Source organism: Mercenaria mercenaria, chromosome 9 (assembly GCF_021730395.1).
Source record: "Mercenaria mercenaria strain notata chromosome 9, MADL_Memer_1, whole genome shotgun sequence".
In the NCBI taxonomy this organism is placed as follows: Eukaryota; Metazoa; Mollusca; class Bivalvia; order Venerida; family Veneridae; genus Mercenaria; species Mercenaria mercenaria.
Window position 1 is genome coordinate 10,611,711 of NC_069369.1, and position 144,179 is coordinate 10,755,889.

A 144,179-nucleotide genomic window follows, 5' to 3' on the forward strand; every position below is an offset into this window, starting at 1 on the left:
TTATTGAAGTTATAAAATGGCCATGGTCATGTTTCGATATTTGAATTGCGTCGTCTTGCTGTTTTTAGATTCGAATGATTAAACTAGCCAGTTTTGAGCCTTTAAACGAGACAAAACAACTAATTGTGAAGAATTCTATAAACGTTCCGCTCTGCATGTTTTAAAGACAGTGCTATACCCAAATAAATCTTATAGAACGTCTACGTTCCCGCATGGGGTTTGACGTCAACGGCAGATAGATTCAGTTGTCTAGATTGCAAGCAGAAATAAAACTAATTATATAAACTTTCGGAGACATTGTCTTTATGTACATTTTGTCTTTTTGATCTTGTCCGGCTATACACACTATGCAGACAAGGACTTTAACATGCAGTTGTTTTCTTTCAGATCTTTTCAGGTCTAGATGCTATGAACGTCAGACGCTACTAGTATTATGGCCCGAGAGCATGAACATATATCTGCATTAGTTGATTAAACTATACTAACACGTATATCAGAAATAACCATTAGGTAAGTGTTAGTGGTATCAAAGACAATTTAGAAAGTTTTGTAAGCCTATTCTTATTTCTATTCCTATTCTGAACCAACAATTTCAGCAACCTAAAGTCAGATACATTTTTTGCGTAATATTATAGTACACACAAGCACTGTTGTTACCAACCAGTAATGAAAAGTAAATTAATTGCAGTGTAGTGCCATAATACAGAAGACATATAAGAATTGCTACAGAATTGAATGGCAAGTACAAACATTGAAATGCCGTTTACTTACAAAATTTATTTTAATTGTTGGAAATAAAACAAAAGCGCCAACTGCAACGGTATATAATGTTTTATGTTCAGTTTTTTTTATATTACATTAATTTTGCATTACAATATATTACACAAATTACCAGTGTAACTTTTCTATTGCAGAGATCACGAGTTTAACCGAAGGAAAGGAAGCGTGCCAAAGTATGGAACATTAAGAAAATTAAATGACATACCAAGAGGTGTTCAACCAGTTACGTCACATTACAAAGTCGACGTGTCCACTAAGACTATATTTTGAGCGAACTCACAAAGTAAAATACAGCGCAACAGTTACGCTGTATACAGTAGATTGAATTTGATAAAATATAACAAGAAAATGTTTGGCTGCGATTAAATCAGACTTCTCTGAAAATTAACAATCATAATGTTGATGTTTTCTGTTGATTGCCACCACAAATTTAAATGCCAACTCTACTGTTTTCAATTTTTCCTTAAAAAAGTTGCTTTTGTCCAAGATTACATCTTTTTGGATACCGTGCAACTTGGGTTTTGCCTCTTCTGAAGTTGTATGTGGTACTTCTTCTTTCTGTTTAAAACCATTCAATTTTCCAATCAGAAACTTTAAACAACAAAATTAAGCAGGTGATAAAATGATGGGAACTACATTCATGTTTCTGCAGATGATACACTGTAACATAGATGAGTTAAACATTTTATCTCAGTTTTACTCTCATTGTACAGTGTCCATGTGTTTTAGTGTTAGTATCGAATTATTTATTGTTTTGATACACAGTAGTATGACAGAAGATATTCAAAGACGTCGATTTCTGTTTCAGAAACAAAATATGAAATATGCCGCATGTCCGTAAAGGGGTATTTTACATGTATCTTATCACCAACACTCAATAGCCTTGTATTGTATTATGATCATGTTATATCGACACAAGATTGCGCGGGTGGATAAACAACTACTATAACTTCTAATGAGTTCAAAACATTACATCGCTGTTGTATACAAATGTTTCGTTTTTTTTTCTATCAAAACTACATTTACTAATATTTTACGAAAAACAGTTTTTATGAACAAATCCTGTATCCTGATAGTTTGATGTTTCATATGACGACAAATGACGTTGAAGCACAAAGCATGAACGAAATTTATTTTCGCAAATATCACATTCCAGAGGAAGGGAGAATTCCCATCGCTGGTCTAACTCTTGCGTTTTGGCCTGAAAAAAATAAATTGAATAAGGAAATACAATACTGTAGATTTCAGATCGATTGGAATTAAAACACAAATTTGCTATATATTAGTTCGATTATAATATTTTTTATGTAAAATATCTTTTACAAATTTTCTGTCAGTTATATATACAGGTCAATGGAGATAGAAATTTAGAATTTGGACTAAGAATTGAGACGAGAACTTGTCAGATTACACGGTTTGTATTAAGTAATTTCTTGGGCAAGATACACACAAGACTAGTGCACACCATAGCAAAACTTGTATCATAGCTCGTGTTTTTCTTAACAAATTTGGTGCAGGTAATTCGTATACACTCAGTACATGGTACGGTAACTAAAAGTGTGCAGGTATTTAATACCCGCACGCTAGTTACCGCACTGTTGGATAGGAAAGTATGCCAGCATGTCTGGAACAGTAGACAGCGAAGTATATTTATTGATTTTCTGCTCTAGCATTGGTTTATTTTACCCGGGCTTTACACATTTGTAAAGCAAGGATTTTAGGTACTCGCTGAACTGCTATATATGGCAATGTGGAACGCCTACAACTACCATATATGGATGGCTATGATACAAAACAGAAAGAACATTAAAACTCTCGGGTAAACGATTTATACTCGGGGGCTACGCCCCCTCGTACAAATCGTTTACCCTCTAGTTTCAATGCTCTTTCTATTACATTGACCATATTATTTCTCTGATTTTCCAAAAGCACAAAAAGCTAAAAATAAATCTCTGTTTTGTGTCCAAACGTCGATACACGTGATTAGAAATAGAATTATGAAATGTCGAGCTATCTGCTGCAACTTTGAGGAAATTCATGATTTGCTCTTCAGCCACTTTCACAATAAACATTCTCCGATAGTTGGACACTATTTTCTCAGAATAAGTTTGCAACAAAAACTGCTTGAAGTACAAGTTTGCAACAAAAAAGAGCTTGAACAAGATTTATTTGGGTATAGCACTGCCCTTAAAACATGCAGATCCAAACGTTTATAGAAGTCTTCACATTTAGTTGTTTTGTCTCGTTTAAGGTCCCTAAAACAGGCTAGTTTGATCATTAAAATGTATAAAACGGCAAGAAACGACGCAATTCAAATATCAAAACATGACCATGACCATTTTATAACTTCAATAACTTCGAGAATTCGATATCTACAACGCTGAAACGCAAAACAGAGTGTGACGTAGACATAGAACTGTTGCATGCACATATCCATAGAGTCCAAAATACCATAGAAACCCACTTACCTGATAAAAAAAAAACAACAAGCGAACACGCGATGATTTCAGAAAATATCCGCCATTTTGTAAGTTTGCAACCATTTCGCTCGCTTGAACCAAGTGTGCAACCACTTCACGTCCTGTCCCTTGAAAATTAAAAAGGAAGGGTGATTTGACAATATTAGACAATTTAGACAGGTAGATGAAGTTATGACATTGTATTTCAATTATGACACTGAATAAGAATAAACAAATAATTTTACGGAAAAATAAATCATAATTTACTTGTCATGGAGGTCTCCTTTTGTAGTTAAAACCCATGAGATTATTTATGACACATAAAATTTAATATATCTTGCCTACACATATTTTGAAAATTCCACAATGACATTCAAATTCCGTTCTGTATCACTATATATAGCGGATTGTTCAGCAATAAATTACATGAACAAAACATGAAATGAATGAGGCAACGCTATGATATATGCCTACTTTGTCGAACAAAATGTTTAATGATAACATAAGCCCACAATGATTCTGCACAATGTTGGTGCACAAAATGCTCGGAACAAATGTAAGTGGCAAAATGTTCTATGAATGAAACGTTTGATAAACAAAACGTTAGCACTATTTGCCGAACAAAACGTCAGGCGATATGGAAAAAAAACGTTTGAACATTTTATGAACAAAATATTTCAAAAACGAGCTTATATTGTATTTGAACCGGCAGACACCCCTGAAAAAAAACCTGATAATCAATATCGGTTAGCTTAGAGCAATAGATTGTAGAAGAAAACTGTTTTCAATGATGCATTTCAAATATCTATTTAATTTGCGAATATTTAGCATTTATCACACACTACATTAATTTCTTCTCTTCAATGTTGTTAGATTTTGAGTCGGACCCTTAGAGTATGTGTACTCGGTTTCGCACAGTTCACGGTTTCGCACACCAAAGAATTTTCCGTTTCTTTTAATGAAATACTTGCCAAGAGAAATTTAAACTGGCGAAATCAAGGGACCAGGTCTCCTTTTGAATGTTCCTATAGTTTTCTAAACGACAAGCAGGCATTCTGATAAAAGACAAAGATATATAAAAGTGTAGTAAAAGTATCACCGAGACAGCATAAAATTAGACACCACTGAGGGTGCCTCGTTTGTGCATGGTATAGCGACATCATTATGATAATGACAGCTAAAAATACAGTTTCTACAGAAGTATCAGTGTTGTGCAACTTCGATTGAACCAATATCCATACTGTGCAAAGAATAAGAGAATTTTTAGTCACGTTGTGCGAAACCGGGTACAAATATGTCCGAATAATGGGTCATTTTCTGGCTATATTGGAGAGCTAACAGTGGTGAGCAGTTATCACATGAAGAATAACCTAGTGCATAAATAAAGAGCCATGTATCTATTCTTCTGCCTGAAAATGCAAAATAATAAATTGCTTTCACATATTTCAGTTTATTTCAAGAAGTGTGTAAAAAGTGTGCGAAACCAGGTACACTGACTCTATACTTGGATGTAAGGTATATTTTGTTTACCCCTGCTCCTCATCTATTTTCAAAAGCTTCCATCCTCATGTAGTTTAAATTATCTACCGTTGTCATATCATTTATTGCTCAGTACTTGTTTACCTAAGACTTACCCACATAAAACTATGGTGTTTTCACTATTTTTCACCATGGTACATTTTCATATAGTCATATGTTCATTAAATGCATCATATATTAGATACGCTGTCACTATCTGAGAAGATTCATTATAATACATGTTTAGTTTTATTAACTCAGTGGTTACTGCTCGACACAAACCCACCATACGTCCATACAACAAGATCGGAAAAACTTGTCCGAATATATCACTACTGTATCCCTAATATGTATGGGTGGGATATCTGCTCTGCTTATGTGTGCTCTTAAGGGAATCCGCAGTGGATAGGAATCTTAATCATTTGATATGGAAATTAAACAAATAAAACTGAACGACGGCATACCGAAACACAATCTTGACGGCACTGACGGTAAGTACTTTCCTCATCGGCAATTCATATCCAACATAATATTTTCAGGATTTCTTCTAATTCAATCTTCTGAAGAAATTTTTAATATAAGTATCTCTTATTTTTTGATAAAAAACACCGAGTTTATAGTTTGTGTACCAGTGTACCAAAGTCTGTCAAGAAATTATGTACAGGGGATCCACTCATTAAAGTTGAAAAAGCAACACACGCACACAATATACAACGTACCCTAGATTCCTCAAGGCGGTCATTCATTGTCATGATTTTGTTGGGGTATCGGCGAAATTGCGCAATGCCTTACCAAACAACATGATACTGTTACTAGACTCATCAAAATAAAACGACTTTGCAACGATATCTCTACACACACAATCTGGCATTCCATTTCATTCTTCATACGATATCTGTACATAAAAAACCCTTTTCGTGTGTCAATATGCCGTAAGATCCAACTAACGCGCTCACACATCAGCATAACTATTCTGTAATTACCATTACATTTGCTTTAAAAACTGTTCATATTTGCTTTTCATGTCAGTTTAAACACTATTGGAAAAATACTTCTCACCAAAAAGCAATTTAAATGACCTATTGTGAGACAAGAATAATTTTGACTTGGTTCTCCACTTTCTCTATTTCGTGATTTTGTTTTGTCTTGATACAGGAATCACTAAAATTGTTTTAATATGTTTAAACTAAACTTAGGTATTAGGTTGAACTCGATTCATTTAACTTGTACTTGATTTTTTAAAAGACAAACGCTATGTTTTGCTTAGTGACACTTTAAACTTCCAACACTGCAAAATAAAGGCATAGCATATTATGACTTCGCAAAATGATTTTTTTTTTATCAACGCTTGTTTTGAGAAAGGTAAAATTCCCAGCCGACAACATAATACCCGTGTTTCACGCTTCTTTGATGGATACAGCCAAACTGATGCGTCATGTCTCTCCGATACGTTATTAATGGGTCAGAACCTTTTTTAATTAATTAAGTAACTTCGATATTTGCAGCTGTAAGAGCTGTAGGTAGATTTCCGTAATAGAACACATACGAAGAGAACTACAGAATTTCAATGTCCAGTCACCTTAGAACATTCATTTAAACTTTTCTTATCGGAACCAAAGCATTCATTTATGAACGATAACAAACATTAATTTAGTATTCAATTTCATTGCTCTACAATATTCTACTTGTTATTTCTGTCGTTCTTTATCTATAACAAAATTTAAGAATTCAGAATGTTTTAATTGCTTATGATTCATTTTTCTAGCAATACCGTTCTTCAATAATTGACGTGCGATTTCATAGAGATTACATAAGATCGTTCACTTGGAAGCACTGAACGCAACTGAGCAAAGTAATAGCAGACTTGGTTTGATCCTAGTATGTTTTTGAGAGGTAATGGAAACTGTATAAACACTTAGGCTTCTTAGCACAGACTTCGGCGGAATTATTTTCATATAAGTTCGCTTAATGGATTTCCACGATGAATATATAGGCCTAATAGCGCCAGGATACCCTTAATCTTTCTAGTAAAACTAGTTTCCTTTAAAAAATTCTTTACAGTAATAGTCAGTGGGATATACTCTTACGTTTCGGTTATGTCATTGCAGCAGTTCGTCCTAGCCAATAGTCTCCCTAAACAAACGAAAGAAATTTGAATACTGTAAAATTTATTATCAGTCCTTCCGTCATGAAGTCATCTTAGCTACTAGAGTAATGTCTTTGTTTCCATTATAGTGTAATCGGGTGATAGAGTGGCAATTTGTGCTTTGATTAATAAGTCTCAATGGAACTGTCTCTTAGTCTGGAAATTAGATTGAATACGTGACCTGCAGGTGGCGCTATCAACAACAGCCTACGCAATGTTCTAGCACGCTTCTTTAATTTATTTGCTCGTCATTTTGCAGACATATTCGTTTTTAACTAGGGATAACGAATAAATGCTCTGCCAACAAAGGTATTTCAAACAGGCTTGCATATGAATGTTGCATAGTTTCAGTAAATATTTTATATATAAATACTAAGTTTGGTATGTCAAATAATAATTCTAATTGCATGTTATTTCTGTTCATAGGCTTAAGTGAATCGCCAAATGTTCAATTCAAACAAAAAATAAAAAATAAATCCAGGCAATAACTATTCACAGTTGGTCTTTAGCACAGATCTGAATGTAAGTAAGTAAGTACATGTAAGTAATTCTTTTATTATAGTGACCTGTGCATAATGTAACATGACAATACAAAACTATACAATAATTACACCCGGCCCAATGGGCCTATAAGTCACTTTCAAACATAAATCTTATTACAATTTCACATGATAAAAGTATTGATTAAAGACATCATTATATATCTGACAAACTTCAGCACATATATATCCAAAAATAAAATAGCACGAAAATAATCAACATCTGTATGCATTAGAAGTGCATTTGTGATTTAGATATCAAATGATACAGCAAAATTGGAAACAGTGAAAATTGTTCACTCCGTTAGATGCAAAATAACTACCTGTACAATGATTTTTTCCTTTTTAAATATGCTTATTAAATGCCTTAGTTTACATTCTGAAAACATCGCATTATATTGATCAGAGTAGCTATCGTTAAAATATTCTTCTCTAATTCTAAAATAGAAAGGGCAGACAACAAGGAAATGTGTTTCATCTTCGATCATATTTGTATCGCAAAGTTTTACAGAGTCTCTGTTCTGGGGCTTCACCCACATAACGTCCAGTTTCTACTCGCAGTGGTAAAATACCACACCTGAATTGTGCCAGTAATGAACGTTCATTTTTCTGTAGGTTTAATTTCAAGTAGTGTAATGTATAAGGTGAAATTTAACTTTGCATTTAGCATATAGTGCGGTATATAGTACAGGTATGTGGTAATATATATGCAACTGCTTCGTGGAGTAGATATGTGCGCTGATGTAAAATACCGTTTGCCTTGGAACATTTTATTTGTTGCTTTTGTGCACCCCATCTACCAAACAAAAATAAACAAACAAAACAAAAATGGGGGGGGGGGGTGCTCCTTGTCGGCAGTATGTCCGTCCGTCAGCGTGTGAAGTTATGCACTTAGGGTATTGTTAGGGATTTTTGTAGGTCAGACCGGAGTTATGACCCTTTATTTTCAAGAATACATGCATGAAGGTATTAAAAGTTTGCGTCCCGTGTATCTCAGAACGTACTTGACTTGAATCATATAATATAAGAGGTAGTAATATAGCATGTGAACTTGCGAACCTGGTGTTTTGTTTCATATTTCACACAGCTAGACCAGAGTTATGGCCCTTGACTTGGTAAAAAATATGCGTAGAGTGCATGCATCTCAAAATGTAATTGACTTACCGTCATAAAACATTATAAGAATATTTCACTAGTTGTAGGTGCAGATGGAAATATCTGGCTCGAGGGTAAATGTTTAGGCTCTGTCGAGTTACCGCAAAACAATTACACGACAGCTAGATATTTTCGTCCGCACCTTCCACTTTTCTTGCATGCCGTATTCCTTAATTAATTGAAGAAATGAAGTAAAACGAGTGTTTTTCTTTTAAGCACTTTGTCTATTTTATTACAGTAGCGTATGAATTTGCGCATTCATTCATGAATTGCAGCACGTGAGTCATCTTACACCCCAGGTAGTAAGATTTTTTCTAGCACTTGCAAAAACACGAAGAAAATCCTGCAGTTTGGCATGCAAGAAAAGAGGATCGCATGTGAAGTTGCGCACATGGTGTTCTGTTTCGGATTTCGCTCAGTCAGAGTCAAGATCATTGGCTTAGTGAAAAGTTCACATAAAGTGCTTAAAATTTATGTTACATTTATCTTAAACATGTTTCACCTAGAGTCGTGAGACAGGATTTGGGGTACAAGTGTCCTGTGGACACACATCTAGTTCAAAATGTGGTAATATGTTGCCATTATTTTATCGTATCTTTTAGGGTATAAAAGTCACATAGTTATTAGAGACAAATTATTTTGGAGAAGAATGTATAAAATAAAAATTTACCTGTTGTTTTACAAATAAGTCGGACAGTTTCCGTTCTGAAATTTTTACCTATTATAACATATTAGAATTGCCTATAACATGCTTATCATAAATATGATAATTCCAGTCCAATTAGGCGGAAAGAGTAAGTATGATATGAGACTTACATATTGTTTTTAAAAATAAAGGAAGGATTAATTGCCGTTTTGGACACTTTGAACAGCAACAATGAGGAACGTATTTGCAGAGAGTCTTTTTCTGTCAATGTTGGAAATATTTACATTTTCAAAACTTTCAAGTACTCCAGTTGTCTGACGAGCGAGGAGATCTCAGGACTATTTGGTGGAACTTTTGAAGACAGTCTCTCCGATACTGTCAGGACAAAAATAGGAACATCAATTCAGTTATAATGACGACCTTCGAAACAGTTTGCGTTTGATTACCCGAGTAGATATGAGACACAGCGATAGAATCCTGCGTACTAAGCAAATACAACTTGTATTTTAATAAGAACTACTCTAGCGGGTCATAATTAACATTTAAGTTGGTGTTGTGGAATGAAAGCGAGTCCCACGTTAGGATTATATTGACAAACAACTTTTGAAAATCTACAAATTAGTTTATGCAAGCTGTCTGTTTGGTTGACTAAACATTTGGCGAACTAAGGCTCGTCTTTCTTCGGACGTAGTTTTAAAGAACTTGAGGAGATTCTATGATATGAAATTATACACTGTTGGTCGAACGCTGCTTGCCAGAGGATATGAAGTGTATTATAATAAATATGTTGACAGATGGTGGACACCAGACCGTCAGCCGAAACAAAATACTGCATATTGTTACAGCCTCAATATCAATAACGTCACAATGCAATCTAATGTGTCTGCAGACAATCATTAGAAGGTCAAGAATGGCAAGAAAAATATGCAAAAATCAATCCTTAATTGCGATGTAGGCTAATGAATAATCTGGTCTTAGGTTCAATGTTATGAACAATCTAGACTCAATTACAGCAGGAACAGACTGGAATTTTCAAACTACTACTGGTCGCTTCGCTTGCTTACAATACTTGCTTTATTATTTTCATAACCTACAGATTGTTTCAGTGAAAATATCTTTATAATATGGGATCAAATCAAGCACGTGTTGTGCATTTAAAAAAGCTGCAACAATTAACTTTTTTTTCTCTACGTAATCATTGTAATAAAAGGTGATATGCTTTTCTATTAGGTAATCTTAATTTGAGCCGTGCCATGGGAAAACCAATATAGTGGCTTTGCGACCAGCATGGATCCAGACCAGCCTGCGCATCCGCGCAGTCTGGTCAGGATCCATACTGTTCGCTAACAGTTTCTCTAATTGCAATAGGCTTTGAAAGCGAACAGCATGGATCCTGACCAGACTGCGCGGATGCGCAGGCTGGTCTGGATCCATGCTGGTCGCAAACCCACTATGTTGGTTTTCTCATGGCACGGCTCATTTGTATATGGATACTCTTTATAGAAGGGGCAAAGGCAAATTGAGAATTCGAATTACTTTATTTGTAAATGTTAAGTAAATGGATTAGCATGTCTTACCAAAGGATGACAACCTCTCGTTCCTTACTTTCTAATGGTCGTCCGGCTTTTCTGAACTGTCCTATAGAGATGTATTCAAACGTTAAAGAAAATATCGAAGTCATTTCCCTAGTTGTTAAAACGGATACACACTATTGAATGGCCAGCTTGGAATGAAATCTCTACCAAAAACTTCCAAACGTTTTATAGTTTATTAAGCCATCTTGAAGAGTACTTGGTAATACTGTAAGAAACATTAAATATTTTGATTTTAAAAATACTGGGGCTTTGTATGTTAATGTCAATCACATTGTCACAGAATTAACTACATTGTTTTGACAAATTATGTTGTCTTCTACTGCACTTGGCGCGACTTAATTTTACTTATAGTATTTTCTTTGGGCTACCAACACTGAGGTTTAAAATCTATGGATACAATGTTTCAATAACTTACACTTTGCTCCAGAAAATTTTGTTGAGACAATGTGTTACAGAAGATCTTGTCGCTTTAAATTAGATTACATCATAACTTATTCAAACGACCGATGATGCCGAGTATGTCCTTGCGATTTTGGGCATACCAGTCAAGTATTTTAAGGACATATGTTCACGTAAAAAGTCTATATTGAAATTTTATAACTTTTTAAAACTGCGTTACAGTGGTTTGTTTTCTACAATACAAACAGAAGGGTTATGGATACTTGTGATGTGATAATGTCGTTGATTCATTATGTTTCTTTAATCTAAAATTGAATTTTGAATGACAAACATTACCAACCTGGTTTTCAAAGAGCATATTCCTTTATTATTGTCCTGCTGGAGTGTTTATACCGTAAAATAGCAGGTGATAGAGTGATGATCTGTGCTTTTGATTAATAAGCCTCAGTGGAGCTATCTTGTATCCTTAAAGATTGATCAGGAGACTTGTAGGTGATTCATCTGCTATCAACAACTGCCAACGCATTCTCCAGTGCGATTGACAAATCTTTTTGTCAATGTATTCTTTTTGCAAGCCGGTATTTTGGTGAATGTAATACAGAAAGACGTACATATGCAAGATCTTTTAAAGCAGTCTGTGCAGAACGATGTTCCTGTTCGCCGGTGAAAAGTGAATAATGTTAAGATAATATATGAAAGTAGCGTGTCTCTGAGTCAAGACTGTTCAATTCATAGATGGTTTAAAGTACATGTTTCACTGTCAATGTTATGTTTACTTACTTAAAGTGTAAAAATAATAAAGAAATAATTTGACTTAACGTTTCTATGATAAATGCAGAAAGCCATGTATTTAACGCGAAAAAGAACCATATTGAATGCTCTCAGTACCTAAGGTTACTGTTATCTCGATGTGAAGTACATGCCATTTAAGGATGTTTATTAAGCGAAAATACACCCTCACAAAAAAATGAAAGAATGCATTATTTTTGTAGCCCCACTCTAAAAAACTGAAATTATGACTTGTCATCAAATGTATAAGACCTATGCTTAGATTAATATTCAAATTATAGCATCGCAATTACAAACCATAACTTCTTCCGGACTTAGTGCTCAACCTTTGCCTTTCGAAATGCCCCTGGCATATTGTATAGAAAGTAGCTTCATTGTTATTTGTTGTTGAGAGAGTCACTGTCATAATATAATTGAATTTTCGCAAGATTTTGATGGTGAAGGAAGACCTAGGAGTCCCTTCGCGCACAATGTCGGGCATAGGCAGTCAGCTCGGTAATATCGACACTCCGTAAGACAGTTTCCTCATATGCAAGCTTCTAAAGCGAGGTGTTGTACCCACAGACAAAACAGTTCTGAAGTAAAGGTGGCCAGCTTCAAAACAATAGTCCCCAACCACTGAGTGCTATCAGCTGGCTTCTTAGTGATAGTTCAGTGTTTTTTCCTGAAAACCGACCCGAACTTGAACTTACCCTGCAAGTGTTTCTGGGTTTTGCTGATATCACCTAGTAACCTAGCTTATGGCCACTCAGGTAACCCATATTTAATCTTTTCCTAGATTTTATGAGACAAGCATTCTGAAAAAAATCTCAAAATGTTAACAAGGTTCTCCTATTCACTTATCAGATCTAGTTTTCTTACCCCAGATGGCACAGTAAACAAGTGACCGAGTATTGCAGTGGCAATACAGAAGTCCCATAGCTTTGTTTGTTGGTATTAGTGTTAGTCAGCCACACTGGAATCTGGAATCGTATGCAGGGAAACTGGAGACTCGAAATAGTTTAGGCTTTAAGCAACCAGAACTGATGTGGTTGTCTACTGTCTACCTGCACTGTTTGCACAGATCCACAGGTCAAACAGTGCATGAACCGAGTAAGTCAGCATGTCAGCTTTAAGTGCTATGAGGCTGATTTGAACGAACAAGAGCTCGTCGAACACGAAAGGCCCCCCACCCTCTTGATGCATTCAGTAATTGCACAAGGAACAGAAATTATTTGGTCACTTTGCACTTGATGTTTGACGTACTGACCTCAAAGCAATAAGTATGCGTCACTGACCAACCATACGTAAACTCTGTACCAAATGTGATCTTAGACTAAAGAATTCTCCAGTTTTCTGGCAAAAAGGTTCCACTGTTATGGGTCAATGTGATCTTGACCTTTGATCTACTGACCTCAAAATCCATAGTGGTCATCTGCTGGTCATGATCAACATCCCTAAAGTTTCGTGATCCTAGGCCCAGGCATTTTCAAGTTAATAATCCGGAAGCTGTGTAATTGTTCTAGGTCACTGTGTCCTTGATCTTTAGCAGACCGACCTAAATATCAATAGGGGTCATCAGCTGGCCATGACCAGCCTCCCTATCAACTTTCATAATCCTAAGTCCAAGCGTTCTTCAGTTATCATCTAGAAACCGTGTAACACTTTGACCTTGACCTACTGACCTCAAAATCAACAGGGGTCATCTGCTGCTCACGGCCAACCTCCCTATCAACTTTCATGATCCTAGGCCCAAGCATTTTTGAGTTATTATCTGGAAACTGTGTAATTGCTTCGTGTCACTGTGTCCTTGACCTTTGACAGAGTGACCTCAAAATCAGAAGGGGTCATCAGCTGGCCATGACCATCCTCCCTATCAACTTTCATGATCTTATGTCCAAGCGTTCTTCAGTTTGGAAACAGTTTACCACTGTGACTTTGACCTATGACCTACTGACCTCAAAATCGATAGGGGTCATCAGTTGGTCATGGCTAACCTTTCTATCAACTTTCATGATCCTAGGCCCAAGCATTCTTGAGTTACCATCCGGTAAACGTTTAACTGTTCCGGGGTCACTGTGACCTTGACCTTTGACCAACTGTCCTCAAAATCAATAGGGTTCATCCGCTGGTCATGGCCAACCTCTCTGTCAACTTTTACGATCCTAGGCCCAAGTGTTCTTGAGTTATCATCCGGAAACCATTTAATTGTTCAAGGTCACTGTGAACTTGATCTTTGAGCAACTGACCTCAAAATCAATAGGGATCATCAGCTGGCCATGACCAACCTCCGTATTAACGTTGATGATCCTAGGCCCAAGCGTTCTTGAGTTATCATCCAAAAACCAATTGGTCTACACACTGACTGACATACCGACCGACGGACCGACATCTGCAAAACAATATACCCACCTTCTTCGAACGGGTGTGGGGGGGGGGGCATAAATATCCAAATGATGTGATGCTTTTAAGCATCCAGATTTTCAGACGGATTGAAACAAAGAAACACATTTTCTTGACCTTAAACAGTGACCTTGACCTTTAACCAACATTGACACATTGTGTCATCATGGAGAACGTTTGTATGTAGCACTAAGATAATCCATAAATGCATATAAATGTTATGGAACGGAAAAAACTTTTACTTTACCTTCAATAGTGACCTTGACCTTTGACCTACAAGCATAAGTCATGTACGTGAATAATCTACATATTACCCTCTATTCACATACCAAGTTTAATGAACCTACTTTGAATACTTTTTGAGTAATTGCAGGATCAAGATTTGCAGACAGACAGACAAATAGACAGATGATCGGAGGGCATTCCTATAGTCCCCTCTGTTCTTCCATCAGTAGGGGACTGATAAATCCGCCAAGATTATATCCAGGATTATATTCTGAGCAAGTTTCATTAAGATTCAGCTAAAATTGTGACCTCAAGAGAGTAATCAGTAAAATTGTTTCTGGTGGACAACAGACGTTGCACGTAGACCGACAACAGAAACAAGGTGAGGAGAGCTAAAAATACATAGAGACAACTATCAATATCTTGCTGAACCTATTTTCGAGCAATAAAATGGTGACTCAAACATTAGGAATTTGGTCCTAAAATGTGCAGGTTCAGGGTAAAGTGGCCCTCTGGCAGGCTAAGAGTTAAACAAAGAAGAATGTCAAGCTGTATACATTCTGCAGTAACCAACGGTGGATGCTGACAGGTTAGAGAGCATTATTATGTCAATATCATGTCATATCATGCAAAATTGCCACATGACTTCCAGTTCAATACTACACGGATAAGGGAAGCCCTGCATTATTTTTATCAAAATATTTCAATGAGCATGTAAGAATGAAAACCATCAATGCCTTCTCTTGGTTTATAGTCTTACCCCCTTATTGTTCAAATACTTGGATATTTACCCGCTATATATCATCTGAATCTGAACTCTGAATCATGATAAATCAGGCAACAAACCACTCAAAGGCCTTCAATTTTTGGTAAATATATTTGTAAAACATCATATGGCAGTAAACCCAGCACAGGACAAGTATGTTTATTTGACATGCCCACGCTCATTTCATGGTTATATGTATCTGAATTATTGGGACAAAGTCTGTGAAAATTGTAGGACAAGGACACAACAATATGCCCTCTGAAAATGATAAAAAACACATAGTGGTATGGACACGAATTTATTTCTAATACCATATAAAAAGAAACTCTGTATCCTTTTTGACAAATATTTTACAAAGAAAATAGAAAAAGACATCTATAAATAATGCATTCATGTCAATATCTATAATGAGTTTTGCTATGACTGCTGGAAGACACAAACACAGCAGTTCCAGTCAATGAACAAAGTTAACCACTTCTGTTTAGACACAATGCAATGTGAATATAGTCTACCAAGAGAATGACAAGTATCTTACACTGATAAGTCAAAACACAAAACTGAAATTTGGTTGCAATTAAATATTAAGCAACTAAATATTGAGCAACTATATACATGCATTAATCAATTACATATTAAGACAGCCTATTTCCTGACAAAATACAGTAAAAATCTTACAACCTACTAAATATATTTATCTTTTCAAGGCATACGTGCACATCTAATACAGTTTGAAGATGATTTGATTTATATGCTAGGGATCTTGTCTTTGGTTAATTATCATGCTTTGATACAATACAGTCAGACATATTGGTACCTATAGTATATTCTAATACGAATAGTAATGCTTTAAAATCATCACAATGATGCAACATTTACATTTACAAGAATAATTCTTTATTACCAAGAAAAAAAGTAAATGAGAATTTTGAAATTGAAACACAGATATCTAACAGAAGTAGAGCTATATTTTCAAATTGATTACATATACATCATAAATACATAACTGACTTTCCATGCTCTAAACATTTGCTGTTGTGCATTATCTGGAATAGCATCACTTCAGTACAACACCTCCCTGCTTGGTATAAATTAACCCTTCAATTTACCTGCTCAGCCATTAAAAAAACCTAAAAAAAACTCCCTGACCTCAGCCATTAAGCAAAACTCCCTCCTCAGCCATTCATAAAGAAATCCGTACATGCTATAGTTTTAACAAGGTCTTTTCTATGACTTGATCTTGTGACCTTCTTTTTGACCTCAGATAACACATTTTCGATATCTAGATATCATAGTCTGGAGATTAGTCTGGCTACCGACTACATAATCTTTTTTTTTTTTTAGAAAAAATAATTCTGTTATATATTCTGACTTCATCAGTCTTGGCTCTGATTATGTGTTTTGAGAAGACAAGTGACATAATTATACAAAATTTGAACAGCCTCAGGAGTTATCTTCTGTGAACAAAACACAGGGTCTGAACACAGACTATCTGGAGATAAACATTCTGAAAAAGTTTTGTAAAAATCAGAAAATATAGGTTTTCAAGTACTTACAAGATTTAATTCCTATGAATTAACCCAGTGACCTAGATTTTAACCTCGGATAACCCAGTTTTGACATAGATTCCATAGACAAACACTTATCATGATCAACTAGAAAATGTGGGCCCTAGAGTGTTAACAAGATATGACATAGTTTCCAACTTGTCTTACATTTCACTGAGACAAATATTCCCAATAAATACCCACACTGATCTTATTTGCTAGTTAATTGTTTATAACCCAGTTTTAAATTTGTCTTATGATTTACTGGGACAAATACTCCCAATGAACACCCACACTTGTCAGATTTGTTTGCTAGTTCATTGTTTGAAGCTTGAATGGAAGAAAAGTCTGCAACTTACAGAATTAAACAAGGGGATGTCTGGTAGTATGTTCGTGACCACCCTCTCCCCCACCAAGAGTTTGAATACAAGATTTATAAACTGTGAAAATATCTCCTTTGGATAATTGTCTCATTTCACTATATCTTAAAAACAGCTGCAGTGTAAGGGAGACACCTCTGTAGCAGAGACTGAACATTTTACCTTGGAGTTATCTAACTCATTACATTGTGGAAGTCTCTGTGAATCTGGCTAAAATGATTTTAGACTGGGAAAAAGATCATTGCTCCAGTATTAGATGACCAATTTTAGATGTCCATATTTCTGGGGCTTTTGTAATCTTGTTTTTTTTTAACAAAAAAAAGTTAGTAAATGTTGCATATTATGTCCAAATTTTCAGAGAAATGATCTGTTTTTGGCATTCTAAATGCAACTAAAATCATTTCCAACATAATCTTATTAGATTTAAGTGGTTTACAAAATATTTTATATGAAATACATGAGTAAAAGCATGTCGGTGAAACTAATGAATAATCTATGGCAGTATAGAAGAGAATGTAGCTAGGAGTGTGTCAGGTAAAACTAAAAAGTCTTAACCCTTACCCTGGTAAATTTCTGTAATAAACTTGTCCATCTGTCAATTTGGACAGTACCATTAAGTGTTAAAAGGGGTGCATACCAAAAAGATACTGACTGAATGGCGAACAGTGCAGATCATGATCAGACTGTATGGATGTGCAGGCTGATCATGATCTGCACTGGTCGCAAAGTCAGAATCAATCATGTCCAGCATGATAAGGGGCTTTCTAAACATACATCAATTACAAAGTTGTCTTTGTGGTTGAATAAATCCCTTTTTAAATTCCTGACAGTAATAACCCCATCATTTAAAAATCCAGTAGTTGGTATTATGGTATTATTAAAGACCTCATACATTTTCAAGTCAGGTAGTTCTGAAATCAAATCCCCAGCAGAGACCTATTTTGCTGAATTTTCAACATTGACACATAAGATGATTTGGGCAACATAATTCTGACACAGTAAGACCAAGATGTCTCTTAATACCTGAATGGCTATCATCATTCTAATCAAATTTTAGCAAGCATATAAAGAAAATGCTGAAAAATGAAATGAATATTTTGAGAACAGATCCAAATTTTATAGGGATGAAATTTTATTTACATGGATTTTCCTATGAAAAATATATTTCTAGTTACTGAAAGAAAATAGTTGTCTTAATATGAGGTTATTTAACAGTGTTTAGTACAATACTGAATTCTCTGGCGGAGTACACAGCTGTAATAACCTATATTAGGATGAGAGAAAATGCCGAGTCCAAATATGGGTTATTACTGCTGTGTACGAGTCCAACTGAATTCAGTATAAACTATTGTACTCAACACTGTTAAATTACCTCTTTATTTCACACCATAAACAGATAGACGTAAAGAAAAAAACAAAAATTCACGCATTTTAACTGACAAACAACAACGCACATTTTAAAATACATTCTTCTGTGATAATACGTACATTTTTACTCCAAGTGCTAAAATTAATCAAAAACAACTTTTCATGAAATTTTGAACCAAAACCATAATCGGATAGGAAATGTTCTAACTAAGAAATTGAGTGCTTATACTTACATGTTTCGTTCAAAATTAAGAAAGTAATCGCATTTTTAAAAGCCGCTATAGAGAAGGGAAGTAATTCGAGAATGACTTTATAAGTAATGTCTCGTCCAATATGAAAAAATTATGGATTTTTGGGACTCAAGTCAAATATGAAATAAATATGGAGTTTTTGGACTGTAGATTTCGGATGTTGCTATACATACTTATATATAATAAGAAAATGTAAATGCATTCTAAATCACACAGTACAATTATACTGGTTTCTATTGTACTGTCATGTGATAGAAAGAAAAGCTTCCAACTGATTGAAAATATGTAAGTGTGAAATATTCTGATGTTCCAAATCAGTCTCACTAAGGCTTCCAAAAGTTCGGAAAAATTAACGAATACTCTATCACAAGGTAAGTACATGATCAAACTGAGTAGTTCTGCACATAATTTATCAGTATAATGAAAAGAAAAGCATACAGAAATGAAAATCATTTTACTATGAATTAACAGCAACCACTGAATAATTTTATTAAGTCAACAACAATACTCACACACTTAAAACATACTTAAAAACAAAATATAATACTAAAATGTTTCATATATTAAATAATATTCTAACATGATTGTATAAATTTATTTGCTAGTTAAACAAAGAAGATCAAGCTCTGTATATTATGTGATAAACAACAGTTGATGTGCGGACCGGTAAGAGAGCATTATGACGTCCATTATGATGTCAAAATGCCAAATGGCTTCCTATGCATTACTACTTGGATAAATAAAGCCCAGCATAAGTTTTATCAAAAGATTTTTATGAGCATGTTAGAATGAAAACAATCAAGGCCTTCATGTAATTTGTCATCTAATTTACGACGGTTTAGCGTTCAGATGTTTAGATATATTCCATTCCTGTGCATCTTAACTCTGAACCATGATAAATTAAATGACAAGCCACTCGAAGGCCTTGATTATAATATCTCAAAATAAATTTGAAATGTGTAAATCATTTACTCACTGGCAAATATCTAAAACACAAATGCATGGACCTCTATAGTTTATATCATCATAATACAGACCATATCTTTATTTACAACCATAAGAAATTTTAATAAAAATGTACTTTTAAAAGAAGTTTGATCTGCAAAAATGTTACCAAAATTGATATTTTTCCATAGACTCCTATCATGAAAAATTTAGGGAGGTTCCGATTTTTCAAACAGTCTTGAAAAAATGAAGCAAACAACCTTATCCTTTCTCATTTGCTGAAACACTTCTAAGTGAAATACCAAATTATATTTAAGTTTTGAAACCAGGGTTTAATCAAATTCTGCATTGTAGAGAACTTTTTGATCTGAATACGCAGACCTACTGTAATTCTTATATAGCAGTAGGATGTGTTTCACCTTTGTCTGCATAATTATACAATGAGCTGCATTTTCAAAAAGCAAAATTATTCCTCAAGGTGTATGACCAAAGATGTTGTTTTTTTAAGTTTTATGTTTAAAGGTCAAGTTCATATGAGGGTCAAGGTCATTTATATATATGTCAGTTTGTAAGTCTTGCCACAAGGATTATTGAGTGCGAGTATGAACTAAATCGGGTTATTAATGTTGACTGTAGCCAATGTGGTTTGTACAGATGAACGGATGGATGGACAGTTCAACCGTTACATGCATGGGGGCATAAAAACACTTATTCGTATACAAAAATAACAAAAAACAAAATCAATGACAGTCTGTTCATACCTTTTACAGAAAAAACCCACAATGTTCTAAAAGTAGAAAACACCTACATATAATTGCATTTTAATGCATAGAAATTTACAACATAAAACATACAATTACAGGTGTTACATTTCTTTTTGGATCAAAAGTTTAAAATTCAATTCAAATTTCTGACCTTTCGACATATAAGGTTGAAATGCATGTTTGATGAACTGGAAGATATAATTTGACTTCATTGTTCAGGATAACAAGAATAAAGCCTGGATATGGCATAGCTTGCTAAGATATAAGTGATGGAAAACCCGTAATTTTTATTTTAGTCTTCTTTTTCATATTTAGTGTGTGTATACCATTGGAACCAAAGAAACCCTGTGGCAATAAAATGTTTAAGTATTTCATCAAACAGAAAAATGTATGGAATAATTTTCAAATATACTAAATGCAAATTTCGCAAAATTCTAACAAGTTGTGTAGGATCAGCAATCACCACTTCTATCTCTTTTTCCAATTTTGTAATGTCTGTTTTCTTCCAATAATATTTTTCCGTAGGAGTGTCATTTGATTAAATAACCAAACATTTCATCAGAGTCAGCTATGTATGAAAAGTTACCAAATAAGATTATTACCTTCTATTCGAACAGTAAGTCTGATACCACATATCATTAATCTGCAAAATGATCAAACATGTTTTGTTCTAAAACCACTGCCTGCCTTAAAAACAAAAACTTAAGTATCTAATTATGTTAAATCCCATCACTGATAAAATTAAAGCAGCACAAGTTTTATAAACTTGGGGAAAGTATTATGCAATAATTTTAAGGTGATGAGAGTTTATCAGTCAAAGCCCTGCCAGTCTGTGACATCAGAGTCGTTATCATCATCTACCTGTAAACATTTGATACCATTCCTGAGAGAGGGTGTACCTTTACCTTTACCTGAAATATAATTAATATACAATTGTAATTCTTGTACATTCAGAGGCAAATAACTTGTTAATCACATACTAGCGCCACAGGTATGAAAGTTTAACAACATGTTTGTGGGACTACATATTATGCAGATTTTTCTGTTGCTCTTATCAACATTTTACAATCTTTTAAGAAGACCAGAGTTGTTTGTAAAACATGTGCCGTAACATCATGGCCTATAAGAGGCAACTGGGTAATGTAATTTTGTATGATGCGATCTTTAACTTTAAGATTTGTCCATGACCTCAAAATCAACAAGGCTTATCTACTAACTACAACAATCATCCTATGAAGTTTGGCAGTGAAGTGACTGATGAGACGGTATTTTAGAACAGGATCATTTACTGGTTTCGAAGCAGTTTCCATCATAAAATGAAGGTTTTTAAAATATCTTTTTTCTTGAACGTTTCAGTTCCATAAAATGCTCCCAAAGAGAACACCTTAGCTCTTCTGCTTTACGAAAACGTGAATATCAATAGTGTCTAGCGCACGTGATAACACACAGAGGGGCTCCAAAAGGGGTGAATAAACAGAGCTGAATCGGTTGACTACAGAAGCAGTTTCCGTCATCAATTTTTGTTTCAATATTTATGTACATTTTTACAGTGAATACGACTAGAAAAGCACCATCCGTGTTGTTTTAATCTTTCTGGTGAAATTAATTAATACAATTTTAAGAAATTTGAAGGTTCAGGTGTTAAATTAGGCTTGTTGAAAATAGGAGGTAAAAAAAAAGCAAAACCTGAGACTCGAACTCGCGATCTCATGCTTGTGAAGCCGATGTTCTACCTATGCACAAAAATGACTCATTTTTATCTTTATTATGTATTTTTGGTAATCATCTGGTTTCGACTGCCAAAAGGAGGAACTTTCAACTTATTTGGGGATTACGGAGTTATTCTTTGCGCATGCGCATTGGTTGCATGTGAAATCCCCCCATGTGCGGAATGTAAACAAAACAATTATGGAATGAACAATTCGAGTTTTCTTGGGAAGATTTTACCCTTTGTTGCTGAAATTTCACAGAGCTCTGGATTGCAGGGTAGCGTTATGGAAACAATATCGACTTCATTGTGAAGAACGTCACGAAACGTAAAATAACGTGTTGACGGATACTACTAGCCGACGGAAACTGCTTCGAAACCAGTACTGGCCAAAAGCAATCATCCTAATATATAGTCTATGAAATTTGATGACTGTAGACCAAAGTGGTCTTTTTTATTGAGCAGAAACTGTTTTTAATTTGACCTTGACTTTTGACTTACTAACTTCCACAACAGTAAGTGTCAGAGCAACAGATAAGCTGTCAGAGTGTCTTGGGTATTACTCCATTAGTTTGGTTCAAACTGAGTATTAGCTAAACTGCATAGGGTATTCCAAAACCTATTACCCTACGAGACTTACATTAAACAGTAGCACAAAGAAATAAACAAAATAAAGAATACTTGGTCACTATGTGCATTCAGTTGACCTATTCACACGTGTTGCACACTTTTTATCAGCGACCACACTTACTTGCCCATTCACTTAAAAGTTTTTTTAGATTGCCACGAAGTGCAAATTTCGTCAACATTCTAACTGTAAATAATACATTGTATAACAAATACTACTGGTACTATGAAAGCAGTTAGTAATAATGGGAATTTTCTTTCCTCCCAGTTTCAATGCCATAGTGTAATAAGGCGCTTTATTTTCAGCGCATTTTTGATACATATCAATAAATTGTGCCATTTTCAGACTGTCATGACTTCAATCAATAATCCTGGGTATTTTGGTTCTACACATGAGGTTTTATATGCATTATTGAGTATTTTGCAAATTTAATTGGGTATTTACTTAAATAAGCAGCTTATTTGTTGCTCTGAATTAAGTCTTCTTCAAAGGTCCAAAAAGGACTCCTGGAAGCTAGAGCAAATCAACATCTTTTGCTTTTTGCATAATGATCATAATATTCATAAAGCAACACCAGTTCCTTATTCACATTGAATTTCACTCTTATCATTTGTGGTAAACTCACATAAATCAATTTTAGTTTAATGTCACTTTTTGAGGTGTTACATATCAATCTTTAATGTAATAATTATACCAAAGTTTCATTTTTCCCAGACATTAGTTTCTACTATCCAACATTCTTGATATGACAGCTGATCTTTCCTTACAAGCACTTACCTAAGACTCTAGCATGGAGAACAATATCCCTGTATTTATCAGCACTGGTGTCAGATTTTATGGTTATCCTTTCTTGTAGCAACTTCTCCCTGTGAGCATGGAACTCAAGCTCCAATATGTGTCCACACCCTGGAACAAGCAAAACACATTGCATGCTTCTGTTATGAAATACACGACTTCATTTACTTCTGTCTATTGAGCTTAATTAAGAAAGACAAGAGGGCCATAATGGCCTTATATCATTCACCTAAGTTACACAGTTTGCTTGAACAGTTTTGTTGGATGGTCACACAATTATTTTGAAATAAGGCCAGTGTTTTCTGACAATCTTGAGATGTTTAAAGTTTCCTCTGAATAAACAAGGGTGGTTACCGGGTAATGTAGTGTGGGAGAGGTGGGGGTGGGGGACGTTGAAATATGCCAAGGACCTTGATGGAATTAGAAAGAGGGTCAACCAAGGACCATTTGTGTGAGATTATTTTGAATTTCAGTCTGCAGATTCAATGGAGAAAACTTTTTAAACTGTTTCATGTATAGTACATAGAACTAGAGCTATCACTAAAGGTGATGAATGTACCCCCCGCATGCACTGACACAGTACATTGCAATTTGACGCACACAAGATTGCACAATTATGTGGACTTTACGTATATAGACTGTATGTATACAGTATAGTAACAAAAAACAAAGTCCCATAACTATGCAGAATATTTATCTAAAAGAACATAACATGCACCATGCACAACTAGGGTTGGTACTGATCACTTGTGTGAAGTTTCATTAAATTGTGTGCAAGGGTTTGGAAGATTATGCGCGCACAAGATTGATATGCAGACTGTATGTACATAGTATGTTAACTAGAAACAAAGTCCCATAACTCTGCAATTTTTGTTGTTGAAAGAACCTAACATGCCCCATGCATAACTACTGTTGTTACTGATCACTTTTGTGAAGTTTCATTAAATTGTGTCAAGGGGATGATGAGAGATGATGTGCACAAGATTGTGTCTATGTATATAGTAGAGTAACAAAAAACAAAGTCCTGTAACTCTGCAAAAATTTTTTCTGAAAGAACCAAACATGCCCTATGCACAACTACTGTTGTTACTGATCACTTGTGTGAAGTTTCATTAAATTGTGTCAAGGTGATGAGGAGAGATTGTGTGCACAAGATTGTGTCTATGTATATAGTAGAGTAACAAAAAACAAAGTCCCGTAACTCTGCAATTTTTTTTTCTGAAAGAACCTAACATGCCCCATGCACAACTACTGTTGTTACTGATCACTTGTGTGAAGTTTCATTAAATTGTGTCAAGGGGATGAGGAGAGATGGTGCACACAAGATTGTGTCTACGGACAGATGCACGGACGGAGAGACGGACAGACAGTCAACCTGAAACCAGTATACCTCCCTTACAACTTTGTTGTCAGGGGGTACAAAAACCTAGCCCAACCCATGGGCAGCCCTGTTTATTTTTTTTTAACAAATCAACATAACTCGAAAGAATTTTGTACAGAGTCATCTAAGGAATAAATTGCTGTCAATTTTTTTTTTAAATCAAACCAACGATTTGAAGGGAGAAGAATTTCCAAGTTTTCCATATAGACATTTACTGCCTCTTGGCAGCCATGTTTTTATGCCAAACAGAATGACCTGAAGGAATTTGGTAGAGGGTCACCAAAGAATTATTTAAGTGAAATCATTTTCAAATCAAGCCAGCAGTTTCAGAGGAGAAGCTTTTCATAGTTTTAAATATAACCACATTGGGAAAACTAGCCCTGCCCTTTGGCTGCCATGTTTTTAATAAAAAAGAATTATTTGAAGGAATTTGGGTGAAGGTCACTTAATGTACATTGATGTGAAATTATTTTGAAATTGGGCCAGTAACTTCAGAAAATAAGCTTTTCAAAATTTTCCATATATAACAATAAAGGAAAACTTAGAGCTCCTTTTGAGAAAAGTGCATGTCTCCCACAACTGCCTAATCATCTGAATAGTAGTATATGAGTCAACCATGCACCAAGACCTCAACTGCCTAATCATCTGAATAGTAGTATATGAGTCAACCATGCACCAAGACCTCAACTGCCTAATCATCTGACATGATTAAATCTTGGAGCATAAATGACCCATATACTACTATTCACAATTAGTAGTATATGGGTCCTTTATGTCCCCAAGACCTGAGCGATTTTCGGTAATTCAAGGGCTATAATTCCGAAGTGCCTGGGCCGATTTGGCTTGTTATAGAACTTGGCTGAGGACTTATTGGCAACACATTTTATTTAAGTTTGGTGAAGATTGGATGAGAAATGTCTGAATTAGAGAGTGGACAAGATTTGTGACAGACGGGCGGACACACACACACAGACAGACAGGGGTAAATCAATATGTCTCCCACCACAAAGTGGTTTGGGAGACATAACTAGCCCTGTTCGCTAGCAGCCATGTTTTAACAAGAGGACCATGATGGTCCTGAATCGCTCACCTCCTCCCACATGACCCAGTTTTGAGTATGACGTCGTTTTTTCTAACATTTGACATAGTGACCTAGTTTTTGAGCTCATGTGACCCAGTTTTGAACTTGACCTAGATATTATCAAGATAAAAGTTCTGACCAATTTTCATGAAGATCCATTGAAAAATATGGTCTCTAGAGAGGTCACAACGTTTTTCAATTATTTGACCTATTGACCTAGTTTTCGAAGGTACGTGACCCTGTTTTGAACTTTACCTAGATATCATCAAGGCGAAAATTCAGATCAATTTTAATGAAGATCCATTGAAAAATATGGCCTCTAGAGAGGTCACAAGGTTTTTCTATTTTTATACCTACTGGCCTAGTTTTTGACCGCAGTTGACCCAGTTTAAAACTTGACCTAGACATCATCAAGATGAACATTCAGACCAACTTTCATACAGATCCCATGAAAGGTATGGCCTCTAGAGAGGTCACAATGTTTTATTATAATTTGACCTACTGACCTAGTTTTATAAGGCACGTGACCCAGTTTCAAACCTGACCTAGATATCATTAAGGTGAACATTCTGACCAATTTTTATGCAGATCCATTCACAAGAATGGCTTCTAGAGAGGTCACAAGGTTTTTCTATTTTTAGAACTACTGACCTAGTTTTTGACCGCACATGACCCTGTTTCGAACTTGTCCTAGATATCATCAAGATGAACATTCAGACCAATTTTCATACAGATCCCATGAAAAATATGGCCTTTAGAGAGGTCACAAGGTTTTTCTATTATTTAACCTACTGACCTAGTTTTTGATGGCACGTGATCCACTTTCGAACTTGACCTAGATATCATCAAGATGAACATTCAGACCAACTTTCATACAGATCCCATGAAAATTATGGCCTCTAGAGAGGTCACAAGGTTTTTCTATTATTTGACCTACTGACCTAGTTTTTGAAGGCACGTGACCCAGTTTCAAACTTGACCTAGATATCATCAAGATGAACATTCTGGCCAATTTTCATGAAGATCTCATGAAATATATGGCCTCTAGAGAGGTAACAAGGTTTTTCTATTTTTAGACCTACTGACCTAGTTTTTGACCACACCTGACCCAGTTTCAAACTTGACCTAGATATCATCAAGGTGAACATTCTGACCAGTTTTTATGGAGATCTTTTCACAAGTATGGCCTCTAGAGAGGTCACAAGGTTTTTCTATTTTTAGACCTACTGACCTAGTTTTTGACCGCACATGACCCTGTTTCAAACTTGACCTAGATATCATCAAGATGAACATTCAGGTTAATTTTCATACAGATCGCAAGAAAAATATGGCCTTTAGAAAGGTCATAAGGTTTTTCTATTATCTGACCTACTGACCTAGTTTTTGATAGCACGTGACCCACTTTCGAACTTGATCTAGATATCATCAAGATGAACATTCAGACCAACTTTCATACAGACCCCATGAAAATTATGGCCTCTAGAGAGGTCACAAGGTTTTTCTATTATCTGACCTACTGACCTAGTTTTTGATAGCACGTGACCCACTTTCGAATCTGACCTAGATATCATCAAGGTGAACATTCTCACCAATTTTGTTGAAGATCTCATGAAATATATGGCCTCTAGAGAGGTAACAAGGTTTTTCTATTTTTAGACCAACTGACCTAGTTTTTGATAGCACGTGACCCAGTTTCAAACTTGACCTAGATATCATCAAGATGAACATTCAGACCAACTTTCATACAGATCCCATGAAAAATATGGCCTCTAGAGAGGTCACAAGGCTTTTCTATTTTTAGACCTACTGACCTAGTTTTTGAAGGCACGTGACCCAGTTTCAAACTTGACCTAGATATCATCAAGATGAACATTCTGACCAATTTTCATGAAGATCTTGTGAAATATATGGCCTCTAGAGAGGTCACAAGGTTTTTCTATTTTTAGACCTACTGACGTAGTTTTTGACGGTACGTGACCCAGTTTCGAATTTGACCTAGATATCATCAAGATGAACATTCTGACCAACTTTCATAAAGATCCCATGAAAAATGTTACCTCTAGAGTGGTCACAAGCAAAAGATTACGGACGGACGCACGGACGGACGGACGACGATGGACACCGCGAGATCACAAGAGCTCACCTTGTCACTTTGTGACAGGTGAGCTAAAAACACTGTCAGAATGGACTAAAGGAATTTAGTAGCGGGTCACTAATGTATCATTTTTGTGAAATTATTTTCAAATCAAGCCAGCAGTTCCAAAGGGCGGATTTTCAAAGTTTTGAATAGTCATACAGGGAAAAGTAGCCTGACCCCTGGCGGCTGTGTTTCCTAATGAAAAAGAATCATTTAAAAGAATTCATCAGAGGACCACTTAGGGAACACTGCTGTGAAATTATTTTGAAATCTAGTAACACTTTTAGAGAAGACGAGTTTCAAATGTTTCCATTCAGCCATATTATTAACTAGCCCCGCTTACTGGAATTTTTTTAATGAAACAGAATGATTTCAAAAAAATTTTTTGAAGAAATTTGGTAGAGGGTCACCAATGGTATATTTCTGTGAAATTATCTGAAATCTGGGAAGTGGTTTCTGAGAATTTTTTTAAAAAATTGTCCTTTCAAATGCTATGGGAATGAGAATTCAGCCTGGATAACCTAGATTTGAAGAAGTCTGAAAGGGAACCACCTGAGAAATATTCCTGTGATTTTTGTTTGAAACTGGCAATTTGTTTTTAGGAGATGTTCTTTAAAGGAATTGTGGACAACGGATGGACAGACAGCGGACATACAAGGATCCTAAAAACTCACCAAATACCAAAATTGTCAGTTTACTTGCACATAATAATACTAAGTGGTGCTAAGACTGAATAGTTTTATGGTGACTACACTTTCTATATCTTAGCATCATTTCAGACATTAAGATACACAGACCTTCCACAAGCCAGCACAACAGCCTCATCACATGCTGGAATTCTAAACAATGTCAGCTGTTTCAAGTCCAATGCTATGAAAGTCACAGCAAGTGATTTTAAGTCACCGCCCTATTACTTAAAAAAATTTAAGACAAAATGATCACCAAATGTCTCTTTAATGAGATAACAATTTTTCATTATGTTATTGTCAGAATCTTGTTTTGTCAATCTGTTTATTTTATTCATTAATAACTCTTGAAAGACAAAATTAACACCTAGCTTATAGTTTGACAGTGAGTTAAAATAAATATCATCAGACTAATTTTGTGTGTGTAATTAGTAGCTTTAAAATACCTTACCATCTTCTGTAGGTTCATAACTTGTGATTTTTGCATGGAGATTCTGTAATGGGTCAAATATAAGGTCATTGCCAAGGTCATCTTGGACTGTAAAGGTCACTTCATAATGTCTGTTAATTTGCAGGAAGCCTAAATGGACATCAATACGGCTATCTGTATACTTTAAGCCAATATCTGAATCATGCGCTTGAACCTCAACTGCCTCAAAATGCACTTTGTGCTCCCCCGAGGCACCACAAACTGAAAACAATATATAAAGTTGAGTTAATGTGAAAATTTGCATTTACAGGTCTACATTTAATTTAACACTTACAGGAAGCAGCAGGATGCATGGCTTATTGTCTAATTCACACAACAGCCATTCTCCATTGCAGAATTCTAGAAGTAAACGTCACTTGACATCCTTCTTTGCTTAGCTGCTATACGAATAAAACCGTATTAGAAAAACAAAAAAGGTTCAAAGATAGGATTCCATCAGACCTCAATATTCCAAGCAGAATGTACTAAAAAATAACCTGTCATGATGAGTTTATACACTGTAAACATTTTACAATGACATCATACAGAAACCACCAAACTCATAAGTTGCACTGTGAATCTACTACTGTGAAATCATTTTTATTCGCGTAGGATGAATTTTCACGTATTTTGTGCTAGGACCGATGCGCGAATTTAAGACCGCGCTAGTATTATTTTTTCATTATATTTTTTTCATTACTAAAATTGAAAATGCACGAATTAAAGCCCACGTGCAACAGTCCTTTTTCACTTTTGCGCGAAATTTCATGTCAGCGAATTTAAATGATTTCACATTATGAAATAGAGAAAATTGAAAAAGTAAATTTCAATGATGTCAATGCTCTAAGATAGACATTAGATAACTGTCTATAGCTTTTACAAAATGATTCATGTATGTTTTCAACAAAAATTCAATGTAATATCAACAAATTCACAGCTATGAAGGAGAAACTTGTGTCAAAGTAACATTGTATACTCTCTGACCAAGGCAGCAAAAGACTTAATATAATGTTGCAAAGAATTCTAGTCTTATTAATAGTTACACTGTATGACACACTTCTAAAGAACAGTTTAGAACAGTTCTTTTAATTGTTACAAAAATAAACAAGAGAACTGTAGTGGCCCTAAGTTGCTCACCTGACCTTGACTATTTGACCTCAAATAATATCCTAAAAGGTACAAGTGTCTATATTTGAATAGAAATGACTGATGCTACTGACCAAGTTTGATGAAGATCGTGAGAAGAAGTTAATCGAATACATCATTTTGTTCCAAATAAAATATCAAGTAATTTTTAATCAATATTCACCTAAAACTTGAATCAAAAACATTCTAAGATATAGTCCGCCCGGGATAATGTTTTGTTTACAAACATTAATCGGAACTTCGGAAGAGTCAAATACAGCAAAATAGGTAGTAAGGGTTGTGACAATGACAGCATTAAAAATCTATTCGTTTCGCCATTATTGATTCAGAAAACTTTTGTTTTATCGGCTGAAAATGCAGTAATCTATTCAAACGATTAAAAATATACTTTGGTATGTATTCACATAAAATTTTGTTTGCAGATCTATAGGTATTCATTTCTAAAGTATTAATATATAAACAGGTAAAATTATATTAAATCATATATTACTTATTCATTAAGAAATTATTGCTATTACTGGACAGCAAGAAAATCCCTAGGATTTGCTAGGCATCCAGTTTCCGGATGGCTAGAATGCAGGCTATAGGCGTCTGGTTACCAGACGGCTTGACACTTCCTATTCATATATCACGTCCATTCTACAGATAGAGGAGCAACTTGGACAGCAAAAATGTCCCCACATCTGATGTTCCCAAATATAATCAGATTTGGTTTTATTTAGTTGTTTCATGCCTTTGGAGTACACATATTAAATATTTTAGTTAACTATCGACAATTTTTCCTTATTTCATTGATTTTACAAAGATAGCTGTAAATCAGCGACAGATACGTTACAGTGCGAATTTTCATTCAAAAGAATATTTTAATATAACACATAACAATATTTGTGTCCGTTATTTACCTGTTCAGACTAAATACTCTTTATAGTTTTATAAGAAATGAAGTTATTTATATATTATGATCGAAATAAGAGTGCCAGAATGTCACAATATACGCCCGTCACAGCAAATTTCTTTACACTAGCACCTTCATTTGCAAATGGAATTTTAATTTTGTGGCAGTAATTATTGTAATTCTTTTGTTTTTCTAAATCCACATAAAAACTCCTTACCAGGTAGAGATACCTTAAAATACACCTAACATTTGAAAGTAGCATCTATGTTCAACCACAGAAAAGTGGTCTTGGTTTTTCCCTACGGTCAATTATAAAAAAGTTACAATATAAGTTATTTAAAGTAACAACTAAGGGAAATTAATCTTAAAAAAAAAAAAAAAAAAAAAAAAATCCCCCCAAAAAAATTGTAAGTCCACACATAAAATCCTTACAAGGTAGGATAGGTCAAAATACACTTTAGAATTGGATGTAACATGCATGTTGTACTACAGAGTTGCTTCTCTATCTGTAGAATGGACGATCAATCATTCCGAGGCATTCCCATGAGAATTAGGTATTTCATTCTGGGATGAGACAATGGTCAATGTTTTTGCATATTTCATGTCAACAGAATATCAGTGAGTAAATACTTTGCAAAAACTAAATGAATAACATGTCGTTTATGTTCAATTATGGAAAAGGACACATAGGATTAATTGCCCGAGGATGTAAGTATATTAGCACAACATGATTAAATGAGGTTTATACCGTTTATCGTAGAAATATTAATAATAAGTTACCATTTTCAGCACCATTCATATTTGTGTGATATATGTATTTTCAGATCATTTCCTGTTAATTCTTTAACTTCTCAAAAAGCGTCCAAACTTCACTATCAACTTTCAGCAAACTAGTGTCTATCTAAGGGAAGTAACTCTGTTTGTTTACATTTATTGAAGAGCAAACATTACCATAAATGAAAATAAACTGTTTTTAGAAAAAGATGCTGAATTTGCAAAAATCAATCCTTCATTTAATTGTTGTAACATTACACATACCTATTTATTTAAATTTGGTAACATTGTAGGACAGATACTGAAACAACGACTAATTTTTTTTTGCACTGGGACTGTCATTTCCTGCATGTTGTCAAACTGTTGGAAGAAAATATTTCATATTTTTTTCTTTGATTCCTTTGCTGTCAGCTAAAACTTTCATGAGTGAATTGCAGAACATATTTAACAGAATATGAGACTGTCACCTAAAATAATTACGGGTGTTTTGTCTGCACAAAATAAAGGGGCATGTGACTGGTAAATTTTAATTTCCTGATATAATTTTTGGAAGTGGTTAGCACAGGTGCCTTGCAGCTGGACATATATAGCCGTCGTGTTTACTACCCGCCGTGATTTGACCATTATTTCTAACATTTGAAATTCTTTACATTTAAAGTTGCCAAATAACCCACAGCTTTCAATTTAAACGCTTCATTAAAATATTCAGAATTTGCCGATGATATAAAAAAAAAAGACAAGGTAGACCTCGCACCATTTTTTCAACCAGTGGATGTGGATTGAGCTAGGCTTGGCAGTGATGATGCCTCCTAAGGCCGGGAATCTCGATCTTTTTACTGTCCATGTGGATTTTGTCGTTTTCATTGCTAGGTCATAAAGGCAGTTATCACTTGCCGCCAGCAGAGCAAACTTAATGATTTTCTTTAGTATTTTGCTCTTCATTGTATAAGACTTTTCAATTTATTTTCAGACACACTGGACAGTTTTGCTTATAAAGTCTGTATACTAACTCACTATACTTTCTTTTGAGGGTTACAGCAAGTTAAAGCCAGGAGAAATTCCAGCTATTATCATGTTATCATGTAATAAATTCTTGCCTAAGATGCAGTTTGAAAGATAAATGTATATGTTTTTTAGGGGATGGCAAGGCTTTGTGGCTTATGGATGTAACAGCTGTGTTGTTGTTGTTGATCCAGAGACAGTACAGGTAAATCTTTTGGACTTTGGATTAGTCTTCCTGCCAAGTTTTGTACTAAGGGGCAGACATCATTTGGTTTAGTATCAGTTACAAAAAGGTCAAGGTCACTGGGGTCTCATTTTGCCATATAATGTTGGTTGAGGTTCTATAGCATGCACAATCGACTTCATCTACTAAAATCAACATACCAGTATATTTCCTGGTGAAGTAATGTTTTTCATTCTTTCTCACAGACAATATCAACAGTTTTGATCAGCAATGTTTATAAAACATTCATTCGATCAGTATCATTCAAACTGTCTTCTTTCTATTATACATCAAGGTTTACTGCGTGACTAATGCAGTGCAAACATTATAATTATAGATAATATGAAATAAGGCACTGCCTCTGTCAGGAATCGATCCGATTTCAACTCGTTCCATACCATTTGTGTTCAAACAGTTAGTTATGTGTCCAGACGCATATTAGGCACAAGGAAAAAGTGTATTCTTCCAAAAAATCCGAAGTCAGACGTTCTCTGCATATGCCAGAAGTACACATTTTTTTATTTGATAGTATATATCTCATTCGGTATATCGCATGTAACCATAGGGGAATTGATGCCGATTTTTATCGCTTTGCGACGAAAATCAGTAGGATCGATTCCTTATTATTTAGAATACACAAGTACTTTTCTATACAATTGCTAGTAAATGAATATGCTATTTTAATTTTGAGAAAATGACATATAAATCTAGGGGGCGGTGTGTGTCACTCTCTGAAATGATAATTGTTGCATAAAATTTCCAGTATTGTGTTAAATATTTTCAGGTTTTACAGGTGCTTGATAAACACAAATCTCCAGTTGTAAAGGTAAGAATTGAGGCAGTGTGATAGTTACTTAGTTACAGAAGTTCTCATGGCATGTTCTTAAAAACAATTATAATTATGCCCCCCTTCGAAGAAGGAGGGGTATATTGTTTTGCAGATGTCGGTCGGTAGGTCTGTCGGTCGGTCGGAATGTAGACCAATCCGTTTCCGGATGATAACTCAAGAACGCTTGGGCCTAGGATCATGAAAGTTGATAGGGAGGTTGGTCATCACCAGTAGATGACCCCTATTGATTTTGTGGTCTGTATGTCAAAGGTCAAGGTCACAGTGACCTTGAATAGTAAAACGGTTTCCAGATGATAACTAAAGAATACTTGGGCCTAGGATCATGAAAGTTGATAGGGGGGTTGGTAATGGCCAGCAGATGACCTCTATTGATTTTGAGATCAGTATGTTAAAGGTCAAGGTCACAGTGACCCTGAACAGTAAAACGGTTTCCGGATGATAACTCAAGAACGCTTAGGCATAGGGTCACGAAAGTTAATAGGGAGGTTGATCATGACCAGCAGATGACCCCTATTGATTTTGAGGTCAGTATGTCAAAGGTCAAGGTCACAGTGACCAGGAACAGTAAAATGGTTTCCAGGCAATAACTCAAGAACCCTTGGGCCTAATGTCAGGAAAATTGACAGTTAGGTTGGCCATGACCAGCAGATGACCCCTATTAATTTTGAGGTCATTAGGTCAAAGGTCAAGGTCACATTGGCCAGTAACAGTTAAACGGTTTCTGATCTTCTTGTCCAAAACCATAGGGCCTAGAGCTTTGATATTTGGTATGTAGCATAATCTAGTGGTCCTCTACCAAAATTTTCACATTATTTCCCTGGGGTCAAATATGGCCCCACCCTGGGGGTCACATGGTTTATATAGACTTATATAGGAAAAAACTTTGAAAAACCTCTTGTCCAAAACCACAGTGCCTAGGGCTTTGATATTTTGTATATGACATCATCAAGTGGTCCTCTACTAAGATTGTTCTAATTATTCCCCTAGCAAGGCCGTTGCGGGCGGTCCGGCCGGTCCGGCCATGGCCGGACCACTTTTTTGGCCGAGCATGATATCGGCCGTACATTTTTTTTTTGTATAAAATTTCAGCTTTTGCTTAGATTAAAAGTGCCGAAATATTACCTTACTAATTATCTGCAATGAGCGGTATCTGTCATGATTGCCCGCGGGGTGTGAAAACTTCGGCACACGTCGTGTCAAAAGGATCGACCCTGCTTGATTGGATTAATCATAATTAAATGCTTATCTGATAAATCTTTAATCTGGTATGATCTGAAGGGCGATTTTTTTTATAATCTATATTAATTGCTTTGATGGAAAAAAAAAAAGTTGTATGTTTAAAAAAAATGGAAACAATTGTGTTTTTCTTGGTATAATAAAACAAAACTAACCGAAAGCTAATTTCTTCTAATTATTTTGAATTATCTTAAATAATAACTTTAAATCAAATCAAATGCCGACGTACATATCAACTATAAAACAATATAAACTTCGTTTCTATCTACTCTAAATTCTGAAACCGTATGCTTAACATGTTGCTTAACGTATTGCTGCAAAATGGACATACCTGAAATTCCAAATCAACCTAAGACATTTCAATTTCCGAAACGCATCTTTGATCAGAAAAATCCGGTGAACAGAAGTTTTCAGCCTTCGTGGTTCACCAATAGATCGTGGTTGCATTACGATGAAACTAATGACCTCGCTTATTGTCATGTGTGTATGGTTGCTCACATAGACGGCAAGTTGTCAAGTTCGAATCTTGATAAAGCCTTCATTATTAATACCACCGCCTGATGAGACTCACAGACTGGTCGAAATAGTTGTTTTCTTTTGTATTGGCTGACACTCAGAAGTGAAATACATCAACATTCATTGCGCAAATGTCGGATAATTATCCTTGAAAACTGTTATAAAATTGACTGAAAATCTTAATGGAAAATGCTTTCAAGATGCAAGGAAAACGTACTTACGGGCATCTCAAATCTTAAAATTTTCTCGGGGGACACCCCCCAAACCCCCCTTACAAGAGGGGGAAATCCCCTCTCCTGCTCTCCCCCCTCTCCTGCCTTCGACGTCCCATGGCCAGACCACTTTTTCGAAGCCGGCGACGGCCCTGCCTAGGGTCAAATATGGCTCTGCCCTGGGGGTCACATGGTTTACATAGACTTATATAGGGAAGAACTTTGAAAATCTTCTTGTCCAAACCACAAAGACTATGGCTTTGATATTTTGTTATGTAGCATCATTTAGTGGTTCTCTACCAAATTTTTTTCAAATTATCCCTCTAGGGTCAAATATAGCCCCACACCAGGGGTCATATGGTTCATATAGACTTATATAGGGGAAAACTTAGAATCTTCATGTCAAATTACTTACATCATGTGTAGTTTTGAGTGGCAAGATGAACTTTGACATGAGTTGACCTTGATCTTGACCTAGTGACCTACTTTCACATTTCTGTAGCTACAGCCTTCAAATTTGGACCACATGCATAGGTTTGTGTACCAAAAAAACTTTGACCTTGTTATTGACCTAGTGACCTACTTTCACAATTTTGAAGGTACAGGCTTCAAATTTGGACCACATGCATAGTTTTTTGTTCCAAAATAAAATTTGACCTTGATTTTGACCTAGTGACCTACTTTCACATTTCTCAAGCTACAGCCTTCAAATTTGAACCACATGCATAGTTTTGTGTACTGAAATGAACGTTGATCTTGAGATTGACCTAGTGACCTACTTTCACATTTCTGAAGGTACAGGCTTCAAATTTGGACCACTTGCATAGTTTCGTGTTCCGAAATAAAATTTGACCTTGATTTTGACCTAGTGACCTACTTTCACATTTCTCAAGCTACAGCCTTCAAATTTGAACCACATGCATAGTTTTGTGTACGGAAATGAACTTTGATCTTGAGATTGACCTAGTGACCTACTTCCACATTTCTCAAGCCACAGCTTTCAAATTTGAACCACATACACACTGTTTTGTACTGAAATGAAATTTGACCTTGATTTTGACCTTGAAGAAGTCTTGAAATTTGGAACATTCAAAAATGGCTCAGTGGATGGCACCAAGATCACTCTGTAATCTCTTGTTAGGTTAATATGTTAAAGGTCAAGGTCAGATTAAACCAGAATGGTAGAACTTTTGTTTACAGTGAGCATATAATTTCTGTTCCATGTGCAATATCTGAATGCATCAAGGGGGGCATTTCGTGTTCGACGAGCTCTTGTTTAACTTATATCTGTGAATTAGGTATTGAATTTGATGGTTAAAATTTCAGAATCATTGTTAGCAACATGAAGGACATCCTAATTGTATTTTGAGGGTACGTTTGAAGTTCTTGTTTCCCATTTTCCGATCACATAAGTAACTATCTAGAACAGAATTACAAAAATAACTGTTGAAATGGAAACAGGAGATATTTTATCTATGCTAAATATTAAATTATGTCTCCCATGTACCATGGTGGGAGACATATTGATTTACTCCTGTCTGTGTGTGTCTGTCTGTCTGTCAGTCTGTCACAAATCTTGTCCGTGCTCTAAGTCGAACAGTTCTCGTCTGATCTTACCAGACTTGAACAAAATGTGTTTGACAATAAGTCCTTGGCCAAGTTCTATAACTAGCCAAATCGGCCCAGGCACTTTTTAATTATGGCCCTTGAATTACCAAAAATTCTGATGCCAGTGATACAGGTCTTGGTGCATGGTTGATTCAGATACATAATGGAGAAGAAATGCCAATCAAGATGATTAGGCAGTTGTCATGGTTGTGGGAGACATGCACTTTTCTCAAAAACAGCTCTAGTGTTTGTTAGTTATAATCTGGATAAACATGTTCGTTGGTGTTTTATTCAGGTGAAATGGGCGAGGGAGAATTACAATCATGATATTGGAAGTCCCTACAGTCTGCGTTTAGCTTCAGGAGACACTACAGGAAATATTGTCATCTGGGATGTAGGCCTAGGAGAGTCCAAGACAGAGTTTTCTGATGGAAATAGACCAATACAAGGTGAGTTGATGTTAACAGAATTTAAACAGAGCTGTCAAGATTTTCAGACAGACCTTACATATATAAAATTCACAATAAGTTTCACTTTTCTTTTGATGTCATGCACTATATTCACCAGTCATATTTTACGTTTACAGCCTCTCCTTATACAACTTAAAAGAAATTGATTTTTGTCATGGTAGACAAATCGTAAGTAGATATACGGTTCACAATTTACCATATCTATAATAAGACACTGAAGTGTAATGTAACCACACAATCAAAGCAGGTTAAGTTAAACAATTTTATTATTAGACCAATATTTCGGCTTTTACAGAGCCTTCATCAGGGTACCATATCGTAGAGTTTACATGTAGTTCCATTAGCTAAATTAAACGACTGTGTGTTGCAGATATTTGTGCAGTATGCTGCATGCTGAATAAAAATAAATTGCACAGGTACCTACCTATATCTCTTCAGAATTTTAAACTAATAAAATTTAGACTTATCAGTTGATTTCAAAGCTTGTATGTTGTAGGTGTTTAAACATTTTGCAGACTGCTGACTGAGAATAAATTGCTTATAAATGTACCTTTGGTACATTTTCAGAATTAGAATGGTTGCCATGGCAAGATGCATCACATGACCTGCTGGTTGCCCTACATCCTCCATATTCTGTTATCCTATGGAATGCAGATACGGGAACCAGACTGTGGAAAAAGTCCTACACAGAGAATCTCATCTCACTGGCCCTGGACCCTTTCTGCTTTAGGAATATGGCATGTGAGTTGAAACAGATTATGTCTGCTAATAAAGTTACATTCAAAGTTCTTATGGAAATTTCAGGGACTGAAGTATCCTTACACTACTTAATTAAACCTTTTGCCAGACTTTATAGGTAAGTCATAGCAATTATCAAAGCAAAGAAAATTCTGCATAGTTTAATTAAGAAATGAAATGTATTTGTTTTGGTGTTCATGCGAAATGAACGACAGAATAAGATTGGCAAATCTATGAATCATGTTTAATTTGCAGATCCTATTCTGTCATTCATTTTGCATGAACATGGAAAAAAAATTTCTTTTCTTATATTAACATTATATTTCCTTTCAATTCGTAAACAAGATTATATTATAAATTACACACATTTTCATGCATATAATATTAAAATCAGCTTCCCGGCCATTCTTTTCACAAGACGGTACAACTGCAGTGTCATCAAAACAGCGGCCCGTTATCACTAAGAAGTGATGACCTGTCAAATTTTTCAATGGAAAAGAATAGGGCGAATGTAAATATTTAATAATGGTACCCTCTTTCAACATTTTGTTTAGGCTTGATTGTGATTAAAGCTATATGCCAATTTGATTCATGTTTGCTGCATATAAACAACACTCGAATCATTTGAGAGGATGCAGTCCTGACCTCAGTGAGGCTCAAAGGTTGGGCTGGCAACACCTTAAAGGCCTAGATCTTGGCAGTGGGCCAAGGAAATTTTGACTTCATAGTACCAACAAGATCTCAAGAATGTAATGTTGTATTAAATCATAATGATATATAATATCTTAGATATGTCAAAGAATTGCATGTATCATACAGTAATGAAGAGGTTATTAGTAATTTACAGAACCTCGATATAAATTTGTAAAACACGATGAAATTTATATGCAAAATAACATTCTGCCAATGCTCAGTTTCACCCAGTTTCCTCTTCCTAACTTGTTGAAATGTATTTCTTTAGTTCTTGGCCAGGACTGCATTGTGTTCATAGATGATTTTTCCATAACAAAGACCCCATCAAGCAATGGGAAAAAGTTCTACATCTCAAGTCCATCTGGTGAGTTATAGATTTAGTATGTGATATGTATTTTTATTAAACCTCACATAAATGTCCAGTGCAAAATTCCCATTAGTTTAACTTGAATAATACATCATATTCCCCAGTGATTTTATATCACATGCGCAAAGTCATTATTTTCAATTTCTGCGCAGGTGATATTGATCCATAATTTCATATCACATGCGCAACAGCGTTATTTTGTTTTTCTGCGCATGTGATATTATTGTTTCATACCACCCATTGAGAGATTGATACTTTCGCATTGATTATTTTCTTTTTATGCTACGTGCAAAATATTTCGAAAACAATTTTTCATCAAATATTGGATCGAAACTACAACAGTAAGTTTGGAAATGATCTAACTAAGAAAATGAGTGCTTACACTTATATGTTTCATTTAGAAAAAGAAAGTTATCACCGTTTTTCAAATGCTACTGATTGACGCAATGATGAAATATTAGAATAAATATAGGGGTCAGCGATATGTAAACGTCTCGACTAAATCTATCAAAAAAGTCTTATTACAGCAAAGTCGCCACAAATTATGAGTCTTTACACACAATTCTGTCTTCATTATTTGGTTAGTAATTACTTTTTAATGTTAAGTAAATTATTATGTTGATTTTCCAGTTAATGCTTTGACCTTTATAAGCTTTCGGTATAATAAAATAAATATTGCATCCTGGGAGGGTGATATGAAAAATGTTCACCCCTCGGTCAATATTCATATATCTCGCGGTGAACATTTTTCATATCACCCTCTCAGGAATGCAATATTTATATAATACTTAAAATGAGGATTATAATTTTCCAGTGATTATTTATGAATTAAAGTGTCCTTTCTCCATGTCTTATTGCATTGTTTGTACATTTTCTGTAAAAGTGTTTCACTGTACATTAATGATAGTTACTATATATTTAATATATACTTACTTTCATATGAATAGATCTTCACGGGGATTTTTTTTGTCTACAGACAAGTTACTTAGAAAAAATTAACATCGGTTCTACAAGTTTACTTGTCCATACATTTTACAGGAACTTTTACTGTTGGTATTATATATAATAAAAGAAATAAACAATGTACTGCTTTTCTACATACTTGTTTCAGCTATTAACCCTTAACCTGCTATATTTCTATAATGGACTGGTCCATCTTTCAATTTGGACAGTACCACTTATTACTCAAAGGGGTTTTCACTGAAAATTTACTGACTGAATAGCGAACAGTGCAGACCATGATCAGACTGCACGGATGTGCAGGCTGATCTTGGTCTGCACTGGTCGCAAAGGCAAAACCAATCGCCGCCAGCAGGCTAAGGGTTAACATGGCTGTGATATTCTTAATGCCATAAAAATGACAATCAGCAAACAAACTACAAATTTAACTAGTTAATGCTGTTGTAAACAAACTAGACTTTTAAGAGATAGAACTGATTAGGAAATGATCTGTCTTTTTCTAACTGAATTAAAATCATAAAACTACACATTTTCATCTGAAAATGACAGCACTGATTTCATAGAATTTCCAATGTAAGAATTGATGTTTTCATGTACAAAGATTCAGTAGCCAGTCAAAATGATAGTTAGGTCCAAAACTTTCACCAAACTTGCCAAAACAGCAGATATATGGGAAAATATATTAGGGTTGTATATAAAATCTGCAACCATAAAGTACACTATAAAGCTTCCACTTTTGAGTTCTTAGACATCCAGTTTATCTGTAAAGGTAAACTTGTTGAATGTGAAAGAAGATGCTCAAATTTCACTTGTCCATGGACAAGTAAACTGCAAAAATTGAATTTTCTGGACCTGCTAATGTACGGATCATGCATCTCGGACAATTGATTTTGCTAGCCCTGTCTTCAGACATCATTTTCAGTTATTAGAAAAAAAACTTTAATAGAAAAACCATATGGTTATCTAGTATAACATGTTTAAAATTTAATGTTTACGAAAAAGAATAATCTGTAATGAAATACAACACTGTCTGAAAATGCACCTTAAAAAAACTACACATAATTACACAAATGTATAGATATAATTACTCTGTCAGTAAAACTAAAACATGGAAAGTCTAGATCTTTTCTCAGTATTGTCAATTAAACTTGTGACAGTGACATCATGTGTGACTCATTCCAATGTATGAAATTTTAGCAACAGCATGGAACTATATCTTGGACTACTTCTCATGTAATACTATGTAGTCACTTTCTGTTTGATGTGAACAGTCCTGTAAACTCACTGTTTTATCATGATCAAAGTTCAAGAGTTGTGATGTAAAAAAAAGTGTTCTGTGTATACTCATTGTAGTTATATCAACCAAGTGTTCTGTTGTCTAGTTCACATGATGAACTAAGTGTTTCATTTTAAACTCTGTCACACAGTATGAACTGTGTTGTTGTAAACTCAGTGTCGCAATATGAACTGTTTCCTTTTAAACTGAACAACTGTCACAATATGAACTGTTTGGTTGTAAACTCACTGTCACAATATGAACCAAGTGTTCCGTTGTCTAGTTCACATAATGAACTAAGGGTTTCATTTTAAACTCACTGTCACACAGTATGAACTGTGTTGTTGTAAACTCAGTGTCGCAGTATGAACTGTTTCCTTTTAAACTGAATTACTGTCACAATATGAACTGTTTGGTTGTAAACTCACTGTCACAATATGAACCAAGTGTTCCGTTGTCTAGTTCACATAATGAACTAAGGGTTTCATTTTAAACTCACTGTCACACAGTATGAACTGTGTTGTTGTAAACTCAGTGTCGCAGTATGAACTGTTTCCTTTTTAAACGGGAATTACTGTCACAATATGAATTTTTTTGGGTTGTAAACTCACTGTCAAAAATATGAACCAAGGTTCCGTTGTCTAGTTCACATAATGAACTAAGGGTTTCATTTAAACTCACTGTCACACAGTATAAACTGTGTTGTTGTAAACTCAGTTTTTGCAGTATGAATGTTTCCTTTTAAACTGAATCTGTCACAATATGAACTGTTTGGTTGTAAACTCACTGTCACAATATGAACCAAGTGTTCCGTTGTCTAGTTCACATAATGAACTAAGGGTTTCATTTTAAACTCACTGTCACAGTATGAACTGTGTTGTTGTAAACTCAGTGTCTCAATATGAACTGGTTCCTTTTAAACTGAACAACTGTCACAATATGAACTGTTTGGTTGTAAACTCACTGTCACAATATGAACCAAGTGTTCCGTTGTCTAGTTCACATAATGAACTAAGGGTTTCATTTTAAACTCACTGTCACAATATGAACTGTTGTTGCAAACTCAGTGTCGCAATATGAACTGTTTCCTTTTAAACTGAACAACTGTCACAATATGAACTGTTTGGTTGTAAACTCACTGTCACAATATGAACCAAGTGTTCCGTTGTCTAGTTCACATAATGAACTAAGGGTTTCATTTTAAACTCACTGTCACACAGTATGAACTGTGTTGTTGTAAACTCAGTGTCGCAGTATGAACTGTTTCCTTTTAAACTGAATTACTGTCACAATATGAACTGTTTGGTTGTAAACTCACGGTCACAATATGAACCAAGTGTTCCGTTGTCTGTTACATAATGAACTAAGGGTTTCATTTTAAACTCACTGTCACCCCAGTATGAACTGTGTTGTTGAAAAACTCAGTGTCGCAGTATGAACTGTTTCCTTTTAAACTGAATTACTGTCACAATATGAACTGTTTGGTTGTAAACTCACTGTCACAATATGAACCAAGTGTTCCGTTGTCTAGTTCACATAATGAACTAAGGGTTTCATTTTAAACTCACTGTCACACAGTATGAACTGTGTTGTTGTAAACTCAGTGTTGCAGTATGAACTGTTTCCTTTTAAACTGAATTACTGTCACAATATGAACTGTTTGGTTGTAAACTCACTGTCACAATATGAACCAAGTGTTCCGTTGTCTAGTTCACATAATGAACTAAGGGTTTCATTTTAAACTCACTGTCACAGTATGAACTGTGTTGTTGTAAACTCAGTGTCTCAATATGAACTGGTTCCTTTTAAACTGAACAACTGTCACAATATGAACTGTTTGGTTGTAAACTCACTGTCACAATATGAACCAAGTGTTCCGTTGTCTAGTTCACATAATGAACTAAGGGTTTCATTTTAAACTCACTGTCACAATATGAACTGTTGTTGCAAACTCAGTGTCGCAATATGAACTGTTTCCTTTTAAACTGAACAACTGTCACAATATGAACTGTTTGGTTGTAAACTCACTGTCACAATATGAACCAAGTGTTCCGTTGTCTAGTTCACATAATGAACTAAGTGTTTCATTTTAAACTCTGTCACACAGTATGAACTGTGTTGTTGTAAACTCAGTGTCGCAATATGAACTGTTTCCTTTAAACTGAACAACTGTCACAATATGAACTGTTTGGTTGTAAACTCACTGTCACAATATGAACCAAGTGTTCCGTTGTCTAGTTCACATAATGAACTAAGGGTTTCATTTTAAACTCACTGTCACAGTATGAACTGTGTTGTTGTAAACTCAGTGTCGCAATATGAACTGTTTCCTTTTAAACTGAACAACTGTCACAATATGAACTGTTTGGTTGTAAACTCGTGTCACAATATGAACAAGTGTTCCGTTGTCAGTTCACATAAAAAACTAAGGGTTTCATTTTAAACTCACTGTCACAATATGAACTGTGTTGTTGTAAACTCAGTGTCGCAATATAAAACTGTTTCCTTTAAACTGAAAAAACGTCACAATATGAACTGTTTGGTTGTAAACTCACTGTCACAATATGAACCAAGTGTTCCGCTGTCTAGTTCACATAATGAACTAAGGGTTTCATTTTAAACTCACTGTCACAATATGAACTGTGTTGTTGTAAACTCAGTGTCGCAATATGAACTGTTTCCTTTTAAACTGAAAACTTCACAATATGAACTGTTTGGTTGAAAAACTCACTGTCACAATATGAACCAAGTGTTCGCTGTCTAGTTCAATAATGAACTAAGAGTTTCATTTTAAACTCACTGTCACAATATGAACTGTGTTGTTGTAAACTCAGTGTCGCAATATGAACTGTTTCCTTTAAACTGAACAACTGTCACAATATGAACTGTTTGGTTGTAAACTCACTGTCACAATATGAACCAAGTGTTCCGCTGTCTAGTTCACATAATGAAGTAAGGGTTTCATTTTAAACTCACTGTCACAATATGAACTGTGTTGTTGTAAACTCAGTGTCGCAATATGAACTGTTTCCTTTTAAACTGAACAACTGTCACAATATGAACTGTTTGGTTGTAAACTCACTGTCACAATATGAATTTAGTGTTTTGTTGTATACTCACTGGCAAAGTATGAACTAAGTGTTTCATTGTAAACTCAGTGATGTGATAAAGTATCCTCGATTAACAATGATTTGCGACCATAACACTTTGTCTTCAGGAAATTGAATAAAATGTATTTTAGAAAGTTTAACGTAAATTTGTACTTACCAATGAAAATAAATCCATTTTCAACAGATTTGTTTTAAAATTTATCAGCTGTCTGAGCAAGAAATATTGTCTGAAGGGCCATCTGGGGTCTTCCGTTACAACTCAAACCAGTTATGATTGTTTGTACTTCTGCAGACTGTGATAAAATTGAAACAATCAAAAAAAAATCTGTTGTTAATAACTATCTCAGTGTTCAGTGTGTGATTGTAACTACAGTGTTTAGTGTCTGGTTGTAAGTACAGTGATCAGCATCTGATTGTGCCTACAGTGTTCAGTGTCTGATTGTAAGTACAGTGTTCAGTGTTTCATTGTAACTACAGTGTTCAGTGTCTGATTGTGACAACTGTGTTCAGTGATTGTAACTACAATGATCAGTGTGTCTGATTGTAACAATGGTGTTCAATGCTTGATTGTTACAACAGTGTTTAATGTTTGATTGTAACTACACTATTCAGTGTCTCATTGCAACAACAGTGATCAGTGTCTGTAACAACAGCATTTAAAGTTTGATTGCAACAACAGTGTTCAGTGTTTAATTGTAAAAAAGGGGTTCAGTGTCTGATTGTAACAATGATATATTTTGTTTAGGTAATGATTGTTTTAAGCTCGACTATTTGAAGAGCTTGTTGGTCTGTCGGTCGGTCGGTCAGTCTGTTGGTCCATTGGTTTTCATGGTTTCTGGACAATAACTCATGAAAGGCTTGACAGATTTAAATAATTTTTAGTACACAGGTGTAACATCATAAAATACAGGTCAAGTGCAACTTTGAGGTCAGTAGGTCAAAGCTCAAGGTCACAATGACCCGGAACAGTTAAACGGTTTCCGGATGATAACTTGAGAACGCTTGGGCCAAGGATCATAAGTTTTAGTAAACAGGTGTAACATCACAAAATACAGGTCAAGTTCGACTTTGAGGTCAGTAGGTCAGAGGTCAAGGTCATAATGACCCGGAACTGTTAAATGGTTTCCAGATGATAACTTGAGAATGCTTGGGCCTAGGATCATAAATTTTGGTCCACAGGTGTAACATCATAAAATACAGGTCAAGTTTGACTTTGAGGTCAGTAGGTCAAGGTCACAATGACCCGGACCGTTAAAGGATTTCGGGATGTAACTTAAATGTTGGGTCTGGATCATGAAATTTTTGATAGGGGGGTTGGCTGACGACATGATCCATATTGATTTTAAGGTCAGTAGGCCCCAAAAGGCAGGTCACAGTGACCTGGAACTTTAAACCTTTCCGGAGTAACTTGAGAATACTTGGGCAGGATCATGGAATTTATAGAAAATTTGGTCATGACCGCGATGACATGAGATTTGAGGTCAAAAGGGGTCAAAGGTCTGGCACGTCCCCCAGAAAGAAAACCTTTTTTCTGGCCTAGTTGAGAATGTTTGGGCCCCTAGAATCAAAAAAATTAAAGGGGGTGACATGCCCAGAGTGCCCCCTATGATTTTGGGGGTTCACTTTGACATTGGCTTTTTTTCTGGACAAAGGGTATAATTATTGTGGGGGTGACAGCTCCAATTGGACTTTGAAATCAGTTATATTTTTCATACTGCAGTCCATATTTTGCCTAACCCGTTTGTCATATGGCTTTGAAACTTTGACCACTTGTTTACCATCATAGTATACATATGTACTGTAGGTAAGACTGCATAACTAAGACAAGGACTTCAGCTCAGTTTTTTTAGCTCATCTGATTTTTTGAAAAAAAATGATGAGTTATTGTCATCACTTGAGCGGTTGTCGGCGTCGGCGTCTGCGTCGGCGTTGCCTGGTTAAGTTTTATGTTTAGGTCAGCTTTTCTCCTAAACTATCAAAGCTATTGCTTTGAAACTTGGAATACTTGTTCACCATCATAAGCTGACCCTGTATAGCAAGAAACATAACTCCATCTTGCTTTTTGCAAGATTTATGGCCCCTTTTGTACTTAGAAAATATCAGATTTCTTGGTTAAGTTTTATGTTTAGGTCAATTTTTCTCCTAAACTATCAAAGCTATTGCTTTGAAACTTGGAATACTTGTTCACCATCATAAGCTGACCCTGTACATCAAGAAACATGACTCCATCTTGCTTTTTGCAAGAATTATTGCCCCTTTTGGACTTAGAAAATCAGTTTTCTTGGTTAAGTTTTATGTTTAGGTCAGCTTTTATCCTAAACTATCAAAGCTATTGCTTTAAAACTTGCAACACTTGTTCACCATCATAAGCTGACCCTGTACAGCAAGAAACATAACTCCATCCTGTGTTTTGCAAGATTTATGGCCCCTTTTGGACTTAGGAAATATCAGATTTCTTGGTTAAGTTTTATGTTTAGGTCAACTTTTTCTCTTAAACTATCAAAGCTATTGCTTTGAAACTTGCAACACTTGTTCACCATCATAAGCTGACCCTGTACAGCAAGCAACATAACTCCATCCTGCTTTTTGCAATAATTATTGCCCGTTTTGGACTTAGAAAATCATTTTCTTGGTTGAGTATTGTTTAAGGCAACTTTTCTCATAAACTATCAAAGCTATTGCTTTAAAACTTGCAACAGTTTTTCACCATCATAAGTGGACACTGTACATCAAGAAACATAACTCTATCCTGCTTTTTGCAAGAATGATGGCCCTTTTTAGACTTAGAAAATCATGGGTAGGACAATATTTCTATTATACAAAAAAAATCAGATGAGCATCAGCACCCGCAAGGTGGTGCTCTTGTTTGACATAGAAATTAGTTAAGTTTCGCATACCATTCCATATTTTGTCTAAACTTTTTGATATATGGCTTTGAAACTTTGAACACTTGCTTACCATCATGGTCAGACATTGCCACATAGTGCAAGACTTATCCAAGTCCACAAGTACAGGTACATTGTTTGTCTTATCTATTTTTCTTTTGTCTGAAAATCTCTGGTAATATTTTGACCCCATACTTCCATCAATTCCTCTAATAATCGAGCGCGCTGTCAACAGACAGCTCTTGTTTAATAATTTAATTATTGCTTTTAGGGGGAACAAAGAGTGATACACCTGTTGGAAGTTTGGAGAGGAAGCAGTCATCTTCATCATCAAGGAATCTTGCCAAGAGAATGACCAAAATATTGGTAGGAGAAGGAAAGCAGAGGTAATGTATTCAAAAGTTTTATTCAGAACTTGTAGTGTATATACAAATATCTCTTGGAAAGTTTTAAGTGCAAAAATTCAGCAGAAAATTGACTATTGTTTCATACTTATCTGCATCTGCATTAGCACAGTGAACTGTTTGGTTTTCCATGCATGTAATCACAAAATAATGACATCCAGTGATCGTAGTTTTCATATAACAGTAAATACGTTTAAGTAAATGCACAAATAATACTGATAAACTGATGCATTGAGTTATTAACATTCTTTACTCACATTGTTTAAACCTGCATGTTTTTATGCCCCTGCCGGTAGATAGTGTTCCCATGTCCGTTTGTATATTTTTTTGTGTGTGCATTCAATGTATGTGTGTGCACAAAATGTCTTTGTTGTGCATTTTCATATTGTAAGATTTCTTGGCACAAATAACCACTACAAAAATAACAGAGAATGCTGTCTTCAGAAGGAAAATAATTTATGCACATGGGGGCACTCTACACTCAAAATGTTTTTAAAGTGGGAATATAATGAATTTTACGTGGGTAATGTTTTTTACCAATGGCAAATGAGGAAAAAAGTAATTTGGAAACAGTATGCTTCACCACAAGTCTGTGGAGAACTATCTTACCATCCGTACCTTAGTAAGTAGTGTTGACACAAATAGAGCATGAGATATTTAGCAATCATATGTTTCTTTTGAGCATTATTAGGTTTTACATGTGTTGAACTTGAATTTGCAGAGAGGAGGAGAATATAGCCCTGAATGAATGTATACAGCTGATGTACCTGAGGTCATGTAGGCATCATTTAGTGCTGGTGTACCCACGAGAGATTCTTATACTAGACCTGGAAATTAACCAGACAGTTGGTATCATTCCTGCAGAAAGAACTGGCTCTCCTTTCCTCGAGGTAAGTTTACAATCATTTCATTGAATATTTTTCTCCCGGAGGTCAATACCGTAATATTAAATAAGAGTTTAGAGGACTTGAAAATATCCATGCACATTTCCACATCGTAAGTGCTTCCCACATAAACATTTTTACTAGGAAAAAAAAAAAGATTTAATATATAAATGGATATCTTTTAAAGAAGTGCAATCTTTAAAGATCTGTTTCATTTCTTTACACATACAGGTAGTTCTTCATTGAATTACCTGGAAGTAATGGAGTAATTTATCTGGATAATGTAGAATAGAGCCTTGGCTTGGTATACAGAAGCAAAAATCATGTTATGAATTAATGGTAACAGTCATGAGTACAGATATTAGAACAGTAGCATTTTTCTCTTTCTTGAGATAAAATATGATATGAGCCGCGCCATGGGAAAACCAACATAGTGGGTATGCGACCAGCATGGATCCAGACCAGCCTGCGCATCCGCGCAGTCTGGTCAGGATCCATGCTGTTCGCTAACAGTTTCTCCAATTCCAATAGGCTTTAAAAGCGAACAGCATGGAGCCTGACCAGACTGCGCGGATGCGCAGGCTGGTCTGGATCCATGCTGGTCGCAAACCCACTATGTTGGTTTTCTCGTGGCGCAGCTCATATTGCAGATGTAAACAAATTAAATATTTCTAAAATTATAATGCCTTAAACTTTGCTGGAAATGTGTGGGTCTTTAATCCTGGGCAGATAGCTCAAAAACAAGCACACAGACATATACATTTTATTACACTATATTATAGCCGATATGTTTTTTTACAACTATGGGAAGTTTCAGTAAAATCTACGTTGTGTAAAAGATTATATTTGTGAAAATATCATCAAAATTGTGATTTTCCCATAGACTCCCATTATGAAAACTTGCATGAGGTCCAATCTTTCAAATCAGTCTAGCAAAAAATCATGCACACAACCTTATCTGTTTTTGTACATACAGCTATCATTTAAAGGCATACAGCTTTGAAACTTATTTATTCTTTTTCAAGGTCAACTACCAACCTCACTGGGTCAAACTCTAACATGTATTTTGAGCAAATTATGCCCCCTTTTGGACTTAGAAAATTCTGGTTAAAGTTTACATGCAAGTTACTATCCCCAAAACTAATGCAGATATTGAATTGAAACTCTGATATGTATTTTGGTCAAATTATGTCCCCTTTCGAACTTAAATCTCTTTTGATATTTAACATTTTGGGTAATAATTTCCTGCTTCTGTGACAATATTTTGAATAGTCGAGCTTGGCTGTCTTACGGACAGCTCTTGTTATTAGCCAAATTTTCTTAGTATATTCTGAAGATTTGAAAAATCAGGGTTTAATCAGATTCTATATTGGAGAAAAAGAATTGGTTCAAATGTGCAATACTCATTTTGTTAAACTCCCTACATAAGATTATCAATATAGGGGAGGGATGGCATAATGAATAAAGTATCACTCGCTGAGCACAAACTCTGCTGATATCTTGTCTCCTGTTCATTAGATACAAGAACTTAGTTTTTTCACAGGAAGAGAACTCTTTGAGTGATGTTTCCCTTATGACCTCGTAGCACGTGAGCTTGTACTTATTGCAAAACCATATTTAGTAACTTGTTCGCACTTCAGGTATTGCCGATGCGGCAGCGAGATGTGTTATACTGTCTGCATGAGAATGGAAGTATAACATGTAGAGTGAGACGTAAAACCAACATGCAGGCCAGTCTCCCACCAGAGGGCTCTGGTGCTTTTGGTGAGTTATTAGCATCATGTCATTAATGTAAATTGTGGTTTAATTTTCAAATTTTATGATTTCAGTTTTAGATTTTCTTGTCCATCTTATTTCTTAAATTCGTACTTAGTACAGTTGTTACCTTCCTTGATACAGTTTGCCATGGTATATATTCAAGGTCAAACAATCAAGGTCAGGGGAGTGGTTCTGAAGTCATCATGGCTCCACTTGTATTAAAATTTTGGATAGTTCTGAATTTTACGGTGAAATGCTGTCGAGTTAAAATGGAGATTACTTTGTCAAATCATATAAAATTATTACTGTACCTCATGTTGGTGTACAACTAAAAAAGATTTTCAAAAACAATTTCTTCCATATCTGGTGGTGCTGTAGAAAATGTATGTAAATTTTATGAGGGAGAAGTTTCAAACTTCAGGATGTGGCAGATACATGGTAATGGAAGAACATACTGTCATTGCTGTTTTGTATTCCTTCCTTTTTCATAATGAAAACTACAAGACAGCAAAAAAGTCCTAACAGTGTCTGACAAGCTTCATTTTCAAAATTTACAGTTCTCAAAACTGACATAGTGAGGTTCTTAATTCAGTACCTCTTTCAGTTTGATGTCTGTGAGGTTCTTAACACAGTATTGCTTGCAACATAATGTCAAGGTAGTCCTAAATTCATTACATCATGCAGTTTTATGTTAAGTTCATAACCGTCTTATGTGTTTAAAAGATACAACAACAATACAGCCAAATTTGAAATTGTACTTTTGGTTTGTTTATATTGAAGGGGTTTTTAATTTCAGATGATTTAACACAAAACCCTTCTCTAGATGTGACCTATGATCTACGGTGCCAGTCTGATTCTATACGTATGACACGTCACTGTCGTGTGGCGGGTGTTATGTACTCTCCTGTCAGCGAGGCAAAATTAGCACTGGTACTTTCTGACAGCAGGTTGATATTCTGGGATTTACATACTGTAGATTTTCAGGTACAATTTATAATTACATTAAATGTAGTATCAGATATTCTTGTGTTACCAAATTTTTGCTAATCTTAAAGAAACAGTTAAGGCTAATTGATTCCAAGACTCAGAGCCATAATTGACTTTATTTCAATATTTCTTCCGTATCCTGGCACTATTGCCTGACTTGACAACAGAAAAGCAGCTCACACTGGAAGTCATCTGCCTGCTTAGCTCAATAGGGAGAACATAGATCTACAGATTGCAGGGTCGTGAGTTCAGTCCCTGGGTGGGGCTTATGTTCTGCATGACAATTTGATACAAGACAATGTGTCTGAAATCAGTTGTCCTCCACCTTTGATTCATGTATGGAAGTTGACAGTTACTTATGTTGAACAGGTTTGTAATAGTACAGAATTCAGGAACACTGGTTAGGTTAACTGCCTGCCTTTACATACATGAAATATTGTTAAAAAATGGTGTGAAATCCAAAACAAAAAAACAAACAATCAAAATACCGGAAATAATTCCAGGCCCATTACCCTGTTGAGTGATGGGCAGCATTAATAGATTTCACTGGCTTTCTTGACTCTTCTTATCTTTAATGTAAGCTGAGTTGAAATTATAGCATTTGGTGGGAAGTGCTCTGCCTGATTCTACAGTATAGTCATTTTCACAGTTTCAGAATTTGTCAAGTGACCTTACTGTGTCATGTGACTTACAGCAATAACACCATTCCTCTGATGGAGACTTTGAGATAATTGAATGTTCACAAAACTATGTCAGAAAATATTTAATGACATATTCTCTTGGTTAAGTTCATTAACTAGCCAGATGGTGTTTGTCATTCTATAGTTACTGTAGCCCTTGAATTGTTAATATTGAGAAAAATGACAGCTATAGTGCTCAATAAGTAAAATGTTTTAAAAGTGAAAATGAGCATATCGTCACCTCAGTGCAAGAAGTGGATAACTGCATTGACTTAAAGAAGCAATTATTCACTTTTTGCACTAAGGTGACGATATATTGCAGCAGTAAAGATCCTTGGGTTTAGACTAAAGCTTCTTTAGAAGTGATAATTTATGTTTTTGAGAAGAATTTTAGTTGAAATCAGGCCTACATTTTCATCTTTATTTTCACATTGGTTTATTTCCATATTTAGGCTGACTCCAAGAATAACAAGTCTCCACTGTATACCCCAGGAAACTCAGCCAATGAGTATCATGGAACCAAAACAGTACCATACCCAAGATTTGCATTGTGCGATATGATTGGTCAGTCACAGTTATTGAGTCCAGACAATGAGTCAGCTGTCAAAAGTCATGGAGTGTCCCTGAAATTTTTAATGACTGGATTACTGAATGGCATAAACTCGTCAATAACTGTAGTTAGAATGTGCCCGCCACTAACAACTAAAAATTGGAATTTGTATGAACCATTGTTGGCTGTAGGAAGCCATCTGGGTAGTGTACAGATTTTGAATGTTGGTAATGGACAGATTGAAAGGGAATACAGTGTTCATACAAGCTGTGTAAGGTATATAATTAACATTTTTGATGAAAAATAGCACCAAAATGATATTAGGCAAAATTATTAAACTCATTAAAAACACTTATATTACTATACAGGACCACTGGTGTCCCTTTTCCATTTCAACATTTGCAGTGGATTTTAACCTTTTGAGAAATGCCACCTGCAAATAAAGACAACTTATTGCACTCTCAATGGTGGACTTTATAGAACGGTTTTACTATATGGCATAAAGGGTTTTAACAACAAGCTCTTTTTTTTCTGTTAGATTAAGCATTGCTTTATGATGAATTTGATTGAATCTGTTAGATTAAGCATTGCTTTATGATGAATTTGATTGAATTACTTTTTTCTTTACCAAAGCTCTTGTCAAGCTCCAATTTTGAAGAAATCTACAAGAAAATACAATGTACACAGCATGTCATCACAGAGCCATTATTTATCATTATTATTTGCAAGAAAGTAATAGAAGTCTGTTATTCAGATATCTTGATTGCAGGGGCATAGAATGGGCAAGTCTTAAGAGCTTCATGTCATATTCCTTCCCAAAACCAGGGACGTCAAACTTAGTGAAGAATGAAATACTCCTAGTGGATATTGTATCAGGTAAGTGAAGATATATGTTGTTCAGTTTCTTAACATTTATTGTATTGTAAACATTACAGTTTTCCTTTGTAGATTAGCTAATATCTATGATAGTTTTATATTCTCCTTTATTTGAATTTAATGTGACTCTCAAATTTAAAATGCTGGTTGGTATGACATTATCCAGCATTACTGGAGTCCATAAATTATACTATCTACAGAAAAGTTCAAGACACATATTCCAAACAGTGGGAATATATCTGCTGATTATAAATAAAATTTAGAATTGAAAGCAGTGGAAAAGTACTCAGTCTGTTGCAAAATGTCAGCTGAAATAAAAGCTGTAATAAAGTGTAGGCAGAAGGCATGGTTGAAAAGAAAATATGTGAATTAACCCTACTATGCATTAGGTTAAAAATAGTATACACCATATACATGTATGGCTGAACACTGTATAAAATTTGTATTACCACTAAAAAAACTGGACGTTTTTAAAACAAAGCACTGTTATTGAATGATATTTAGTTATTATGAATTTAGCTCTACATACACAATTAATTTATATATTTTGTAAAGTTAGATATAATTGATGAGGATATTCTACATTTTGAAGAAAATGTCTAAATATAGAATATTTTAGTTAAAAATAGCCATTTGATATCTTTGAAGATTAAATTCTTTATGTAGGAATACATCAAATGTGCATGTTGAGCAGAATGAAATTTCTGAGCTATTTGTATGATAACATATCATTACCCTTTAACAGGAAAGGCAACACCAGTGAGAACGCACAGGGACCAAGAGTCACCAATAGAAATGTTGAGAGTCTCGCATCTTAAGTAAGTTCTCATAGCATTGTTCTGTGCTGACAGTCTTGTCATTAGTTCAGTGCCTAAAGTTAGCCAAACATAATTTAACTACAGTAACTATGGCTCCAGTGGCTTTCCTTATAGTGTTGGACATACTGCTTGTTACCGAAACTAAGTCAAGTTGAGTCATGTGTGTAACATTTACAGAAGAGGGGAAATTTGACAAACACTAGAGACAATGTACATGATTCACACATGTAATTAGAGTACAAGAGCAACTTTCCATACAAGTTAGTGAATTCATGTCACTTATGTAGGATATACAGTACTGCAGCATCTTGACAAATGTCAAAATAAGAACATATCTTATATGTAACACTTACTGTACAGAAACAACTTGCCAAACAAAAGTAAAGTCTCTTCAAATTTGAAGCATATGAAGTACAACGTACGGCAACTTGCCTTATCCATAAGTCAAGTCATGTCATGTGCTACATTTACAGAACAGAAGCCACTTGCCTAACACCCAAGTCTTGTTACATAATAAAATAAATTATGTAACATAAACAGCACAGAAGCAAAATGCTAAACACCAGTCAAGGAATATCTCACATGCAGCAAGTGTAGCATAAATGTTACAAAAGCCAGCACCTTGCCAAACACCTCAAGTCAAGTCATGTCTCATATGTAGCAACTTGCTACATACCAGAGTAGTGTTATGTCGTGTGTCTAGCATATACAGCACAACAGAATCTTGTCTCATACAAGTCCAGTCAAACACCTAGGTCATGTGACATGTGTGACATTTAAAGCACAACAACAATTTTGATTACCTAACCTCATTCAAACCAGAAAAAAAGTTTTTAGGTACCACGACTCAAAGTAAGCACTCTAAGTCTGAATGGAAAATTAAAATCCTGAGCGACAAGAAACGTGTTTAAAATATTGGAACAGTCACCCATGAAAACTGTATAGCAGAACTGATTTATCCATTCTTACTACTTCCAGGCAGTATTTCATTATTACGTTCAAAGACAAGCCTTTGGAATTATGGGATATGAAGACACTGACGATCTTGAGAGAGATGTCTAAATCAGTTCCGCATCCAACAGCTTTGGTATGTTATTTTAAGGTGAAAGTGTAAGACTGAAGTGTATACATGAAAACTTTTACAGTCTAGGAAGTTTACCACATCAAATAGCTCTGCTGTGTTCTTTAGTGTAGACAGACACCTTCACAACTGCAATGGCTGTTATGTTCTGTATAGACTGGAAAAACATTGCAGCCAAACCTGAGAAAAACCACCTTGCTCAAAACTGTTCATTATTCAGTGTTTTCAGTTCGATGCCGCCCAATGTGCTTATGGTGAGCTGTTGTGAAGGCCTTTAGTAAGTTGACCTTTGTCCCACATACTGTAGAGGTCACAATTTTGAGCCAGTATAAATGTAACTTGATCATATTACCCTTAATACAATTTTACTGGATCAAAAACTAGGTCAGTAGATCAGTTGATAGTAAAACCTTTTTAACACTCTAGAGGCTACATTTTATACTTGATCTGCATAAACCTTTGTTAGACTATTTTTTTAATGAAATGTAGATCATGGTCAAAATTGGGTTTTATGGTCACTCACTAAGTCACACCATTTTTAACACTGTACAGGCCACATTTTATGATTGATTTTCATAAAACTTTGGCATCATATTTCTGTATTCAAAGTGGGACATTTTCAAAACATTTTGAAATTCAAAACTTGGTTACATTAGGTATGAAAATTAAGTTAGGTTCAAATCTGGGTTAAATGAGTCTAAAACTAGGTCACTTGGTCAGATAATGGAAAACCATTGTGAGTGTGCATGAACCAGGGCTGTAGGTTAAAGGTTAAGGGCACAACAAGGTCAAATCTATCAGTCATATTTTGTGTCTAGAGCATAACTTAATAACAATTTAAAGGCGGCCAATCACATTTAAACAACATTTAATGACATTTTTTACTTTTTGTATATTCTGGTAGAGAATTATTTAAAGAACAAAAAGACCGATTACATAGAGTTAGATTCCTATTTGAAATGTATATTTTATTAGTTTTATAAAATTTTGTAATTACTCCCCTTTAATATGAAAGTATATAAAAAGCTGGGTATTTCTTTTTATTTCGATACAATGTCTAGTTTTACATTTGCATTTGATAGACATATCAACTATTGAACAATATGAACCAAAATGCAAGTTTTAAAGCTGTGTGTAGCTTCTGAATTCATTTATTTCCAATCTATCTTGGTTGCGCAACCAAGATAGGCAAAGGGAGTTAATAATAATTTTTCAAACTTGCGTTTCTAATGAATTCCATCTAAATACATAATTTTTAATGCAAATATTTTACAAATGTATTACAATATGTCTAATATTTATACATTTCCTTAGGCAAAGTATGTTTATCAAATTTATACTTATGATAAAATAACTCTTGGTTGGGCAACCAGGATAGGAAAATGAAATTTTAAAAATACCTCCAGTGAAAATCTAATTTGTATTAAGTGTTAAGTGAACATAAATGAGTGTAAATGATCAGATGCTAAAGTTTCGAACAAATCCGTTACCTGGCCAAAATCTGATTATCCACCTTTAACGTATTCACTTCAAACTGGGCATATAGCTAAGTGGTGATGAGACAATTTGCAGAGCACATGAACTTGGGTAGTAATTTAGTTTTAATTTGTCCTTTAGAATTTTATGTACAAAGCACTACTTAAAAACTATTAATTTAAAAGGTATAGACTTTGAACTTGTAATATAGGTAACATTGGTAGTGATGAATTGATTTGAGGATTGCAACAATCCACATCACTGCCACCCAGACCAGACCCCCCCCCCCCCCCCCACCAACATTACCCCCTTCCCCTCTCCCACACCCCCTCCGAAAAGTCACTGTTATTTTTGTGGAGTGTAAAACAATCCACATTTTTGCACATCCCCACCTGAGGGTCAAAGGTCAAGGCTGCAGCAGCAAAGTCAAAACTGTCCATCATATTTTATGTCCATAGCATGATAGCATCCAGAGATTTTTTAACACTCGCTAGTGTAGAATGCAAACTTACGAATTTTAGGTTGGGGACTAATTGGAATGGTAGATAACACCAAATAATCATGCTTTGATATTAGCCCAGGTGTACTATGCTCAAACTTACCCCAACAGCATATCCTTGGACCCCCTTTGACAAACCCACAGTTCTTCCCAAAGCCTTATTTAATCCCTAGTTTTGTTTCCAAATTTCAGATATATGTATTTGATGCATTGAAATCCATTGTCAACAATTTACCTTCTCCTTTGAAACTACTGGTCAGAATTACACCAAACTTGGTCTGTAGCACCTTGGCATGGTTCCCTCACAGTGGTTTTCAAATGGGGACACTTGGCCTCTTTTAAGGGTCGTTAGAGCTAAAAATAGAAAAAAAGCTTTAAACAACTTCTTCCCATGAACCACTTAATGGATCTTTATCAAACTTGGTCTGTATTATCATTGTAAGGTGCTCTCTTGATGTTTTTATGCTCCCGAAGGGAGGCATATAGTTTTTGAACCGTCTGTCGGTCTGTCGGTCCGTCGGTCTGTCAGTCTGTCGGTCTGTCAGTCTGTCCGCAATTTTCGTGTCCGGTCCATATCTTTGTCATCGATGGATGGATTTTCAAATAACTTGGCATGAATGTGTACCACAGTAAGACGACGTGTCGCGCGCAAGACCCAGGTCCGTAGCTCAAAGGTCAAGGTCACACTTAGACATTAAAGGATAGTGCATTGATGGGCGTGTCCGGTCCATATCTTTGTCATCCATGGATGGATTTTCAAATAACTTGGCATGAATGTGTACCACAGTAAGACGATGTGTTGCGCGCAAGACCCAGGTCCGTAGCTCAAAGGTCAAGGCCACACTTAGACCTTAAAGGATAGTGCATTGATGGGCGTGTCCGGTCCATATCTTTGTCATCCATGGATGGATTTTCAAATAACTTGGCATGAATGTGTACCACAGTAAGACGACGTGTCGCGCGCAAGACCCAGGTCCGTAGCTCAAAGGTCAAGGTCACACTTAGACGTTAAAGGATAGTGCATTGATGGGCGTGTCCGGTCCATATCTTTGTCATCCATGGATGGATTTTCAAATAACTTGGCATGAATGTGTACCACAGTAAGACGACGTGTCATGCGCAAGACCCAGGTCCGTAGCTCAAAGGTCAAGGTCACACTTAGATGTTAAAGGTCATTTTTCATGATAGTGCATTGATGGGCGTGTCCGGTCCATATCTTTGTCATTCATGCATGGATTTTAAAATAACTACGCATGAATGTGTGACACAGTAAGACGACGTGTCGCGCGCAAGACCCAGCTCCGTAGGTCAAAGGTCCTAAACTCTAACATCGGCCATAACTATTCATTCAAAGTGCCATCGGGGGCATGTGTCATCCTATGGAGACAGCTCTTGTTTTTATTCAAATTTGGGTACTTGGCCCTATTTAGTAGCAGCTAAAGCTAAAAGAAATACCTGCAAACAACATTTTCTCATGAACCGCTTGATCGATCTTCCTCAAATTTGGACCTTACAATAATGTAGAATCATTCTAAGGTCCTCTCCAATATTTTTTCAAGTGGTGGCACTTTGCCCTTGTTAGAGGCCAAATAGAGCATAAAATAGGAAAGCCTTTAAGCTACTTCTTCTCATGAACAGATTGATGGATTTCCTCCAAACTTGGTATGTACAATCATTTAATGGGCCTCCTTCAAATTTGTTCAAATGGAGACACTTGACCTGTTTTATCTTTTTGTTGCTAAACACAGGTATAACCATTCATGATTCAGTGTGTCATACATACAACCAGTATCATCAGGTAAGCTTCCTAGGGCCACTTTGGCCTTCTTGATCTGGATGTGTTACTTAGAGTGAAAAATAATCTGAGCCGTGCCATGGGAAAACCAACATAGTAGGTTTGCGACCAGCATGGATCCAGACCAGCCTGTGCATCCGCGCAGTCTGGTCAGGCATGCTGTTCGCTATTAGTTTCTCTAATTCCATTAGGTTTGAAAGCGAACAGCATGGATCCTGACCAGACTGCGCGGATGCGCAGGCTGGTCTGGATCTATGCTGGTCACAAAGCCACTATGTTGGTTTTCTCATGGCGCGGCTCATCTAGTCATTTACTCTCATCATTTTGAAATCAATCATCATACATTTCTTACTTCTGTCAAAATTTAGTGTATTTGAGTAAATAATGTTTGAGCTTATAATTTTAGTAATCCAACATAATGATTCCTTTAAGGAATGGTCACCTAGTCACAGTCTGAAAGCTTTGAAGAAGAAGCACCAACTGCAGCAAGAACAGCAACAAGTACCTGCAACAGGAAGTGGTACAAAACTGGCAGGGTCTAATTCAGAGGAAGCTAATGTGGCTGATAATGCATCAACATCATCTATGGATAATGGGTCAAGGTGTGTGGAATTATATTTTTAGCTTGTCTGTTCAAAGAATTGGTAGAGCAGCTATTGCAGTCACCTGTTGGCATTAACTCCTTGGGGCCGAAATGCGACTATAGGCACTATATTTTCTACCCCTGTAGGGTCGATATCCTACTATATGCGCGTTATCAGGACTCCCCAGGACGGCGATTGACGATTATAGTCGCGGCACCGAGATCATGCTGATTGCATCACGTACTTATTAATTTTTGATAATCCTGACAAAAGCAAACTTATTTTGCATACTGGCTATTATTTCTTAGATGTTATAATTATCAGTTGTGCTGTTAATTAGTTCCCTTGTTAAAATATTGAATGTTTGTAATTATGTGGTCATGTAAAGGAAATAAAAATAACGAACTCTGCTGTGTTTTGTTCATACTGTATTTCAAAAGAGTAAGATAATGTCGTCTGCTAGAGATCTTTCTTAAAATGAAGAAAATATTCATTATCATGCTGATTCTGACATATCATTTCCATCAGATGATGATTCCGATGATGAAATTCCGTTATCAGAGAAATGAATCATCGGAAAATGTTAAGTTTTAGAAGGCTGAAATATGCATACACTTACATCATATACGATACAAATGGATAAAAATATCACAACAAAACGTGTCTCATAAAATACAAAAAAAATGTGTGTAAATAAACGTATGTTTGTAAATTTAATAATTCATCAACGATGGGTGTAAATATTACAACTTAACTGTCTCAGCGCGTGTCACACAATGTTTGTGTACATGTTTAGAAATAGATTATACATTAAAATAAGCCATCGATATTCACACAAAAATAGGTATAATTTTCAAGCAATGCTGATGTAAATATTCTGTGTTAATAATGTTTTTCTATTTATTGGAATTTAATGTGTTTACTTGTGAAAAAAGTAAGAAAATCAGAAAAGTTCAAATATTTATCTAAACGCAATAGGTTTGTTAAAATTATGAATATTTGGAAGTGAAAATATTATTCTATTTGGATATAAGTTACGGACGAAATTGGATATAAAAATATTTGTTAAAACTTCGAAGATTTTGTAAGTTTGTTTTAACTTGCAGCCAAGTTTAATAATATTTCCCTGCATGATCTCAATTGACTGCATTGTGAGTGAGATTATGATAAGATCAGATAACGGTTTTCGACGTCAGGTGGCAATTCTTATCTCGCCGCAGCAGATATATTACAATATCGGCCTCAGGGAGTTAATGTCTTGGTCAGTGTCCAGATTTGGTTAAGTTTTTGTATGTAAGCTTGATCAGTACTGGAATGGATTGAAACTTAACACACTGTTCACTGTTATGATCTGGCATGCATTACAGACGTTCCATAACTGTAATTTATTTTTTAAACAAAGTATGGCCATTTTGAACTTTATGTGATTGCATGTGCGTCTTTCAGTCTCTGCCAGGCTAGGGCACCAACCTAACTCTCAAGATTTTGCTGATGTTATAATATAAAATATATGCATTATCACTATGTTCATGTAGAACAGATTACGCAAGCATGTTCAAGTATTCAGGTGGCATGCATTTTGTAAAAAAAATTCTTAAAAGTTGCATTTTCTTAGAATGCTTGAGCAGAATGCATTCTTAAGTTGTGCCATTGTCTTTTTGCAGTGAACCAAAAGTTGCAACAAAGCTTACTGTGAAGGAGCACTTTGTGTACACAGATTCTGATGGTACATTATATCACTTTCTTGTTGAGGGAAACAGTTTTACTGACGCTTCTAAAATACCACCAGAGGTACGCTATATAATATTCCTTCCCCTTGGAATTATGATCTATTACTCCTTGTTCTATTTGTACTTACAGATGTGCAGGTTTATAGAAGAAACATTGATAATTGCTTAGAAAATTCCTGGCGTGTTGTTGCCAACCAATACAGAGATCATGTCTGCTTACAGTCAGAAGATCATACTGCTTACCAGTCTGGAGAATATGATGCGTACCAATCTGAGGATCATGTTGCTTACCAGTCTTGAGATTGTGTTGCTTAACAATCCAGATATCATGATGTTTACCAATCAGGAAATCATATTGCTTACCAATCTTGAGATCATGTTGCTTACCTGTTTTAAGATCATGTTGCGTACAATTCAAGAGATCATGTTTCTTACTTATCAGGAGATAATGTAACTTGCCTACCTAGAGCTCATGTTGCATGCCTATCTGGGGATCATGTTGCTTACCAATCTAGAAATCATGTTGCTTACCAATCTGGAGATCATGTTACTTACCAATCTGGAGATCATGTTGCCTACAGATCTTACATATTCAAGGTCATAATAGTCATGTTCAGATTTAGTACCACTACAGCCCCCATGTTTGTGTTGAAATGAAAACGACATTTAATGAATTAACTGCCTATTTATTTCAGAGTGGTATGGGTAGTGTGACCTGGTTGGCATGGAAGGGAGACTATTTAGCTTTTGGTGATGCTGATGGACAACTCTGTTTATGGGATCTGAAAGCTAAAACCTCTAGGTAAAATCTTAGATGAATATGTGTACTTTTTAATTCATTTTGTATCCCCCCAACCACCCAACTTACACACTCAAAACTTCTGAGATGGCACATAGACTGAAAATTCTCCATCTGCTCAGACTCAGATGTCTATATGCCCATCCATCCCGTGTCTTTGTCTCAAAAGATATTTCACTTACAGTCATCAAACCTCAAAGCAGCATGTGAAGTTGTGCACCTAGAGTTTTATTTCAGATTTCCTTAAGCCATGTCATAGTTACGGCCATTGACTTATTAAGAGTTTTTGTCACACATATCTTAAGAAATTTTTGATGTTGGCTCATGAAACATTGTCGAAATTTTACTTCAAGGGCTATAAAGTTAATGAAAACCGCCTCGGTAGCCTAGTGGTAGAGCGTCCGCTTTGAGTGCGGGAGGTCGTGGGTTCGATCCCCGGCCACGTCATACCAAAGACGTTAAAAATGGTACTAGCAGCTTCCTCGCTTGGCGCTCAGCATTAAGGGGATAGTGCTAGGACTGGTCAGCCCGGTGTCAGTATAATGTGACTGGGTCGGGTATCATGCCACATGTCTACGGCATGATATTCCAGTGAGGCAGCACTATAAAGTTGCTACAAGTAGACACTGTCGTTTATATGACTGAAAAATTGTTGAAAAAGACGTTAAACCCGAACACACACACACACACACACACACACATAAAGTTAATGAAGCATTTATCTCAAAAAGGTATAGTAACTTTATACGAATATTATTTAGCATATGAAGTTGTGCACCTGGGGATTTGTTTGGGATATCACTTAGCCAGACTAGAGTTATGGCCCTTGACATTCAAAAATTATTTCACACATATAAAGTATTTGACATAGAGTCAAGAAACTTTACAGCAATGTTATTCAGCATGTGAAGTTATTCACCTTGTGTTTGTGTGGGATTTCACTTAGTTTCTGTTAGCTAGAGTGCTTTAAGCTTATATATGAAAAATAAAAAGTAATTTATAATTTAATACATGAATATTATTCAGCATGGCGCCTAGTTTTTTTTGCAGTGGGATGAGAATTTCACCATGCAAGATCAGACAGAGGTTATATCTCTTGATTTAGTAACTTGATCAAAAATATATACATATCACTGGCACTAGAACCGCAAATTTAGCTTAGAGTGGCCTATTTTCATAAATATGTGCATTATTTTTCAATTTATAAAGAAATATAAAAGAAATGGTGCCTTCTTATATATTACGTCCCACCCTCTGTTCTTATTATATAAAAGAAATGGTGCCTTCTTATATATTACGTCCCACCCTCTGTTCTTATAATAAGAACAGAGGGTGGGACGTAATATATAAGAAGGCACCATTCCATTTCTTTTATATTTCTTTATAAATTGAAAAATAATGCACATATTTATGAAAATAGGCCACTCAAAGCTAAATTTGCGGTTCTAGTGCCAGTGATACATATATCAAAGTTTGTTACACACATATCTTGAGTAGTAGCCTGGGAAGCCATTGATAATATTTGTGCTTTGTCAGAAGAAACCATACCTAATACCTATGCATTAAAGATCACTTTATTTGCACTAATTAGTGTTAATTGGCATTCATCGAGTTTCTGATATTATCAACATCTGGGCAAATCTGAAGGAGTTTCCATGTCACTACTGATTATCGATTTTCTATAATTACCCTAATTAACATGACATTGTGATCATATTTGCGCTTGTTTGAAATGAAAACGAGGCAGTTTTGCCAAAAATTCGGCAATTTTCTTAGATCACTAGGTCTGCATTAATATAACATCTTGATAGCTACGACGCAAATTTAAGTTTATACTGACATATTTAAAAGTTGTTACAACTTGCTGGAAAAGCTATGGGAGGTACAAACTGGTATTTGTCTATGGCCCGGAATTGTTCGGAAACCTTCGGAAGTACACGATTCCAATTTGTCTTTGCCTTGAGAATTCTGTTTCTGTTTTTAGCCATGGATTATTGCTTTCAGAAGTTATCGTCCTTTATCAAACACCTGCATATTTCGGGTGTAATATAGGTGGCGCTGCGGTCGGAAAACAGGTCTCCCCAGGCTGTCAGTTTGCAGGTAGAAAAAAGGTTAGAAATTGTCAGACTGGATTCCCAGGCAACTTAAGTAGCACGTGCATTCTTATCTATCAGAAGTTTGTCATAATCCTGAGGAATGATGGTAAGTCTGTGATATGAGAGAATGTTGACCTAGAGCATTAAAACTTTATAGGAATGTTGTTCAGCATGTGAAATTGTCCACCTTGGGTTTTATTTGAGATTTTATTTACATGTGGTGAAATACCCATCCAATATTCTAAAAATAGATTATATTCTTGAAATATGCCTGATTAATTTATTTTTTCAGGACCAATTCTACCCATAGAGGATGGATTAAGAAGATCAGATTTGCTCCTGGCAGAGGAAACTTTAAGTTTCTTGTCCTATATAATGAGGGTGTAGATATATGGGATATCAATGAAGGAAAGGTTGGTTTGGAGCTTATGTCTTCAAAACTTTCATCTTTTTCTGACGGCAGACATTATAAAATTACCTAGTGTATAAATTTAACCTCAGGTGTACTTACTTATTTCACCTCCACTGCAAAATGCATACCTCTGACTTGGATTCAATTGTCCCCCACCCTCTCTGTGAGTTCAAGGCCTGCTTGGGTTGTCATGTGTAGAAGTCATCCAGCTGGTTTATGGGTCAGTGGTTCTACCAAAGTGCCCAACTTTGACCTTTAAGCTAATAAGTTCCAATATGACCTATTTATGTTATGATACTAAAAAAATCCAAGAAAACAACCATCTGTTTGTTTGATATCTGTACTAGTGCTTTGGATAATGTAATGTCCACTGTAGATGATGGTGGTCAGTTCATTATATGAGTATATTTGCTTGGCAGGCAATTACAAGAAGATTAGTTGCTGTTTAATCAACCATGTGAACTTTTAAGAAATATCATGATGGCATTGCCACTGCTCCTCATTGTACATAGTTATTTGCGTGATTACTTGCCAATAAAAAACTTTACTGTAGTATTCATGAAAAAGTGTGTGCTGTGTCGTCGCTACATTTGATATTGTAATTGAATGTAACAAATGACTTTTCGAAAAATAATTATAAAATGATTATTCAATGACATGTCCCTAAAATTGATGTAATTGCAATTTAATGGAACTATTTGTAATGTAATTGTTACACAGTAATGTAATTTAGTACAGTAAAATGGTGTAAAAATACTTCAGAAAATGGGAAAAGCATGAAACTTGGTACATAACTACTTTAGGGAAAAATACTAAAAATGAGCATGAGACCCACTCCGAAAAATCCAATATGGCCGAAAAATCCAAGATGGCCGCCATATATGTATATATTTTCAAAAATACATAATATCATATATAAAATTTCTATTGACACTTACAGTTATCAGTATAATAAGCTTAAACCACCTGCCTGAATAAATCCAAACATATTATATTAACAAAAATACCGCTCTTCCAACAAAAATGAAAAAAATTGTCTCCCTTGGATAAAATGTGCTACTAAGCAGAAGAAAAGTCATAATGCATTTATATGAATCAAAATTAAGTATATAATGGTAACTGGCATATCAAGAAAGTTTAAAAATGCAACAGTCTTGTGCAGAACTTTACAACAATTGTAAATTAATTAATTATAAATACATTCGAACTTCGGTAACTGGAACCCATCAGGACCAACTAAATTTATTCGAATTATCGGTAGTACTAGTATGAGTGATCGAAAAGTATATTATAAAGGAATTTGTTTGGGACCTGACGATAGATTAATTGAAGAATGTTGTTCGAATTATGAGAGTTTGAGCAAACGAAGTTTTAGTCTGTAATGTGTATTAGTGAATAAATGACATGTGTTTAACTTTGTCATTAGTTTTCGTGACTCAGAATTTGTAAGTGTTGCTGTATTCATTTCAATTTATTTACACTAAGAGAACTAATGACAATTAATAAAACTATATAATTCATTAATTATGTTAGTGTGATAGACCATGTGAACAACCCTAGCCTGTCAGGTCATCATGATTTCTTTGGGGAAAAGTCATTGCCGGTTGATCAGCGTAATCAAATTTACATTTGCATGTCCCTGTAATATTCTGTTTTTGTCAAATTGTAGCACATTGTGCCATAATAATGGTTTTATAGTTTAATGTCATAAGCATATAATGTACAGTCACTAATGCCCTGATCACTCTCAGGCATAGACCATGAGATCATACTGCTTCCTGAAATTTTGACTCGGTGGGACGGGGATCAAACTCGAAAAATGTGCAGTTCTAAAGTTTCATACTGCGCGCTTTTAACATCCTTGCCAGGTTCTCACGGGTCTAACACGTTCATACTAATTTTCTTACCACGCGCTTCTTCACGTCCAGTGTATTCTTACTACATTCTTAGTACAATCAGTCAGATTGCACCTCTCGCTTACCATGCTTTAACCATATGCTTATCACCTTTTCACTGCATTCGTCGGCTACTTATAAATACTACGCCATGCGCCTCTTTTTTTTCATTCCTTCTGGCAAGTTATATTGACATAATTGTGTCCGCATCTACACTCAACAACCATAAATTACAATAAATGACGACCCCCCAACCCCACCCCAACGCCCCAATGAAGAAAAAGAGCAGTCTTATAGAGAGAGACTGCGGTGGAATAAGCAAAAGCATGTGAAGGATATACGAGGTCCAAAAGTCCACTACAAGCTGCCAGTGCTGCTGAGTCCATGATTATGTGGCAATTCCTGATGATGTTCGATACCCACTGCTGATTGAAAACGAAGTGATTGGGAATTGGATCCAGTATTCATACTTAATTATCAGAATCTGAACCAATCATGGTGAGAACCTGCTCAACGTGACATAGATGTGTTAAGAACCGAAAGAACGTATTAATAACCTTATGCGGTATACTACAATGTGGCATGCAGGTAGCATGGTCATAGCACACAAGCGTAGATAAGTTGTAGTAAGGCCAAAAAAAATTAATGTTTAGTTTCTCAGGCCCCGCCGCATACGATTTTGACCCGCCGCATCTAAAAATTTTATCAAAGAAAAACTGAAGAAATTCGCGAAAATGGAAAATTCAACAAAAATTGAGGACAAAAGAAGGAAAATATGTGAATACGTATAAATAAGTCGTCAAGAATGGTTCCTTTGTTCATTCAATGTCTTTAAGTGTGTTAAATATGGATGTACATCATTGGATTTCATTTTTAAAACGGGCAATGTCGTTAATAAAAAGAAAATAAAAATTTAAAAAAAATCCGCACTGCCTCATTAAATTTTGCAAAAGTGCTGAGAAACTAATATTAATTTTTTTGGCCTAAGAACTCCATTGACGAAAACAAGAACGCAATGATAACCCAATGACAGCGCAGTGAGCACGCCATGCGCCTTTCCCGTCCGCACCATGCTTGTACTATGTCCTACTAGGTTTTAGTTAATCATTACTACGTCCTTCCTGCTTCCTGATTAGACCGCGTTCTCACTACTTTTTGTTTTGAACATGTCCAAAATTCGACCGCGTTCTCTACACTCATGGAGACCATAATTATCAATTATCATGTTCTTATCGGAGTCTACTTTTATTTCTTCTACATTGTACAAGTTCTTACTGCGTCCTGCTAGTTTTTACGACGTAGTGGGAACGTGGCTGAGTGTAACGGGGGTATAAATTAAGAGCAGAATCTATCATTTCTACAAGAAAAATGTGCTCTAATATCTATTTCTGGACATTTTACTGAAATTAAAATTAAATTAAATGCGAGTACTTGAGGATTTTTCTAATGAGCACAGGTACATTCGAACACAATTTTAATTACCAGTTTAAATTATTAGTTTTAAGACGACAAATATTATCTATTTACCATTTGTACTTCCAGTTTAAGCAGTCCAATGTAAGAATAACACTGTCTTGTCAAACAAAACTAACCAGTACAGCTCGCGCTTACCGGTGAATCAAGCTTTTTAAATGCATTTTTCTACATCTTCCTACGAGCAAAACTGTTCGTATTATATTTCTGGGGTATAAATGGAGGCTTTCGATACTCTTCTTTACAGCAAAACATGTCATGTAGCTTGATCAACCATCTGTTCACATATAGATTAGGGCTATAATGTGCATTCCTGCATCGTTGAACACCTCTTGAACATACTAAAACAGGTTGCCCATTAGGTCGGGCACATATGGGTGTCGGTGTTCTATCATTTTCCTAAAATTCCTAGTCAAGATAAATAAGGCTGACCAGAGAGATCTTTGATATACTGGAACCTTTCCAATAGTTTTTGTCTCAAGTACCCGAGTCTCGTACCAATTTAGCTCCTCAAGTGCATTTGCAACCTCGATAAAGTCTGTCGAGGAAGACGTATTTGTCAAACGTGCTGAAATGCTCTGCACTGCCTTATGCAAGTTAACTAAAGTTGTCGACAATCTCGTGCTTGTGTGTACTGACAAGAGTAACTGACATGTACCTTATTTCAGATTTCAGCTCACTGTTCAGAGTAATATATTTCACAGAATAGTTACTAAGTGTTGTCCATGACAACAACTTTATATTTTCAGCCTTACTCTTCTTTGTTACACAGTTAGCAATTTATACGCAACATTTTTGACTGCGGTGCTAATAAGGAACATTGTTTCATTTGATCCTACTAGCCCGTCGCTATAATCTATTCTTGCATTTCGAAGTCCCAAACTGAAGGGGTAGTTTTCGTTTCTTGGTGTCAAAGAAACTACAATTTATATAGCAACTAAGTTAATTGGACCTTCACATTCTCCATTTTACTTACCATCTATAAACAAGGTTTCATAAATAAGTCTTTAGAATTTGCAATTTTGAAGTTATTGAAGAATCCGCCATTTGCAAATGATGGACCGACATACAGACGGACAAAATGATGTACAAGAGGAGAAAATAAGATAACAAGCATGTTCTCAATTTGTTCCTCTGTCTATGTAAAATTTCTCAAGAAACAATCTCTCCTTGTTTTGAAGAAATGCAGGATGACACTTTGTGTCATATTCGTGCACTATTTGTTGCCATAGCAACACATTTGTTGCCATAGGAACAAAATTAAATGACACTGGGATTCTCTGCATTGCCATCTATCCATGTACCACGTATCATGAAAATTCTGCTGTAGTTTCAAAGTTATTGCAGTATCCCACTCTGCATGGCTGACGTATGACATGCATACAGGGGCAACCATAAGCCCCATCTGGCTAAATACTGGTAAGGGAATAACAACAATGTTTCAATATGCTGCTGTGGAGGGAATTCAAGTGAAAATAATATAAATTACATACATTAACACAAAATATTCTTAAAAATATGAAAACTAACACAATGATAATATTAAACTAAGTTTTAAAGGTTAGATTTTTGCCGTTTTCCATGGAAACAGAAATTGAATTGTTATTTTTGCATTTGATGCAAATTTAGGATTTATTTTATTATATACATTTATATTTAGTGCATTTTGGGGGTGAATGTAAATATAATGACCTTTCATTAGAGTCTTCTAAGGTAAATTTTGAGTTTTGGCGGCCATTTTGGAAAATGGCCGCCATATCGGCTATCTTGACAAATATCAAATGGGTCCCATGAAAAAAATGTTTTTAATGCTTTAATAAATAGCTGTGCCAATTTTGGTGCTTTTCCCATTTTCTGAAGTATTTTGGCATTTTCTGTTACGAATTGATCGCACTAATTTATCATGTGTTAAAGAAGTTGACCCTAGTTTGCTGACAGAGAAGAAAGTAGGACATTTTACATTTACATTTCAGCCAGAGTTGACTGCCTCAATTAAGAGTCCCAAGGAGATACCGAAGGTGGTTGATGCTGAATGGTCAGGCTCAGACCGCCCAGTCCTCGCCACAGCTGATGGATGTATACACATGCTTGACATTACTTTAAAGAAATCCTCATGTTCTATAGAGGACAGAGAACTGGCAGGTTGTTTACACACATACTTATTTTAAATTATTACATGACCAGATTTGTTTTCCTATTAAACAAAAAAGGCTCAAAATTGTGTGTTATTATGCAACAGTTCATTTTTCTGACTTTATAATTACTGTGAAATCATTAATATTCGTGGGGGACTAATTTTCGTGGATTTCGTGGTTGAGTCAATCCACAAAATTTAATCCCAAGGAACAAGTAAATTTCCCATTCATTTTATGTTCAAAAGTTGAAATCCACGAATTCATATCCCCATGAAATTGCCGTTTTGACCAAAACCACGAAATTTCATGCCCACGAAATTAAATGATTTCACAGTATTACGTCAGAGTGTCAAACAGCATACTGGTGCACTGGAATAAAAACCAACAGAAAACAGGCAAATATTTGATGCATGTCATCAAGGATGTACATAATAATCCTTTATAACATATTAGAATCTAAATGATATATCTCAAACAGTGATTTGCTCTTGAATAAAATCATTGTTTGTTGTTTAGATATGTATTATTATATCACTAATGCTGCGCCCTCATGATATAATCTAAAATCCAGATGATTTTATTCAATGACAAATCACTGTTTTGGATTAATATTATTTCTTGAATTTAACAGTGCTTTGAGTTTTTAACCTAGTTGTATTTCACCTCAGTGGCAAAGTCATTAATGTAAGACTATTTAATTTTGATTAGAATGTTAAAGAGCTGTATAGTGAAGAAATTCAGGTTTTCCAGTATGAAACAGTAATAATCAAAGTTTAATAAGTAATTGCCTACATTCTGTATCTGCTTACTTTTATTAACCACAGAATTTGAATTTAATAGGAATAAAACATGTTAGATTGAATAATATGTAGTTATTAAATGGCATGCTGGTCAATAGACAAAACTAATAGAATGGGTACTTTCAAATTCCACTCGCCTGGAACTGATTTCTACTCAAATTTATGAGAAGAGGAGAGGATTTGTCAAATCCTGTACCAAGTACTGTAACATCTACCTCCCTTGCACCAGTATCATATATAATCCCTATGCAGAAATGACATGAGATCTGTTACAACATTTTGAATTATCTTTTTGTAATGGTTTACGTGTACAGCATTTTCCTTCAAGGATCCATATTCTAATGCTTTTGAACAGATAAAAAAGTCTCTCTTGGGGTTTAATTGACATTACGTTCCCATATTCGGTGTGGGCAGAAGCTGTGTTTTGCATACAATATTTTAAACCAGCAACAGACATAGTCAAGTCAATGCTGGAATTATAGGTTCTGAGAAATTTCCATTTTTCTCCCTGTGTTTTACACGATATACGGTTCCATAACGGATACAACAAAAGGTTGTGTTCCTTATGAGATATTTGTTACTTCATGTACAGCAGGCATAGTTATTCAAATATGTGATAGATTGACTTGGCCTGAGAAATTAAATTTTCTCAAAATATATTTAAGGGATATAATATGTTTGATCCTTATATAAGTTGTTGCTAAAGCTGTATTTCTTATGAAACATTTCTTGAAACCTCAGGCATGGTCTTACAAATATTTTCTAGAATTATAGAGTTACAGGTTCTGAGAAACTAATTTTCCCGTTATATTTCAGAGGATGTGTGGTCCCCATACTTGATGCCACCAAAAGGTGCATTCCTGATGAAGCATTTACTGCAGCATCAAGCATGGTCAGATCAATATACCCTGGAATTACAGGGACTTAGGGAGGAAGATAAGGATATACAGAACTGTGTTAACAAGAATCTCAAACTTATAGATGTGTATGTACTTACATTTTAGTGGTTTGATTTTAAAAGTCAGATTCAGATTAGTTGCTAATGTAATATAGTGGCAATCATGTTTGAGTACAGTTTAAGCTGTTTCCTTCAGGGACCGTCTGGCATGTTGTAAAAATTACATACCCTCCATGATCCCACCTAAAAGCTTTCATACTCTAGAGAATTAAAAGAATGTAAGCAACAAGATCTGGTTTCAAAAAACAGCAGTCACTATGGGGGATAAATTGTCAAGATCAGCAACCTAACATCTTACTCTTCCGACAGGCTGTTAGATACAGTAACTGTTAAGTTTTCTAACTAAGTCATTCAGACCATTGCATACACTTTGAGAAGACAGTTTAAGAATGCAAATGATTTAAAAACAACAATAAATTGAGAGGATCAGACAGACTTCCTGGCACAGAATTCCTAGTTCCCTGGAGTCTTTCTTCACTATCTAAAGTCAGAAAAATATATCTTAACCCTTAGCCTGCTGGCGGCAAGTGATTCTGCCTTTGCGACCAGTGCAGACCAAGATCAGCCTGCACTTCTGTGCAGTCTGATCATGATCTGCACTGTTCGCCATTTAGTCAGTATCTTTTTGGTAAGCACCCCTTTTAACAGTTAATGGTACTGTCCAAATTGAAAGATGGACAAGTTCATTATTGAAATTTAGCAGGGTAAGGGTTAAAAATGTTCTACCTTCAGACACCATGATAACACCTGTAGACAAAATCTCCTCATTCAACTACATGAAGGAACACTCATTATGATATTTTCGTGGCCTTGCCAGTATTGATAACCTGACAGTCAAACTGATCCTAATCAAATGGAATAAAACCCTATATTTACAGAGATTATAGTCAAGTTTGACCAGTTGCAGTGGAAAATGATTCTTTTGTTGTTGTTGAAAAATCTTTGTTAGATTTGGCACTAGCTGGAAAATGCTATTGCAGCAATATGGTCATTGTGTCATACAAATGTCTGTGTTATAGACATGTACAGTTTGTTAGCTCGACTTTTCGAAGAATAGTCTAGCTATTCTACTCACCCTGGCGTCAGCGTCGGCGTCACACCTTGGTTAAGTTTTTGCATGCAAGTACATACAGCTATCATGTAAAGGTATATAGCTTTGAAACTTATTTATTCTTTTTCTAGGTCAATTACCAACATCACTGGGTCAAGTTCCATAACTCTAACATGTATTTTGAGCAAATTATGCCCCCTTTTGGACTTATAAAATTCTGGTTAAAGTTTTACATGCAAGTTACTATCTCCAAAACTAATGCAGATATTGAATTGAAACTTCACATGTGTCTTCGGGGTTATAAAACTAGTTGATAGCACCAAGTCCCATAACTCTGACCTTCATTTTGGCCAAATTATGCCCCCTTTTGGACTTAGAAAATTCTGGTTAAAGTTTTGCGTGCAAGTACATACAGCTATTACTAAAAGGCATATAGATTTGAAACTTATTTTTTCTTTTTCTAGATCAATTACCTACCTCACTGGGTCAAGTCCCATAACTCTGACATGTATTTTGAGCAAATTATGCCCCCTTTTGGACTTAGAAAATCCTGGTTGAAGTTTTACATGCAAGTTACTATCTCCAAAACTAATGCAGATATTAAATTGAAACTTCACATGTGTCTTCGAGGTTTTAAAACTAGTTGATAGAATCAAGTCCCATAACTCATACATGTATTTTGGGCAAATTATGCCCCCTTTTGGACTTAGAAAATCCTGGTTAAAGTTTTGCCTGCAAGTACATACAGCTATTACTAAAAGGCATATAGATTTAAAACTTATTTTTTCTTTTTCTAGATCAATTACCTACCTCACTGGGTCAAGTCCCATAACTCATACATGTATTTTGGGCAAATTATGCCCCCTTTTGGACTTAGAAAATCCTGGTTAAAGTTTTGCGTGCAAGTACATACAGCTATTACCAAAAGGCATACAGCTTTGAAACTTATTTATTCTTTTTCTAGGTCAATTACCAACCTCACTGGGTCAAGTTCCATAACTCCTAACATGTATTTTGAGCAAATTATGCCCCCTTTTGGACTTAGAAAATTCTGGTTAAAGTTTTACATTCAAGTTACCATCTCCAAAACTAATGCAGATATTGAATTGAAACTTAATACGTTTCTTCGGGGTTATAAAACTAGTTGATAGCATCAAGTCCCATAACTCTGATATGCATTTTGGTCATATTATGTCCCCTTTCAAACTTAAAATTCTTTTGAGTAATAATTTCCTGCTTCTGTGACATATTTCGAATAGTCGAGCTTGGCTGTCTTACGGACAGCTCTTGTTTGTATTTCATTTTAAATTCATATGATATATGATACAGATTTAAAACTCACCATCTATGAAAATATATTTTATTATTTCCAGAGATCTGGCATCCTACCTTGGTAATTGTAGGTTTGGTACAGCTGAGAGATGTTTGCATACTGCAAGGTAACCAAGTTATATCTTTAAACAACTCATATCTTCATATCTACTCAAGAACAATATGGAAGTGGTTATCTGCAAGTACATACATAATATTGTTTTACAACATAATTGTTTACATTTCCAGCTTCAGCTGAACTTATAAATGACATCTGTAATGCTTAACAACACAATCTAAATAAATTACAATCTTAGTTGCATTCTTAATGTGACATGACAGTCTAAATGTGACATCAAATTCTTAATATGGCATGAAATTCTTAATATGACATTACATTCCAGATTTCATTCTTAGTGTGACATGACATTCTCAATCTGACGTCATGATTATCTCCAGGCCATTTCAGCTGGGTGCATTGCCAGACTAAAATATCTTTGTGCCTTGCTATAAAATTTCAATATGTAAATTGTCATGTACAATTACAATCACCTGTAACATTGCCTTTTTTGATCATGCCCAGAGGCAAATTTGTACTGGAGAAATCAATAATATACAGTCACAGATAGTGTGGCAAACACTTGGCTCATTTTGCCGTCAACTGTCAAATTGTTCTTTGATTCTTTTCCGTGCACATGCACAACTTCCTCATGCCAAGCTCCATGTTTTTATTATGTACATGTATACTGTCTTAGATATATACAACACAGTGTCAAGACCTATAATTAGCTCTTTACTGATGGAATCTTTTGTTGAATATTCAGGTGCAATTATTTTTTTCTGACAAATATTTTCTTATTCTTTTTGTTACTCTAGTATACATTTTTCAAGAAATGTCTCAAAAGTGATCCAGTTCTTAAATAAGAAGTTTATCTATACAAAGTGATTTCTGAAAGTTATAATAACATCATTCTACTAGTTGTTTTGGAAGACTGTGAAAGACTGTGAAAAATACTACCCTAATTTTTCAAATCTAAGTGAACTGCTTCAATTCAGATATTTTTTACTTTCGAGAGAATCCAAGTAAAGGACCATATTTTTAACAGATTTGCTCATTTTAAGTTAACCTTTAGCCTGCTGGCGGCAAGTGATTCTGCCTTTGCGACCAGTGCAAACCAAGATCAGCCTGCACATCTGTGCCGACTGATCATGGTCTGCACTGTTCTCTATTCAGTTAGTAAATTTTCAGTGAACACCCTTGGAATAATAAGTGGTACTGCCCAAATTGAATAACCGAACAGTCCATTTTAGAAATTTAGCAGGCTAAAGGTTAAAGTATCGGATTTAAATTCCACTTACTAGTTGTTTTGCTGTTTTTGATCAGCAGCACAGTGAAAAAAAAAATTTGTTTCATTTTTCTGTTCATGCATTCAAGCCATTTTTTTCCAAAGATGAACTTTTTGATGAAGTCGATCTGAAAAACTTCAAATCAGTCTTGAATGGCTTAAAGAACTGTGAATAATTTCATCATAGATTAAGACAGAGTTAAATTGTGATAGAGTGGAAATAAAATGACACATTTTCCTAAAACTTAAATGTGGAGTAGGAGCAGTATGGCTCATAATCTAAATGGAAAATCTACAGTGAATGTAAAAATATTTCATTACTATGTGGAGAACTTGTAAAAAATACTGATAATTGTCTTTTTTACATTTTGTCTGTAAGTTGCTGAGCATGATAATTGTTGTGAGTTGCTAGTTACAGATTATTTCAGGTTATTTGGAGATGAATCAGAAGTTAGGTTTTGGACAATAGCACTTTACTACATGAGGTCAGGAAAATATCTCGCCATGAGTAAGGTATGAAGAGAGAAATATATGTTAAGATGAAATAAAAAAATCATTCAAATTTGTCAACAGCATTCAAAATATGTCGTATTAAGATGTAATTAATTTTTGACTGTTTAACTTGGGGGAACTGATTCAAATCATATGAATTGAAATATGAATGTAGTTTCTTCTGATATTAATTGTTATTGAAATAAAATAATTGTAATGATGATAATAAGTGATTTACTGGGTTCAGAGCTGTAGATAAACACTTGATTGTTCTGACTATAAGAAAGCATAGATTGAAATGAGCCGTGCCATGAGAAAACCAACATAGTGGCTTTGCGACCAGCATGGATCCAGACCAGCCTGCGCATCCGCGCAGTCTGGTCAGGATCCTTGCTGTTCGCTAACGGTTTCTTTAATTGCAGTAGGCTTTAAAAGCGAACAGAATGGATCCTGACCAGACTGAGCGGATGCGCAGGCTGGTCTGGATCCATGCTGGTCGCAAACCCACTATGTTGGTTTTCTCATGGCACGGCTCAAATGTCAATTCTAAGTTACATGTTTATTTGCCTATATCTAGCATTTCACATTGAGTGACTAGTATGCAGAAGATGCTAATTACTCAATGCAACATTTATTTAACCCATTGGCCAACATTGATAGGGTATATAAAAAAAACACCAGCTTTACCTTTGTAGCAAGACAAAAGAAATTTTAAAGAGGTATCCGGGAATAAGTTGTAGCAAAGAGAATTTTCTTAAATTTTGCTTGTATGCTCTTTAAGATATAATGAAATAAAAACGACCTTCATAAGTACCGGTTGCCATGCTAACTATTGTGCTTTGACTATTTATAGAACACTACTATTTGTCATTTAATTAGAAATGGGCGAAAAAATACAAGTTACCAAAAATCATAAAACTATGTATCATACTTTAAAATAGAAAAGCCAGATAATAATATTCCAAGATATTTGATAATACCTGTATGTTATTTACTAAAATTTTAATTTCAGCCGCACATTTTATATATGTAAAATCTGGAATAACCATAACTGTATCAGTTATTCCAGGTAAAATTTATATGTTTTTGTAAATAAAAATAATCCTAGTGCGGAGAAATGTACATTTTTTCTTGTATATATACCTCAGCATATATGTAACACTAGAAAATGTTAGAAAACCTATAGGACACCTTGCTTGTTTCCAAGATATATAACATTTAATTACCTCCCTTTTATACTTTTGAACTTTTAATATTTCAGTATACATTCTGTTAATGAGGGGATTTTTACTCTTGAAAACACTTTCAATCTTCCCATCTCATAATGTCTCAGTGAAAAATTGATTTAAACCATCAAAAACATTGCGAGTAATGAATTATTTCAAATGCTGGAGACAGTGTCCACTGCTTTCAATTGTTTCACCATTTCATCTGATAAAACATTATCACTTATTAAACAACTCATATCTAGCACATTGCGATCGAATTGTTTAATATATCTATAAATATTTATTGATAAAGTGATCAATTCACTGTGTGTCTGCTGAATTATCCACATTTACAATTTAACAAGTGTTTGTAACATAAAATTGAATGCGCAAAAAGATGCGCATTGGCAACTCCCGGATACGTCTTTAAGTTCTCAATAATTGAATGTTTCAAATGCACTAAACAAAATTTTCCAACTTGTCATTAATTAATTTTTTTTTGATCCTCAGAGTTCAAGTTGTGTTTTTGGAAAACAAAATAGCGGTGATTTATACATTCCACCTACACCTAGTCATAAAGAGTGCAGTGACCTGCTTGACCTTAATGTCCCTGGAGAAAAGGGTCAAGGGTCAGCATGGCAGGATCAGAGGGATCAGCCGTTAGAAAAATGTCATGATTTTTTGTGTGATAATGAAAGTTACAAGGTAAAAAATTTTCGTCAGATTTTTTTAATTTGTAATGTTTAGAGAATTGCTTGTTTTTATATGCCCTAAGGGACGTATTATATTATGACGCCGGTGTCTGTCAGTCCGTTAGCAATTCTGTGTCCGCTCCGTAACTCTTGAATCCCTTGAAGGATTTCAAAGAAACTTGACACAAATGTTCACCACATCCAGATGACTTGCAGGGCACATGTTTTGGATGGCTCGCTTCAAGGTCAAGGTCACACTTAGAGGTCAAAGGTCATATGACTTTGTTTCGTGTCCGGGCTGTAACTCTTGAACTGCTTGAAGGATTTTAAAGAAACTCGGCACAAATGTTCACCACATCAAGACGACCTGCAGAGCGCATGTTTCGGATGGCTCACTTTAAGGTCACAGGGGTCAAAGGTCATACCTGAACCCCTTGAAGGATTTCGAAGAGACTTGACACAAATGTTCACCACATCGACAAATCAAGCAGAGCGCATGTTCTAGATTGCTTACTTCAAAGTCAAGGTCACACTTAGGGGTCAAAGTCATATGACTTTGTTTCGTGTCTGTTCTGTAACTCTTGAACTGCTTGAAGGATTTTAAAGAAACTTGGCACAAATGTTCACCACATTGAGATGACATGCAGAGCACAAGTTTTGGATGGCTCGCTTCAAGGTCAAGCTCACACTTAGGGATCAAAAGTCATACCTTCGGGCGTATATTGCTCCGCATTGCGGTGCACTTGTTTTTATATGTAGCATACATACTACAGAAATTTAACCCTTGACATTGAATGCAGAGTAATAGATTTTCTTGTAGTTTGTCTTGAAGTAACTTGGAAAAATTTGTAGCTCAATAATTTGAAAACTTATATGATGAAAATTTTAATTTTTAAAACTGCTTTGATTTAACAACTGAGTGGATATATTTATATGTTATACATGCAAATAAAGTTTTTCTATCAGTGACAGCTTGCTATGAAATGTTTGGTAATAATTAAGCATTATTTTAGACATAGGCAGGCCTGCTGTAAACCAGCACCATGACTTTCTCACATACATGTAAAGGAATTCTTCTTCCCAGAGACACAGTGGTGAAGAGCAAGTGACTAAGTCAGCCACCTTAACCCCTCTGCTATGCAGGTTTTTTATGAACTTAAACCAGAATACATACAGTACATCTGATTCATTTTATATCAAGAACAAATGAGACAAGTAAAGACTTTCTACGTTTAGAATTTGTGGTCATATAAGTGCAGAATGAAATCATCCCCATAAATATTGTAAAACAAGTATGATTCTGTTATCTTAATTTAATTTATCTGTTTTCAGCGTTACCAGCTGGACAGGTTAGCACTACATGACAGTAAAAGAGTGACGTACGAACATACAAAGAAATGTGCTGAAAATTACATGATGTTGGGAGAGACAGACAGATCTGTTCAACTGTTGCTGGAAACAGAACCAGAGAATGAAAGCTATTATATAGATTGTTTGAGGTATGTGGGTTATGTGGTTTGAGAGCTCTCTTTCATGAACTTTGAGGTATGTTGATTATGTAATTATATGAAAGCTTCCCTAAGTTACATTTTTTTATGTTATAACTTATGAAAGCTATCCCACTGGTACACTGAGTTTTTTGGGTTATGTAATATGAAAGCTATCCCTCAGTTACACTTTTTGAGGTTTGTGGATTTTGTAGTTTGAAAACTGTCACTCAGTTAGTTTGAGGCATGATTGATTATGTAGTATGAACTATGTCCCTCAGTAACACTGGTATGGCAGTGTTTCACAGCAGTAGGAAAGAATTAAATTTTAAACTAAACTATTCACATTCAAGGTCATTGCATACCCGAGTGTGAAAGTATTGTATTCTCACAAACATTAATCCAAGTTTAACCTAACATTAAACAGAAAATATTTTTAGCTTCTTACCCTGATTGAAACACACAAAGTACTAATTTAAAAGCTGGTAGAATTGAAAAAGTTAAACGTAAATACCTATAGTGTGAATCAATAAAAGCTTTCACAAATGGACACACTAAAACAGTCGGCAAAGAAAATAGTTGTTTTTAATGGTTTTATGATGATTTGGATTTGAAACCTACAACTGCAAGGGCAAAAAGTGGTCTCTTAACCCAACTACTGTCTTAATACAACACAATTTATTGTTTAACAGCACAAAGAGGAACTGAAAAAGTGGTCTCTGAATGCATGTGGTCACTTAATATACTTGGTCCCTCAAGTCAGTTTGGCTTCTTAATTTGTTGAAAATGCCTGATACAGCAATCTTCCTTTCATTTTAACATTTATGCTTTAACAGATATATTAGCAAAATACATGTTTAAGAATAAATTCCTTACAGTACTGCTGCTTAGTTTGTTTGTTGTTAGTATCCATAATGCTGTTAAGATATGTCATAAAGTTTTGGAAACAGCTACTTTATAGGGATGTGAACTTCACACGCAAATTTCAAATTTATGAAGTAAAATGGATAAGTTATTTTGTCTTAATCTACCAGATAATAAATTTGTTGGTTGATGCAGCAATTAAATCCTAGAAAATAAGTCTGCCGTGGATAGTAATAATTTATGGTATATGCCTCTTTCTCGTAATTCCAAGCCTTCTCATTGATCCAAGCCTTTTGAAAATTAGCTCTTGCAGCTATTTCCTGTTTTTAAATTTTATGCATGTTGTGGCAAACCATATGATAGTTAAAAAGGAATAAAAAGAAAATAGTATTATTCACATTAAAATAGAAATATACACAACAGAAAATTGTGGCACAAAATTTGCTTATCTAAAATCATTGGGGTTATATATAACCATCTTATAAGAAACAGTAACCACTTACTGTAAAACTCTTTTGTCTGCGAAAACAATTTTATGTCTGTTCCTAATTTTAAAAAAAAAAAGATTTTTTTCAAAAAAAGCCTTAGATTTTGAGAGACATTACAAATGATCACAAGTCTCAGTTCAACAAGAAAGCAGCTGGCTGTTTCGGAGGGAGAGGGTCATCATGTGAAAGCCTGGATTATTCATTGACAGCAGTCCTTAGAATTTTTCTTCATGTGGATTTTTTTAAGTTTAGATGTTGGAGTATCAAACTATAGCAAACTTTCTTTTCAAACTTAAATCTATTCCGAATAACGAGAAAAGGACATACATTAAGTTATAAGATGGCTTTATGTATTTTGTAAACTCAAAGTAATTTCATGATGTTCAGATAATTTCATATTTTATATTATTAAAGAAAATTGTTTTTACCCTTTTCCATCTGCTTAACTTTCTCCTTTGTTTGTAGTTGGCATGGCAGCCTGTTATCAGGTTTGAGGTAAATAAGTTTGAATGTTAGAAGTAATTTACAAGTTCAGACCTATGGTATTTAGACTGTACACAAGTGTTTATTCACATGTTAATTTTGTAAATTGACAGATCATGCCTTGTTGCCAGTATACGATCATCTGGAGCGTCACAGAGTACGATCAAATTAGTGGCAACCAATCTCATTGCTAATGGGAAACTCCTAGGTAATGTTTGTGCCATTTTTTCATTAACACATTATTGTTATGTGGCCAAAATATAAAATGTGTTAATTAGTTCAGTACAAATCCCTTAACATTTTACAGAACTCCTAGATTTGATTTTCGTCACTCAAGTTGTTTTGAAATTCTATATATTATACAACTCATTTTTCAGTTGAACTTGAAGTTCAGTTATGCAACAACTTGGCAGTGCATACTAGAGATGGAAAAAAAGATATTTACTAAAAGTAAAATATACCAGAACTGTTGCTCTTCAGTTTAATGGCATCTGTCATACTGTAATGGTGTACTTTTATTGAATGGCTTATTAGTCAATAGTCAAAACTATTTTTCAGAGGTCTGAAAACTGATGACTAATAGTTTTTCTATTGACCAGCAAGACGTTCAGTAAGTGATGTATTGCGTGTCATCGTTTTATTTTTAGATTAGGTCAGTAAACATGTGTTGAATAAAGATCAGTCATATAACACAGACTGTGGACCAGCTATTTATGTAAGAAATCGTGTAATAACTGCTGTAATTATTCAACTTCTTATATGAATCTCCAGTCCATAGATTGTGGTGTTGACTTACCTATATTCCCTTTAGACCAAGGGGAAAAGTTTTGATTGTAGACTGGCAGGTCATTCAGTGTTTATCAGTCAGTTGTTCTGTATAACCAGTTTGTGATCCCTTCCAACTTAGGGAAAATAGTTTTGACTTTAGACTGGCAAGCCATTCCATAACTTGTACCATAGTACTATATTTTGTCTAAATTCCATTCAGACCTTAGGAAAATAGTTCTGACTACAGACCAGCAAGACGTTCGATAAGTGTATACCATTAGATTGTGTTATATAAGCAGTCTGTATTCCCTGAAGACCTAGGGAAAATTGTTTTGACTGCAGTCCGACAAGCCAGGGAAAATTGTTCTGACTGCAGACCAGCAAGACGTTCAATAAGTGTATACCATAAGATTGTGTTATATAAGCAGTCTATATTCCCTGAAGACCTAGGGAAAATTGTTTTGACTACAGTCCGACAAGCCAAGTGTATGCCATAAGATTGTGCAATATTGCTGGTCTATACTAGTATTCCTTTTTGACCTAGGGAAAAGTTTCGAATAATGAGCAGTAAGTCATTGAATAAAAGTATACTTTAAGATTGCTATATGACCAGTCTAACTTTCTCAGGACCTAGGGCAAACAGTTTATACTTTTGACTAGTAAGCCATAGAATAACTATACTTACAGATTGTGCTGTTACATTATTACTAGTCTATATTCTCTTAGGACCTTGGGAAAATAGTAAGAGATCAAGGAGGTGTTAAGTGCAATGAAGGAAATCTTTGCTGTGACATTTTTACTGCAGCCACTACTATTTCATTCACTTTTTAGCTCAACTTTTCGACGAAAAGTAGAGCTATTGCACTCGCCCGGTGTCGGCGTTGCCGTTGGTTAAAGTTTTTGATAAAGTCAAATATCTCTGTTACTATCAAAGCTATTGACTTAAAACTTAAAATGGTTATTTACTATCAAAGTCTACACAAGGAGAAACAATACCCATAACTCTGGTTTGAATATTGACAGAATTATGCCCCTTTTTAACTTAGAATTTTTAGCTCACCTGAGCACAAAGTGCTCAAAGGTGAGTTTTTGTGATCACCCTGTGTCCGTCGTCTGTCGTGGTACGTCCGTCCGTCAGTCGTCCATCATCAGTCATCCGTCGTCAACAATTCGACTGTTAACACTCTAGAGGTCACAATTTTGGCTCAGTCTTAATGAAACTTGCTCAGAATGTTACTCTTAATAAAATCTTGGATGAGTTCGATATTGGGTCATCTAGGGTCAAAAACTAGGCCACCAGGTCAAATCAAAGGAAAAGCTTGTTAACACTCTAGAGGTCACAATTTTGGCTGAATCTTAATGAAACTTGGTCAGAATGTTACCCTCAATAAAATCTTGGATGAATTTGATATTGGGTAATCTGGGGTCAAAAACTAGGTCACCAGGTCAAATCAAAGGAAAAGCTTGTTAACCCTCTAGAGGTCAAAATTTTGACCCAATCTTAGTGAAACTTGGTCAGAATGTCAGGGCTGCAGATAATTATTTTGGCCTAGGAGTAATTACTCATCATAGATCTTGTGAATGAGTAAAATGATAAAATATGAAATTGACTAGGAGTAATTTTAACGCTGAAAAAACGTAAATGAGAAAAAAAAAAAAAACAGTTTTATAACTATTAACATATTTACCGGGTGTAACACCCATGACTTATGTCAAGTTTTTGCTTTTTATTCACAATCAGTGTCAATCAAAATTTTACTTTCTGTCATATAATCTTTCAAAGACATTTTGGTTGCATTTTGATGGTCAGTGGAATCACAATGCCTATCTATTATAGTAGACTTTTGGAGGTTACTAGAACCAGTGGACACAAACACATTTTTCATTTTACACTTTATGCATAATGCACATTTTAATTTAGTTTGTATAGGATTGCCAGAATCAATAACATTCCAAGGATATAATTCTTTCCAAACCGCATGCGTTTTCTCCGAAATTGAAACATGCTTCGGCTTCATACTCACTACGGTATCCAAAAGATTAGCCAATATACCTTTTATGATGTTTTTTTTTTTTTTTTGATCATTTTTTGTAGGTTGAAAGAAAGACTAAAGCGTTTTTTTCACCTTTAGAAATTAGCAGTCTTCGAAAGAGACATTTTGTTTTTGTTTACTTCACACCGGAAGTTGATAATTTAAATCGACACCGCTTTTAAATACACTACCGTACCATCAATATTAGTTAATGCACGCATTGAGTGTATAGTTTAACCTAGGTTTATAGAGATCATACGATGCGTGTATACATTCAATGTGGGAGAATTAATGCTGATCGGCTATGTTACGTAACGCATCCAGACGATTCAGATTTTGTTTTTACGCTAATAAAAAACCATTGTGTGCGTTTCTGTGATTTCATATACGTTTTTATACGCTTAGAATATTAGACATGCGTATTTGCATTATTTCTATACGTAATTTACGCTAATACGCATCTTATCTGGAGCCCTGGAATGTTACACTTAATAAGAGCTTGGACGAGTTTGATATTGGATCATCTGGGGTCCAAAACTAGGTCACCAGGTCAAATCAAAGGAAAACCTTGTAAACACTCTAGAGGTCACAATTTTGACCCGATCTTAATGAAACTTGGTCAGAATGTTACCCTCAATAAATCTTGGACGAGTTTGATATTGGATCATCTGGGGTCCAAAACTAGGTCACCAGGTCAAATCAAAGGAAAACCTTGTAAACACTCTAGAGGTCACAATTTTGACCCGATCTTAATGAAACTTGGTCAGAATGTTACCCTCAATAAATCTTGGATGAGTTTGATACTTGATCATCTGGGTCCAAAACTAGGTCACCAGTCAAATCAAAGGAAAACCTTGTAAACACTCTAGAGGTCACAATTTTGACCCGATCTTAATGAAACTTGGTCAGAATGTTACCCTCAATAAATCTTGGATGAGTTTGATACTTGATCATCTGGGGTCCAAAACTAGGTCACCAGGTCAAATCAAAGGAAAACCTTGTAAACACTCTAGAGGTCACAATTTTGACCCGATCTTAATGAAACTTGGTCAGAATGTTACCCTCAATAAATCTTGGATGAGTTTGATACTTGATCATCTGGGGTCAAAAACTAGGTCATCAGGTCAAATCAAAGGAAAAGCTTGTAAACACTCTAGAGGTCACAATTTTGACCCGATCTTAATGAAACTTGGTCAGAATGTTACCCTCAATAAATCTTGGGTGAGTTTGATACTTGATCATCTGGGGTCAAAAACTAGGTCATCAGGTCAAATCAAAGGAAAAGCTTGTAAACACTCTAGAGGTCACAATATTGACCCAATCTTAATGAAACTTGGTCAGAATGTTACCCTAAATAAAATCTTGGACAAGTTTGATATTGGGTCAACAGGGGTCAAAAACTAGGTCACCAGGTCAAATCAAAGGAAAAGCTTGTTAACCCTCTAGAGGTCACAGTTTTGGTCCAATCTTTATGAAACTTAGTCAGAATGTTACCCTCAATAAAATCTTGGACGAGTTCGATATTGGGTCAACTGAGTTCAAAAACTAGGTTGCCAGGTCAAATCAAAGGAAAAGCTTGTTATTACTCTAGAGGTCACAATTTTGGCCGAATCTTAATGAAACTTGGTCAGAATGTTACACTCAATAAAATCTTACATGAGTTCGATATTGGTTCATTTGGGGTCAAAAACTAGGTCACCAGGTCAAATCAAGGGAAAAGCTTGTTAACACTGTAGAGGCCACAATTATGACTGTATATTCATGAAACTTGGTCAGAATGTTAATCTTGATGATCTCAAGGTCCAGTTTGAATCTGGGTCATGTAGGATCAAAAACTATGTCACCAGGTCAAATCAAAGGAAAAGCTAGTTAACATTAAAGAGGCCACATTTATGACCATATCTTAATGAGACTTGGTCAGAATGTTAATCTTGATGATCTGTAGGTCACTTTCAAATCGGGGTCAGCTGGGGTCAAAAACTAAGTCACTAGGTCAAATCAAAGGAAAAGCTTGTTAACACTCTTGAGGCCACATTTTTAGCTCATCTGATTTTTTGAAAAAAAATGATGAGTTATTGTCATCACTAGAGCGGTTGTCGGCGTCGGCGTCGGCGTCTGCGTCGGCGTTGCCTGGTTAAGTTTTATGTTTAGGTCAGCTTTTCTCCTAAACTATCAAAGCTATTGCTTTGAAACTTGGAATACTTGTTCACCATCATAAGCTGACCCTGTATAGCAAGAAACATAATTCCATCTTGCTTTTTGCAAGATTTATGGCCCCTTTTGTACTTAGAAAATATCAGATTTCTTGGTTAAGTTTTATGTTTAGGTCAACTTTTCTCCTAAACTATCAAAGCTATTGCTTTGAAACTTGGAATACTTGTTCACCATCATAAGCAGACCCTGTACAGCAAGAAACATAACTCCATCTTGCTTTTTGCAAGAATTATTGCCCCTTTTGGACTTAGAAAATCAGTTTTCTTGGTTAAGTTTTATGTTTAGGTCAGCTTTTATCCTAAACTATCAAAGCTATTCCTTTAAAACTTGCAACACTTGTTCACCATCATAAGCTGACCCTGTACAGCAAGAAACATAACTTCATCCTGCTTTTTGCAAGATTTATGGCCCCTTTTGTACTTAGAAAATATCAGATTTCTTGGTTAAGTTTTATGTTTAGGTCAACTTTTTCTCTTAAACTATCAAAGCTATTGCTTTAAACCTTGCAACTCTTGTTCACCATCATAAGCTGACCCTGTACAGCAAGCAACATAACTCCATCCTGCTTTTTGCAATAATTATTGCCCTTTTTGGACTTAGAAAAATCATTTTCTTGGTTGAATATTATGTTTTAGTCAACTTTTCTCATAAACTATCAAAGCTATTGCTTTAAAACTTGCAACAGTTTTTCACCATCATAAGTGGACACTGTACATCAAGAAACATAACTCTATCCTGCTTTTTGCAAGAGTGATGGCCCTTTTTAGACTTAGAAAATCATGGGTAGGACAATATTTCTATTATACAAAAAAAATCAGATGAGCGTCAGCACCCGCAAGGCGGTGCTCTTGTTGACTGTATCTTCATGAAGCTTAGTCATAATGTTATCTTGATGATCTTTAGGTCAAGTTCAAAATCTGGGTCATGTGGGGTCAAAAACTAGGTCAACGGGTCAAATCAAAGGAAAAGCAAGTTAACACTTTAGAGGCCACATTTATGACCGTATCTTAATGAAACTTGGTCAGAATGTTAATCTTGATGATCTTTAGGTCAATAGGTCAGGTGAGCAATACAGGGCCTTCATGGCCCTCTTGTTTGTTAAAGTTTTTGATAAAGTCAAATATCTCTGTTACTATCACTATTGACTTGAAACTTAAAATACTTATTTACCATCAAAGTCTACACCAGAAGAAACAATCCCCATAACTCTGATTGAATTTTGACAGAAGTATGCCCCTTTTTAACATAGAATTTTTGTTAACATTTTTGATAAAGTCAAATATCTCTGTTACTATTAAAGCTTTTGACTTGAAACTCAAAATAGTTATTTACTTAGTCTATCAAAATCTACACCAGGAGACACAATTCCCATAACTCTGGTTTGAATTTTGACAGAATTATGCCCCTTTTTAACTTAGAATTTTTGGTTAAAGTTTTTGATAAAGTCAAATATCTCCGTTACTATCAAACCTTTTGACTTGAAACTTAAAATACTTATTTACCATCAAAGTCTACACCAGGAGAAATAATCCCTATAACTCTGATTGAATTTTGACAGAATTGCCCCTTTTTATCTTAGATTTTTTTGTTAAAATTTTTGGTAAAGTCAAATATCTCTGTTACTATTAAAGCTTTTGACTTGAAACTCAAAATAGTTATTTATTATCACACACCAGGAAACACAATTCCCATAACTCTGATTTGAATTTTGACAGAGTTATGTCCCTTTTTAACTTGGATTTATTTTTACTGGCAAAGTTCTAATTCAGAGTCAAGCACTGAGAAAAGTCGAGCGTGCTGTCTTACAGACAGCTCTTGTTTTCACTTCTTCCATGTTTGGACACTTGTGCTTTATTGACTTGTTTAAGACAAATAAGTGTTAATAAGATCTAATAAGTAGAACTGTTAGATTATGATTGTGGCTATATTTACAGTATCAAAGAATTTAATAGCAAAAAATGTAGTGTTAGGCAGCCAAGATTTCCTACAAACAATGTCCTTCACACTGACTTGTTTTGTATTTTCAGAGGGTGTGCAGTTGCTGTGCCTGATAGATAAAGGAATGGATGCCTGTCGATACTTGCAGACCTATGGAGCTTGGGAACTTGCTGTTTGGCTGTCTAAGGTAGGCATAGGAAATAGAGATCAATATAATTGCACCTTTACTAATCCTACCTGTTCTGAATTACAAAAGTGCTTCTACTGTGACATTTTGATACAAGCAAAACTGTATTATCTGCAATATAAAATACTTATTGGTATTTCATTTTATTATCGGCTTGTTAAAAGTTAATTTTGTACCATAAGTAAGCTGACAAAATCATATGAAGCAGGTTTTAAAGAGTAAATCAAACACATATAAATAAATCCTAAATGTTTTTGTTGTGCAGAAAGGTATGATATTGTGTCTTAAACCGTTTTCTTTTTCCACCTAACTGTGTAATTGCAAGGGAAGTAAACTAATAGATATCTCTATTTGCAAGTACTGGCCTAAGGCAATAGTTGTTATTCTTTATGAATCACTGCTTTAAATTAAATATTAAAACTTATGTTATTGGTATTAACAAAACTATCATAAACTTCACATTTGTAAAATCATTTTTGGTTATTTCAAGGACTTAGAAATCAGTTTCTAGGCTTTATTTAATGTATTTCTGTTGTTGAAAATTTTAGGGTCTATATCATTCTAAGGTTAACTGTTGATGTTTTTATGCCCCCGGGATATAGCAATTGAACTGGCCATCCGTTTGGCCTTCTGTATGAACCAGATTTTACTGTTTTGACTTACAGCCCACATTATTGACCTGATTTAATTCATACTTCCACTCAACAATCCTTGTGGCAAGACATACAGACTGACCTATATGAAGATGACCTTGAACCTCATATGACCTTCATCTTCAAACCTTAAAAGAATCAACATTTTGGTTAACCAGATTTTACCGTTTCACCTACAGCCCACATTAATGACCTGATTTAGTTCATACTCACACTCAACAAACCTTGTGGCAAGACATACAAACTAGCCTATATATAAATGATCTGGACCTTCATATGATATTCACCTTAAAGTTTAAACTTAAAGCCTTAAAAAACAACATTCTTTGGTCATACAGCCAGGGGCATGACTTTGCGTTTTGAAAATGCAGCTCCTTGTTTACTCAATTGTCTGTCTTATAGTATAAATACTCAACATGTGATAATATTGCAGAAACATTGATGTGGGCCCATTCCTTGATGAAAAAATGTCCTTACAGTCATATGCAAAATTAATTATATTAATTAGTTACTTAGCGTATTTCAAACCAAGAGATGTTGCATTTGATGTAAGATGTCAAATATTTTTGAGATGTCAGTAATTTATACATGCAGAAATCCTAAAATGTAACATGAAACATCAGATAAATCCTGCCAGATACTGTAGTTTGCTATTGATTGGCAACACCTGGTTGTACAAGGGTTATAGTTCTTAATAATATATATAACAGACATGCGCAGACTGGTGTAGGTACAGTATTTCCAACTCATTGTCAGTGAAAAAGAGACTTAGGTCAAGAATTCTAGTTTAGCCAAAATTTTGTGTTTTCAGTCAACGTTAGTATATACAGAATGCTGTGAAGTATTGAAAAGATGGGTTGAACATCTGAGTAGCACACATGTAAACCAAAAGGTAAAACACAGGTTTTCTGGATATTTTGATCTATGCTTCATAATTGTTTGTGTAGCTTACCTGTTCAGTTCAGTAGCTAGAACATAAGACTATGAATTGTGTAGCTTACCTGTTCAGCTCAGTAGCTAGAACATAAGACTATGAATTGTGTAGCTTAACTGTTCAGCTCAGTACCTAGAACATAAGACTATGAATTGTGTAGCTTACATGTTCAGCTCAGTAGCTAGAACATAAGACTATGAACTGTGTAGCTTACCTGTTCAGCTCAGTAGCTAGAACATAAGACTATGAACTGTGTAGCTTACCTGTTCAGCTCAGTACCTAGAACATAAGACTATGAATTGTGTAGCTTACATGTTCAGCTCAGTAGCTAGAACATAAGACTATGAATTGTGTAGCTTACCTGTTCAGCTCAGTAGCTAGAACATAAGACTATGAATTGTGTAGCTTACCTGTTCAGCTCAGTAGCTAGAACATAAGACTATGAATTGTGTAGCTTAACTGTTCAGCTCAGTACCTAGAACATAAGACTATGAATTGTGTAGCTTACATGTTCAGCTCAGTAGCTAGAACATAAGACTATGAATTGTGTAGCTTACAGGTTCAGCTCAGTAGCTAGAACATAAGACTATGAATTGTGTAGCTTACAGGTTCAGCTCAGTAGCTAGAACATAAGACTATGAAGTGAGAAATGTCAGATTTGATCTACAGACATGAAAGAAAATGTCTACCGTCATTTATCATCTGCTTTAAGTGGTGAAGTTATTAATTACTTTTAAAAGAACTTGTCATCACAAGACTTAGTATAGAATTCAAAATACCATTCAGGTTAATTGCTTAGTATATAACTTGAAAACTGTTACAAAATAAGATATTGAAACTGATATGATGCTGTTGTATTTAAGTTACAGCAGAATAGTAAAATAGAAAATATTGAAATAAAGGAGTGATTCATCGAATCTGTGCATCAGACCTATTAAATCCACCTGTTTAACTTAATATGTGCAACACAATACTTTAAGTCACATGGTAGTAGGTTTGAATCCCAGTTCAGGCGTAAGTTCTTGATACTGATAGACTGAAGACAGTATGCCATTGGTTATTGGTTCTCCACTTCAAGTAGAAAAGTTTTCACTTACTTGTGGAGAACTGGTTAATACTGGTAGGGCATGCAGGAACATAGTGAAGTGACATACTACTGCAAGAAATACAGTTGTAAAACCCAGTAAAACAAAGAAACAAGCTTTGCAAGAGATAATGTCACAGATGATGTCTCTGTTCCACTTAAATTAGGGAAACTATTAGGTCTTTTTATATTAACCCTTAGCCTGCAGCAGGCGAATTTAACAGCCTTTGCAAACAGCTTGGAACCAGATCAGACGCCGATTAAATCGGCGTCTGATCAGATTCCAAGCTGTTTGCTACTCTGACAATATTTCTTCCAATTTTGGAGCAAATTGAATGAACTTTACAATTTTGGAGCAAATTGAATGAACTTTACAATTTTAGCAGACGACAATTTATCTAGCATGCTAAAGGTTAAATTGTTGATATTTTGGTTGTTTATCAAATTAACATTTCAAAATTATACAATTAGGTTTACTCTGAAATGTTCATGAAAAATGGTTGATACATTTACATTTTCAGAGTACAGCTGTCTTGGTGTTGTTGTCTTTAGGATATTTCCATAAGGTCATAGAGATGCTGTATGGAATGAGGCAGTTTAACAGAGCTGCATGTTTTATAGAAGCTGCCACAGAGTTTAATCTCCTGGAGAAAACAGAAGATAATGGTTAGTTCCTCATTGTTTCTCTTATACTTTATAATGAATATAAATATGATTAGTCTTGCTGTGAGGATGGTAGGACATGTGATACTAAGGTCAGTCATTTCATTTCTTTAATTGTAATCTGTAATTCCATTTAATAGGATACACTCTAGGTTAATTAGCAATTTAAACTTAGTAGGTCTGTACTCCTTCAACTTTGATTATGTACTCCTTAAACTTTGATTACAGTTGTATCATAGTGCCATCAAATAAAGGAAGACTTTATGAATTATTAACTTATAATCATTTTAATTGCACAGGCATGTACAGAGGGCATAGCATCATATATATATGATGTCTTTATTCGTTTCCTAAAAATCATCAACTTTGTCAGAAATTCTACTTTATATTTCCTTCAGGCAGGTCAACACATCACAAAGTCTGTAATTATATCAGTATACAGTTCTGAGTTTGTTGAAATTTTTCCAGGTTCTTTGATAGAAGCTGTGTTTTTAGAGTATGCAAGACAGCTGTCAAATTTGGGACATAAAAAGTCAGCCATGTTCTACTGTCAGAAAGCTGGGGAGAAAGGCCAGCAGCTGATGAAAGAAGTTGAAATTCTCTTTTCATAGATTTTGTAATCACACTTAGAGACATTTCAGCTTCAAGTCAAATTAGTGAAATTTGCAACTTTAGTGAAGAGATCGAAATTTGAATAGGATCAGAAGTTTATATACAGTATGATTTATACACTTGTTATAAAACAAAGCAGTAACATAACCAGAGAAGTTACTTATAGCCAGTGCTGTAACATCAGGTGAATTCTAAAATGAGTCATATACACACAAAGTAACATAATGTCACTGATAGGTGAAGTGGAAGAGGAACAGAAATATATTATAGCAGATTCATGCATACCAGATGGGGATTTCTGGGTTTTTTTTTACCAGTACGGGAAAAATCCATCTTACACCCCACCCCAGGGTGTAAGATGACTCTTGTGCTGTAAATGACTTATTAAGAACTACATACAATGTATATGCAGAAGATTTATGTAGTAATTTATATTTTATTTGGAAAAAAAAACAGAATAAAAATTCAATACCTTAACAGTTCCATTTTGTTCCTGATAGTATATTTCTTGATTCAAAAAACATTTTATCAAAAATTCATAATGTTACGCTGCAACTGATAAAACAAAACCAGAACTAAACATTGTTATTTGTCTTTGTAACATCATGATATATTTACTGTTTACGTACGTTGGTTTCACGTGCTTTGTTTAAATAAGCTGCTATAAGAAATAGTTCTAAAAAGAAAGCCATTCAATTGATTTTATTATTATTATTATTATTATCTCTTGAATATGGTATGCAAGAAAAAGATTCTGTCACTGGTTATAGGTGCAGATGGGAATATCCGGCTCTCGGGTAATTGTTTACGCGGTAACTCTGCTAGAGTTTCGTTACTGCCTAAACAGTTACCCTTGAGGCCAGAAATTCCCATCTGCACCTACAACCAGTGAAAGAATCCTATAATATCTAGCGTCTGCAGTGTTACTTAAATTAAGAACTTTGAATGATACCTGGAACAGTGTTACATCGATATTGCTTATTGAATATGTAATTTGTAAAAAAAAAACTGCTATATTTTTTTACTTCATACATTTAACAAAATTGGATCACAGTTTAGGAATTATAATGTTTATTTATTATACCTTGGTGTACATTATGTGAGGAAATAATTTTCATTGCATGATCTTTTGGCTATTGAAATTTTATACTTCAGTGAGGCTATTTTACATGTAATAGTATGTTTTAAGTTTAAGATATATGACATATTTACTTACATTTCTTAAGTAGATACACAATACAATACAATTTGTGCTTTTCACATTTCTCCCTCTTAATGAAGTTGTTAGGCTTTTATCTCACACTGTCAGTCATTTTTTATTTACTTACATGATTTCAGTGTTATGCTTCACTCTTCATTTTGATTTACTTATTTCGTAACAATGCTTTTTCATTGATTTCTCTTTAAATCAAATTATAGGACAATTTAATTTATGCTATTGTGCCACATTATTTTCAGGAACATCTTTGCATTGTGAAAATTTCAAAAAATTGCATATTTGACTCTTTTTATCACTTGGTTCATTTGAAAATTTCTTGATTGTATTAAAATTTTGAGAAAAAAAATCTTTCAAAATGCTTATGGTCCAAAAATTCCATTGAAAAGTATAGATTTGTGTATAGAATAGAATGATTAAAAGATAATCTTGAAATTCAAAAAGTTCCTTTTTCCACCACGGAGACTCGTAAAGTGAAAACTAACTTCTGTCTGTATACTAGCTACAAAATAAAAAAAAAGAAACCTGTTTTGAATTTTTTGAACCTAATTGTAATTCTTTGAAGTGTTACCGTATCCTGAATCTCAGACAGATAGAGATTTTCTTGATGTGAAATGGAGAAATAACTCGGAATGATTTTGTGATTTTATAACCAGTGTAGAAATAATTAGATTTATCTTAGAACTAAATGACAAGAGTTTCTTTTGAGATTTGATAAAGAGAGGACAATGTTACTGTCTTTGTAATGCATCTGTTAATGTAATTTCTTTCTTTTTGATTGCACTTTGTATAGTGTTTAGTTCTTCTATGATTATATTATTGAAAATGCAAATAAACTTTACATTTATTAATTTAGGAAAATATTTCCACATCTTCCAGCAGATAAGAGTTTTATATATAATATCTCATCATTATAGTTTTGAAACAGCTTGCCTTGTTCTTGAAGAAAACATTAGATTTTATACCAATATTTTAGAATATGGCTATTTCCTTTAATGTCTTTGAACTAAATTGAAACACCTGAAAAGAAGACCATAGACTAATATAGGGTTTCAGGTTAAACAGTAGTTCAGCTTGTCATTAAAGGGACATGCCTCCAGAAGATGAATATCGAAATATTGCTCAGATAGTTTTTTTTTTTTCAAACTGTGCTTCTATTATATGTGTGACTAATGCATTTGAGAGTCTTCTCCATGTTGTATTGACTGAAAGGAATATTAACCTTTAGCCAACTGGCTGCAAGTGATTCTGCCTTTGCAACCAGTGCAGACCAAGATCAGCCTGCAGGGAAGTGCAGGCTCATCACGCACTGCACTGGTTGTTATTCAGTCACTAAATTTTCAGTAAACACCCCTTCAGTGATAAATGGTATTGCCCATATTGAATGATGGACCAGTCCATTTTAGAAATTTTGCAGGGTAAAGGTTACATGACTGTGTAAAACTTCCTAAAATATACAGAATCATATTTAAATTTCTTTCTGTTGTAATCACTAACTAATGAATTTAGTTTCTAAGTTTTGAAAACAAATGACATAAACCTGGAGGCATGTAGCTTTAAACAACATCTATCAAACCGTAACAGAAAACTTTGTCCAGTCAGCACACGGTGTTTCTTGTAGACTCACAGATTTGTCGTAAGAAGTTGTGATTAGTGGTTGAAACATTCCAGTATCATGCATTAAATAATATGTAGGTTATAAGGACCACATAGATACATGTTTGTATCTGTAATGATTGGTATTGTTAACTTATTTTATACATCTTTCAACATTCTTGGTGTATGTACTTAAATGGATTAGATACACAGCTGCTTGTTGCCGAAAATTAGTTTTTAGGTAACTTATTGCTTCTTCTTCTTTGTTTAACTTGATTATTGAAAATGTTTATTTTATCTGTTAAGATATATGAAGTATAAGTGCAATAAAAATAAAAAAGAGAAAGCCAGAGTCCTGTTCCTTATGGTACATAATTACACCTGTTAGAAGAGAAACCATTATTGATTTAAAAAAAAATCGAATTATCTACTTGTACATAAGTTTCCCTTGTATGGAGTATGACTCACATAGAACTGAAGAGATTTAAATGAAACTTTGAATATAGGTAGACGGCAAGGAGTGGAAACAATTGCTCAGTCTTGAATGCTTTGAGTTGCCCTTGTCCGTCCATCCGAATTTGTGTCGTGCATATCCCAAAAAGTATTTGACCCCGAGTCATCAAACCTCACAGGATTGTAATTCAGCACGTGAAGTTGTACACAGGGGTCTAATTTGGATATCAAACAGCCAGACCAGATTTAGAGCACTTGACTTAGTAAAAAATATGCATAAAAAGGACCCAAGTTTGTGTCACATCTCAAAAAGTATTGCCGAGAATTGTGAAACATTATGAAAATATTTTTTAGTATGTGAAGTTGTGAACCAGGTGTTATGCTAGACTAAGAGATATCACACAGGCCCTGGAATAAGTCGAAAATATGCATTAGAAGGCATAAAAGTTTGTGTCGCACACATCTCGAAAATTATTTGACCTAGTATTTGAACGAAAAACAAGAAAGATGTTTTGAAATTCTGCAAAATCATTTCTATTATTGGGTTTTCCTTGATATTTGATGCCGTGGAAAGGCGGAAGCTATTTGTAATATGTTTTAAGATTCCTTGCGTGGTGTCACGTATTTTGATATGGGAGAAACTTTGGTCCTACAAATGACTTTAAAATAGATATTTTATTCATACTATGTACTGAACACTGTATTAGAGAAATCTTTTCTTTAATAAAATCTGTTGAAATAAGGAATATGTTTTTCAAATAAACCTTTTTCCTATACAATATAAAGGATTAGTAGCAGCTTGATTAGCACCTAATCTAACATTTCTATTTTTATAATCTTTTTCATCGTATCTTGTCCTAGCTGAAAGTTCTATGCTAGTATTACTTATTATTCTATACCTATTTTATCTATCCAATTGCGAACGTTCATTTGCAACACGTGACCGTACAATATATTACGGTATTTGGATGCACGTGCGTACAAAAATCCTGTATTTGGACGCACGCGCGTACAAAAAATCCTGTATTTTCTGTATTTGGGCGGTTCAACAGTCCCATGTTAAACATACGATAAAGCCCGGAACGTGTGAAAATGTTCCGAAAGTAAATCGGATGAAGTAGGCGCTCTATGTACAGGGTTTGATTATGCGTCTTGAAATCTGGATTTAATTTGAGGTTGTTTTTTTTTTACAACACACAAACACGATTCAAGGGATAACAATGCTATCTGATTTAGATATTAAAACGTTCGTTAATAATCAAAAACTTAAAAATACAGTAAAAAGGATCATCAGATGTTGGAATATTTGAAAAGTCGCTTAAAGAAGCCGTTCCTGACGAAACCTAGAAATTGGTATCAGCCCTGACTGTCTGAATAGCTACCTCAGCAGTTTTTATTTAACGGTTAAGAAACAAAATGGAGAAGATTATGAATGGCAACGGACGGACAGTCAGCATCCAAAACATGTCTGCTCTAAAATTCAGTTTTGGTCGGATCTTCACCAAACTTGCTGACAATGTTTGTGGGCATTACATCTCGGCCAATTTCGATAACCAGCCAAATTGTACCAGGCACTCTTTGATTATAGTCCTTGAATTACTCGAAAAACGGGGAAATTAGCCTTGTCCGCTCTTTTAAGTCGAATAGTTTTCATCCGATCTTCACCAAACTTGCTGACAATGTTTGTTGGCATATAATATCTCAGCCAAGTAGTATTACCACCCAAATCGCCAAATGGCTGTTGTAGGGAGGTTGCACAAATACTTTTTTAATGATGATACGCAGAAAAAGTAACATTCAATGAATTACGTATATTACGTATGAAGTGAAATAAATATATAGAATAAAAAGGTTATCTAACATTGTTCTGTATAATATATATTTGCACTCATACCAAGCTGGGAAAAACTAGAAAAGGCAGGAATACAGTATTTAGTGAAACATTTTTAATTTGAACTATTATTATAGTAAGATAAAATAGATATAGAATAAAAAGGTTATTTAACATTGTACTGTACAATACGAGATATATTTGGACTCGTACCCACCTGAGAAAACCATATTGAACTCGCCTAGCGGCTCGTCCAATATGGTTTTCTCAGCTGGGTACTCGTCCAAATATATCTCCGTATTGTACTGAACAATGTTAAATAACCTAATAGTATTTAACATTGTCCTGCAAAAATATCTTGGATATGTTTTGCCAAATTCGCAGCCCATTTTTTTCGGATATGTATCTGTTAAAATACATCCCGTATTGTAACAGAATTGTTAAGACTTTAATGGAATTGGGCATGTCTTATGGGCGGCGGTAATCGCCAAAATTAGTAAATATACAATCCATTCATAAACAAGTCAGCCAGTGCAGTGGAACGCCGTCTAGCCTAAAACTCCATCCCGTCCAATATATTTGCATCCAATGCATTGTATTTTGAAACCATTTAATGCAAAACTTTATTCCATCTATTTAAACATGGAACGATGCATTGAAAAACTTGTTGCGATGCACCGTACTATGAAATCATCCAACAAATCATGAATGGATTTTACTAATTTGGCGGTAACCGCCGCCCATAGTCTTTATAATGTCTATTTTTGTCAAGTTTAATTAACATGTAACGTTCAAAGAAAATCTGAATCAAAATATAAGCCAAAAGTAAGTGTGATATAGAGCTATGGAAGTACTCTTTTCTTTTTACAGGGAACCAGTGTAATTTGACTGTTGTTATTACATTGGCACATTTTTAAACAGCCACAGAGAGAGTGTACATCATTACATGCCGTTCTCTTTGACTATGTTAATTCTGAGAGATAATGATATGTGCATGACACATCGACTCACCAGTGGCTAAAACAGAACTTTATAATAAAGAAACATTGACCAGGGCTTTCCTGACCCCACAGATCTAGGAATAAAAACATTCACAAGTCTGATTTGTGCATTTTTTGTACGAGACTGGTAAAACATCATTTACCTACTCTTAATACAAAAACTTAGTTTATATAGAATAAACATTCACAATAAGATGTACGTTTAAGACAAAATATCAAGCGATTACATTAATATTAATGCCTATGAACACAGTCTTACAACAAACACATCGTGATTTTATCAAATCTGACATTATTTTTTCTTCGATGTTTCATGCGACATAATTAGCAATTGAAAATGTTATTGATTGCAATAACTACCTCTTGTTTCCGTTACAATGTAACTTTCCTGACAGGAAATACAAATTAATCTCTATTGTGTATCGTAATGACATTGGAAGAAGTGTGTTTAGTTCCATCAATGAAGTCAGAAGATTGAAATGAAACACTAATGTGAAAACGATTTTTGCACCTTATCAGCATTTCTACGGTTACTTGTTATCCATAAACAACAAGAATAAAATCGCCGAGATAAAAAGAATTGTTTCTTGTAACTTTTCCGCATTGGTAGCCTAGTGCTAGAGTATCTTCCTCGCTTGGCGCTCAGCATGTAAAACTGGTTAGACTGGCTAGTCCTGTGTCAGTATGTGAAATGGTGGGGTATCATCGGCGTGATATTCTGGTGAGGCAGCAGTATAAAGTAAGGCATTGTGCTCACTTTTACAAGTAGTACAGCTACAATTTAATATGACTGAAAAATGTTAAAATAGACGCCAAATCCGAGTACAAAACACACACACAAATACGCACTCATACACACATGGCCATAAGTTCAGTAACAATAACTAGTATTTTTATTACATCCGTGTCGAACTATGTGGACATCGACAAAAAAAAACTTAAGAAAAATTTGAATTGTAAAGACATAAACTTTCTTTATAAAAACTGTTATTTAAGCAAATCAACAATTTGTTTTCGCCTAAACTTAAAGCGAACTGTAGGAAGGATGTAGAGTTTTGACAACGGCAAAAATGATTGTTTAAGAGTGCAATAAATTGTATATATACGAACTAGCAACAAACATAAGAAGAGAACACATGTAAAGTGTCAGTTAACTTAGAAAGTATGCATTAATTAATATTGGTCTGCTGCATGTAGAACGTCAGATTATGCTACTATCAAGATGTAATTGACCAAGTTATGTATAATTGTTTAAAGATGGATCTATCATACTTGGCTACAAATGTCTAGATCCACGAAGATGAGACCAATGTATTGTATACAAATGTCACCTTGCGCAACAACAGGCAGTAAGCAAGAGGGCACATCACTGCTACACACGTCATGCTTATTGAAAGATAGCTAAGGCTCGCAACAGTTAATGTTTTTAGACAAAAACGTTCGTTAGCTCTTCCAGTTTGATAGTATGTTATTGGTTGCGGAAAATAAACTACATAGAAAGTAAACAGTGTATCAAGTTGTCTATCCAGCGTTCTGAAGACCTCGCTACACTGTCCCTTTCGAACAACTGCATAAATGTCTACTTTACTGTCTCATTAATGTATTCAAGATCATTCTAACGACACAGTTAATGATGACATTCGTTGAAGATTAAATCAAAGTATAGCTCAAATTGTTGTCCAGCATTCCTGTCAAATACAATGTAGCATTTAAGTAACTTTTTCGCCAAACAACTCTGTTTATAATTTGTCATGGGCAGCCTCATATCAACGTCAATCTTCAGAGTCTAATAGGGTACAAATAAGGATTTGATGGAATAACACACGTATAGGCGACTGATATGTATAGCTGCCTCGTTTTGTAAGCATATTCATCATGTCAAACAGATACTTTGTCCAGTGCGGTGCAGTATGATTTGTTATTATAAGAATATGTCGTCATGTTAGGAACGTAATCTGTTTGAAAAATAAAAAATCATTCAGCAGTGCTACTGCTATCATAAAAAGTGTAAATATATTACTTTATGTTACCATCGGAATTTGGAATTGTTTATACAACTAGTCACATATCATAGATTGTTAATTGACTGACACAGGGTGTAACTAGAGTGACAGGTTATGTTTTAGAAGATTGTTTTTGTCTATTTTTCATTACTTTTGGTCTTGGACCAGAATTCGTAGATTTTGCCTACGTAAAAGATGTATTTGACCAATTTGTATAAATTGTATAAATATGGATCGGCAGACTAGGGCAACAAAGGACAGTACAGCAAGAGAGGGACACAGTCACTGCTACTACACAAGTCACCTTGCGCTTAAACTTTAGAGGAGAAGGAAGCAAGGCGGCCATCACGGCGTAAAGTCTGAGATTATTGAAGTGCTGAGGCTTGCCTATGTTAGACAAAAACGTTCGTTAGCTCTTCCAGTTTGATAGTATGTTATTGGTTGCGGAAAAATAAACTACATAGAAAGTAAACAGTGTATCAAGTTGTCTATCCAGCGGTTCTGAAGACCTCGCTACACTGTCCCTTTCGAACAACTGCATAAATGTCTACTTTACTGTCTCATTAATGTATTCAAGATCATTCTAACGACACAGTTAATGATGACATTCGTTGAAGATTAAATCAAAGTATAGCTCAAATTGTTGTCCAGCATTCCTGTCAAATACAATGTAGCATTTAAGTAACTTTTTCGCCAAACAACTCTGTTTATAATTTGTCATGGGCAGCCTCATATCAACGTCAATCTTCAGAGTCTAATAGGGTACAAATAAGGATTTGATGGAATAACACACGTATAGGCGACTGATATGTATAGCTGCCTCGTTTTGTAAGCATATTCATCATGTCAAACAGATACTTTGTCCAGTGCGGTGCAGTATGATTTGTTATTATAAGAATATGTCGTCATGTTAGGAACGTAATCTGTTTGAAAAATAAAAAATCATTCAGCAGTGCTACTGCTATCATAAAAAGTGTAAATATATTACTTTATGTTACCATCGGAATTTGGAATTGTTTAAAAAATCACAGTAATTCTATGACGAAAAGGTTTATCACAACCTGACCTGAACAAGTATGTGGATATTATCTAAAAACGCTGAAAAACATATGTATTTTCCAATTATTTTAGTATCGTTGACCGTCCCATTTTCGTGAGCGTCCGAATTTCGTGATAGTTTTTATTTCTCACCTTGCGCGAGACAGGAAGTTCGTATGACGTCATCGTTTCGAGTGTAAATACACATACAAATCCCGGCATCTGTCAAAGTGCTTAAGTTGAAAAAATGCGTCCAAAACAGGTAAAATATTTGTTCTTTCATGTACATGATGTTTACAATAAATTCCTTAAGGTCACTTTTCATCCCACTTTAAATTGTGCTTTTTACTGCTTGAAATTCTTCAAAAGTTGTAGGCTGCACCAGCGTTTGTAAATCAAAGGTCACGTGACACAATACTACCATTTCCGGTATAGTTTTTAACATGTATGAGAATTTACAGGTCATTTCAAAACCTCATAGCCACTAATAAATTTTGGTATTTTTGTTCAGTTTTCTTTTTTTTGTCTTTTTTTAACCTTGGGCAAAGTTTCCCAGGATAAACCTGTAAAAGTTAGGCAGAAATACAGGAGCTATTCACCCACTGCTCTTACTTATGCTTTCATGGCAGTGAAAGAAGATAAAATAACAGTTAGGCGTGCTTCTATCACATATAATGTGCCTATGCAGACACTCAGGGACAGGGTTCTGGGTAAGGTAGACCCAGAGACTCTTCGTTCTGGACCACAGCCATTATTTAGCATGGAGGAAGAATCAATTTTTGTAGACCATATTAAAACTATGTCTGCTCTTGGGTATGGTTATACAGGCAAAGAAATTATGGTTCGTTTTGTCCTGATGTGTAAGCTTTGAGTGTGTGTGTGGTGCACGCGTTTGCGTGATGGGGGTTCGTTTTGAGGAGGCTGCGCTTTTGGTGCGTGGCACTCCCTGTTTGATATTTTTCTTTGTTTTTATGGCCTCTGACTATGCAGTGCATTTGGGCAAGAGGACAAAAGATAACCCTGTCACCGAGAAATGGTATAGGAAACTGAAGTCACGGTGGCCTGATTTGAAAATGGTCTCACCAAGAGGCCTTGCTAAGGAACGAGCACAGTCAGCATCAGAGGAAGTTGTCCAGCAATACTTTACTAACCTTAAACAAGTGCTTACCCATCATGATCTAAAGGACAAACCACACCTCATTTATAACTTTGATGAGAAAGGTATACAAACTGAGCACCGTCCCCCAAAATTTCTTTCAGAGGGTGAGTCGGTACCGGCAATAACTTCAGCACGTTCGTCTATCACTACTTTGCTTGGATGTGGCAATGCATTGGGCACACAAATTGCGCCAAATTTTATATTTAAAGGCCAGCGTATGTATGATGAGCTTCTTGCTGGATCAAGTCCTGGCTCATCTGGTACAATCACAGAGTCTGGATGGTCGAATACACAGGTGTTCCTCAAATACCTTGATGAGCATTTCCTGAAATTTGTGCAAAGATCTAGTCCTGACCAGCCTGTTCTCCTGATACTTGATGGCCACAGATCCCATGTGAATGTATCTGTACTTGACTGGGCGAAACAGCACAATGTCATTTTATTTATTCTACCAGCCCATACCAGTCACATTCTGCAGCCCCTGGATGTCGGCTGCTTTGGCCCCTTGCAGAGGATTTACAATTCTGAGTGTCATAAATTTCTGCGTGTTTCACCAGAATCCAGAATCATACGTTATAACGTATGTCAGCTGGCCTGCACAGCATAAACATCTGCCTAAACCCCAAACAATCTTCGGGCAAGTTTCTGGAAGACAGGTATTTTTTTTTGACTGTCAGCAAGTATCAGCAAATCAGACAGCACCATCACGTGCCTACCAGCCACCTACATGCCAGACAGAAACAGACCCTTCATCTTTTTTTGAACCAATGAATAACCTTATTGAGCAGAAACAGAAATTTGAGAGTGCAAAAACACCAAAGCAAACATTAAGCTCCACTGTATCTGGCAGATGCATCAGTGATCCAGTTGTTGAAGCTGAAGTAAGAGAATATTGTGAGCAGCATCCAAAAAAGGTAACTTCAAAAACAAGTAAATTGAAAAACATTGTCAAAAAGCAACCAAAGGCTAAGGAAATTGCACCACCTATTGAAGAACGTCAGCTTGGACCTTCAAAAACAACACACAATGATCAATGTTTTGATTCTTCTTCCGAGTCTGATGATGAAATTGCAGACTCAGAAAAGTGCTGTGTCTGCCACAGGTTTGAACCAGAGCAACTGAAAAACTGCCTGTCTCTAATTTTTGTTAAGTGGGCAAAATGTGACTTTGATTCATGTGACCATTGGACACATTTGGTATACTGTTGTAAACAGAGGGTAGTCAGGTGCAAGGAGAGATTTGAGTGTCCTTGTCACCAACCATTAACAGAGGAAAAAATAAACTGAATTGCATACAAATACATTGTAAATACGTTCTGAGTTAATTGGAACTTGTTTTGTGTTAATATTTTCAGTGTTGGAACTTAACTGTTGAACTGTTCTGTAATTTAGAGGCACTTGACCCAGTTTACGTAAATAGGACGCATTTTCAAGATGGCGGACATGTGACCCCCTTTGTAAATAGTATTGATTTCTTTTGCAAATTTGCATATCAGGATGATTTGACTGGTGAATTTAAGGGAAGAAATAATAATTTTCAGGTGAGTTTATTCCATTTATATCATTATTTTGTTACCTCTGAATAATTTGAATATTAGGCTAACTATCACGACTTTCGGACGGTCAACGCTACAATGGAAGTTTTATTAAAAGATATAATTGCCCGACTTCTCTGAGACAAACCGCACGTTAGGTTTTGAGCCTCTTACAGCTGGAAGCTATGCTTTCCTTTTTTGAATGCTTTTGATGGTACAGGGGAAATTCTCCGTTACAGGCTATACTAAAAGCTCAATGTGACTATGCATGATGTCTGCTTAAAAAGGACCAGAATTACATGATGGGAAGGTACCTTTGCTATACTCGCTTGCTTAAATACTATCCTTTTGGTGTTCCACATGATAATACACCAGCTCCAGTTGTACCCAATCTTACAAAAGGCACACATTTTATAATATTTTATATCTAAGTTATACGATTGCAGTTTGTTTTGATCATGTTTGGTCAGCTTATTATGAATGTGTCTTCTGTATACAGTCAGCATTGCAATCTAGAGTTGACTTGTTCTACGTTACGCCTTGTTAATGAACAAATCATCTATGCCGTTCAGCAACATAATCAATCTTTAATAATTCATTTTCCACTTAAAAGCAGGGGATGAACATGTATGAGTCATCTGCGAATAATCGTGTTTGTAAATATGGACGCCTGTTTCGTACATGCGTGTTTGTATTTGACTTTTATGAATTATAATGAACGTACACTACCGACCTTAATAGCAAAATATATATAGCTATGTGATAGCAAGAACACTAAACAACAACACCGTTCAGAAACTTAAAAGATGACAGTTTCATTTTTCAGGACGAAGGTCTCCTAATGCAAAGCCTTTAGGTTACTGTGAATCGTGAACGGACTCGTTAGACAACCTGCCCGGTCTTAACGAGATTACAGAATGTTTGAAAACAAACAAACTAGCTCCTCAAAATTAAATTATATGCTTGTCATTTCTCTTAAAGTAATCAAAGTTTATTGTACAAGTTCTGTTCCAAGTTCATCTAAAATCATAGTATAGTGTCATGTTCAGCCGAACTATCGCCTTGTATTCAAATAGTATAAAACTATATTAACTACAGAGTCTGATGTGATGAATAGAAAGCTGATATACATCTTCGGATTACTTCTAATATCTTCCTGACACCTCTTCCTTATAATAAGGCGTCTGTTACCAAGGCAATGACACGCGTTATGTCAAATTAAATGATGGAGAGTGCCAAGAGACTAATATATTATATAATGTTCGTTTTTTTGTGAAAACAAAGGCCCGAATCTGCTTTCTGGCCAGTCTCTCGAAAACAAAAGGTTAGTTAACAAGGCTGGATTTAACACAGCATCACCGATGGAAATATAACAACCCTCTAATGGTATTTTATTGTAGTGCAAAAATTCGTATCTCATTTTTCTCAATCTGAGTTTCGTTTTTGAGAAACATATATAGGTTCCTTGAAATGACATAAACGATCTATTTGTGTAGAATTATGAATGTTTTTCACTGCTGTTATATAAGCAGTGTCCTCGGGATAATATTGAATAAAGCATTTTAAACTGTATTCTTTGAAAAGTTATATTACAAGTTTGCTCTTATAGAAAAAGCATACACGTTAATTAATGTTGTTTTATTCATGCAAAGCTGACCTATTTAAATCGTATATTTGATATACAAATCTGAATACACTTTCTTTTGCACAAAGTATTCGGACACTCGTACAAATGTAATACATCTGATAGCCTCAGTGAAATGAATATTAACTTGAATATTCTTATTTTGTATGAAGTGTGGTTTATGGAATTCATCATAGTACCCGTGAAAAGAATGCAAAAGTTGTCTTTGTCAGACCTCATTTGTGTATTTTTAACCCGCAAATGCGAATGACAATAAACATGAGATTTTAATATATGTAGGAACACATCATCAAGAAGAGCTATCCGAACGGCCAGTTTGATTAAATTGAAATCGTAAGCAAAAAATAAAAATATATGTATAATAAATTCATATATAATGACTTTGTTTAACATTTTAGGATTATATTTATTAAATCTGTGATCATGGTTATGATTAAAAAAGTTTTCCATTAAAATCAATATGACCTCATATCAAATAAACAGCTCGTTTTAAAGTCACAATTATTGTCCACCCTGTACGAAATTTTACAGCTGTAAAAGACCTGTATTTTTTGTCCAAAATTACAGTCATGATTATTTCACATTTAAACCTGTAGATTTTATATAACAACATTGTTTTTACAGCTGTAGATTTCAATTTGCAGCTGCAAAACGACTTTAAAACAGGTCGAATTATGCAAATGAGATACAGCTTTAAAAAATCTTACAGCTGTAAAATGGAGAAAGTTACAGCTGTAAATATCCCTATTAGTTACAGCTGTAGAAATATTACAGGTGGTGAAAAAGAGAGCATATTGTTTTAAGGGACGAAAGCAGAGGTACAAAAAGTTTTAGGGTGAATTGTAGTTCTCTAGAAAGGATATCAATTATTTTAAAAATGACAAAGTATATGATCTAGTACGTACAGAACAATATGAAATATGGAAACAGCATAGCAAGTTCAAAATTCAAGAGTAGGATACAAATCTACTGTAAAAACTATGCATCAGATCTTGTTTATTAAACTTTCTTTGTCACGAAAACATATGATTATCTTGTAATTATTTCTTTTAAACTTATCAGCTTCAAATTTAATGTAAATAGTTAATCTATGTACTTATACATGTCTTTTTACAATTGTATTAGACAATTAAATACTTGCACTTACTCTCTAACGGTTAAAATTCCAAAATTTTCGACGATGTGGTGTCTCTGTGAATTTCAGTTATATCCCGCCAAAATGCATTTTGCTGACAGTACTCATGTTTCCCTCCGAAATGTTACAGTTTTAATTTTGAGACATGACCATTTAACAGCTGTAACTTTTAACTGTATTTTTTTACAGCTGTATTTTTGAGACCTGTATGTTTTACACCTGTAAATTTCAACAGTATTTCTGGTATTTTTCCACTTACAGGTCTTTTACAGCTGTACATTCAAAATACAGGTCATTTACAGACGTTTAACAGCTGTAAAACAAGTCCTATTGCCGTACAGGTCTCTAAGAATTGTTATTTGTTATTACGGTAGAAACTTGTCTAACTGAAGGTGTTTTAAATAAGATGTTACTATCATGATCATTCACAATTCAACAGCATTAATCTCTAAATCTACCGAGTAGAGCGCCCGCTTCGAATGTGGAAGGTAGTGGGTTCGATCCCCGGCCGCGTCGTAAAAATGGTACTATAAGCTTCCTCGTTTGGCGCTCAGCATTAAGAGGATAGTGCTAGGACTGCTAGAACATTTGTGAATACTGGTACATAAAAATGCCTTGCTATTTCGCTTCTGTCTAAAATGAACTTATATTTAACAAGTGCGTCCGTCACATTAAGTACAGGTTGTATTGGAAAAAGTGCAGACACCCTTTCCTACCTAAATACAACTATAATGCTAGGTAGTTACAAACGTAGATATTTCTTGTTCTTGGCCATACCTTATAGAATGATTTTACATAAAAGTCTCGCTACAATAATGTTTTGGCGACTGGTATTATGAGATGACTCTGAATTCCTTAAAGAAATAGATAACATGATTATATTTCTCTGTGGGAGAGAGACACTATCTAAGACTGGTCATAATCAAATAAAAATTGTCCTTTACTTGTCATTTTATCGTTAAAGAAATTAAGCCATCGCATTGTGCGTAAGAGATGCTTGTAAAATGTTGTCTCAAGAGAAATACGTATGCACTGTAGAAGAAATGATTCCTTCTGGAATTTAATAATCTTTTAAAGGCATTTTCACTGCACTGTAATTTGAAAAAAATGTAGAAAAAGAAATAAATAATTGATAGAAAATATTTGGTATTTACTGTATGTTGTAAGGTGTCGAGATAGTGGTTTGGTAAGACACTGAAGTGTTCGTTCATTTATCATCTATTGTAATTGTATGAAGAGTTATGAAGAGTTTTCACTGATTTCATAAAGAATGTGTTATTTCGAACCACTGAAGCTTTCTTTAATCCAGCGTTATCATGAAATATAGTTGTTTTTTTTATTTCTAGTCTTAATTATGAAATTTTCCGACGTATAAATTATAACTTAGTTAAAGTTATATATTTCAAGTCACCGTGTAATAGGTTTGTGATAAAGACTAGTTTATTTTATAAATTTTATGTTAAACTTTCGACGAAATTTATCAATCTAGCCGAAACATATAGACAAGGTTTGCTTTTTGTGAAAGCTAGTTAGCGGTCCGTTTATTTTGCTAATGTTGACAAAACTGAGACTGAACGACATGTGAATTACTTATGTGAATTACATATACTTGTATAAGATCGACCATTTAAGACAATAAAGGAAACTACTTTTGTTTGGGTTTGTATTTTGTAACAGCTTGTTCTCAGTTTGTGCATTTGAAATTGCTCGCATGGAAAGCAAGGAAAAACCAACCTCCATTACAATATGTTCTATCGTTATACCGAATGGTATAAGGAATGCTGTTATCTACTGTGAACTTGCCGAGTGTCTCGTTTTTTTTCTCTTGCCTACGTTTCGTATTGCATATAGGATCGTTAACACACAAGGTCTGTCAAATAGTTTCTATTAACAAGCGGAGATCGTTAATTCCCACATACCGCATTTGAAATATATAAAAAAAAATCCTTTTACTTTTCGTGTTAGTTTTATTGTTCCTTCTCTTGAAGGACATTTTGATCGTAAAGTACACATGACCGAGCATACAATAATCGTAAGCTGTGTAATTACAAGCTGTCCAATTAAACTCCGTGACCTTAGATAAAACCTCTGACGTTAAACTATTCTTTGTAATTGAGGCGACTCTCTGACTGAACGAGTTCCATGGATTACGTATTACTAAACCCGAGGATGATTGATTGATTCTTTTATTTCCTCCATTCTTGAAGAACATAACGTATGTACATTCAGTCGACCAGATAGACATATATCAGCAAATTTAAATGTAAACAACTAAATATTATCGTTACATTCAAATGCGTGGTTAATATGTGAAAACAAACTCCATTGCGACCCTCTAATTATGCGCAACAAATTCACGCAACGAACGTAATGGATTGACCGGGTCAATGTTTTATTGCCGTATTTACTCTACTGAAAGTGGTAACATATTTAATCTGTTGTTGGATTTAACAATTTATGTTAAATAACTAGCGTAAATACTTACCTGACATTTTTGGCAGTATAAAACAGACATTGCAACCACAATTTAACAAGATGATCATTTTATATTTATATAGATGACACTGCCCTAGAAGGAACTTTTGCTAAGCTTTAAATTGTTTGATTCCTTGATTTTTTTTTGCATAGAAGTGTACACATGTTTTACGCGTTTTTAAAGTTTTGTTTTAGAAAAAACTTATTGGTACACATTTTCAAACAAAATATCCAGTTACAACACATTATGTCTACAAAGTAAAATAAAAAAAAATGTGGAAACCAATAGGTCGCCCAACACGACATAAATGAAAATGTTGCAGGCTGTGTTTGATTGAGCCTGTTCATAGACGGTAGGCATATTGATAGTTTCATTATATTCCGTTTCAAAACATTGGCCCGATGAATCTATGTTCGTACATGTATTTCTTCGGATATTAGAAACTGACAGCAACTTATCACTTGTGCCGTTTTCAACAGTTCAAAAAGACTTTATACATTTTTCCATTAAATATAAACAAATATTTCTATTCATTATTTATTTTATTCAAAGGAATGCCTAATTATTGTTTGTTAAATAAAACGTGGGCTATATGTCATAAAACGTGTATGAAAAAATCGAACTTGATCATTTATGTCTATTATTGTCAAATGACGGTCAGACGTTCCCAGATTTCTTCTGATGTGCCCAAAGGGTACTAGCACAGCCTAAGATGTTGATTATCAAGATATCAAGTGTCTATTACTTGTTTCATTGGCACAAAATCTTGAAACAATTTTGATTACTCACCGATTTACCAAACTTACAGACATGAAGAAATATCGTTTATTTCATATTATATACCATGAAAAATTCACGTTAAGTAAAAGGAAGTATATTTTACAGAGATGAAAAAACAAAAAAGATTGTATTAGATATATGAAAAAAATACCTGAATTGAAACACATTAAGAGTAACTTCTTGGAAAAGAGTCCTAAAGATTAGCATTATGAGTTATACTTGCACTTATTTTGTACGTACTATAAACTACAAGTATGAAAGTTGCTGCAAGATGCAGCAAAAGGAAACTCCACGCCAAACCAAGCAGTGTAAGTAGTACTGATAGAACAGGAGAAGATATAACGATACTAATGTCTTTGTTGTAGACCCTAAGCAAACAGACTGATGGGGTTTCATGAATTTGGAGAAAAAACATTGCCTTTGTAGTGTGAGCCGGATTTTTCCGGCCGCAGGCCTGTATTGATTTCACATTTACTTTCTGTAAATATCTGGGGTGAAGGTCATTTAACAGCTGATTAAGACTGTACATTTTGATTGGTGGATGAAAAAAATCCACAGGTTTTCGAATTTAATAGATACTATTTTCTTAAGGGATGTGCAGGTGCTCTGAGCTGTATAATTTATTTTAGGTCGATTGTGAAACAAGTTCTACAATTTATATTCATCACTCTCGACACCTCATTCCTGATGGAATCCATCGCCATGAGGGTATGAGAGAAGAGGTCAGTTTCCCTTTTAAACCAAGTTTTAAGGCACGTTTATTTCATAAGTACATACACTCACATTTATGCAGCATTACAATATTAAATACATTACAGCTAATTACATGACTAAATGTGAATGTATCTGTGAAATTGTTTCATTATTGTATGCAATTTTCAATTTCAATCAAGAAGAGACCTTTATGTGGATAAAGATGAAACAAAAATATATGAAAAAAGAAGGAGAGTAGGAAAAAAGATAATGTAAAGATGCCTTTCACGTAAAGTTAAAGGGATTATTACAATTACCCCAATGTATAGAAATGATTGACGTGGTTATGACGGGTAAAAAAGGCAACTGCTTTGGTAGTAAACCCCTTTTGTTGAAACTACCAAGAGAAGCGTTTTGAAATGTCCTATACTTTTCGATTTGTAATCTATTTGACAGTTTTTGTTTGAAGATGAACATTACATTTTGATTATATTTGATTTTATTTTGGAGAACAGAAGAATTTATTTCTTTAATGAAAAACTGAAAAGGAAATTTATCACCAGTTTCAATTAGTCATTTAAACCATTCGTTCAAAAAAATTGTGTTTTTTATTTTGCAGCTCCAAAACACATATTCTGTACTCTCTATTTCCGTATTACAAAAAATAAAAGGTAAGGAACACAGAGCACCCAAAACACAGCCATAGAGTCACAGAGACTGGAAAGCTTTAACCTGCAATTAAAAAAAAACTTGTTTGTTGCAATATTTCTGTGCAAAAAAACAATAATTGTAATGAAAATTGTGTAGAGTGTTATCCTTACAGCTAACAAAACATTCTTATGTATTCATGCCAGTTGGGAAATGTTTCTCCCACTTTGATTGAGATTTAGGTTTACATTTTGAATTAACTTTTCCGTTTCTGTATTTGTGTTAGTTTTTTATTTAAAAGGTATCACTCAGTTTTTTTTTCTAAAATTTCGTGCATAATTATTTCCTCGGATATCAACTTTTTTTAACTTTCTTTTCCAGTCTTTTGGGATTGATGAGATAAGTCTATATTGGTTCAAGAACTCAGTATTAGGAATGTTGTATTTTATTCGTAACTTATTAAAAGTTCTAAAACTATTTGTGTCTGTATTATAAATGTCCTTAGTACGTTTTATGTTTTTACTTTTCCATTGCATGAACAGAAGTATAGAGTTATTATTTTTAACATATTAAGTTTGCTAAACAATTTGTTCTAATATGTTTCGTGGACTTTCATTAAAGTTTACTTTACTCCTTGTTACTAATATGTCATCTATGAATTTGCTTTTAAGTTTGAATTTTAATACGTCTTTTGTATTTATATTGCATCGGAATAGAGATATTCCCTAAATGCTGTATATGCCTCTTTATTATATTTCCGCCCATGAAACCATTTAATAGTGTTTATGGACTTTCATGGATCAACCACATTCATACCCGTTCATCTGTCAATACCATTTTGCTTTTAAAGCTATAATTGAGAAACTATTTAGCGAACGTCATTTGTTCTTGAAACTTGGATGATGGTTGGATCATGTGTCGCATACCCACTTGTTGTTCATGCGCGCTCATTTCTTTCCACAATCCATTATTTGAATCATTTGCTATTCTTTTAATTTAGCTTGATTTTGTTGACTTAACAATTTTGGTAGGTCAATCATATTCAAACCCCGTTTTCGAATTCTTGTATTATTATACCCCTTTAACTTTATTTCTATAAATTCATATCAACATTGAGTAAACTGTAGTGTTAGGTACTTATGAACGTAGATATTGTTTGGTAGAAAACTATGGGTAGGGTCAAACATTAGAATAATATAATTTTACGGGAAAGTCTCACTAAAATAATGTTTTTGGTTACTGATGTTATGAGATGACACTGATTTCCTCATAGAAATAGATGACATGATTATATTTCTCTGTGGGAGAGAGACACTATCTAAGACTGGTCATAATCAAATAAAAATTGTCCTTTACTTGTCATATTACCGTTAAAGAAATTAAGCCATCGCATTGTGCGTAAGAGATGCTTGTAAAATGTTGGCTAAAGAGAAATATGTATGCATTGTACAAGAAATGATTCCTTCTGGAGTTTAATAACCTTTCAAAAGTATTTTCACTGCATTGTAATTTGAAAAATGTAGAAAATGAGAGCAAAAATTGTTATAAGATTATGGGTTTTTACTGTATGTTGCGTTTAGGTAAGGCATTGAAAAGTGTTCATTCGTTTATCATCTATTGTGATTGTTTGGTAACAAACGGTATTAACTCCCTGAGGCCGATATCGTAACATACCTGCTGCGGCGAGGTAAGAATTACCACCTGACGTCGAAGAACATAATCTAACCTTATCATAATCCCACTTGCATACAGTCAGTTAAAATCATGCGGGGAAACATTATTAACTTGGGTGTAAATTAAAATATACTTACAAAATATTCGAAGTTTGAACAAATATTTTTTAAATCCAATTTCGTCCGTAGCTTATATCTAAATAGAACAAAATTTTCACTTCAAAATATTCATAATTTTAACACACCTACTGCGTTTAATAGATATTTGAACATTACATTCCAATAAATAGAAATGCATCATTAACAATGAATATTTACATCAGCATTACTCGAAATTTACATCTGTTTTTGTGTGAGTATCAATGGTTTATTTTGATGTATAATCTATCTCTAAACATGTACACAAATGTTGTGGGTCACGCGCTGAGACAGTTAAGTTGTAATATTTACATCCATCTTTGAATAATTATTAAATTAACAAACATGCGTTTATTTACATATATATTTTTTTTGGTATTTTATGAAACATGCTTTGTGGTGTTATTTTTTATCCATTTATATCGTATGTGATGTAAGTGTACCAATATTTCAGCCTTCTAAATCTTAACATTTTCCGATCATTCATTTGTCTGATAATGGAATCGCATCGTCGGAATCATCATCCGACGGAACTGATATTTCAGAATCAGCATAATAATAAATAAATATTTTCTTCATTTTCAGAAAGATCTCTGGCCGACGACATTATTTTACTCTTTTGAAATACAGTATGAACGAAACACAGCGGAGATCGTCTTTTTATTTCATTTACATTACCGCATAGTTACAGACATTTATTTTAACAAGGGTACTAATTATTAGCACAACTAGTACTTATTACATCAAAGAAATAATAGCCAGTATGCAAAGTAATTTTGCTTTTGTCAAGATTATCAAAAATTAACAAGTATTTATCGCAATCATCATGATCTCGGTGCCGCGACTATACTCGTCAATCGCCGTCCTGGGGAGTCCTGATAACGCGCGTATAGTCGCATATCGACGCTACAGGGGTTGAAAATATAACGCCTATATTCGCATTTCGGCCCCAAGGAGTTAAAGCGACTAACCCACACATTGTGGTTTATAATGTTTAAAATAATTTATCACCGAAAGGAAAAATGCCGCCACTGTTTCATATATTTACATGAAACTTAATGGTTAATCAGTTCTTAGTTTACAGAATTACGGGAACATTTGAGTTTTCGCAGTTTTTCTCTTGTACTTTTATAAACTGATGCAACGATTTACTTTTGTAAAAATTGATAACGCGACAGTATTTTTAGACACTATGATCACGTGGGCAGCAAACCAAAACTGCGCATGCGCATAATTTGCTTCATATAGAGCGCACACGTATAGGTATCACACAGTATTATGGCGTTTTGAAACGTAAATAAACAAAACAATAACATAAAATAAAGTTAATACACTACGTTTACGATGCAGTCAGTGATTCCGCTTAGGCCGAGCGATTACGGTATTCGTATTATACTTTTTCGGTAGGCGTTCGATTTTCAGACCCGTAAAATCTTTGTTTTTAAAACTGTATTTAATTGTTTTTCTTCAATACGATTCAACGAAGACAAAACGAGTTAGTTAATCTAGTTCTAACTTGTTCACTAACTTATATGTGTCACTATTACCAGGTAATTATTTTTATAAGTACCGCACAGTATTATGGCGTTTTTATTTTAGCAATATATGTAAATAATCACTAGAACTCTCTTTTAAAATAAAAGATATACGAAATAAAATCAATAGTTGGCTTGGTGGTGCAGTAGGTTGAGTTGATGGATACATATTCATTTTGTAGTGATAGTTTTAACGGTTCGAACCTTGCATCTGTTCAACATTTGTTTTAGTTTGCATTACGTACTTTGTGTAAGTTTGTTTTTCTCTGGTTTCTAATTCATTGTTTTGTTTCATATATTCGTATAAAATCGGTAGTATCTTTAAATCATTCGATACTGAAATTATGACCGGACAGTGCTTTTATTAAAGTGAAATGTAAGATTGATATAAAAATCATAAAACTAACCCGTACGTCTTTAAAAATATCACAAGAAAGCTTCCAAAGCTTCCAAAACATTAGATCATAATAAAGGCGGGGTGTATTTAAACATAATTACGTGTCAGTAGTGGCATATATAAGTTAGTGAACAAATTAGAACTAGTACTAATGGTTTCTGTTAACAGCGGAGATCGGTAATTCCCACATACCGTATTTTAAACCAAAGAAATCCTTTTACTTTTCATGTTAGTTTTATTTGAGTCCTTGATTTCTTTTGCATAGAAGTATGCACATGTTTTACGTGTTTAAAGTTTTGTTTTACACACACAAAAACATCCTGGTACACATGAAATAAAATATCATGTTACAACGCCTATGTCTGGAAAGTAAGACATATTGATTATGTCATCATATTCTGTTTAAAAACTTTGGCCCCATGAATCTATGTTTGTTGACAGTGAAGTCCTACAGTATCGATGCAACTTAAAGAAATCGTGTCTATCCGGCTATAACATTGTCTTATCTGTTTTAATAATATTCCGAATGCCTCAGACACAATGCCCTATTTTCGCTATCCCAATATTTATATCTGTTAGTTTACATGATCATGTTTTGAACCCGGCCCTCTTCACCAAAACAATGGGAGAATTCCTTCTTGTGTCTATTTGATAGTTTTGCATTTTCTTCTGGCTAGTTGTTTTACGGAAAGAAATATGGCATATGGCTAAATGCAAGAATGAAATGTGACACGTCCAAGAGGACTGCATATGCCTTTTGAGAAACAAAGCAAAGAAAAAAAACAAAAAAAAAAAAAAACAAAAAAAAAAAACAGCCGCGACTTGCTGTAGAGAAAATTAAATTTAACCGCATGGAAAAAGAAGACAACTGGCGCAAAAATCATTATAATTTCAGTAGTTCGTAAAACATGATTTATGACCTGTAAAGCCATTTTATTATTCATGTCAGATGGAAGATGAGATACAAAGTGAGCAGAGACATACTTAAGTAAATTCTATTTTATCTGATATTTCATTCTAAAGCATATGATAGATCTCGCAACCGTTACAGTGAAATATTTACTTCAATTTCGAGTCAGTTTCTTTAAAGCAAAATCATTTTCCGCATGTTTCCTAGTTAAACATACCTTGGCATCTGTGACAGATGAAAATTTAATAGCCTTCATATACCAGACCAATCCCATAAAATATATAGATCTCCCATCTTATCTTTATTTTGCAATATTTAAGTTTTATTTGACTTTACAAAAATTAATGTAAAATATTACCTCCCTATTATCCGAACTCCTAATTTTTGGTTGCGGGTTTATCCCGCTACCAAAGTTAAAGCGTATTTCTGACAATCATAGCATCTTTATTTTATTCCAAATTACAGCCAAAGGATGTTCATGTGCTACACAAAATAGTCCCATTCATGAACAGTGCGGATGAATTATCAATGAACAAGCAGTTCTTATTCAACCTGTATCCACTCACACTGACCACTTAGATTATGTAAGATCTATCAATGATGAGGTATTCCAGCCCATGGTTACATCACAAACTTGGTCAAGCAGAATTCATCTTAGATATGAGGCACATTAAATTTGTATTTATTTCTCATTCATGTATATTCATAGACTGGCATTTAAACAGAAAATAATTCTACCAAAACCCCCAAAGAATCAGACATTTCAAGGCTTTGATTTATAACACGATTCGTAACGCTTCTTCCATTATCTAACATAATCGTATAGGAAATCAAAATGTATATTTTTCTCGATTTCTTCCTAATATATACTTGGCATCTATATCTAAGCCCCTTCGACTTCAGCTTGGATATTCGACATCTTATCTATTATTTTCCGTCAATATAGACTCTAGAATCTATGCAGTATTTCATTTCTAACCGGTTACCGTAGTAAAATTTAGACCAATAATTGTTTTAAAACGTCGTATTTACTGGTGAACGTCATGAACACTTTTCGACAAAGCTTTCCAAAATGACTAGATATATCGCCTTTTCCCGAACAAAGATTAAGATTAAAAGATGTATGTAAAACAACATTGTCTTCTTGAAGACAGACAGCAATTGGAGCCAAAATGTGTTAATTACCACAAACTCTCTGTAAAGTTGCGGGTTGAGGTGTGTAAAAATGGCTTGGAAGGTAAAGGATGACTGGCAATAGGTTGCAGAGAAAAATAGTAGGAGCCAATAAAATCTGTGAGAAAAGTAAGAAAACTAATGTGAAATATTTAGTTTTTTAAAACACGGAGTAATGTTTACGCACAGCAAAGATGTTGAAACCTCTTGAATCTGAAATCCAAAACCTGAACATTGACGCTCTAAAGCTGATGACTTTTAATATATTTGAGACTGGTATCAGGTTGATGGAAAATCTGGATTGTCAGCTGTTTAGCACTTGAGAAGGAGGCTCATTTTTAAAGATTATCTGCTAGAAGCTGTAGAATTCGGTAGATGTGCTTTTACTTTCATAGACTATGTGTTCAACATACCACAGACCAGCTCTACGAAACTGCAGATCCCGAAGTAGAAGAAACAACACATTTCGAAAATTTTATGAAGTGGCAAAGGGTGGCAACTATCCGCTATCATCGTATTTGGGATGAAAGCAGAATACTACCTACAAGAAAATTGGGTAATGGTATCTGTTTCTTGTCCGTCAACAAATTTTGACAAATTAATTTTAATTAAATGTCTATTTGTATGAAAGCGTTGTGTCGAATAAAAAGTAGTAATTCAAGCGTACGTACTCTTTTTTGAAATAACCATTCTTCAGTAGGCATTGTTTACAATATAATCCGCCACACATGTACACTTGTTTTTTCGGCCGTCTCCACAATATGAGTAAAACACGCTGCATATTTCTGATAACAATAGAAAAAGTAAAACTGATATCATGATCAAGTCAACGTATATAAGGAGGCAGTGTTAAAAATACTTTGTCAGGATGCACTTCACATAAGCATCACAAGTACGCCTTACAATCAGGGCTGTTATATTTCGATCTTCTCAGATTGTTCAGCACGACTTTTATGTCGTGTTACTGGTACTGCTTAGTTTCTCAAAATGCCCATTTCGGCCTGGGTGGTTCCAGTACTCCCGCTTTCATAGCCTTGGGTATTGTTTAGTCACCCCTTGGTTATGGTGCCTGCATATTGATTTTGTCTTTTGACAGTTCCTGTGATACGCAGGCTCCATAACTTCCTAAATTCCAGTTTGTTTAGTTCTGCCCATTGTTTTCTCGTTTAGGGCAAACCCTTTACCTTATTTGGGGACCAAACGCCGCTCTTCATGGAATTACACGCCCCAACACGTGTATCATTGAAGGTTCCATGTTCACCGCCGTTTGAATACATCTGCGGATGTCTCTAAATTGCTTTTTGTACTTTTAGCATGTGTAAATGTTGAGTTCTGCTCAACCCGGGGCTAGAGGGCGTAGACGGTAGCATGCATTTCCACTACCATCCATGAACAGGCTCAATCAAACCGAGCCTGCAACATTTTCGTTTTTGTCGTGTTGGGCGACCTGTGAAGTTTCCACTTTTTCCTAATTTACGAATATCTTTAACTGTTAACAATTATGTCCTGTTCACGAAACATATTTCAGCTTCAGTTTGATGTCCGTTTATTTTCCTGTGTTTATAATGAGCACTGATGAACAATGGAAATTATCTGCTATCTCCTGATGACATTATATATAACTTGAAAAATGTCTTTAAGCTTTGATCTTTATTCCTCAATTGTTTCTGTTGCGTCACATGAAGATAACGGCCGAGTAAAATTAGTCCCCGACTTCATTATATTTGACACTTTCCACACTTGAACTTTTTTGTGTCCAAACGAGTTGTTGTGTGCGAATCTAGACGGTCTCACAAACACCTTACAATGATACTTGTGGAGTTTTTGTCTTCATTTTTTAAATAGTTCTTGCGAGCGGTACAATGAAATGAGCATGCGTTTCTTTTCATATATTGATATGTTGGTTTAAACTAGAAACATTATACTATTTTTTCCTACTTGCAACGCATTCGTACGTCGGTCCTTCGGAACGGACCTATAAATGTCTTTTTATGCTGGAGCAAAGTTTAAATTCATTGTTACTAAACCTTAGTCACTTGAAATTTCCACATTCGAATAGTTGCCCTTTCAAGATTAATGTAATATCATGTCGATTTAGATATATGAGTTCTTGATTAGAAAGAGCCACGTTTATTTCACTTTGTGAAGCCGAGTCGTCTACCTCTGTTGAATATGTAGTTCCGCCCCTTTGTGCCGGCGAAAAAGATATTACACGAATTTCCACATTAGGATCTCAGCTAACGTGAAGATTATTTCAACTGGTTATTTCTTGATTCGATGCGTCCGTGCTCATTTCATCTTGTGAAGCCGAGTCGTCTGCCGGATCAACAGTTCGACGAGTCGCCGTGCAGGTGTTTGGCAGCAATAAAGAAAAGTAACTGACGACAGGTCAGTGACGTTGTTGTTTTCGTCGCAGGTAAAATCAACGGGGTCATGCTGAACATTGATAAGCATTTATTTCTCCTTGAATAGAAAATATTCGAATCATGATTTATAGCGCGAAATAAATGTTCGATGTATCTATCAGGTAGAGTTGGAGGCATAAGGTCGTAGGAAGGGCGTAACTTGTTATAAAAACATACTATAAATTTAGTGTAAGCTAAGCGAGCGAGAGAAAAAAAAATATCACCGTTTGGACACTACACATTTTCAAACTTAAACAGGGAATGTAAACAAAAAATAGGTAGATATATAAAATATAGAAGGATATTAACAATGTAGAAAAATAGGGAAACATTTGACATACTGAGTGGACGCAAGAGAAATAAGCATTTTTTAGAAGCTGATACTTTTACTGCGAGCGAAGCGTGCAGATTTTTTTCATTTGCATTTTAGTTCGATGAATAGCAAACTTACTAAGAATATGTGTATGGTTCAAACATTTCATGGACGGGTGCAGGATCTTTCACATGTAACCGATTTCAGTTACATTCAGCTGACAGTGACTGCTAACGGCAGATCCAGGAATTTGGTTTAGAAGAAGTGCGGACTTTCTTACGGGTTCCGGGGACAATTAAACAACAAATGGTTCAAGTTGACAAAATAATATCTTTGAAATATTACTATCATCGCGTCTCTCCTCTCATAAAAAATAAGTACTATTTTATCATTTTTTTACGATCGAAGAGAGCCAAGCATTTCAATACTTTGAACAATTGATGTCTGAACCTAAGACTATAAATATGAAAGCCCGCAATATTCAAAAGGGTGCGCCCCATTGACCATGTTATGAATGTATTCAATAATGAAGTTTGGTTTCATAACTAAAAAGAAAGGTACATGTTTATTATAATAACCTGACAAGCTTTATAACTAATTTGTCGAGTATCTGTTTCGCATAGGAATTAAATCCAGGCTGAGCCACGAAGTTTGTTTCTATATAATTTTATAGTTTCTATATATTATAAATGCCATTTTCATTGAATCGAGACGTAGATCCGTTTTTGACGTGTATATATTCATGTATGCAGGAACACACGAAATGTCTACTCGTCATTTGTTGCCAGCACAGAAACCAAATAGCAGAAAACAAATTTAGAAAGGGGAATCCTTGAAACGAATATCAAACGTATTGTATTATAGCAAGATTGAAGCCTGGCTTATTGGGTTCCTTAGTCGTCATATTAAAACATAAAAAACTGAACAAATCGAATTATTGTGTGTCCAACTGGTATTTTAATAAACCTCTTAAAATGAAATAGTGACATAAAGGGTATTATGCATGTTTCAAAATGCTTTCGCTGTTGGCAGAAGAAGTAAATTTCTTCAATAATACTTGACAGTTACATGTAAACCATCATTAATATGTTAATGATAAGGATTCTTATTTCTTCTTAAATCTTTTTCCAAATATGATGGTAACGTAATTAAAAGAGCTATAATGATTATAGAAAATCACACTGTTTGACAAAAGTGTTATTATTGTATTATTACAATTTTTGATAACTTAATAGTAATTGTTTCTTATATCAACATTTTCTAAATAGACTGATATGTAAATGTAATCAAATATTAATAAAGTCTGTAAAAGGATCTTTTGGAAGCATAGAATACAACCAAGCAGAATAATAGCACACTCGGTTTGATTGATGAGAGGTAATGAAAAGTGCAACACCCCCACGCCCCCTAGCACCGGCTTAAGCGGAACTCTATTACAAAGGTAATGAATGGACTCCATGATCCCAAAGTACCAGAAAATATAACAACACTGAATCCAAGTACGGGGATACTTTTTACAGCCGCCACACGGCACTTAAAGATTGCTGTTGTGATAGTTATTAAAATCTGTAAAAAGACCCTTTTTTGGAAGCATAGAATGCAACCAAGCAGAATAATAGCAGACTCAGTTTGATTGAGTCCGTTCATGAGAGGAAATGGAAAGTGAAACACCCCTCACGCCCCCTAGCACCGGCTTAAGCGGAACTCTATTACAAAGCTAATGAATGAACTCCATGATCCCAAAGGACCAGAAAATATAACAACACTGAATCCAAGTACGGGGAGACTTTTTACGTACTGTATGTTACTAACTGATTTCTCTATCATAAATGTTTAACTTCAACATTTTCATATAATCTTGCTTACATAGTAATCAGCTTATTGATAACAATGTTTTACAAATATGAAAAAGGTAACGCTGTACAATTTACATAGAAAAGACTTGCTCACCGACTGACAGTTATGTTCAAAAATCTTCTTGGGTAAAGAACATTCAAATATAAATTTATAAAACCAAATAACTGTTTCAAACTACAGTTTTACATCTACTTTTAAAAAATTTAAGTGTATATTTTGTGGTAACGTAGAAAACGCTTATAACGGACAAGCGCCAAACGTCTAGATCTTAGAAAAAGGCAGCTTCCCCACAGAAAAAGGCTTTTTAGAAAGATATAATGTAGAAAAATCCCTTTGTGTTGGGAATGTGTTATTGGTGAACTATAGCTTAATAATTTTTAACACAGAGTTCGCCAGCTATATAAAGTATTCCAAAAGCTATGAAATGAAAACTGAGTTAAGAACTTAAAGTTTAGAAGTGCATGAATGGCCAAATTCATAACATATGTAAAAGAAATTACTTAGCATACTACACTGAAAAAATAACTGCAAATGAAAATCGTACTTTTAATCGAATAGTATCAAGATTAAATATATATATAACGGAACAGTTGATAAAGTTTTAAAAGATGAAAAATTCACAGGATGAATTACACTGAAATGAAGCAGAGAACGTCTAACAATTTTGAATTGCTAGGCTGCGCATACATTACTGATTTAGAATTTGCCAGTACAAGTATTTGCCACGAGATAAAGTGAATCTTAATAACATGTTCATTTAATGTATATACCAGAAGAAGCATGAAACTCGTGAGGTAATGCTGGTCAAAACAATATTGATATAAATATTTAAAAAGAAGAGATAAATGTATGGGCGGCGGTAACCGCCAAAATTAGTAAATATACAATTCATTCCTAATCAAGTCAGTCAGTGCAGTGCATTTCAACGCCGTCTAATCTAAAACTCAACCCCGTCCAATATATTTGCATTCAACGCATTGCATTTTGAGACCATTTAATACAAAACTTCATTCCATTCATTTAAACATGGTACGATGCATTGACAAACTTGTTGCGATGCACCGTAATATGAAATCACCCAACAAAACATGATACCATGCAGCTCAATGTGAAGCCGTTAAACACATCATGAGTACATGCAGTGTAAAGTGAAATGATTTGTTACAACTTGACGCCGTCTACTGCATATTGAAACCGCTCTGCGTAATTAAGAGCGGTGTATAAAAACTTAATGCCATGCAGTCCAAATTGAAGACGTTTAACGGAACATGAATTCGTGCAGTGTGAAATGAAACGATTCAATAAAGCTTGGCGCCGTCTAATGCATACTGAAACCGTGTTGTGTGATTTGGAGCGGCTTATCAAAATTTGACGCCATGCAGCCATTAACGAAACACGAGTACGTGCATTGTAAAATGTTAATAAGACTATCAGTTTATAAGTTTGACCTGTTATAAATATAGATTCTGGATCAGTTTTACATAAAAATATCTTAAAATATGTCCTAAAACCGACCTTGAGGTAAAATTCTAACATTTAATTTTAAACAGTTCCTGCGATTTATCTCAGTATTAAAAGGGACCTTATGTCTGTGAAACGAAACACCTTTCTTCTTAGAGTTACTCATTAATAATATAAAATCAATGTTAACATGTTTATGCTTCTAAACAGAATGTCTAAATTACATGTACTTCACTGTACAATGTTTTGTCAGTGTTTGTTTCTTTTTTCGGGGGTGGGTGGTGGGGTAGATCTAACTATGCCGCAGTTTTTGTAACAGTATTTCATTTAAGTTGGTCAGTCAGTTTCCTGGATTTCATACAAGTATTAACTTTATCTCCACAAGTACCTGCTACGCTCGCTCGGTTCATAACAGGCCCGGATCCAGGGTCGGGCCGACCGGGCCCGTGCCCCCTCCCCTACCCCCCAGTTGGCTGAGAAGTGACCTATACTCATCAAAGATTCACCCTACTATTTTGGCAAAGGAATATTTTTTTCTCAAAATTTAGACCCAGAAACGCACCAGAGACCACCATGTCATACCTGTATTTCAAAATTTTCTACAATACCTCAAGACTTAGACCTAAAAATGCACCAGAGGCCACCATTCCATGCCTGTATTTAAAAAATGTCCAGGGGAAAGCCCCATATCTCCACCCCACTCCCCCGATAGGAGGGGAGTACATACACCAATAAATGCACATGAGGATACCATTTCATACCTGTATTTCAAATAAATCCCTGGGGAAGTCCCCCTGAATACCCTAACATTGGCAAAGGCACTCCACTCCAATACCTTGCTATGCGCCTCGGCGGTGATGTCTTCGTTCAAAATTGGTGCCCCCTCCCCCTCCCCACTCCCGTCAAAAATTTCTGGATCCGGCCCTGACAAATCCCCTTACAGGTCGTATGAAATCCAAGTTAACATTGATTATATATTATAAATAATTAACTCTGGAATTTTTTAGTGTTAATTTTGTCATTATTATTTCTATTACTGAGTCTGTTTCACAAATCATACTTCTCACAAAGCTTAAACTAAGAAGATAGATGTTTCCCGAAAATAAGGTCCCTTTTAATAATGAGATAAATCGCAATAATTGTTTGAAATTAAATGTTAGAATTTTACCACGAAGTCGGTTTTAGGACAAAATTTAAGATATTCTTATGAAAAAATATCCAGAATCTATATTTATTACAGGTCAAACTTATGAACTGATACTGTCTTACTAATCTTTTACAATGCACGCACTCTAGTTTCGTTAAACGGCTCACATTTGGCTGCATGGCATCAAATTTTGATACGCCGCTCCAAATCACACAACACGGCTTCATGGGCTTCAGTATGCATTAGGCGGCGCCAAGCTTTAATGAATCGTTTTATTTAACACTGCACGAATTCATGTTGCGTTCAACGTCTTCAATTTGGACTGCATGGCATCAAGTTTTTATACACCGCTCTTAATTACGCAGAGCGGTTTCAATATGCATTAGACGGCGTCAAGTTGTAATAAATCATTTCACTTTACACTGCACGTACTCATGTTGTGTTAAACCGCTTCACATTGAGCTGCATGGTATCATGTTTTGTTGGATAATTTCATATTACGGTGCATCGCAACAAGTTTTTCAATGTATCGTTCCATGTTTAAATGAATGGAATGAAGTTTTGTATTAAATGGTCTCAAAATGCAATGCGTTGAATGCAAATATATTGGACGGGATGGAATTTTAGACTAGACGGCGTTGAAATGCACTGCACTGACTGACTTGTTTAGGAATGGATTGTATATTTACTAATTTTGGCGGTAACCGCCGCCCATATAAATGCGTATACAAACAAGGTTTGCCAGTGTTATTTCTATAATTTTCTGGTCATCAATATTCTGGTTAAGAAAGATATATTTCAGAAAAAAACCCTTGTAAAACTGACAAGGCTACATAGTGATATATCATTTATCATTATCGTTGGCGTTCATTATGCCATCAAACATTCAGTAATATTCTCAGTAGGATATCTAATTTCATTTCGTGGTCAATCAGAGAAGCTAAGGACACAATTACAATTTTCAGTGTGCACTCTTATAAAAGGTATAATCAACAGACGATTGCTGAAATGTTGTCATGGAAACAGTTGTAGAATGATAAGACTATTATGTATTATATTCTAATAAAAGCAATCCTGCGTTAGATATACGACTTTAATTGTCAGCCACGGAGAAATTCCAGAAAAGTTAATATCTTATTTTAATATATTTTCTAAGATATATTTTTAATTACTTCCTTATGTTTGTAGCAGATGGTTTTGTATCATTTACGTTATTGTAATATTTCTCATTTCAGTTATTTACACAAGACTGAACGAAAATATGTACTTATGTTTTACCGCAGACAACTGATCTTCATTTGTTTTCAGACAATCTTGTCAACTGTTTGCAGTACCGACGAAGGTCATTGCGGTATACGCCTGTACATAGTGAGGTTCTACTCTTACAGTAAACAAATAAAATCAAACTTGTGGTGTCCATCATGTTTGAACTTTACAATGGAAAACAACAAAGATTTTTTTTCTAAATAAATAATAAAAAAGTAGAGGTACTTTAAATTAAAAAAAAAACTATTAGTCATTGGAGAATTATATGTAACGGCAAACTAAGACAAAAACTTTTGGAGCAAACGTGGCTGCACAATAAAGATATCACAGGCTTTACACAGATCAACAAATGAGTTTGTACCCGACGCTTTGATTGGAGGAAAACGTATTTAGTGTCACTTCTTGTATGCGTCTCGCTGTGTCTCTCTGTATCTCTTTCTTTTCTCTCTTTGTGTATATGTAACTAAATATATGCAATATTTCGACCAAATTACTTATATGTTGGTTATGATACGTTATTCGATTGCGTAAATTTTGTTATAGTCGTTTGCAGCACATCAGTTATGTTTACCGAGAAAAATAAACAAATCGTGGTTGTGCAATCCTATATTGCGATCTGTAGGTTCAAAATGGATTATTCCAGTCATAATGGCTGTATCTCTGCAAACACCATGTATCTTTGTTAATACCATGTGTTAAACTGCATCTTTTAAAAATTTTTATGACACTGTTGCACATGTGTTTCACATTGATTTTGTATGTATGCAATTTTGATAAAGGTATTACAATTTTCAGCTAATCTCGTTATAATTGTTAATGATATTATTAAAGTTTCAAAATCATTTGATGTGACAATGATGAAAGGCATTTTCGATAGCTTCTGAAAATAAAAATATCTGTTAAATCACATGTTTTTATACTTACCAGATTTACTTTATTTTGCATCAGTAAATCGCACGCTTCTATAAGGATGTAGGATCAAGGTTTTTTCTGCCGTAAAGATTTTTCATACTCTGTGAGCTTGAGGAATATTAGTTTCTAAGACAAAAAAGTCAGAAAAAGCACATGTCATCGCACTCATTTTTATTTCATAGGGTATTTCTTCACTCACTGTTTACGCATTTCTGAAATTAAATAAAATTTAAAAATGGGGGTATTTTGTAAAACATATAATATCCCACGTTATGTTATAACGATTTCAGCTCTTATAGGTTACTATGAATACAAGGTAAAATCAGAGTTATATATGCATAAATGTCACTATTTTTTACATGTTGGAGGTCTGAAAAATATCAGACCCAAACCTGGTCTACTCAAATAGATATTTGACACATACCCCATCGTAAATCTTACTTAAATTTTAGGCAGATTCCAGCCAAAAATAAGAGTGCATTTCTTTTCGTAACTAGAGGAATCTGGTTGGTACAAATGGTACATTATCATGCATATTTTCATTATCTAGCATTATATTTTTGCATAGATTTTGTGAGAAAGAAATATTTGAAGAAACATTTTTTAAAATGGCAAATATTCTGAAAACAACGCTCGTACATCCTTAAGACGTTGAACTGAACTCAAAAGCAAACTTTAAAAGATAATTCTCTTACGTGCCTGCTTTACATTTTGCAAAATACGTGACCTAAAGTGTATCATATCTGTCAGTTTAAACCCTGATGAAAAGGCGACGTTAGTTGTTCGGTTTCAAGTTTAAGGGCGAAAGGAAAACGAATGGTATTTGAGAAACAGTGTAAATTTCACTTTGTAGGAAACATTTTATTCTGTTAGTTTCATAACAGACTGTAGAAAAATGGCGCCTTAAGTGTTATTTCAAGTGAGTCATTTTGAATTATAAGTTAAAAGCATGAACGCGTGCAAACTTGTGTCTCTATGTTTAAGTAATGTTAATACGGGCTGATTCCGTTATCATACACCTTTGCAGAAAAAAAGTAATAAAAACGAGCGTTTGTATTTCGGAAGATTAAAATAAAAGGTTTCCAGGAAAAATGCAAAAAGTGCTTGTCTTTTCTTATCCTTAAAGACTTTAAAGACTCTTATCACTAACCAATAAATGAAGCGTCAAGATCATAAAAGTAACACCAACGTCTACGTCTTAAGTGTGACGCATTGAACGTCGTTGGCTATTTCTAACTCACAATGCGACAGTGAAAATTGTGTAATAATAATAATAATAATAATAATAATAACTTTATTTTAAGAAGTTTACATATTAAGAGTACATAGTTTACATACAACTTATTTCCAAATTGGCCTTCTATATAAATGTAAAAACACAGTATCTACAACAATAAGAGTAACAGTAGCACAACTTATACGTCAAATACACTTTAAAACCAAACTCGATTTGAAATGATTTTACGAGGAGAATAAATCAGCGTAATTCATTTGCATACATGTACATTCATCCATCAATATCATAGAATTTAAAAGCTACCCTATGTCAAAAAAATGCATGATTATTGATGAAAATAAATAAATAAATAAATAAATAAATAAATAAACCAATCAATCAATCAATCAATCAATCTCAGTATTAGTAACGTTGTTCTTTCAATAAATAATCTTTAATTTTTCGTTCAAATGTTAATAGATTATCTTGCAGTATGATGTTTGATGGAACTGAATTCCATAAATGTGTGGCTTTGTATGAGAATGTTTGTTTCAAGTAGTTTGTTCGGGGCTTTAGCAAAGAAAGATGTTTATGTTACAAGGAACGAAGATTATATCTATCGTTGTGAGCAAAAGATAATTATTCAGACATATATTTTGGTACAAGGTTATGGTCACATTTAAAAACCAGTACAGCCATGTGATAATTGCATCTGTTTTCAAAAGTGAGCAGATTTAGATTTTTGAACACGCTACTTGCGATACATTTTTTCGTTATTACACGAATTGCCCTTTTGTGTAAATGTTTAATTAGAGAATTCAAAAGTGTGTTAATTCATGTTTAAAAATGGTATATTTAGCTGTTAGTGTTTCATTTATTATAAGCAAGACGATACTTGTAGCCTCTCAGCTTTTTTGATGGCCTCTAACATATGAAATTCGCTGATTAAGAAGTAGTCCATCAGGTGCACATGTACATATGACCTCCTGGTGGCTTCTTTGTCGTATAAATGAGATCAACTGAAAACTGTATTATCATTTTCCGAGGATGAGTACGTCTTTAATGCCACTTGTCATCCACATCAGAAACGTCAACGGTCTTTGCATATTTTAAAACTGTACGTACATGAAGTTTCATTTCAGCGTTTTATTGTATTACGATACATGAAGTATAAAGGGCACTCTGAATTGCTATATTGCCATGCTATGTGGGTGGCTGTAAACAGAGAAATACGCGATGAATGTGTTCTATTTGCATAATTTTGCCCGTTTTAAAACTTTCAATTTCCATAGGCCCACATTGTACTGTTTCCGGTCATGGGCCTTTCCTAACATTTAAACTTTTGATGCCTCTTACTCAGGATGAAAGAACTATCCAAGAACTATCGAAAACCTGCAAGAAATGTACATGTTGACCATTACTTTTGGGCACTTTTTTCTCGTGATTTTTTTCTATATTTTTCATGAAAATGCTTTACTGATAATACATGCATATTTCTCACACAAGACGCTTCATTCCATATTGTATGAGCCAGTAATCATGGATTACAGTTTTATTTTATGAAATAAGATTTTTTCAAACACATCCAACATATTTTACACCAATGGGAGATCACTTTACATGGTAAATATACACCGCGGATTACCATATACTTTTTCAACCAATCAGAAGCATTGTTAGTTACTTCTATCTGACCACATACATATCTGTGAATTCGTGACATGGACTAACACATGTTATGTTACCCAATTCTACGTGTCGGGTTCATATAGTTTGTTTTCAGAAGACCTTAATGTTAAACGTAAAATCTATATATCATTGACACATAACATTAAAAAAAGCATTAAAACAAAACAGCTTTTTTAGTTTTTCTTTTGACAAACGATCGGTCAGTGATCTTGAAATATCCATTAATTACACATATTTAATAGTTTTGCAATATATGTACTAGCATATAAACCCCCACTTCTGTGCCAGTATTATCTCAGTATTAAAAGGGACCTTATGTCCAGTAAGTGCAAATAAACAAATACTCACAGTTTGTTTGAAAACATTTTTATCTTGTCTATGTATGCTATTTTGATACAGTTTCTTTTTTACTAGTACACTTGTTTACCTGACAATGTACAGAAAAGGGGAAAGCGTAAATCAATAAACAACTGAAATTACAACGCAGTAAAATGATTAATATCTTATGACTGGCATCCAGAAAATACTGCAAACCCTTGATTCTGTTCCTCTTGCCTGTCATACACCCGTGTCTTAAATTTGTACGTTAAGATATTAAGTCGAACTACATTATGATTTTGAATAACAAAAATATTTATAAATGTTGTACACTGTATAAAGTACATTCATAACTGTAGTACAACGTTTGTAAGCACTGTTAGCCATAATATTAACCTAAAGACAGAAGTAATATATCAAACAATCTAGTCAAAGTGTTTTTGCACTTCTAAAAATAAATTGTAAGCATTGAAAACACAATATAGAGCATATGGAAACGTCAGTTTTCACTAGTGAAAAGGAAAGCCCTTGGATGCACTTCTTTGAATAAAAAATGGAAATTCATACCTCAAAATGCGTAGGATTGTTAGTCTGAGCATATCTAATTGATCAACTAAGAGTGTTCAGAAAATTAATTCATAAGAATTCACTCGACCTTGATTAGTTTCATTCTGACACATGCTCGGTAAAATATTGTAAAAGAAAGTCCATAAAATGTTTTATTTTAACTACATGGTGTTCTTTATCAGCTTAAATACTGTGGAATTGGGGTTGACTTGTTCCACATGCTGCGAAAACACAAAATTGAGTGGTGGCTAAATAATTATAAAATGCAACAATATCATGACATCTGACCAGTACAATTTTACGTTTATTGTTGTTATGGAACTATAATGCTGAAAGGAATACTGCAGCTCGGTCAAAAAATGAGGAATATTTGTTTTTATTTGCATTTCCACGCATCTAGATTAGTAATATTCTATTTAAGCTAGTACAATTAAATAAATAGTAACAATAAATATGTATTTAAATATTATATGTATTTGTATATATGGTTAAAATTGGTCGGGCTTCAAGTCGTTATAATATTAAGCGACAACTTTATGTACTTTATTAATTGTGACGATAAATCGTTGTCCTTTTTAAAAATCCTAATGGGCACAAAGCACGCGCTGTTAAACATGACGCCTGTAAAATATTTATTGACCATTGTTTTTGTTCATTTTGTTGCCATCATATAAAACTTTCTGAAAAAAATATTTCAAGCAACCATTAAATTATTCTAGATGCGTTCCATCTAGCTTATAATCCATTAGTGTCACATATGCAAGAAATATAATGATATTTACTGCGTAACAGTAAGTAATCTGTAATGTGGTCCAAATTAAGTGCTCTTTCTGAAATCCATTTCGGGAAGTATTTCTAGGATCAGTAATGAAGATAGTAGTGTTTTTAAGTAAGCAACGGTAATATTTATGCCGCGATTTTCTAATAAAAATGAAGGCCGGCGTGGGCCATACAGTTCCCTTTATTCCAATAGGGCTTTACGAAGCATAGTACCGGAATGGTGACTGGACTGAACTCCTTAACAAAGCTAATGGACCGGTTTTATCACAGGAATTTAGACTGCTATTAGCTTTACGGCAGAACAGATAGTACCTTCTTGTAAGACGTAGAGTCGGAAAATGGCTGCAACTGTGTATCAAACATTTTTTGCTTGAAACTGAAAGTGACCTTTGCCTGTATTTATAATTATATACGTGCGTACCAAACATGAACTACATCAATCAATCAAAAGTTACCAAACACAACATTCTCGGTCATTAAAGGGTCAAAATTCTATCAAAAATAGTTGTATTGAAACTAAAATTGAAACTGATACCTGTGTATTTTAACTTAATTCGATCTATTTGTCTGATAATTTTTGTTTGTTTTTTTTTTTAAAGAAAGAAAACAAAACAGGATCATAACTCCTCCAAATTTTATTATCATATTATCTGAGTGCTTAAGATGACATTAATAAATTCATCCATACGGTTGTCGTCAATTTGCCAGTTTTAAGTCAAAAACTAAAATTGAACTTTGCCTGTATTTTATGTTAATATACTTGTGTACTTAAAATGTATTCACTCCATTTTCCGTTCAAAAATAAGTCAACTGACAATCACATTTTAAGACAAAGCGTAACCTTGCCAACTTTTGAAAGATTGTAACCTGAGTCGGACTTGGCCAGCATTTTATTATCGTATAATATGTGTTCCAAAATAAATCTATTCGATTCATCTTTTAATTTTTTATAAATTATCGAACGGACATCAGCATTTTCAAGAGGCGAGTTTAATCTGATTAATTAACTGTACATACATCCTCACTTTTCATTCATATATAAGAAATATAATGTTATTCTTTAACAGAAAACAACAGAAAACAGTTAAACGCCCTAAGATATTGACCGTCTAGCTAGTAAGTAACTATTAGCTATAAAAAGCAAAATTAGAGTAGGACAGCAGGCTCATTTCTTCACGATTGTTTAAATGAAATAAGGTCGACTGTTGCATTTATAGCAAATAACTGTTTACATCGCAAAACTTTCAAAGAATAGTGAACATCGAATTACGATTCAATATCTTATTTGTCAACATGAATTATGTTTCGAAAATCACGTATTACTAAAAGGTTAAGTAAACAATATAATTTGGAATGCAATGCATGTAGTTGTCAAATGACACACGGCACGTATACCAAACTACATGAGTTTTAAAACATAACATTATTATGTCAGTACACTAAGCTCCTTAGCCCAGCCTTAACAGATTCGACTGAATAATTCACTCCTGATGAAATATACTGCAAACCATATGAGCCGTGCCATGAGAAAACCAACATAGTGGGTATGCGACCAGCATGGAGCCAGACCAGCCTGCGCATTCGCGCAGTCTGGTCAGGCTCCATGCTGTTCGCTTTTAAAGCCTATTGGAATTGGAGAAACTATTAGCGAACAGCATGGATCCTGACCAGACTGCGCTGATGCGCAGGCTGGTCTGGATCCATGCTGGTCGCATACCCACTATGTTGGTTTTCCCGTGGCACGGCTCATATATTATGTTATTATTGTTAGATAACTCTTCTTTAGATATTGTATAAGTTAAATTCTTTGATTTAAGTTATATTGATTTTTTTACATTACAAGAATGCTACATATATTCATGTAATAATATATATTAAAATTGTATGTACGAGAAAATGGCATATACTTAGAGCAAACGTATAAAACACTTTAAATTTACACATGAAAAAGAAATGTGTTGAGAGTAGAAAAATGATTGTGTGAACAATAGGTTATATAGTCCTCCCAGTGCTGTTATTACCACTGATCATTCCAAGGCTATACCCACTTTTTTCTTTTTCATTTGTTTGTTTGTTTTGTCCATGTTGTCTTGTTTGTTTTATTTTGTTTAGACACTGCTATTTTGGTGGCTGCGTTACTTTAACGTATCTATTATTATTGGTGTTAGATAAATATCCGATACAGCATAGGTTACAATGTGAAAAAAATCATCTCCTTTTGAATGACGGACTTGGTCTTCTGGCACTTTCAATGATGTTTTCACGATCAATACAATCGTTGAAATACACTCAAAAATATTGGAAGAGCTTCTAGTTTTTCACTTATGCGCTGTCAGCATTAACATTTGTGGTCGGAGTGTCCTAAGATCGGTTATTCAATTTACAGCTTGTATCAGTGCAAAAAATTAGCAACTTTTCTCATTGGCAAGAACACAAAAATACGTTTTCATGAAGCCAAGCACATGTACCTTATGAGCGTGAAATACCGGAAACTTGTTTCTGCGGTCGTGAATTTTAAATATTTGTTTATGTTCTAGTAGTTGCCTATACATTACCAACATAATATTTACTGTTTATGCACTATAGGGCAAGGAAACCTTATTAAAAGTGTCATTTAAACCATTTTTACCCTTTATCTTACAGTTAAAGTCCAACAGATCTTTAATTGTTATGCTAATAACAGAAGAAACAGCTGTCCAACTAGACGATGTGCATAGTAACATGTTCGAACATTCTATTTCAAATACTGCTCATGACATTTTACAGTTAGAGCAATAAATGGATATAATAAAATAAATCTTTCTTCTATGTTTATTGATATACAAACCTTTCACAAATATTTGAGAAAAAAATATCAGAAATAGAATTTAGCGAGGAATTAATATATTAGAAATGGGACAGTCACATTTAAAGCAAATGTTTTATGAGCCTTTGAAATCACTTATTGAGTCTTTTATTTTTATGTTTAAAACATATAAATCAGCTGTCCAAATAGAGAGTATCATAAATACATGGTTAGAAAAGCACTACTTTAAATGTGTGCGCATGATCTTTTATGATCAGAACCATAAAGGGAGGTAATAAAATTAATGGATTCAAAAATCAATCTTACTAATTGAACCTGTATTCAAAACGTGAGCAAATATATGAGAAAACAATTATCAAAAGTAATATTTAACAAAAAAAACAAAAAAAACAAAAACGTTCTGACATTCAAAACAAAGCATTTGATAGCCACACTAAAAGGTAATGACATGTTTGTCGTAAATTGCAAAGTAGAGCCAGACTACACGTGCTGTTGATTAGTTTTTAACAACTTCTAATGCTTCAGAGCATATTCTGGAATTGGAATGTTTTATTTCTGTAATTTATTTTCTTATGTCCATTGTGCAGTAGCAGCATAACTTAAATATAGCGACGACGTAGATAGTCATGTAACAGGTATAAATCACGATATTAATGAGATAAGTATAAAAATTTGGAAAACTGTGGAACTTTGATAAATCTGAGTTGTTTATTGACAATTTAGATATCTTAAAAATTGCTAATATAGAAACTAGAAAAGAAAAGTACAATAGCACAATGTCTACAAATGACTTAAAAGATATTATCGTATAAGTAGGGAAAGTCTTTATAGTAGGGTGACTATAGCCAAAAAAGAGGCATATTTCAAGGGGTAGGTGGTCACAAAAGTATAACAAAGGATGTTATATACCAATATGTTGGTAAATGTCTGAAGTTTATGATTCTGGAAAAAATATTTGTTTCAAGTTAGTGCGGGCCGAGAAATCCAAGATGGCGTCCAAGATGGTCGCCGATTTTGTCGTATATGACCAATATTAATTAAAATGGGTCTTTCCTTTCCAAAATGCATATTAAAACATTTACATTTTTCATATTTCATTCAAAGATATAGTCAGTTTAAAATTTCTGTCAAAAAGGGGTATTGGATGGTTCAAGTTCAAGGTCAAGCTCAAGGTCAAACCCGTAATTTAGCTGAAAAAATGTATTTTGAGTATATATCATTTTCATTTTTTCTTTGTATTTTTATTTACCGGTTATCTATCATCATACTAGGCAACAATAATGCATGTTAAGTATTTTCTACATAGCAGAACTCTCTCATGTTGGTAACTGTGGAGTAATTCAATATGGCATCCAAGATGGCTGACATTTTCGCAAAATTGTGCTCGGAACAATAAAATATTACATCTTATTTCTTTCACTTTAAATCATCTAATATAATATATATATATAATATATTAAAACAAGCAGAAAATAAAAACATCTCAAAATCGTCAAGAATGTTTGTTAGAGTGTTCAAGGTGAAGGTCAAAGTCAAGGTCAAATTCAAGGTCAACACTCTCAATGGCACTTTTTTGCATTCTGAGTACATATAATCAATATTCTTTATTAAAGTTTGACCAAAGTTATACTTCAAAGCAACATGAAGTAAACTGTATTAGTTAAATAACAGAAATTTCTCAAGTAATGTACATGGAGAATCGATATTATCAACACAAAAAGGAAAAGAAAACCGTAAAATGTTATTTGTTATATATGCTGTTTATCATCATAACAGATATCAGGGGGAAAAACAGCAAAGGATAAATTATGTTTTCAAATCTTCACAGACATTTTTGAAAAACTTCAAGGTTACAACTCGAATTCAATACCAAGTCGCGTCGCTAAAATGTCATTTTGATGGCTCATGTGCCGAAGACCCCGGGAGACATACAGTATTTAACAGTCTTTCCATCACTCAATTTTGTACATTCAACTTCACTTACAGTGTTCCAATTCAAATAAAACTGTATGTCAATTTGAAGTGGTCATATGAAGTGCACGGCTACTAAACGCTAGCGCCGCCACCAAATTGTGGTGATAAGGAAAAGAGCTATCGACATTTCCGTGGTGCAGCTATCGCCCGTTTCTACTTGTAAACATATGAGTAAAATTTATATTTTATCTTGTATTTTTATTGATAGAACGTTTTTTCGAAAATCGGAGAATGTAGTTCCGTGTAACGAAACTTTAACTATAGGTTGGCGGTAATTTCATCAAAATATTATGCAAATTGTGGTGCCAGGAGCTTTTCTCTCGAATCTGACAGTGGCATATTTTCATATCGGCCAGTATTCGAACACCATTCCGATGCATGGACACACTGTAAGAACATACCTGTGCATGCAAATGGTGTAGAAATGAATTACACGTATTCCCATACACCAAAGAATTACGAAAAACACAGTAAAAAGTTAAAACACGACTATTTTTTAAAGTGATGGCGCTATCACTTAAGTGATGGCGCTATACAGTAGTGGTGGCGCTATTGTGTGTGTGTTCTAGTTTAACGTCTTTTTCAACATTTTTTCAGTCATATAAACGACGGTGTCTACTTGTAGCAGTGAGCACAATGCCCAACTTTATAGCGCTGCCTCACTGGAATATCACACCGTAGACACGTGGCAGGATACCCACCCAGTCACATTATACTGACACCGGGCTGACCAGTCCTAGCACTATCCCCTTAATGCTGAGCGCCAAGCGAGGAAGCTGCTAGTACCATTTTTTTTACATCTTTGGTATGACGCAGCCGGGGTCGAACCCACTCGAAGCGGACGCTCTACCACTAGGCTACCGAGGCGGTGCGGTGGCGCTGTTGTATATGATTAGTGGCTAATATATTCAATTTTAATATATGAAAATGTCTGTCTGCAAGCCACGGAAACTTCTATAATAATCGATGTTATCAGCCTATCCCACACTATGCCCAAAATACGTTACTCAAAAAAAAAACAAAAAAACATGTAGTAATCTCTACATGATCGAAAAAAAAATCTACATGTATAACATTATGGAATGTTTCATAAAGGTAAATAAACTATAATCGTGTTTTTCTTTCTTTAATAACATAATTCCTTGCAGAAAAATTATCAATTAGAGAATATTAGTGTTTGTTTTGTTCCGGATGCGTCAGCAGTTCGTATTATTGAATGCCTTAACAGCGCCACCACTACTGTATAGCGCCATCACTAGAGTTATAGCGCCATCACTTTTAAAAATCCTGGTAAATTTCTTCTAACCCGAGATTCTATTATTCATGGTGTATGCGTATATAATTACTTATCATTTCTACACAATTTGCATGCGCAGGTATGTTCTTACAGTGTGCCTATTCATCGGAATGGTGTTCGAATACTGGCCGATATGAAAACGTGCCACTGTCAGATTCGGGAGAAAAGCTCCTGACACCATAATTTGCATATTAATTTAATGAAATTACAGCCAGCCTGTAGTAAAAGTGTTGTTACACGGAACTGCATTCTCCGATTTTCGAAAAAGGTTCTATCAATAAAAATGTAAGATAAAATATAAATTTTACTCACGTGTTTACAAGTAGAAACGGGCGATAGCTGCACCACGGAAATGTCGATAGCTCTTTTCATTATCACCACAATTTGGTGGTGGTGCTAGTGTTTAATAGCCGTGAAGTGGTCATGTCCATATTGACAGAACTTTCGTGTTTTATTTGTTTTGAGATATTTCCCATTTTTTTTGGATATATCCCTATTAAAACTAAATTAGTAGGGTAATTCGCCATAGAAACGAATTTGCCCATAACCCGAATGGATTCGTCCCAATGTTTGACGCCCATGCCTTAATAATAACCTCAGTTCTTCGTTGCCCCCCTACTTTTTCCGGGTTTCGGGTATTTTGATTCAACGGCAGCTTTTATTAATCGTCCTTCAGTCTGTCTCACCCAGGCGATGTCGTTTGTGACTTCAAGTCAAAGTTACAAAGCGGGAAAATTCAGTTTTTTTTTTAATTTGTAAAACTTTATTTGTCTAGAATTTCAAGTGACGCTTGATCCCTATTGACCGTAAGCTGTTTTGTATTATATTATTTTAACATCTTTATGAAATTTGATTAATTCTTATAGATGTAAGAAGAAACCATGTGTACTCAACTTCTCTTAGAGATTCTAGATACACAATCCAATTAAAACTGTGTTGTTAGCATGATCTGGACATGCGTATGTTATCAGGACTTTATTGTCCAAATATTATTGTCTTGAACTTGGCCATATTAGAACTACCTCTGTACGTTGTATATTCATTTTCTAGAGTTTCATTCAGATTCAAATAAAATATGAAACATTGCCAACATGAAGCGATCATACGCATATTGTCATGATTTTCATGTCCAATTTTGTTTTTAATTATGCCTCTTTTTAAGAATATTACAATTACATCTATATATTATATTTATGCACTGAACTTTACTTACAGTTTACATCAATTCAAATGGAATTTTCATGGTTTCCATCATCAGCAATATGACACGCAATTACTATTGGGAATTCTTTTATCAGATTGTTTAGGGTTTGCTCCTATTTTCAATTTATAATTTATTCTCTCAAGCATTCTAACAAACGCTTTCAGTTAAAATGTGTCAAACAAGGTTGACATCAATCTTGTTAGTGTGTAAGATACACATGTTTTTTTCAGTATCTTCATAGTAATTTGATAAACTGTGTTATTTCAGTGCCTCGTAAGGTAAACTGTGTTATGGTATTAATAAAAACATACAGATAATTATTTTCATTTGTTAAATAAATTGTGTAAATTCAGAATCTTGAGCAGATTGCAAGTAATATGTCAAAATGAAACTCTAAATTACTCATTTTTAACGTTTTTGCTAAAATTTTTATTAGTGTTCAGGGCTATTTTACATATTATTTATGGGTTATTGTATGCCATTCAGCAAGAACATCTACATTTATTGTATTTATTTTCACTTGATCCCTTTTCTAGTAGACATATAATATAATGTATTCCTTTTTCTAATCTGATACGTTTTGTTATGTTAATCAGTAAGTTACAGACCTCAGTGTAAATTCAAAGGTTTGGCAAAAGCCAATTTGTCTAGGGGGCTGGTGAGGCCATAATGTGTGTTGGATCTACCACTAGATTTTTAAAAAAGTATTGTATGGGTTTTTGTCTATTATGTAATAAATGAAATGTCAGAACATTTTAAAACATGGTGAATATGTTTCGGATTTAGTATTTTGGTGAAAGTAAATGAAAGAATAACACATCTTTTGAACTGCATTAAAATACAGGCAATAATGTGTACCTAAAAGACGTTAAAATTACAAATTTTCAGGTTTGACCTTGAATTTGGCCTTGACCTTGAAATTTTTTAGCACTTTTTTTCTTCAGTTTTATTTATTTTAACCTTTTTATTGATATAATATGAAATATAAGGTTTTTATTATATTTAAAAGAAAAAAATATTTTAAGATTAATTTGATCATTTCTGACAAGAACTGGCAGCCATCTTGGACGCCATCTTGGATTTCGCGGCCCGCACTAACTTGAGCAATTTATTTTTGCCAGAATCATAAACTTCAGACATTTGCCAACATTTTGGTATATAACATTCTTTGTTATACTTTTGTGACCACCCCATGTCCATTTTTGCCCTGAAAGTCACCCTACTATTAGTGATACTTCTAGACAGTCCTTGTGAACATTAACGTCAGGAAAAACAAGCAAAATAAAATGAAAAATGTAATTAAAACTAACCCTTGGATTGATGTTTCCTGTAGGATTGCTAGAAATGTTTATTATAAAATTACAAAAAGTATATAATATTAAAGTATAAAACGGAATAATATGAATTAAGGCACCTCCTAGAATGGAGATTTATCGTTAATATATTTTGTATACTGTATACATGTATACATTTCAGACAGCAGCTGCGAGGTTATGGAATGCCCTCCCATCTGGCTCAAGAGAGTGCAAGACCTTGCAAAGTTTCAAAAAAGAGCTAAAGACGCATTATTTCATAGACTTCTTTGGGAACTGATCTCACTGATTACCTGATTAATAATGTAGGTTCTTTGCCGGCCAATCAATTACTTTAATTAAGAACTCTAGTGTGACAGAATAATGTTGGCGGTATTTTTTTCTGTGGGATGTATCATGAATGTTCTACGGACCGTTTAGGTAGGGATTGACCCAATCATCCGGGACGGTTTGCATGCTGTGATGCATTTCGCAGACATCATACCGGTTAATTCTGTCTGTTCAAAATGTAAGATATCTTCTGTTCTATTCTGCTCTAACCTGTGTCTTTGACAGGTCAGTTAATGTTTTACGATATTGTATTTGTGTTTCATGTTTTGATCTGCCTACCTTCAATTTAAAATGCTTGGTATCTTATTACCGTAATGTAATTTTAAGTTCTTCTATAATAGTTCAATTACCATTTTTTATTGAACATTATATAAATGTTTTTATGTATAGTAAAGCACTTTTGAACGTACTTTATATGAAAAGAGTGCTATATAAATGTGGTATATTATAATAATAATAATGTACATGTACTTCTTATGGCAGAAAGAAATGTTCTAGAACTAGTATACAACTAAATCGAGGTCGTTGATAATGAGATACGTTCGTATTGTGTCGTTAGAAAATTAACACAATACCGTGACGGGATACAATTTCAATTTACCGTCTTAGGTAATAAAACGCAAAGTGAATACTGATTGGAGTCTTAAGTAAACTGTGCGTAGTGCAGTCTTTTTGTTTGTAAACAAATAGACGACATGACGTGTGTCAACACGCGTGCCTTATTATTATCATACCAGATTTATATAGCACCCTTTTCATGATAAACACGTTCAAAGGCGCTTTACGTATAGCAAACGCAGCCACACAGGGCGCGAAATCCACCTTCTACTAGTACAGACATTGCGCGGTCTGACCAGAGGGACAGAGTGAGATAAAGCCACCAGAACAGATAGAGATAAATACGTTTTAGATACAGGCCTGTTATAATGATGAAGTACCTATTGTAGGCATATAGGCCGGGCACCTATGATGTTGGTGTAATTCTGTTATCTTTCTTTTTGCACTCCGCGCAGAAACTTGACGGCCTTTACACTTACACTTTCAGTTGCATATACATTTTCAAATCGAATAAGAAATAAAAGAAACATGAATGGTAGGAATTTCTGTAACTGATTTGGGGTGCTCTGTTACTCATACAGACAACCAGTCTGCGGAAAAGACATTAAACGGAACCGTAAGACATTGCCTCGGTATATTCAGTCTTTCAATTTTGATGGCAACATTTAGAAATTGTTTATAGTCTTATCCTGGAGTTAAGTTCTCCTTTAATGGTAAATTTACACTGACGAAAGAATATCCTATATAACAAGCTAGAAAAGCAATGTTTTCTGTTATTGTGAAGTCAGGAAAAATGGATTTACCCATTAGTATGCAATTTCATCTTTTAGATAGTATGGTTGCTTCTATATTATTGTATAGTAGTGAAGTATAATGTATAGAACATATAAATACAATTGACAAATTTCAAATTAAATTTTATAAACTTATTCTTAATGCAAAACAAGAAATATCTTTAAAAAAGATGGTCGGCGAGATGTAACTGAAGCACAAGTTATATATGGGCAGACACCTGTATTTTAAATCTTTTGGCAATGTTGAAAGGGGCCTCTGTGAAGTTTTGTATAAATGAGGACAATGTTCTGAAGAAGACTGTGTTTAGAAATTGTGGAGGGACACACGACGGACACCAAACAATCACAAAAGCTCACTTTGAGCCTTTGGTGCTTAAAAGATGGTAACAGTAAGCAAACAATATTGAAATACGTTCTATACTTTATTTCTAAAATTGGTGGAAGCAACATGAACCCTGACCCTACTTCAATTTTTATAAAATGTGTCTATCATTCAGAATATATACAGTACTGTTTTCACCGGGAAGATTAATTTAAAATTTAGAGTCTAAAATTTAACAGTATCGGACATGTTGTTGCAGGTTAGTAATGATTTACACTGGTTAGAAATTGTTGCTGTAATGCAGGGTAAGAGTTAATGACTGTATAAAACAAATAAACTTTTTGTAAAAACAAAACTTAAGGAAAGGAAACGTAACAAAACAGAAATAACTTAAAAAGAAAACTTAACAAAACAGAAATATGTCCGGATGAGCAGATGAATATTTGGTTACGCACACCTGTTCAAGTGGTACACATACAACCCGATGGTGCTGTACTTATAGAGGTTATAGATGACGAACGCGTTGTCATATCACTCAGTGTCACACATGACTCAGAGTGAAGCATTTTCAGCCTTTCCTCCAATCAGCGCCACTCTTACAAAATCTCTCATTATGGCTGAAAATACCGAGAATACCTTACCAAGCAATCCGATTGGTACTTTATTCAGGCGGCATAAGGTCATACGAGGTCATAAAATCGTGCTTAATACGGCACGCCGAAAAATGTACACCAAACTGCATATTGTTAAGCGATGTTGGTGCTCTACCTCTCTTTGTTTATATTAAATGTCGTGCTCGCTGTTATTGGAATAAAATATTGAATAGCAAATCAGGAAAGAATTGTCATATATTGTACGATACCTCATATAAGCTTTATTGTGATAATGATTTTAAACTTCCTTGGCTAAAATTTGTTCACA

General features: G+C 34.6%; 2 protein-coding genes across 2 annotated transcripts; one reads left to right on the forward strand and one right to left on the reverse strand.

The window, feature by feature from the left end:
- Window positions 1-20,696: 20,696 nt before the first annotated feature.
- Window positions 20,697-32,512, reverse strand: LOC128559396 (UPF0687 protein C20orf27 homolog). Its single transcript, XM_053550799.1, has 4 exons — window positions 32,358-32,512; window positions 29,519-29,758; window positions 23,765-23,893; window positions 20,697-21,562 (listed from the first exon to the last, which is right to left on the reverse strand). The coding sequence occupies exons 1-4, from the start codon at window positions 32,374-32,376 to the stop codon at window positions 21,462-21,464; spliced, it is 489 nt and encodes a 162-aa protein (XP_053406774.1). The 5' UTR covers window positions 32,377-32,512; the 3' UTR covers window positions 20,697-21,461.
- Window positions 32,513-32,659: 147 nt separating this feature from the next.
- Window positions 32,660-96,859, forward strand: LOC123546446 (WD repeat-containing protein 11-like). Its single transcript, XM_053550798.1, has 29 exons — window positions 32,660-32,870; window positions 33,489-33,558; window positions 34,361-34,402; window positions 38,294-38,447; window positions 39,036-39,209; window positions 40,168-40,263; window positions 48,769-48,883; window positions 49,623-49,791; window positions 51,426-51,549; window positions 52,340-52,527; window positions 53,663-54,036; window positions 54,530-54,636; window positions 55,382-55,454; window positions 56,433-56,541; window positions 60,738-60,907; window positions 62,554-62,680; window positions 63,315-63,421; window positions 65,807-65,927; window positions 71,268-71,436; window positions 73,046-73,214; window positions 75,612-75,677; window positions 77,324-77,408; window positions 79,106-79,300; window positions 80,620-80,786; window positions 82,723-82,817; window positions 89,652-89,749; window positions 91,214-91,294; window positions 92,942-93,086; window positions 93,552-96,859. Exons 1-29 carry the CDS (start codon window positions 32,806-32,808, stop codon window positions 93,692-93,694), a joined length of 3,798 nt encoding a protein of 1,265 aa, XP_053406773.1. The 5' UTR covers window positions 32,660-32,805; the 3' UTR covers window positions 93,695-96,859.
- The last annotated feature ends 47,320 nt before the right edge of the window (window positions 96,860-144,179 follow it).

Excerpts from the sequence above, each read along its gene's own strand:
- LOC128559396 (XM_053550799.1), bottom strand. Across the intron at positions 23,894-29,518 it reads TTATGAACCTACAGAAGATG|GGTGTGGACACATATTGGAG; the intron begins GTAAGGTATTTT and ends TGCTTGTTCCAG. Across the intron at positions 21,563-23,764 it reads TCTCCATGCTAGAGTCTTAG|GTAAAGGTAAAGGTACACCC; the intron begins GTAAGTGCTTGT and ends ATTATATTTCAG.
- LOC123546446 (XM_053550798.1), top strand. The coding sequence starts at position 32,806 with ATGAGACTGTCACCTAAAATAATTACGGGTGTTTTGTCTGCACAAAAT. Across the intron at positions 56,542-60,737 it reads TTCCGCATCCAACAGCTTTG|GAATGGTCACCTAGTCACAG; the intron begins GTATGTTATTTT and ends GATTCCTTTAAG. Across the intron at positions 62,681-63,314 it reads CTTCTAAAATACCACCAGAG|AGTGGTATGGGTAGTGTGAC; the intron begins GTACGCTATATA and ends TATTTATTTCAG.